Genomic DNA, 140636 nt, shown 5'->3' on the forward strand with positions numbered 1-140636 from the left:
CTGTGAAAAAGACTCTGCGCTGATGAGTGATGACACTGATCAATCTATGAAAAATACTCTGCACTGACAACACCGATCAATCCTGCATGCCAAAAATAGAGAGTAGAGGAAGAGAGTGTTATTAATCAGGCCAGGGAGTGGTCCTCGGTGCAGTCACTCTGACACTCAAGTCAGACAGATAAGATGTTGTAGAATTTATATTCTAAATGCATGATAGACGAATTAATTAAATGCGGTAAAAACTTACAGCGATCTCCCGCAGATCCGCAATCGACAATGGCAAAACTCGCTGTCGAAAGAGCGATCACAGGATCGGAAAGCCTTCCGCAATTCCACAAACCAAATCCCACCGCCTTGGATATTCACCTCTTACTCTCGTCTCCAGCGCACCCTGATTCTTCTTCTTGATCCTTGGACGCATCCCCTTTATATAGGGAAATAACCCAGGGGCATAATGGACCTTTTCCATTATGAGTAGTGGGGAACATGGGTCACGTTCCCCACTATCCCCATTTCCAACATCTCCCACTCGTCCAAGGTAAGTCACTAAGACTAGTTCATTCAGGTAAGTCACAAAGACTTAATAAGTCACATAGACTATTAGAGAGTTTGGTCACATAGACCATATGAGAACATCCAATCCATACTTAGAGAAAATGGTTCGTGCGACAGCAAGCACACTGAGCGATAGTTGCTAAGAAGATTGTTACACCTTGACTTAGCTGCTCGTTGAGCAATCAATGCTAATAAAGTTGTTACACTTTGCTTAGCTACTCAAATAAATTAGAAACACACTCTTTATGGCACATAGTCACTTTCCTGGTGGCACATATCCTTTATCCAGAATTCATCCAATCTTCAAGTGACACACAACCATTATCTTGGAGATATCTATGTCTTGCTATTTACCCAGATTAAATAATTTTCATTTACATCGATATGAACATCTCTAATCTCTTATAATGACCATTATGTCATGAGCATGTTCCATATCCAATATTCACATTCATTTCCGTACATAACAGAAATGGGTCGACCAGTGAATAACAACAAAAGATGTAAATATATTTAATTTTCCTTTTTAGTTAGAATCAATCATTTTAATCAGTTGCTTTCCTAGTTATGCTCCATAGACCGAATCATCTATAGTCATAGGATACATACTAAAGTAGCAGACACTATTAAAACTTCAAGTAAACAGCTAAATAGTCACTAAGGCAAAAATTGAGATTAACATATAATCTCAAAGGTCTCACATAGTAGAGAAACAGGGATTCTTTCTCCTACTACCTTTATTGTCGCAATAGCATATGTGGTATGAATCACATGCTACGATGTTATTCTCTTTACTAAAAAAGAGTGCATGTTGTCTTCAAATTTAACATCGTACAGATTTTGATCTAAACATACTTAACGTCTAATCTGGAATCCAACATATGAATTCTAATCTAACCTTCAACAGGTTCAGTAAATGGTGGGTTCATTTACTTAGATCATTATCTACACATAAATGATCTCATCTTGACACAATTATCAAGGTGGCCTCAACTTATGAATCTGTCTCTAATTTCATAATTTCAGCTACGTAAGCTATTTCATAAGTAACGGTCTTACCCCTATTTGTACTTAACAAACAGAGATGATTGTCCATGTGAGTGGACCAATCTCCACCTGCCAACATGCTCACCGAGATCTTATATGAATGTAACAAATACAACATATACACTGAATAAATTATGACAAATTACACAATCATAACACAAAGTCTGATTGTTATTTCAATATTGTTACATTCTACGAAGTCCCAAAGACTTTACATGTTCTTTAAATGACTCTTTAGTCATTGGCTTAGTAAAAGGATCTGCAAGCATAACACGTGTAGGGACATACTCAAGGATGACTTTTCTTTTACCCACAATATCCCTTACAAAATTATATTTAATTTCTATATGCTTGTCTTTGCTATGATATTTGGGATCCTTAGAAAAAGCTATTGCAGCTTGACTGTCAAAGTAGACAGTTACTGGACTCCCACTATCCTCAGTAATTTTCAGATGCTTCAGAAACCTTCTCAACCAGACTGCTTCTTGCACAGCTGCTGAACATGCCACATATTCAACTTCCATAGTCGACAAAGCTACACAAGCTTGTTTCTTGCTGTTCCAGGAGATGGCGCCACCATTCAGCAAAAATGCATAGCCTGATGTGGATTTTCTATCATCCAGGTCTCCAGCCCAATCTGCATCTGAATAACCTTTCAGACTCATATATGATCCTTGAAAACAGAGACAATAATCTGTTGTCGCCTTCAGATATCTGAATATTCTTTTTACTGTCTTTCAGTGTCTCGGTCCTGGGTTTGACTGGAAGCGACTGACCAAGCCCACAACATAGCTGATATCGGGACGTGTACACAACATAGTGTACATCAAACTACCAATAGCACTGCATATGATTTTTTATTCATCTCAACTATTTCCTCTAGAGTTTTAGGACACATACTCTTGCTCAACACAGTACCTTTCACAATAGGTGTATGTTCTATGTTGCAATTAGACATGCTGAAATGATGTAACATCTTATTTATATAAGACTCTTGTGACAAACCCAAAAGTCCTTTAGAACGATCTCTTATGATCTTCACCCCTAAGTTGTATTCAGCTTCTCCCATATCTGTTGTATCAAATTGTGATGACAGTCACTTCTTGACTTCATTCACATATCCTATATCATTTCCAACTATCAGCATATCATCAACATATAATGATAAAATGACATACTTTCCTTTTTCTCTTTTCAGAAAAACACAATGATCCTCATTGATCATCTCAAAACCATAAGATAAAATGACTTCGTTAAATCTTATGTTCCATTGTTTTGACGCTTGCTTTAGCCCATATATAGAATTTCTAAGTCTACATACTTTCTGCTCTTGGCCTTCAGCAATGAAACCTTCTGGTTAAACCATATAGATTTCTTCGTCAAGATCACCGTTAAGGAAAGCGATTTTTACATCCATTTGATGTAATTCTAAGTCATAATGTGCCACAAAGGCCAAAATAACTCTTATTGATACAAATTTCACTACGGGAGAAAATGTCTCTTCAAAGTCAATACCCTCCAATTAGGTATATCCTTTTGCAACTAAACGAGCTTTGTATCTGTTAATCGATCCATCTGCTTTCCTCTTTATTTTGAGAATCCATTTATTCCAAATAGCCCTTCGGCCCGGAGGAAGATCGACTAAATCTCAAACATGATTTTAAATCATGGACTCCATTTCTTCAACCATTGCAGCTTTCCATTTTTCTTTAACTCTACATCCCAATGCTTCTTCAATGGATTGAGGTTCGTCATCGTCAATTGGAAGTGTAACCAATGCCTCATTCTCAATATCAAACCTCTTCTTAGGTTTGATCTTACGAACACTTCTCCGTAAGTTGGCTGTTGAGAAGTCAACTCATGACTCGACATATCACTCCCACTCGGTTGACTAGACTCAGGTATCCCTTTTGACACCTCTTTCATTGATAATATCTCATCCTCCTCAAATAGAGGAACATTTTTATCAACATTACCTCTGATTGGGAACTCTGTTTCGAGAAAAGTCGCATCTCTCGAGTCTATTTCGGAGATGGTTCCATCTAGTTGCTCACCTATGAAAACATAACCTTTGGAGGTCTCATGATATCTTATAAAGATACATTTCTTACTCCTAGGCCCTAGTTTTCCATACTTGTGAGAACTGTCATGAATATAAGCAGCTGACCCCCAGGGTCTCAGATTACTCAAATCTGATTTTCTGTCTGTCCAACGTTCATATGGGGTAGATGGAACTGACTTTGAAGGCACTTTGTTAAGTATATAGGCTGCAGTTAATAATGCATCTCCCCAATAGGAGATTGGCAAATTAGCTTGCGCCATCATAGACCTAACCATTTCAAGAAAAGTCCTATTTCTTCTTTCAGCTACCCCATTTTGCTGTGGAGTTCCAGGGATTGTTAGCTGTCTAATAATCCCTCTATCATTACATATTGTCTTGAACATATCAAACAAATACTCCTCTCCACGGTCAGTGCGTAAAGCCTTAACTTTACGTTCCGTTTGATTCTCAACTTCGTTCATATAACGAATAAAGCAATCTAATGTTTCAGATTTGTGATAAATCAAATACACATGACCGAACCTAGAGAAATCATCAATAAATGTAATGAAATAGGAAGCTCCATGTCTAGCCTTCACATTCATTAGACCACAAATGTCTGAATGAATTAACTGCAATGTTGATTCAGATCTAATAGCCTTACCAAATGGTTTCCTAGTTGTTTTTCCAGCAAGACAATGCTCACATATAGACAATTGAATTTTAGCTCGAGTGCCCAATAGACCCTCTCTAGCTAACTGATTCATACGTTCTTGTCCTATGTGTCCTAATCTAGCATGTCAAACCTCATCAGTTATATCTGCATCACTAGTTAAAGCAATGTTTGAAAAACATCCATCAATAGTATAATTGACATCTGGTTCTACATCAAGAACCATAAAACCATTTGTTAAAAAATCATATCCGATTGACACTGAGTCAATCTTAAGTTCAACAGACCGACTGTAAAAATTAATACAATATCCTAAATCAAGAAGACACGTAACGGAAATAAGATTCCGTCGAATTTCAGGAGCATACAGGACATCATGTAGAAATAAAACTCTACCACCACTTAGGTTGAGTTTGCAAGTGCCGACTCCTTTGACTTCAACTCTTACATTATTTCCCACATAGATCCACTTGTTGCCAGCTGGTACCCGATGATACTCAACAAATGTAACTCGTTCCCGAGCTACATGGTTGGTTGCTCCCGAATCTATAATCTACAAAGGATAAGAATCAGCTAACAACACTGAACTAGCAACAAAATGCTCTTGAAAAGAAGACACACTTGGATTTACCTTTTTCGGCTCAGTGCACTCCCGAGCAAAGTGACCCTTTTTGCTACAGTTAAAACAAGTCAACTTGTTTTTAGGTTTCTTTCCAGTCTTCTTGACTCTCTTATTGATTGGGCCTTGTCTCACACTAGCAGCTTCCCTCTTCTTTCCCTTCCCTTTCTTGAACCATTTCTTCTTGGATCCATATGATCCTGCAGAACCTACAGCCACATAGGCTTGTCCAGAAATCCTTGCGGATTCAACTCTTTCCGCCTCCAATTCTACATGGCGTGAGACATCAGTGAAAGTCTTGATACTCTCACTGTGAGTTAAGGTCTGCTTCATGGTCTCCCAAGAATCTGGAAGTGAACGAATAACTACTTGAACCTGTTGTTTATCAGTCAACTCATGACCAGCAGTTTTAAGATCCTGAATCATGTTCGACATCTCCCTGAGATGTTGAACCATTGACACATTCGGATGTTTTTTGTAGCTGTCAAACTTGATTGTCAGCTGGCGAAGCTTGCTCAGATTTACTCCACTGTATTTTTCTTTAAGGGCTACCCAGACTTCATGAGCCGTAAGATATGACTTATACTCAAAAGCTAGGTCTTCTACCATTGAACTAATCAATATACCCTTTGCAGTGGAGTCCTTTTTCTTCCATGTCTTATAGGCATCAAGATCTCGTCTGTGTTGTGTAGTGGGACCATCTACGGGTACTTCCATAACCTGATTTACAGCCTCTAGAACTTCTTGTTCCTCAAGTACATACTGTATCCTGAGGTGCCAGATCTTATAGTTATCCCCATTAAGTTTTTCACCTTTGTTGAGTTCAACTATTATGTTTTTGGTTGCCATAATCTATCATAAATAAACAAATTATTTAGTATTCAGTGTATATCATATGTATGTAATTTATGATTGACTTAATATTACTTTGAGTTGGTTTACAAAATCAAGTGATAACTATGTTTTCACTCATCATCCGTATGACCAATCAAATTAATATTAATCAATTCTATTACATACATCCCAACAAATGAACTAATCATTTATAATATCATAAATTCATTAATTAAATGAACTAATCATTTAATATATCATGTTTTTTTAATTAAATGAACAAATCATTTAATACATCATGAACTAATCATGCATCATGTCAAGCAAACAGCATAAATAAATGAACATATCATTAATATAAAATTATGCTGCATATTGTTAACATATAACTAACTGACATGAATGAAATGGACTAACTATTGTTCATACAAAACGACAATAAAAATAACAGAACTCTAATAAACTAGATAGGCAACTACCACTCCCAATAGGACAGACACTAGTGCAGTGGCCAAAATAATTCCTCTCAGCCTGGACTGATTTGGGGTAATCCCAGGCAGGACAGCTTCAAGATTTTCAATTGGATCCCACACACACTCTCCCAGATCCTCTTCAGATTCAACTGGATCTTCCTCTAGATCTTCAGGCTCTTCTGAATGCTCTTCAGATTCTTCTGGATCCTCCTCTGGAGGATCTTCAGGATCTTCTGAATCCTCTTCAGGTTCATCTGGATCCTCCTCTGGGTCTTCAGGACCCCAATAGAGATGAAGCAACTGTCTGCACATCTCTGAATACGAGATGTGTCCATCATAATCATCCCAAAGTTGGGATGCTATCTGCCTAAGGTTTTCTGGCAGTGAATAGACTATTGCAAATCTTCTGTGTGTGTCTTCGACTGGAAATTCTTCTCACTCGAGTTTCCAAAACAACCGATCGAGCCGACCAATAAGCCATCTGAGTCCTTGAACAGGGTCGAAATCAAGCTCCTTAATCTCCTCCCAAAGCTCATGTTGTCGTAAATCACGACTAGCCATCTGAAAAATTGAAAATAAATAAATCAGTACAAAACCGACTAACCAGTACAAAACCGGCTTATTTCAATTTATACATGCATAGTACCAACATAATAAATCAAGAAAAACAAATCTTCTCGATTTTCAGGAGTTTAAGTCAACAATTAGAATTAATCTAATTGGTCAGACCCATTGGATTGGTTGATTAGGAATCCAGATCCTAAGCTTGGTCGATTGTCCATAATTAGAACTAATCTAATTGGACAAGGATTTTTGTGCCTATGTTCTGTTACTTTTTCTCTAGGTCCATTCTACCAATTTCAGACTTATTGATCAAACTCAGATCCGTTTGATCAAACCAATGCCCATTGGTTTAAGTCTGACTAATTAGAACAAATCTAATTGTTTTGATCAAATCTGACTCATTAGAACAAATCTGGTCATTTGATCATATTTGGTCCAAGTCCAATTAATCAACCCAAATTGATTTCGGGTTTGGATCAAATTGGTTCGGTTAAACCAACTAATGATTTAAAGCTGAACCGGATCTAAATGGACCAAAATTACTCTAGACCATTTATTATAAATGGGAATTAATTGAAACTAATATTCAATTAATTATTACATGCACCCAAATTAAAAATACTGTTACGGTAAGCATACATTAACATGTACAGTACGCATGCAAATTTTTTTTTAAACGCATAAGCTAAAAAAAAATTCTGCATAAAAAAATCGAAACAAAAAGGTTTCATTTTTTTTTAAACTGCATGCGACATTTTCGCTCACGTTTTTTTTATTTGATTTATTTAAATCAAACTTTTCCTCACGTTACTGTGCTTCATTATTTCTTCGGATCGCCGTTTTCTCCGTCGCATTGCTGCCCACATTCGCACGCTGCACACGCTGCACATCTTCAATCACACCGCGTAAACCGCCAACGTCGCGACGGACACAGTCGTCGGTGATGCCTACCTTCTGCCGGTGGCAGTTGATCATTTCCAACACCAAAAACCAGTCAATTTTAGGCTCGATGAGATCGTCGACAGTGGTTCTGTCCGTCCTAGCTACTAACACATAGCCGGCCAGCCAAGACGTCATCGACGACCACAGATTGCCGTCGTCAGCAAATCCAGCGGTCTTGATTTTGCAAATTTGGCACAACGTGTATGCAACGACACATTAGTCGTGCAAAACAGCGACGGGAAATAACAAAATGAGGAAACATTCGTACGACAATTTCATAATTCATCTATAAGCATTTAGAAATAACTACGCGCTCTGATACCAATGTAGAATTTATATTCTAAATGCATGATAGACGAATTAATTAAATGCGGTAAAAACGTACAGCGATCTCCCGCAGATCCGCAATCGGCAATGGCAAAACTCACTGTCGGAAGAGCGATCACAGGATCGGAAAGCCCTCCGTAATTCCACAAATCAAATCTCACCGCCTTGGATATTCACCTCTTACTCTTGTCTCCAGTACACCCTGATTCTTCTTCTTGATCCTTGGACGCATCCCCTTTATATAGGGAAATAACCCAGGGGCATAATGGACCTTTTCCATTATGAGTAGTGGGGAACATGGCCACGTTCCCCACTATCCCCATTTCCAACAGATGCAATGTAGTGAACAGTAGAAAGGAGTGCACCAACGTAGTCTTGCGTACCTGCGCCTGTAGATAGAGACCCCTTTTATAGTGTATCTTTCCTTTGTTCATGAATCTTGAGACATTTTCAAAAAAGGACCAACTATTATAATGCTCTGATATCTTTCCTAAAACAGACCCACACAACAGTTATGCTAAATGCCAAAAAGGAACATTAATCCATTGGGTTGATGGACCCTTGATATACTTTTGTGGCAAGAGACCGAGCCCCCTATCATTTGATCGAACCTATCTGCAAATGAGGGTCAGGTTAGCTAAGGAATGATGTCACCCTCATGAACTCGTCCCTCGCTCTAATTGGCTGCTTGGTGCTAGGGCTCATTGGAAGGGTCTGGCCGAATTCCGAGTCGTGTGGAAAAAAGGTCGACCGACCCTTAAGTCGATCAGACATAAGGGTTTCAGTGTTTCACCTTTGAACTAAAGAAGCAGCATGTCTGGTCACTCAATAGCTGATTAAGTTGAAGGATGGTCGCCCTTATAGGTCGGCTGGAATAATCGACCTACCTCACATTTGACCAGCCATAAACCTGGTCAAAAGAGGGGCAAACTCATTATTTTGTAGGAGCATCTCTACATATGCCCAGTCAATCTGATCATCGATCATCCTTATGGGTATCTGTTCAATAGTAGAACTGACCAGGTTTATATGACTCCATACACATCTCTTCTATGTATAAGTGGGATAGCTTTATAAATCTGGTTTGACGGTCAGATGCACTTTACCTACAAGTTAATATACTCCCTACTGGACGAAAGGTTGACCGGGCATAAGACACTTTGGCTCAGAATATTGACCGAGCCTCTCAGAACACAGTATTTCTCTATAGGCTCGTTATACGCGTCTAATCAAACAAAATACCGATCAAGCCTAATACGCTTAGCTTCATATTAAGGACTAAAAGGATTTCTAGCACGCAAGTTATTATATTATTTCTCAAACAGACTCTGAATGTGTCCAGGGCATCATATTATTTCTCAAGCGGATTCCTAGCATAACTAAGACATTATATTATTCTCCGAACGAATGTCTCAAAACTGCACAAAATATAATCGAACGGCTTAATGCAGAGACAGATATAAAGGCGACCAGCCTTACTGACCAGCCAAGATACATGCGGTATAATATACAACAGAGTAAATTATATAGAATATAATCGAGCAGCTCAATAGAGATAGTCGGCTTTAAGGACCGACCAAGATGTATTTAGCATACAATATCCTAACAACCTGTCAGAATAACAATTATGTATCAGAGAATGTTCTTCTGGAAGCTTCTTTGGAGACTATCATGTCTCCCATCAGCAGACCATTGATGGCAACATATTCTCTCATCAACCACAGCAGTAACAGAAGCTATAAACGACAAAAGAGCTATACATGTGGGTAAAAGAAAGATTTCTTGGACAATTATGGCGTGTTGCCTAACAAACTCTAACACATATTGCCACATCGCGATTGCGGAGGTTCTTGGAGGTGGTATATAAAGGGGGAGTCCTCTCCGTGGCAAAGGTACGTTCTCTGAACATCTGCAACCTACTCTCGCGCGCATGTTCTTTACTGTTCTTCATTCATCCGTCCGGACTTGTACTGAGTTGAGCGTCAGAGGGCATTCGCCAAGGACTCCCACTTGGTTTATAGGCGCTGGTGTTTTGTTGGTTTATCTCCATATGTGCAGGTGTAAAAGGAAGCTTTCTCGTGGAGTAAAAAGATTTTTTTTACCAGTCAACCGTTGATTCATCATGTCCAGCGCATCATCTTTACAGTTTTCAGATAGAATCACTAATCAACCAAGGTATCTCTGAGTGGCCCAAAAGACCGGCTCTAAATGGCGCTTAGCTCGGGGTTCTCCTGACTCAGAGGGACCTAAGATATGATCAGGCCAGCGACTCGATCGGCTGATCCACTCAGTCAAGACTTATGATTGTGCTGGCCACGACTGTTAACTCCTCCCCGACTTTGACCGTCACTTCATCCGTCTTCCTTAACTTTAACCCCGACTCCAGGAACCTCACATTATTTGCCATATCAATTGGTTGATACCATGCTCATTGCTATTCTAAATTATATATATTCTCCTGGTTTGAAAAATAGTCTAGAAATTCAAGAAAAAATATCCCTATTTGGACCTTTGACATCCAGCTAAGAGACGAGTAATTTATCAGGAAGCTTGAGTCTATAATCTTTCTCTATCTATAAAGTGTATACTAAGTCTCCACTGTTATAGAATAGCCAAGTGTTCTTTGTCGATCAACCTTCAAAGTTGTGCAAATTGAGTAGGATTGGTACATGAATCGAAACCTTTTTTTTCCCCTCTGTTGACTGTTGTAGCTACTTCACAAAAGAATATCTTAATAAAATAAAAAAAGTGAAGACTTAATGGTGAAATTATTTTGAAATGTGATGTTCTTTTCTATTGATTTATCATCTCCCTCTACTTGGCCAAAGCGTTTAGTCCTCATGCTGTTTGAAACTCTAATTAGGGTCGATTAATCGAGACGTAGTCCTCATGTTAGTTTTCCTTTTTTGCCTGAGGGCTATATACAGGTCGCGTTGCATTCTTGGTTACACAGAACCAGACAATTATTTCATTGTGAATAGAGTGAATTAAATGGTTCCTCCAAATGAGATTTGGAAGAGGAATGGGATGATGCTACTAACCTTGACTTGCACTTCACCTTCTTTCCCTTCTCCAGTTGGTACACCTAGAGATATGATGTCTTTATCAACTGTAATTGTCATTTAAAAAAGTTTAGGAGGTTTGGTCAACTATTCATAGGCCAATCATTCCTTTCAAGTGGTTGAATTGTCCAGTACCAATGCTAAGTGTAACCAAACCACCAATAAATTAACTGCAATAATATATCTTCTCTTCTCTTCTCTTCTCTCCCACCTTCCTCTTCAAGATTAAACAAGGCATTGTGAAAAGGCTTCTAAGTTTCTGCAAGTAAACTTGGAGGAGGTCTGAGATGTGTTTCCCTTTGAGGTGTTGCTGCTTCGTGATCTTGCTGGTCCTGGCGACCATTGCTATTGGTTTCTTCTTCGGGTTCGGCATCTTCTCCCATGGCTTCGACAAGATCAAAAACACCTTGCACTCCTAGCTAGAATATTGATGAGACCACCTTCGTCCCTGCTCCAGCCTTCACATGAAAGTTTTTAAGAGTTTGTGTTACTTTTTCCTATACTGGCTAAGCTCTAAGACTTGATTGTGGAACATATTGAACATTCAAATTATTGTATTGCCTGGATATTAAGCTGCTGATTTGCCTCTTTTTTATTATTTTTTTTTTGTAATAATTAAATGCTCTGTTTCTTGTCGGAATCCAGTGCATTCCATCATTGAAGAGCATCTTTGCACATGAAAGCCATGGCTAATATATTTAGTTCTGTTAATTAAAAGTCAAATTGTGAATATATTTAATTTTGTTTTCCTTCTAAACTATTAGATTTGGTTAGCTCAGCACGTGATACTCATGGGCTTGCCAAGCATGATTAGAGGCAACTGATTTATGTTAGGAGATAATTAACACAGACCGAGTCAAGTCGAGTCGAATCGAGTCAGAGTCATCTGGACTAAGTGGGGCCGTTGTACAGAATTAGACTCGATCCATTGCCACATCTAAAATAAATGAAATATTATAACATTTAAAGTATTATACCTATCGTTTTAAAGTAAATCAAGCCATAACAAAAATATTAAATTAACAAAATATTGTATTTCAATTACTTGTTTGATTATATGAATTCTATTCTGCAAATCATTTTCTAAAGGAATTACTTCATGCTAATTCTCCCTCTATCTCATGCTTTCTCTAATGCTTCCCCACTAACTCTAAGCACTGACTATTTATTAACCACGTCCAGCACACAGAGAGACAAAAGCTGCCACCCAACACATGAATTAAAAACCTCCATCTCCTTTCCGTTCTCCCCTCAGCGACCTGCTCCCCAACAGCTGCTTCCTGCTTACCTTCGATTGTCGATTCCCAGGCAAGTCGATCAGCTTTTGCGTTTTGAGACCTCCAAATTCGTGTTTGTTTTTTTCGTTTTGTCGTGTTTTTTTTATTGGACTTCGATTAGTTTATCCAGTGTCGTTCCATTTGGGAGCGCTAGCTGTGTTCGCGTCGGCTCTCGGATTTAGTTTTTTCTGGTGAGTTCCTTGCTTCGGATCCGATGCTATTTCCTTTCAGTAAAAAGTCTTTCGACGACACGATCGTTGATGCATGGTGCTTGAGTTTTCATTTAGTTTTCATTTGGTTTACTCGTTTCTACTCATTTACATATGTAGATCTTGCAATTGTTGTATATTTGTTTGTTTAATTTTAATACAAACTGTAGTGGTGGTTTCATGCAGATTTTATATTTGTGTTTTTTGATGTCAGATACTGGTTTCATGTAGTGGTGGGGAATCCTTGCTTCTGTAATGGAATGTTCATATAGATAGCAAAATAAGTTTTCGGTCATTCAGCTGGTTTGGCACGTTGTCGATTGATGGCTTCAAGGTCTATCTCCATCCCAGAGAAACAATTGAAGCTACCTAGCAATCACAAAGCAGACCTAAATATTCATGCTACTAAACATGGTCCATCAAAAAGACCACCGGCCGTTGCAGACAACACAATCGATCATGTTGAGATACAAGTTTCCGAAGTATCTCTTGTTCCTGCTGCAGACAAGGTTCCATCCATGGCTGTCCTCTCATTAGAAATTAATGATGCACCTTCAACTTGTAGTAATAACCGATCAAAAGATCTTGCAGCTTTAGTAGAGCCAAACATGTTCATGATCTTGGAATGTAATGGAGACCAAAGAAACAGCCGGGAATACAGTACAAGTGAGGATTTAACAAAGACCGTCGGAAGTGCTAAGCCTAATGACAAAACAGATGCTACTGAGAACAGAAAAAGTAGCTCGGGCAAGCCCAGCACAAGCATTAACAGTGATGAGAGTTCACACAGTAGCTTGAGTTGTAGCCTCAGCAAACCCCATAAGGCAAATGATTTGAGGTGGGAAGCAATTCAAACTGTGCGTGCTACAGCTACTGTTCTTGGTTTAAACCATTTCAGGCTGTTAACAAAGTTGGGATATGGAGATATAGGCAGTGTCTATCTGTCAGAACTGATTGGGACAAAGAATTATTTCGCCATGAAGGTCATGGACAAGGAACACTTAACGAGTCGTAAGAAACTTCTAAGAGCTCAGACAGAGAGGGAGATATTACAATGCTTGGACCATCCCTTTCTTCCCACATTGTATTCACACTTCGAGACTGAAAAATTCTCATGTTTGGTGATGGAGTTCTGTCCAGGGGGAGATTTGCACACCTTACGGCAAAGGCAGCCTGAGAAACATTTTTCTGAGCAAGCAACCAAGTAAGTCCCTATAAATGTCTTTTGGGATTGAATTTTTTTTATCATTTGCGTTCTTTGATTTGTTTTGATTGATGTCCAATGTATGCCTTTTTAACTATGTTGCAGATTCTATGTAGCGGAGGTCCTCCTTGCACTTGAATACCTACACATGCTCGGCGTCATATACCGCGACCTCAAGCCGGAAAACGTCCTGGTTAGGGAGGACGGGCACATCATGCTTTCCGACTTCGACCTTTCCCTCCAATGTGCATTTAGCCCATCATTGATCAGAAAATCCAACTTCAAATCTGAAACATCACGGAGGAACAACCTTGCCTGCATCGAACCACCGACATCGTGCGTCCAACCTTCTTGTATTGCTCCGGCAACATGCTTCGGACCTCGTTTCTTTTCCAAGTCCAAGAAGAGCCACAAAGTTAAAACTGACACAGGGAACCAGGTGACTCCCTTGCCAGAGCTTGTAGCAGAGCCCACAGATGCTCGGTCTATGTCCTTCGTCGGCACACATGAGTATTTAGCCCCAGAGATCATCAAGGGCGAGGGCCATGGCAGTGCTGTCGATTGGTGGACCTTTGGCATCTTCTTGTATGAGCTTTTGTTCGGTAAGACCCCGTTCAAGGGATCGGGCAACAGGGCCACATTGTTCAATGTCGTAGGGCAGCCATTGCGCTTCCCCGACTCCCCAATGGTGAGCTTCTCTGCAAGGGACCTCATAAGGAAGCTACTTGTGAAAGAGCCACAGTACAGGCTCGCATACAAGCGTGGCTCTGCGGAAATCAAGCAGCATCCATTCTTCGACGGCATAAATTGGGCATTAATACGGTGCGAAAGTCCCCCGGAAATCCCAAGGCCTTTCGATACTCGAAGGTTTTCACAGCCTTCGTCGTCAAGAAAAGAGAAGGCTGAACCTGCTAGCATTAGCAATGAGAAAGGGCCTGATACCTCTCCTGAATTCGATTCCTTTTAGCAGTTCCTCACTTTTTGACTTGAGTTATTTTGGTTTAATCGCCCATTCTGATTTATGAAAAAAATTAACAATATATTGAATGAATGAAATCATTCGATAATTCTCATCAAGTTGTTACAGAATTTAAAGGAACATTTCCCGCCATTTGTTTTTTTTTTTTTAATTTATGTGGAGTAACGTGTCCCCTAATTTAAGCGATAAACGCTAGGAAAACGGCGGAGAGAGCGCCAAGGGCGGCGCCGGCGGCAGCCCCATGTGCACTCGCTCCGCTACTTTCATCTCCCTCCGGGCTCATGGCCTCTTCCGGGGATTCGTCAGTGGGTGGCTCCGATGGACTTCCTGCAAGCGGAGCGTCAGTCAGGATTTCGTCATCCAAGTCGTCAGAGTCCATGCCCGGCGCTGCTGCTGGGGAGGACGACGGCGAGGCGTCACTCGCCGGAGCATCAGTTGAAAGGGATGGAGCCTTGGCCGCGACGGGGCCCCTCGAGGCAGCAGGGGCGTTGGCAGGGGAGTGAGCTGGGACGGCGAGGGCAGGGGAGTGAGCAGGAACGGCGGAGGCAGGGGAGCGAGCGGGGACGGCGAGGGCAGGGGAGTGAGCAGGAACGGCGGAGGCAGGGGAGTGAGCGGGGACGGCGAACGAGGGGGATTTCTCCGGAGAATGAATAGGCGCAGCGTGATCGGGATTCGAGCTTGGACCAGGCGCGGGGACGTCTGCGGCGGTGGCGAATCCGGCCGCGGTCACGAAGAGGACGGCAATCACGGCGGCGCGATACATTTTCCGGCGAAATCGATGGCGGACGGGAATATTACAAGTTTTTTTTAAAAAAAATGGGAGATGGAGACGAATACGGAGGGTTTAGTTTATATTGGCGGGAGGGGTAGTTGGTCAGGACCGAGTTCAGCGGCCGAGACAGCAACGCGGCCGTGGAGGTGAGCGGCGTTGCGGGTTGAGCGGGTGGAAGGGGAGGGGAAGTCCAAAACGATCCCTCCGATTCGAACCATTATCATCCGCCTCGTGTACCCGGACACCTCGCGGGTTGGCCCCACGTAACATCATATTTCGTATTTTTATTTCTATTTTTCTCCTATTTTCATCCAGATAAATCTCAGCGACTTGCATCAGCGATGCATGCCAGTAATCCGCTAATACCTTCAGGTTCGGAGCCGCTGTGATCCGCTGAGTGGGTGACGTAAGACCAAAGTTCAATTTGAACCGTAAATTAATAGAATCTCCACTTGGTTAGACGTTCAATAGATAATCAATGGATTCGAATTTCAACTGGACATAAATTTTTTCTTCAGGTAACAAATGATAAATTTCTTTAATAATATGAAAAATTTAGTTAACTTTATTAATTAATCTTGAGACGATCAATTTGATCTTATGAAATTTTTTCATCGACAATTAGAATAAATCGAGAAACGAACATAGATAATCCATAAGTTCAACATCTACACCTTGTTTGAAAGAAAATTTTTTAACTAGGATAAAACTAGGATAAGATAACCCTGGAGATATATTTTTTCGTTCCAGTAAGAAATAAGAGAAGTGGGTCTAATAATACTTACCTGATTACGTCTCCATGAGAATTTCCGGATTAAAAACTAATTTGAATTAGAAAAATAAAACAAAAAAAAAAAACAAAATAAACGGACAGCCGGTCCTCTATATATAAGTTTGCGGGCCAACTGCGTAATCGTTCTCTTGCAAACAGACCCCTTGCCCTGGTCCCCTTGTCCAAACGGTTCATCGTCATCCATGGCGAACGCTTCTGAGGCATTCCTTCCTGGCAGCCGCTCCCTTCCACCGACACTCTGCTCCGAAGATTTGGCCTCCTACCTCTTACCCAGGAATCCTAACTTGTATAGTTTAGGGTTTCCGGGGCGTCGGCGCAAGAGATCGGCTCCGGTTGCCTCCCCTCGATGTTAGGGTTAATGTCCGAGTGGGAGGAGCGCCAGATCGATTGGTCACTCGACGAGTTCTCAAACGGCCGGAGGATGGGCATCCCATCTGCTTCGACGGAGTTCTCCGTGCCTTTCCCGGTTGATTCGCAAGTGCCGCGCGCCGCCGGGTCCGAATCGGTCTCTGACTCTGTCAACCAGCAGATCTTGGCAATCGCGGATGTAGACGACAGAAAAGGACGAGATCAAGCCGCCGATGATCTTGAACTGGGCGCGCAGCTCCCCATCGAGGAGTTCTAGTGGGAGGAGGTGGATACTCGCATCGAGGGAAGGAGCTCGATCAGCATCTCGCTCGTCGGGGACTACGAGGGATCTGCAACGATTAGAGAACTCGAGCACCACGTCTACGACGCAGCATGGGAGATGCTCTCTGACGTCGACGACTTAGGTGGCAACACGATCGAAGACGAGATGACGTACTACCCCGACGAGGCGGCCTCGGATTTAGACTCCTATGAAGTACTGATGGAAGGCGTCGGCATCAAGGTCTGCCCTCCTGCAGCCAAATCGGTGGTCGAAAGTCTTCCGTCTATGTTCTTCACGGCGGAGGACATCGCCAGATCCATTGCAATGTGCGCAGTGTGCAAAGACGAGTTCTTGGTGAACGAAAGACTCAAGCGGCTATCTTGCTCTCACCTGTAACACAAGGAATGCCTCTTGCCGTGGCTGGCAATTCGGAATTCGTGCCCCCTTTGCCAGTTCGAGCTGCCGACGGATGATCTTCAGTATGAGAGCTGGAAGGAGATGAGGGCGGCGGCAACTGAGGAGGGGGACGAGGTGTTGCAGCCCAGTGTACCTGAAGCTTAAAGATCTGTTAATGCAGCGAGTGCTATGCGAGTAGCACAGTGGTATTATCTGTTCTTTGGATTGCTTTTATAGTAGCAACAAAACCTATCCTCTAGAGACCGGAAGATTTTAGCGCCAAAGATACGTAAATATTTGAGGTCTGCATCCACCTTTTGTAGAATACAAATTAGCTAATTTATTGATGCAATATTTAATGCTGGCATGTTATCTTTCTATACTTGTGACAAATCGACAATTGTTAACCAATTCACTATGTTTGATGTCAATCATGCATTGGAAGACATCACCCATTATATATAACAGTTTTAGACAAACGTATGCCAGAGTGAGTTCACAGCTTGTATGGCTTTTAAAGGTTTTCCCCAAAGATGTGGTGTCCTGTGAATAATCTTTATTTCCTCCACAATGTTGACCTATAGCATATGTATGAAATCATAGTTTTCGAATCTGATATGCTCGTGCCTCCACAGCTTGAGGAAGATCCAGAATATAATTAGCCAAAACAATCCTTTATCAGGTGTGGTAGGCGTTTAGCTTCTGCTGTGCTATCTGTTAAATCAAGCAAAACGTCATCCATTCGTGCTTGAACCTCGCCAGAGTTCCTCAGATTCTGCAATACTTCATTCACTGCTATGTCCAGCCCAAACAGAGAATTTTTTATGGCGCTGAATCTTTCTGTTAATGTCGGTGAAGGCCTTGACACTTCAACTAATCTAACCTGCAATATGAATAGAGAATGGAAGAACTGATACTTCAACTAATCTAACCTGCAATATGAATAGAGAATGGAAGAACAGATGTTGTCATCAGTTGACGGTAAAGTTTTTAGGTGATAGTTATGTATCAAACTGAGGCAGATGAGTCTGCGATTAAATTAAAGATCATTTTCACTGGTTCCAGATATTCAGAAGTGAAGAAATTATATACCACACTTTGACAAAGAAAGAAGATATGTCAGTAAAATTTGAAAAAAAAAAAAACAATGGTGGCTTCTCTGAAACAAAAACTATGCAGGGGGTTCAAGGACATACCATTGGCAAAGACCAATCGTTATAGAGTTAACAAAGAATTACTTCAACTAACTATTCGATCAGGAACCTTTTAGTGAAAACACAAGATATTCAGGTGAAAATGAATTAGTTTGCACTCAATTTTATGGTACCAAGGAACTAATGACTGAATCATGAAATTAGTGAAGCAAACCTCACTATCAGGATCAATGTTAGCTTTGAATTTTGCAATGGCAATTGCTCGTGAGAATCCACCAATAGCATCGACCAATCCTCGAGGAGCTGCATCTTTGCCTGTCCATACCCTACCTTGTGCAACCTCCTCCATCTGATCTATCTGGTCACAGAACATCTCTTAGTGAAGGTAACAGGGCAATGAAAAGCAATATGCTGGACAATGGATGTGCCAAAATCATTACGGTCATTGATCGTGATGAAGCAGCTTTGTCACGGAATTGCTTGTAAGCATACTGCGTGGACTTTGCAAAGAGTTCTGCTTCATCTGGTCTGTGTCAATGTCATCCCAAATAAATTAAAATCGCAAAAGAACCCAAATTGAGTTGAAACTGAATGACCAATTTAATTAAGACGATGATGCTTTACTATTCCATTTGGAGAAACATTGTACAACTATAACATTTTCACAAGAAGGTGAAGACCTCATATCACAAGGGCATCTTGTAACATTTTTATAAAGTATATTTTAACTATTAAAAGACAAATTCGTCTGTACCTACATTAAATATGACATTTTTCTGCCACCGAATAGCTATCACTAATAAGACATGATACTATACATAAAAAAAAAAACATCTCCCAACTTTAGGCTGGTGAGATTTCAACTTAAAATGTCCATTATCTAGCTACACACTCAACCTTGAAACATAGAGACATAAGAAGAATAGAGAGAGGACAATTGCTTTCTTATTGATAATTGTCATAGGCTAATAAGCTTATTTATACATATCTATTTATACAAATGGTCAAAATAATTATGAAAAAATATTATGATAAACATAGTAACATATTACAATAACTATATCCAAACATGATAAGTCATTAGTAATTGAAACCAAAAGATATTGAACGTTAAGTCTGGTTGTCAATGACCAATCAAATCTTCTAGAGCAAATATCATTAGTATGATCAACAATACGATAGATCTATTGAACTTTGTCTTTAATGAAAGAAGACAACAACTAGAAGGAGATGAGGAGTTGTCGTTTAAAGGCTGGGATTTGATCTATTGTCAGAAAAAGAGCAGCAAAGAAAGAAGGCTATAATTTGGTGGCTGAATATATTGGAGCATAGGACTACAATTTGGTGGTTGCATTTACGGGAGCAGAGGAAGAAAATTTGTTGTTGTATGCTGATAAAAAATTTAGAAAAAGCTTGCCATTAGACAACTAGAAGATGGCTAAAACAAAGACAACATTTGATGGAGGAAATACTACTTGCAAAGCGGCTATTGCAAAAGAGGTAGAAGGAGAAGAAAATGAGAGGAAGACAGAGAAGGAAGGAGTTTTAGAGCAACTTGTTGCTGATTTGGGGAGAAAAAGATTAAGAGGAAGAAATTTTCTAGTAGAAGACTCTTGCGGAAGGAAGAAGGAGAATAAAAAGGAAAAGAAAAGAGAGAGAGCAGTGAGGAAGAAGGAGGTGATGACAAACTTGTTCTTTTGCGAGAGAGAGAGAGAGAGAGAGAGAGAGAGAGATTTATAACAATGTCGGAAGAAGGCAGAAAGTAGGTGGTGGTGTTGAAGTAGATGAAACTCTTCAAAAAGGCCAAAAAAATTTAAGGAGAAAAAAATAAGAATAAAGAGAAATATGACTCTGAAACCATGTTGAAACATAGAGACATAGCAAGAATAGAGAGAAGGGCAATTGTTTTCTTATTGATAATTGTCATAGGCTAAGAAGTCTATGTATACAGATAGTCAAAATAATATATGAAAAAATATTATGATAAATATGATAATATTTTACGATAACTATGGTAATAACAAATATAGAAATAATGATAAATATAGTTGTGATTGCAATCCAAACATGGTAAGTCGTCAGTAATTGAAACTAATTTCTGAATCTCTTGAACTTCTTTCTTTGTCGTCACTCAATACCTCTCTCACAATGGAGCACTTAAAATTGTATTTTAAAAGTGACAAATTCTCACCTAAGAGGACGCTGCTCAGCAACATTAAGCTCCGCATATTGACCCCTAGACAGAATCTCCTTGTTCAAGTCAATCCTTCCATACAGTTTGTGTAAACTAAACCTCCCTGCAAGTGCTAGGGATTAGCATACCTTTTTTTTTTTTTTTTCTTTTTTACTTTCTTTTGGAGATCATAGATGCCCAATTTACCTGGGTGGAGTCCGAATCTCCAGTGTAGGCGTACTCTAAAATTAATTTTTCAACAGCATAGCAATACCTTCCTAGATAGACAACAGGGGTGTGTAAAGCAGTAAATTCACCTTTGACAACTCCAATTGAAGCGGTTAAAGTGAGATTCTCAGCTAAGATGGTTCCTGCTGCCATAGCCATGTAGTATCCTCCACTTGCTGCAACATCAGACATTGATGCAATCACAGGTTTAGAAGCAGCAAGTAGCTTGATCTCCCTCCAAATTCTGGGAGAAGAGAAATCATATTAGACAACTAACTGAACATGACATCTGACATTATCAAACAAAAAAATAAGAGAAAAAAAATGATAACCAATTAGAAGAAATTGACAAATCATAGTCACTTGTCAGTCATACTGCATCATGCACATACATTATTCATGTATTGATCCAAACAAAATTTCACAATTTCTTGTTCATTAATATGTATATGAGCGATCACTGACTATCAACTGCAAGAGGTATAGTGAGTTATGGAAAAAGACATGGTTCATGTTTGTTCTGGAATAGTTTTTGTCATCTACAAATATATTGCTAACTGTAGAATAACTTGTTTACTCTAGTTTGGATATTGTATTTGATCAACAAAAACTAATGTCCTATGTCAGCCTTACAACTAACGTCTGACAGGATGACATATGAGTTCATCATGTATGTTCTATTGCCATTAACTTAGAGCAACAAATAACAACGTTGAGTATCAACTATTAAGTTTCTCTACTATATGCTATATGGATCTTATTTCTCCATTGAAATCCCATGCTAACGATATTTTCAGTCTCGATTGGTGGCAGTTTTTCATTTTATTTTGACTTGATCAGTTATTCCTATTTAAGGGGCAGTTAGTATGTCTTTTTCAAAAATAGACTTCAGGCTATAATTTTAGATTATTTTCTTAACATTGACAAAATTATTCTTACAATCTTTACCAACCATAGCGCACCTATTATATATATATATATATATATATATAGGATTTTGTTATGCCACACTCCTTGTGAGCACCTAGTGTAATTTTTTTTTAAAATTTATTTTTAGAGCTTAGGGTTTAGGGTATAGTATTTAAGCTAATTTTTTTTTAAAAAAATTACCTTATATGCTCACGGGTTGTACACCATAAGATGTGCGGCATAACATCCCTCTATATATATGGATTTTGTTATGCCACACACCTTATGGTGTACACCCGTGAACACCTAGTGTAAATTTTTTTAGAGCTTAAGGTTTAGGGTATAATATTTATATATACTATAATTAGAAACTTGCATATTATGTCTACTCTTCTCTTAAACATCAGATCTACATATTCTAATCCATTTCCTGAAACTGTACCTCTATTCCAAATTACTATATAATCTTATAATGATGGACCTTGGCCCACAACAATTTAAGAACCCTTTTTTTTTATCATGCATCAAAGTGCATGTGATCTGATACGGATATATAAGGAGGGCTCGAAAGTGTGATAATAGGAAAGACAAAGGGCATTATTGTCATCTCACTTGCTAAGGGTTTTAAGTATAAGGAGAGCACGGTTCACGAAGAGGAGAGGGGGGGCCGCTGTGCACAGGAGGGAGCTCCTTGGGTGCGTGTCCGCATCGCCGGGGAGGAATAGGAGAGGGGTTTTTCCGCCGCCATGATCGCGTGAAAGCCACGACCAGCACCCCTCCTCCAGGCCGCCGCCAACAGGGACCAAAAGGAAGAGACCCGACACTAGGAGGAGTGAGCTTAAAGGGGGTTTTTTCCGCCGCCACCCGCGGCCAGCACTGCCTCCGGCCTCCTCGTCGGCTGACGCCGCCAAGGGACCGGACCTCCGCCTCTCCTTCTCCTCCTCTCGCCATAGCCACCGCGAGTAGGGAGGGGGAAGTTCTCCTCTTCCTCGTGCAGCCACATGGGGCGACTTGTGGCTCACCGGGTTTAGCAGCCACCACCGCTGCCTACAGCAGCGGTCGGCGCCACCTCCAGCGCTCGGCGCCATCTCCAGCGGCCGGAGCATCCGCCAGCAGCCACCTCAGCCTCCCATGGCCATCGTCGCCGCATCCAGAAGCCGTCACAGCCACCAACAGCCGCCTCTTCCCGCGTCTGGCGCTGTACAGCGGCCACTGCTGCTTCTCCAGCCACTGCCACCTCTCTTGTCCGCCTTACAGCTGACTCCGACAGCCGTATAGTCGTCTTGTCCATCATTCGAGGCATAGATTGGATCCACTGCGGCATCTCCGGCAGCTGTCCGTGGTGTATTCGGCCATCGAGCCGTGGTGCTTGGTTCTTAGTAGCATTATGGGTGTTGTGAGCTGTTGCTATTGACCGGCCTCTGAGCCATGACTGTATGTTATATTCCGGCCTGCGAGCCGATGTCATATGTCGGCCGTGTCGCCGTTGTATTTCGGTTGTATCTCACCTTTCGGAGCCACGCAGTGTTAGGCTCCATGTCGCCACCTCCGGACCTCCTTTTTAGTCGGCTCGGATGCCTTCACTATTCCAGGTGACCGCGACTCGATCAGCTCCTCCATCCATCCGAGGGCGCCCCCTGGGCCAGGGTACGTTCTCGCACTCGGTATCTGTTCATTTTATTGCTATACTATTATGCGGTTACTTATATGTCTGTGGGATTCGCCTCGAGCACCGAGGTACCAGAGACCGGGGGAACCCGGTCGCTGGATACAGGTACAGTTGACCGGAGGAGGACTTCAGACGACTTGGTCAACGCAACGGACAGATCATCAACCGGGTCATGGGGATGCGTTCAACCTTCCAGACACGTCATTCCGGCAGGTTCGTCTTCTCAACTTCCTGACAGGATCAATTTGGCGCCGTCTGTGGGAACGCGCCTGATCTGGAACGTGAAGATGGACGATGCCGGAGAGTTCTGCCATTCTCATGACCCCGGTCAGTTTTCCCGTTATTTATTCTGTCAGTTATATGATTTGCATTAGTTCCTCGGGAGAAGACCCCCGAGCCGATCGGCCGGGCGGATTATATACGAGCCACACGCTCGATGGAGAAGACCCCCGAGCCGATCGGCCAGGCGGATTATATACGAGCCACAGGCTCGATGAAGAAGACCCCCGAGCCGATCGACCGGGCGGATTATATACGAGCCACAGGCTCGATGGAGAAGACCCTCGAGCCGATCGGCCGGGCGGATTATATCCGAGCTGCAGGCTCGATGACGAAGATCCCCGAGCCGATCGGCCAGCGGATTATATCCGAGCCGCAGGCTCGATGACGAAGACCCCCGAGCCGATCGGCCGGGCAGATTATATACGAGCCACACGCTCGATGACGAAGACCCCCGAGCCGATCGGCCGGGCGGATTATATCCGAGTTGCAGGCTCGATGACGAAGACCCCGAGCCGATCGGCCGGGCGGATTATATCCGAGCTGCAGGCTCGATGACGAAGACCCCCGAGCCGATCAGCCGGGAGGATTATATACGAGCCCGTGGCTGCCACGGGCTCGATGGCAAAGACCCCCGAGCCGATCGGCCGGGAGGATTATATACGAGCCCGTGGCTGCCACGAGCTCGATGGCGAAGACCCCTGAGCCGATCGGCCGGGTTTGAATTAGCCCTCAGGGCCGTCTAGCCCAGACGTTAAACCGTAGAGTCGAACCGGCGACTATAAAAACCCCGGCCTGAAGACCGTCTAGCCCAGACGTTAAACCGTAGAGTCGAACCGGCGACTATAAAAACCCCGGCTTGAAGACCGTCTAGCCCAGACGTTAAACCGTAGAGTCGAACCGGCGACTATAAAAACCCCGGCTTGAAGACCGTCTAGCCCGGACGTTAAACCGTAGAGTCGAACCGGCGACTATAAAACCCCGGCTTGAAGACCGCTACATGGACGAGTTTATCAGATATTCTATCTCCCCCGTTCAGGGTTGAGCGCATCAGTTATTTCATCTCCCCCGTTCGGGGTCGAGCCGTCGTCGCGAGCATCTATCTCCCCCGTTCGGGGTCGAGCCGTCGTCGCGAGCATCTATCTCCCCCGTTCGGAGCCGAGCGGTTTTCACGTGTCATGAAGCATACCGGAGCCTTTTATCTCCCTCGTTCGGGGTTGAGGTATTACCGATGGTCACGGACAGTACCCCCACTGGTTGTGGACCAGGATCTCTGGGCTTTGCGTATGTTCGGCTCACGACACTCCAGCTCTGTTTGCGCATGATACGCCCGTACGGCATCAGCCACTTAGTTTTACTCGATTGCTGGGCCGACACCTTACGATCGCCCGTGGACTATTCTTGAGGCTACGCAGTCAGCACTTTCATAGCCATCCGATCGGCATGATTTCGATCGCTCGCATGACAGCGTCCGTCTCGCATCTATCCATCCGATCGGCATCATTTCGATCGCTCGCATGACAGCGTCCGTCTAGCATCTATTCGACTGATCGACATCATTCCGGTCGCACGCGCGGCATCGTCCGCCCGGCATCTATCCGTCCGATCGACATCATTCCGATCGTACGTTCCGCATCTTCGGTGTTGTGTGCCCAGCATCGTCATCGCTTGTAGAGATGTTTTTGTTTCACATTCGGCATTTCCACGGTCGCACACTCAGCATCGCTTGTCCACTCGGTCTATTTGTAGTCCATCGTGCCGCTCGGTCTGCTATCATGGCACTCGTCGCTTGCTTGCTGTTTTGGCACTCGCTTAACATTGTCACTCGCTCAGCATCTTCTGCTCGGCGTCTATCCACCTGATCGGCATCACTTCGATCGTCCGGTCGGTATCTTCGCGGCTGCGCACTTGGCATTGGTCTAGTTTCCGACTTAGTCTGCTCGGTATCGTGACCATCTCCTGCGACACCATTATTATAGCGACCGCTCGAGGGACATTATATTATCGGTTCAGCGATTTGGCTTTGGCATCGAGAGCGGTTGAGCCTTGGTGATGGACTGTCTAGTCAGTCGGACTCGCGCCTCCTTCGACTAGACTTGAAGGGAAGGCTTGTGATACGGATATATGAGGAGGGCTCGAAAGTGTGATAATAGGAAAGACAAAGGGCATTATTGTCATCTCACTTGCTAAGGGTTTTAAGTATAAGGAGAGCACGGTTCACGAAGAGGAGAGGGGGGGCCGCTGTGCACAGGAGGGAGCTCCTTGGGTGCGTGTCCGCCATCGCCGGGGAGGAATAGGAGAGGGGTTTTTCCGCCGCCATGATCGCGTGAAAGCCACGACCAGCACCCCTCCTCCAGGCCGCCGCCAACAGGGACCAAAAGGAAGAGACCCGACACTAGGAGGAGTGAGCTGGAAGGGGGTTTTTTCCGCCGCCACCCGCGGCCAGCACTGCCTCCGGCCTCCTCGTCGACTGACGCCGCCAAGGGACCGGACCTCCGCCTCTCCTTCTCCTCCTCTCGCCATAGCCACCGCGAGTAGGGAGGGGGAAGTTCTCCTCTTCCTCGTGCAGCCACATGGGGCGACTTGTGGCTCACCGGGTTTAGCAGCCACCACCGCTGCCTACAGCAGCGGTCGGCGCCACCTCCAGCGCTCGGCGCCATCTCCAGCGGCCGGAGCATCCGCCAGCAGCCACCTCAGCCTCCCATGGCCATCGTCGCCGCGCGGCCACTGCCGCTTCTCCAGCCGCTGCCACCTCTCTTGGCCGCCTTACAGTTGACTCCTACAGCCGTATAGTCGTCTTGTCCATCATTCGAGGCATAGATTGGATCCACTGCGGCATCTCCGGCAGCCGTCTGTGGTGTATTCGGCCATCGAGCCGTGGTGCTTGGTTCTTCGTAGCATTATGGGTGTTGTGAGCTGTTGCTATTGACCGACCTCTGAGCCGTGACTGTATGTTATATTCCGGCCTGCGAGCCGATGTCATATGTCGGTCGTGTCGCCGTTGTATTTCGGTTGTATCTCACCTTTCGGAGCCACGCAGTGTTAGGCTCCATGTCGCCACCTCCGGACCTCCTTTTTAGTCGGCTCGGATGCCTTCACTATTCCAGGTGACCGCGACTCGATCAGCTCCTCCATCCATCCGAGGGCGCCCCCCTGGGCCAGGGTACGTTCTCGCACTCGGTATCTGTTCATTTTATTGCTATACTATTATGCGGTTACTTATATGTCTGTGGGATTCGCCTCGAGCACCGAGGTACCAGAGACCGGGGGAACCCGGTCGCTGGATACAGGTACAGTTGACCGGAGGAGGACTTCAGACGACTTGGTCAACGCAGCTGACAGATCATCAACCGGGTCATGGGGATGCGGTCAACCTTCCAGACACGTCATTCCGGCAAGTTCGTCTTCTCAGCTTCCCGACAGGATCATATCATTTGTAGGGCGCCTTCAAGTCCATCCTTTTCATATCATAATGACAAAAGGCGAATACGCTCGTCCCCAGCGCCCCCGCCAACCCCTCCCAGTACTAACACGGAGGAGGTAAATCATAGCACCCGCATAATGAAGGTTGTTGGTGACATCCTAGACTTGTAACAAATATAACTAAGATCCATGTCCATGAGGATTTTGACAAAATTATGCCAACTATCTAGGTTCTTGAACAACTTTTGTGGTGTTTTTTCTATTATTGATGACAGTTTCTGTTAGCAATAGTGCTACAAAGGTAAAACTAAAAAAGGTTTATCCATAAATACTTACAGATCAGAAGCAAGAGCATCACCACCTGGGCTGTCAATTCTTAAAATAACAGCTTTGAACTTATTTGACTCTGCAAGAAAAGAAAGAAATTGCTCCCACTTAAGAACCATAGATTATATATCCATAAAAAATCATTAATATTCACATTGATCAAAAGTAAAAACAAAATGCAAATTTTCTTTAAAGCTGACACTATCCATCATCCAGTATTCATACACAGTAGTTTGAAACATAAACTAGAATAATCATAGACATGAATTCCAACCTGAGCTCTCAAGTTTCAACAAAGCTAAACTTGACTAAACAAAGTTTTTTGTTTGTTTGTTTGAATAACGAATGTGAAGCTCAATAGACACGCTTGAAGCTAATTTTCCAGCTTTGCACCAGAAGTCTAGGTGGTAAATATTAGAGTGTATACTAAAAGCCTAGCTTTTTGTAAACATTTATTTTGAAATAAAGAATCACATTGGTCAAATGTCTACATTTATATGCTAAGTGTAGTTGTTTAATTAATTTATATTGTAGATAACATGGTGTGTGGTGTCACACACAGAAGATCATGTTATCAGTTCCTTATAAATTATAAATAGTAGCTCACGACTAAGATGGATAGAAACAAACCATTGGAATAAGTCGTAGTATAATTTGGTATTAGTTTATCTTGACTATAAAATTACACTAGTACACTCTGAGTGTATTAAGCAGGACCATTTAAGGTAGTTTCTTTTTATATTAACTGCATAAAAGAACAAGACATTTGTTATTATGGAAGTGTGTGCTCTTAATCCTGATATAATAACAAGCGCATATATTTAGTATTTATTTTTTAAATTTATTAGTGGTGAGATTTAGTTTGATAAATCAAGAGACCCGATAAGTTGGGAAATAATATTATTTATAGTGTGTGTTGTTGATTATAGAAGGAAACTGTGTCCTAGCAATCTAGGTTGATGATGTCCCCAAGAGGAGCTCATAAGGATTGTCATGTAAACCTTGCAAGTGGACTTAATCCAACATGACAATAAGGTTGAGTGGTACTACTCTTGGAGTTAGATATTAATTAAGTGAGTTGTCAGTAATTCATTTAATTAGTGGACATTCGATATCTTAAACACAGGGAGATTAACACACTCATGATAAGAATGAGCCCATATAGTAATATGGGATTGGTGCGGTAGTTCAATAATAACTCTTTAGTGGTATGAGTTATTATTGATGAACTCGAGTTGGGTGTTCGGAGCGAACACGGGAAGCTCAAGTTCATCGGGAGACCAAAACCAATTCCTCCTCTCGGTCCCTGTCGTAGCCTCTTATTTATAAAGTCTTATATCCATCCAAACTCAACTTCTTACCCACCTTAAGGTGGCCGGCCAAGCCAAGCTTGGAGCCCAAGCAAGGGCCGACCAAACCAAGCCTTGGATGGGATTAAGATGTGACCGACCTAGCTTGGAGCCCAAGCTTAGGTGGTCGGCCACATAAAAAAATAAATAAAAGGGAGTTTATTTTTAAAATCTTTCCTTATGTGGAAGCCATGATTTTAAAAGAGAATTTTAAAAATTAAATCTTTCCTTTTATAGTTTCTACAAAGGATTAAGAGAAAGATTTGATATCTTTCCTTATTTGTAGTTAAAAGGAAGATTTTAATTTTTGGAGAAAACTTTCCTTAATTGTAACCATCCACATGTTTTAAAAGGGAGATTTTAATTTATAAAAGTTTCCTTTTATAACTAACCATGAAGGGAATTTTAAAAGAGAAATTTTTATTTTAAAATTTCCGGAAACAAATAAGGAAGTTTTAATTTTGTGTTTAAAACTTTTCTTGTTTGGAGCTCAATGAGGTGGCCGGCCATAGAAAGAATAAAAGGAAATTTTTAATTAAATTTTCCTTTTGTTCATTGGCAAGGAAAATAAGGAAGTTTTAATTATGTCTAAAACTTTCTTTATTTGCCAAGACCAAGGAATATAAAAGAGAGGGTAGAGGTGCCTCACCTTAGACAACGCATATATTATTCCTCTCCTCTCTTTTCCTTGGTGGTGGCCGGCCCTCTTCTCTTGCTCATCCTCTTCTCTTCTTCTTTGGAGGCCGACGGCATCACATCTCTTGGAGCTTTTGGTGGCCGGATCTTGCTTGAGGAAGAAGGAGAGAAAGGAGACTTTGTTTCCTAGCATCTCTTGGAGCTTGGTGGTGGTGGCCGAAACTTGGAAGGAAGAAGAAGGCTTGGGTGGATTCTCATCTCGGTAGATCGTCACCCACACCACGTCCGAGATAAGAAGAGGAATACAACAGAAGATCGTGAGGTCTATAAGCTACAAAAGGTATAACTAGTTCTGTTTCCGCATCATAACTAGTTCATCTTTTGTATGAATTTTGAAAATACCAAACACAAGAGGCTAACGATTCTAGGTTTCGGATTTATGATTCGATTTTGTGTTTCTTTTGTTTTTTCGATCTTGTGATTCGATTGTTCTTAATGGTTAAACCTAGGGTTGCTATAAGGAGATTAAATATTGAATTTCGTTGAAAGGTTTTGTCTAGGAAGTGGTGGATGATCTCATACCTAAGAAGGCCTAGTGTCTCGCTATGTTTAACCTGGAAGCCGATCTCTGAAATAAATATTTAATCAAATTTGTAACATGGGTGGATTTGGATTAATAATATTAAGCATCATTTGCGATTCAAGTCTAAACCTCTAAGAACAGATAAGTTGAATTTGGAATCAATAATGTTAAGTTCTGTTTGCGATTCCAAATTTAATTTCTAAAGAACACAATAGGTTGTTAGGAAAGGTTCGGGACTTGTACAAAATTTTTGTACAGGGGAACCGGTATGATATTCTGAGTAGCAACAAACAGTAAAAATATTTCAACTTGAATAAAAGAGTTTGGTATATGATAGAAGTCTTAATTCACTCAAATGCTATCTAACGAATAATGCTGGCAACATAAATTGGCAAAAAATGAAGAAAAGTTAAATCCATTAATAATGAAAAGTAGGCATCTTGATAGGCAAAAATTAAAATATACAGATAAATCCTTTAAATTTACAAGCGTGAAATAATGTTGTGAAACAAAGAGCAATAATTTCACAACTTGGCATAAGAACACGCAGCTAGTGAACCAACCTCTAACACTGCGAATCTTCTCAATTAGTTGTTCAGCAATGATGCCAGAACTAGCAAAACTGAAAGGGTTTCTAGCACGGGTAATGGCCCCAGAAGCTCTGATTATGGCGATTGCCTCTTTACCGCCATCTAAACCAAGAGTTGATTTTCTTACTCTCACGTATTTGCTGTTGAAGCAACAAATTAAACACTTGTATGATTAGTTGGTTAGGTAATGTGTTATTCTTATTAATTGTCTAAGTAGTACAGCCCCAAGCACCCCAACAACTATAATCTCTAAGATGGTCCAGTGAAAGCTGCAACAACAAAGAATGAAAATGACTGCTTTCACTGCTTGAAACAAAGCTTCAAGATGAAAAGAAAGCAATATTGACCCCAGTGGGACAACATTAGTTCGCAGTTAGTAAAAATAATAACAATGAAATAATACTGAAACAGTGAAAAGACCATAACAGTGTAACTCTCTTTTAGTATATTGATCTCAAGGAAATAATACAAATTGGTTTCCGCTTGCAATTGTTGAACAGAAAGAGACATTACATTAGAAACAAAATTATGTATCCACAATTATTATTTTCATGATTTCCGTATTGTTGAGCAAGTTGTGACCATCTACACTATGTTTGACATATAAGAACACCTAGTGCAATCCAACCAGAGTAAAACATAAATGCTCTTGAAGATTTTTGTTACCTATAGCCCACCAAAAGAAGCTTTTTCTTATGCTTTTGGCCCAATCTCTCCTTTAGCATTGACAAGACCTACCTCATGTCATAAAAAATCATTGAATTTACTAAGAAAAATTCTTAAATTGAAGAAACCAAATAGAAAAAGGAAAAACTGTTAGAATATTGAAAACTCAATTCCATAGTTGTTTGAACTCTGGATACAGGAGTTATATAAAAGATGCTTGTACATTAATCTAAGATGGAATGGATGCAACTAAAGGATGAAAAGCATTTTTCATTGGAAATATAGGAGTAATACTAACTCATACTGTTTGGGTAACTTTCCATAAGCTTGAAGTTTAAAATCTCAATAATTTTTCACAGAACGCGAAACTTTTCCTTAGTTCAAGCATCGTAAAGTGACCAAAGTTTATGGTACAGAAGAACAAACATTTTTGAGATTGTCAAAAGAAATTCCTTGACTGGTCCCTTATTACCTTCAACAACCTCTGTAGCTGGAAAATTAACATTAATTGACATCACTATAATAGATATAGAAAATTTTCTGCTAGATTATCCACTGGTATAAAGAATAGTACATCTTCCTGAAAGAGATATCTAAGTTGGAAATATCTGTAATACCAGGATCATTTTGTGATTTGAATTATTCCAAGGACAATGAGATGGAAAAGACAATTTTACATGTTATCCCTAAAATAAATCCATTACAATATGTACTGTAATGATTTTTTATGTCTCCTGACCCACACACATCGTTCTCTGTAAGGACCTTCCCATATTGGAGATACACAACCATTTGTGATGTCTCCTGGTCGGTAACATCCTTCTATGTAAGGGCCTTCCTTTATTGAAGACATCACAACTATATTTGATAGAGGTATCACTCCAATGTTGGAGGCCAGCAAAAAAACATGGGATTAAGATTGACAACTCTGTAGCAATAACAATCATATATTTGAAACCAAAATACAAGGTAAAATTAACTTCAAAAATAACTTAACAATTTTGAGAAGACACAAACATGTTAAAGTGGAAGGTCTACAAGAAAGGCAAAAAAAATTGATCATTACAAACAAAATTTGATAATTAGATTGATACATGTCCTGATTCAGTAATTTTGGCAACTTAATTTACCCATCATGAAAATGTTTGATTCAATTATCCTTGACAATACACTAAATTTAATGATTTCCAGTTAGATTAAGTCATGAAAACAGTCCGTCATTAGAAGTAAGATTAACAGCAACAATCTTAATGCTACAAATTGTGACTGAGCCATGCACATTAGATAGCTATGTTCTATTTAAGGATTATGATGGTGCAATCCACGTCACTATGGAATGAGTAGAAGCAATGCTTCTTGGAATTGGAGTGGAGTTCTGAGGAGCAGAGTTGAGATGGACAATGGAATCCTTCTTGAGGCTGAACTGATGAGGCCTCTTCCTGTAGTTCTTTTTGCCAGCAATTGAACTGGGTCATGCTCTTGATCCATTCCTAACCTTGATCTGGCCAGAGCACATCACCTCAGGAGATGTCAACTCAGTGACTTTCAGGCTCATGTTCGTTGCTGATGTAGCCTTGAAGAGGGTGCTAGCCTGATGCAAGTCCAGGCCCATACTAGGAAGTGTTGTTGGTGCTGGCTGCTGGCTGCTGGCTGCTGACTTGGTTGGGCTTATGTTCTTGGGCTATGTCAGGCATAGCATGGACCATCATGTATCAAGCTGAGTCAGGCTGCTGGCAACCTGACCCTTTTAACACAGTTTCAAGAAGAAAGGAATATCTATTAATTATAATGATGTCATAAAAGATATGTGTGATAATAACTTATTAGTGTTAGCTACCTGGCGTGTGACATAATTTTTCTATACTTGTAAGTTTGCTTAAGTATTTCTAAGCCTGTATCTTTTCACATTTGGTATTAGATGATTATTTTATAGAAAATAGTTAGAAGTTTCAAAAGATATTTATAAATTTCTACAGTTCATCTAGTGAAGTAAATCATGCTTGCATCCTAAGCTAGAAAACATACATTTTATGTAATCAAAAAGACAAAATTCTGAACAAACATTTAAATTAAATTGCTAGAAAAAGGCATAAAAACATACGTTCTGTTTGATCAAAATACAACATTATTAACAAATATTTAAATTAAATTGCTGAGCTAGCAACTTGATATATTAGAGCATTTGGAAAGGAGTCTTGACAAAAGAATATCACATAGATCCACATGTAGGACCAAACCATAGAAGTCCATTAAACAGAAAGTTTATCATAAACCACAACTAGATAATCAAGATGAAAAATTATTCTATGGAAATAAAGAATTCTCCAAGTGCCTCCATGATGCATGCTGATAAGAGGTAAAACTCTAAAACAATGGATATGCATTTTAGCAGTCTCACTACTTAAAAAATCAGTAAATTTAATCACAGGAAAGTAGTTCAAAAGTTATGTTGATACCTACCTCACTTTGAAAACTGATCACTGTAGTCTAGACATTGATCTTAGAAGGATTACTAATTAAATAATATTAAAGTAACAGAATAATAAGATTTATCAAAAAGGACTTTTGAAGATACTATTTCATGCAACTCATGTATAAATAATTAATTGGCCAGTCAGAAACTTTCACCTCATCATCATACATTATGTTTGTTATCCAACCTTCTTCTTTAAGTTTTTCAACTTGATAAACTCCAGAATTAAGAAAGTTCTCAATTTCTTCCCTTCTCTTTCCTTGAAAAAAGTTTCAGATTCCAAGATACTAATTATTAAAGTAGAAAACATGAGAATTCAATCCTGACAATATGCATGAGGAGATACCTTGACTCAAAGATATTGTTTCAAGCCAATTTTCATAAATTCTATCAAGCAGAGAACTGAACATTTCACGAACTTCTTTAGACATGCTTTTGTGAGTGAGCTGCTCTCCCACACTCTTGTATGGGCCAATTCTATGAACTTCTGGATCAACACCTGCTTTTTCTAGTACACCTACAAAATTATATGCAATCTTAACAAACCATAGACACAATCATGCGCAAGTGACAAGAACATTAAGTTAATTTGAACAACTGCACATGAAAATCCTGTGTGTGTGTGTGTGTGAGAGAGAGAGAGAGAGAGGACCCATTTCACATACTAGAGTTTAAAAAAGCTGAATTTACACAATATATCAACTGCATATCAAACTTTGACAATCCAATCTTTCAAAACTATTATAAATATGCATCATGTTTGGATTCTCCATCATAAGATGAGAAAAATGCCATGTGGCTCTTGCTTGGCACCTCGGATCACAATTGACCTATCACACAGGAAAGCACACGAAAAAATTAGCAGTCATTGACTTTTGCACTGGAAACTTCCATAAGATCCTTGGATGAAGCTCAAGCAAACCTCGGTAGTGCTGAATGCCTTTCCCTTGAGTAGTCTATCTCTTCCTGTTAATCTATGGACCTTAATCAATGTGAGGAAATAAATCATTGGAGTGATACAGTTTCAGCATCAGAAATATTTGTAAGCACTGATACTCGGTACTCGTATCAAAATGTTTTATGTTTCAATCTATCAAATTTTTTGTCACTAGTTTTCCTGTGAGAGAGGCAAGTTGTATTTTGATAGGGCACCAGGTGAGTGTCATGCATCATCTCCGGCACCTTATGAAGGAGAGTGTAAAGAGGTATGCATTTTTTGCTATTTGAAAGATCAGATAGTAAAACAGTAAAATCCTTAGTTCATGTATCAATTTGTTATAACATGTAATGTTTGAGGCATAAAAAAATGCTTCATTCCAAAGCTATCATAGGCAATAAGAACACAACTGCATATCCAACCCTAATAATGAATCCAAAAGGTGACGTACTATTATTATATGCATTTTCATTCCTAAAGTTCTGTTGTTATTTCAACTTTTATGAATAGTTTAGGGAAAAGCGAACAAAAAACAAATCAAAGCAAACAATTAATATGCAAAAATTGAGAATTACACAACAAATCATACAAATAGCCAAGGCAAACTCAATTGACAATCATGACCTGCTCCAATGCTTAGCAAGTTGTTGAAAATCACTAGCATTTATATAACAAGGGAAAAAGACTTGGAAAATAGAGTTAGATATTTCAATATATGCACAATATACTGGTGGGGGCATACATACCACCAACAAATGTTGTTTGAAGTGCCAAACCATATAATCCAACATAAGCACTTGGAGGAACATATAACTCTCCACAAGCACATGCAATGTAATACTCCTTCTCTCGGCACACAGGTACATAACTCACAATGAATTTACCTAAAAAGAGAAGTTATCTGATTAAAAACTCCTAAATATTTCATAGAATGGTTTTGTATCTTCACCTGATTTTTTGAAGTTCAGTATATGCCTTCGTATTTCATCTAGTTTCCCCCATCCACAATCAAGTGGTTCTATATGAAGATAAATACCAGATATACGAGGGTCATATGCTGCTTTTAAAAAACAGTCGCATATTTGTGGCAGAGATAGTCCCGAGGAGAAGCGTGTCCATAACTGATCAGATATCTGCAAATACAACACATCTCCAATGAACTGAAGCAATCAAAGGTGCTGTTAACATGCTAGTTCAAATTTAAAAAGAACTACCAATTGTTATGCCCTGAACAAGTATTGTAGCATCGATAGAAGTATCACAATTAACAAATTTGCCCATAGTTTAATAGTAGGTACAAGGTTCAAAATCTCAAGCTGTGCAAGAATTTTGGACTTTGACTGGAACAATACTATTTCACTAATGTGCTGATGTTTTGACATATGGTGCTGGTGGAGAATTAGAGAGGAAGGAGGAAAGAGATGAAAAAGAAAAAAAAGTTTAAACTTTCACCCAATGAATGATACAAATTTTAAATTACTTTGTACGGCCACAAGTTACAAAAAGAACACAAATATTATTTTAATTTATCTTGAAGTGTTTTGTGGCATGTCAAAGCGAATTGAATGTTGATATATGATAGTCATCGACATGATTAACACAATATTTCCTATGTTGAATAGTATTGAGTTTCAGTAATTTAACGGAATGAACTTTGGACTGTGCCACCCAACACAATATGAGATTTCAAACCACAAGTAGTAAAATATTCATAGCATTTCTTTGGCCCCCAGGGCGTAGCGTAGACGGTGAGCGCATGGTATCTCTGGCGTAATGGCCAGGGGTCGATTCTCAGGAACTGACGACCTGGGGTTTACCCCGCCATGCGCCTATGGCCTGTGTACCTACATGAACCTCCCTCCATATCCGTGGGGCCGACACTAGGGGGGCCGCTAAGGTAACGGATCTACCTTTTTTCATAGCATTTCTTTGGCACTCAATATCATAGTAAACTTTGATATCTTAGAAAAGTATTTCATAGTATCTTACCAAAGTATTAAATAGAGGTGCATATTTTGCAATAACAATACTTCGACACATTGTTTCATGTAATACTAATATTATTAGTAATCTATGTAATGAATCATTTTTAATGCCGGTTACTCAATCATGTATGCTCATAGTGCGCAAAATGTTAATGCAACTATGAATAGTTGCCGAGTAAAATAGCCGATTAGCCATAGAAAGAGAGCTGAGATGAGTTAGCTGAGAAAAGAAGCCAAAAAAAAAAATTCTTTGAGTGATAAAGAAAAGAAAGAATTAACATTCGACAAGAAACGGGAGAAGCGACCTTTCCGCGAAGTTGCATCTTGAGCACGCTTCCCTTTTCGATCCGCTCCCAAGGGAGAGCGAAGAACAACCTCAACTGGACGCCCAACCTCTTCCACCATCCGAGCTCCTTCATCTCGAATTCCCCCGTCGGGTAATCTCCCCCTACATTGGACGGTGGGGGTGGGGTTCCGTCGCTTCTCCCGGATTTCTCAGTCCGTTCTCCGCCGGAAGCCGAGGCAGCGGAGGACACGAGGGATCGGACGGAGCAGTCACAAAGGCGATCTGAGGCGGGGAGAAGAGGAAGAGGCGGAGAGCAATGAAGGAGAGCGCCCAGCGGGGATCGGAAGAAGAGGATAGCAGGAAGAGCTGGCAGGGTTCTGCGATATTGAGAGAGCTTGAAGAGAAGAAATCGTGCAGACATTGACCCCTTCTTCCTCTTCTTCTCGCTCGGCCGATCGCCTCCGTCTTGTTCGGTTAAATGCCCGCATGAAAAGTAGAGGTAATTCCTTTCGTGCACAGTGGGCGGCGAAGCTCGTTTGTTCTGGAAGACTTATAAATCAGGAGTCAACTGCTTATAAAAATAATCAAAAATTCCTTTTTAAATACTCTTTAAAATTTTAAATTATCAAAAATTCAAGTTTTTTTATTTGATAAATTAGCATAAAAATTTAGAAAAGATGAATTTAGAGTATTTATGTCCCAAATATCACTATCGTCTCTCCATGAAAATTATAGTTTGCATCTTGGACAGAAGAATCATCCAACAATATCACGTAGCAAAGTAGATTTATATATCTGTATGTTTGCAATTCTGAAATACATCACGAGGAGACTAATTAAGAAGCTTACAATTTGCAATATTAGGTTGGTTGAATGATCATCTTGAGCTCTAAAACTGTATGATTAAAAAAGGACTACCCAAGGAATCCCATTCCAAATTCAATATCATACTCCTGATCTTATTCGACAAGGAGAATAAAAGCTCCTTAGTTGGATGGCTCCATTTCAAAGTGATCTTTTTCATCCTAATATAGATAGACTACTCGTGATCTTCTACTCTGTTATGATTTCAGGTAGTTGTATTCTTTCACTTGCACAACAGCTATCTTTCTTTCCAGTACAGGCCTTTCTGTAGCTCCTGCAGCATCCACCAGTTTCTCTTCTCCCTGTTATTATTCCCTGTGAAGATGAGCAACCCTCTTCCTTGCCACACTTATTTGCGTCGCTGCCACAACACCCAGCATTCTTTTGACTGGTTTCGTTTATGCAGGCCAGGCTTGTGTCCTGCTCACAACCATGTTTCTGGCATGCATCATCAGCAATTGATACCGAGTGTTCTTGTGTTGGAGTACTAATTGCCTTTAAATACATTGTTTGGCCACAATGAGAGTGGCAATGATCGTGCACACTTTGCTCCTCTGAACCTTGTGCATGGCCACAGTGAGAACGGGAATGACATGGTGATTCTGCTTGACGACTCTGGTCCATGCAAGTGTCGTGCATAATTTCTTCGTTTACACCTCGTGCATGGCCACAGCGGGAACGGCATGGTGATTCTGCATGATGATCTTGGTCGCATGTTTCATCATTAGCCTTCCTGTGGTCATGGCAACCGGACTGGGCACAAGTGCTTGATGATCCACATGCACTTTTTGGCTTGTGGGACGAGCCGCAGCATTTTTTCCCGGAAGAAGTTTTTGATTGCAGCAGCGTCATGCTGTTTAAGATCACCAGCAGACAAGTGCCAACGTCGGCAAGGACAGCAGCCCATAGCAGTGGGTGCCCGGCAAATGCAAGTGCTAGAATGGCAATCTTAGTGACGATGGAGAAGACTATGTTTGTGATGACCGTGTAACGTGTTTTCCTTGCCAACCTAATTGCCTTGGCAATCTTACCTATGTCATTTGACATGAGAGTGATGTGGCTTGTCTCCATGGCAACTGCTGAACCTGATATCCCCATTGAGATTCCTACGCTTGCCAGAGCTAAAGCTGGTGCATCATTCATTCCATCGCCAACCATGGCCGTGTAGCCTTCCCTCGACTCGAGGTCACCTATCAGTTTAACTTTGTCTTCGGGTAGAAGCTCTGCGTGCACTTCTTCTATGCCTTGGTTTAGCTATATGTTAAACAGGCAAACAGTTTGATTTCTGTCGTTTAATTTTTTTCCAAATTAAAGAAAACAGTTTGAAGTACCTGGCTTTGTGCATGCATCGCTGCTTCTTTACTGTCTCCTGTAAGCATCACTGTTTTTATGCCTAGTGATTTCAACTCCTTGATAGCTTCTGCAGCCCCTGCTCTGCATGTATCAGAGAGGGCATATCTTCCAATTTGAATCATGTCCAAGAACACATATCCAAAGGTGACTCCTTCATGTCTCTCCGAGCTCGAAACTGAGATCATTAAAACGAGATGTAAATGCAACATGACTAAATTTTGCATTAAATAATCACTTGATAGCTAATGTTCTCAAAGTACCTGTCTCAGATGAAGCCCTTGCTGCTATTCTTTGGTTTCCTATATAAATGTTTCTTCCCTGCATTTCTCCATATATTCCTTCTCCAGAGTAGATGCAGAATTCTTTTACATATTCTGGTTCTGGTTCAATGGAACGTGACCTAGCATGTTCAACAAATGCAGCAGCCATTGGATGGCTAGATTTACTCTCAATACTTGAAACCCTGAAACAAAGTAACATCTATTCAATTTCCAAACTTCCTGCACATACTTCCATCTCCAATGTCAAGTGGAAATCACATTCTACTTGTACGTACCAGTAAAGAAGTGTATCCTGGGTGACCTTGCTGCTTGTGGATTGGAATTCCACAATGGTGAACTCTCCTCTTGTTATGGTTCCAGTCTTGTCAAATGCCACGACTTTTATTTTGGCGAGGGATTCAAGAACATCTCCACCTTTTATGAGAAGCCCTACTCTTGCAGCTTTCAGGAGTGCACAAAAAGTTGCCACAGGTGTTGATAGCACGAGTGCGCACGGGCATGCGCTCACAAGAAGGACCAGTGCCAATTGAAACCAGCTTCTGGGATGTTTAACCTTCGTTATCAGAGGCGTAATTGAGATTACTGCAGCTGCTATCACCACGGCTGTGAAAAGATAGGTTGAGATGAGGAAGGAGCCTTTGATGCTTCGTAACACAAACTGATCTTCATTTAGAAGATCAAAGAAAGATAACATGAATTGGGAAAAGAACAAGGCCTACAGACCCGGTGTGTAATACTTTGTGCAAGAATCTATCAGCCTCTGTGTGCTTGATCTGCTGTTTTGTGCGTCTTCGACCAATCTTGTCATTCTAGCAACGGCGGAATTCTCAGCAAGAGCGGTCGTTCGGACACTGATATAACCTGCAAAGCTAGTTAGAGATCGCTAATGAAGTCTTACACTCTTCAGTTTCGAACTTGTGGGAACATGTTACCATCTAGGTTGAGTGTTCCAGCCCAGACCGGGGAGTTGGCTTGCTTGGCTACTGGGAAGGACTCTCCGGTGAGGCTTTTCTCGTCAACTTCAGACTGTCCATCAACTACAATTCCGTCTATTGGGATTACTTCTCCAGCTTTGACAGCAATGATGGTATTGATTTTGACATCGTCGACGCCCACAGCTCGACCTGTTTCAGCTAGAACAGCTTTCTGAGGAGTCATGCTCATCAGTGATGACATCCCAGCAGTAGCCTGCAGGTTATAACATCTAGCTCAGTTCAGCTCTTAAAACCAGCTGCACTGAGACTGAAGAAATTGCATCAACCGGGTAAAAGAACTCTGTTACAGACTAAGGGCCCTAGGTCTGTTACAGAGTACTCATACTAACCTTGTGGCTGGCCCTTGTTTCCAACCATTCAGCAACTGTGAACAAGAATACAACGAAGGCTGCTTCTGAATAGTCCCCGAGCGCAATGGCCCCAGCAACTGTTCAAAGGTATCAGCTTGGGACATTAAATAGCATTTATGAGACAGATCACCTTGAATGCGAAGGTTTTGTGAGAAAGAGATGCTTGATCAAAGTGGGGAACTATCAAAATTTCTCTGTGTTTGCAAGGACAGTAATACCTGCAATGAGCAGAAGGATGTTGATGTCCAGCGTAAGCCGTCGAATTGCTGCGACGCCTCTCAAAATAATCGGCACAATGCCGACTGAAACAGCTGCTATAGCAAACCATTTAAGAGGATGGAAGAAGTGCTTGAAGAGCGAGACAAGTAGCAGCACTCCACAAGCCAAAATGTATGGACTTGGCCATTTCTTGGGAACGCTTGCAGATCCATGTGTGCGAATTGTAGCTTCGAGTCTTGCCTGGTTCAGAGCCTTAACTGATGAAAACAGCAAACCTCATCAGATTGAAAATGAAAGCGTTTAGTTGTATTTTCGAGTACAGACGAAGTTAAAGGAAATCCTTTTTCTAATATGTTCAGATCGACTCACGTATGTCCTGCTGCGAGATGAGGTTGCTGTCATGTACCACAATCACCGTCTTGGTTGGAACAACCACGGAAACCTTATTGACTCCATTAAGAGGCTTCAAAATCTTCTCAATTAAGGGGACTTCGGATGTGCAGCAGATGCCTAACACGTCGAAGTAGCTCTTGTGGTACTTTGCTTCCTTGGCTTTCTTGTCTTTGCCTTGTTCTTCACCCATCTTTTCCTTTGCTAATCACACAACAGTTGCTGAATGCACACACCATTTAAATTTTGATCAAATTTGTTTCAAGTGAGAATCGAACCTAAGAAACAAGATGAAAAAAAAAACAGAAGTAAATAATATAATTCTCTTCTTTCTCTCACTTAAATCTACCTTGTATTGTCTTGAATCTGCAGGCCTCTGTTTTCAGTGTCTAGTTTATCTTTCCGAACTCTCACTTTTGGCACAATGCCCGTCAGATTGCAACAACTTAAATTCTGTTCTTGTTCTTATTCTTGTTTTGAAGGAAATAGAATCTGAAGAACAAAATTGAAACTGTTTTTCAAATTTTGAGAACATCCGCAAGGAAAAGCCCTCTAAAGTTACAAGTGCAGGCTCTTTCTGATAAATTACCTGAAAGTAGATGGCCAAGAAAAGCTACTGGCATCAACTTTGAGGGGCGTCCTACACTTATTGCTCTCCGTCTTGGTTTTAGCAACCCATTTGGCCACTTATTTTCTCTCCATTCACATATGTGGCACAAGCACATTTAGCTTCTCTGCCATGAGCGGTGTCGTTTGATTTATATGGAGTTTCACAGATAGAAGGTCAAATACTGCATCAAAAGCATAGAAAAAATTATCATATATATATATATAGATCGTTGTTCGTTCAAGGTTGTTTTAAAGAAAGGGGGAAAAACAATGCACGTGAGAAAAAATTAAGTAAAATGCATAAATCAAGAGAAAACTAAAGTGAATACTTACCAAGAAAAAAACAGAACATGGAAGGAGTTGGCTCTGGTTGATGGTGAATACAATAGAGAAGCAAGAGGGTTTAAGTAAAGCAAGCAAAGTTCATAGTGGGCAGCCAAACCCAAACAAATGTGCATAAAAAACAAGATGAACATAATTTTTTGAAGGACTGAGACCATAAATCTAGTCTTGTCCTCAGTGAGCTCCTAGTAGATGCCACTACGGCACGACCTTTTAATGGGGCATTTGTCCTTTGTTTATGGCTCTATCTCATTGGATTCATAAAAGGCTGGCTATTTTTATAAGAAATCATAAATTTTCTTTCTGTAAGGAATGTAATCAACCTATTCTTACATTTGTCATGTCTACAACGCATTTTTTGTTTTTATCTTAGAACTCTGTCTCATATCAACAGCCACTTAGAAGATCCGTTATGATTTTTGTGCACACTAAAACGATGTATTATGCTGAGAGCGCAGAGGAATGAAAAGGTTTGTGATCCGTTTGAAATCGGTGAAAGCTAGATCATGGACGAGATGACTTTAAAATTAATCGCAAGATGACCTCAAAGGAGAAGAAGGGAGAGTCATCGGCGTGATGGTTTTGAAATTGACCGTAAGAGAATCCCAAAGGAGAAAAACCTCGAAGGAGATCATCGGTAAAATCACAAGGTGGAAGAGAAAGGAGCATTAGCAAGCAAGTAAGGTGGAATTTGGACGCTTAGTGGGGTGGAGAAAATGTAGAAGATGGATAGTAACAAAAGACTGTAAGATGTACGTGAAGCAAAAGACGTACTTGTATTTGCGGGGACCAGACCTTTTTATAACTTATAATCCCCATATTAATTAAATGTTATATCAACGTAAGAGATATGTTAAATTCGTATATCTCTGTTGTAATATGAAGTTTCATCACTCATACGTTATTGGTATCCCATATTTTGTACAAAAATATAATCTCATGTGTCTAACAATCTCATGCGCAACATTAATTGTGAAATGAGCTCCTGCGTTGAAAGATCCATTGGACTTTCTAAGTCTGACCTAAATAATGGTATAATGAATTAGTTAAAAAAATGGTTCAATCTCTAATCATGAGCTGATGTATTTACTTATATGTATATTCATCTAATACAGAGTTAAGGGAAGAGGAAGGGAAGCATAATCCCGGGGATTGAGAACCAAGTAGAAGAATATAAGGGAGTAGAGCCGTGAGAATAGGAAATCCAATCAGGAACAAGCAGAAGGATAGAGGAGAGTAGAGTGTTGTAAGGTGGAAATCTGATCGGGAGCCAAACGGAAGGATACAAGGGAGCATAGCCCGATGATCTTGTGAGTCGATCGGGAGAAAGCAGGGGAGCAAGGGAGCAGAGCCCCGAGAGTAGTAAATCCAATTGGGAACCCAGTGAAAGGGCATAGCCCCGTAAAATAGAAATCTGATTGGATGATGGTCTATGCCCCGATCGGTGATTTGCTCAATGCTATTTTAGACTTCGACTGCTACATTAATCACAAGATTGATTTTCTAATCTTACGTATAAGCCATCTATATATCTACCGTATCAGTTTGTAAGAGGATAAAAGCCCCTCCATAACTTTTCATAACGAAGTTCTTTATTCTTATTTTGTAATAGAAAAAGACACTTTACTCTCTCTCTTTTTACTCCAACAAGAACGAAGCAATATCTCGAGGTGGATGCTGACTGCGGCTGCATTGACTGATCGATCATTGAGTCAGCGGTGGATCAATCATGAATTCGCTTGGAAAGATTTTACCAACGCGAGTACACGACAGAAGTTTCATCTATTTTCTTCGTAATACGATCTTTAGTGTTCTTCTTTGGTCAGGATGTTATTCTTTATTTGATATGATAGAATTCGAATAAATAAAAAAGCATGTTGGCTACTCAATTTTTTGATTGCATCGTTTGGAAGCTGAGTGTGTCTGAACTCAGAAGCATAAAAGTGGCATGCATCAAGGAAGAAGGAAAATTGCTCGTAAATCAAAACACTCTATGTAGTGATCAAGCAATCCTTATTGGCCTGACCAATTGGACAATTATTACTTTTTATTATAGTAAGATTCAATTTTAAATACTAATATGAAGCATTATTTTTGTTGCGGTCCCAAGGAATGGCATTTCAAGGAGAAGTGGATCCTCCATATCCCTAATTAACAATTGATTGTAGTAGACAACGTTATCTCCAACAAGTGGAATCAAATCACATCTTAAATTATGCGCTAATATGTTTGCAACACAAATCAAAATGAGTAATAATTTAAAGCAGGACTCTAAAACACACATTCATAGAATGATAGGCAGATATATTTATAAACATTAGATCTAAAGGTCATTTGAAAAAAAAATATTTATGGTTAGCATATTCTTAAGCCACTTTCTCACTAAACCATTGAGGTATGGTTGAAGTGGATCAACCTTTTCAAAATTAACATTAGATCTTTGACAAGATAATGGAATATATGATCATTTTCATGAGAAATTTTCAAAATAAAATCTAAGATTTTTTTTTCCCTTCTTTTCACTTTTTTTTTCTTATCCAACAATAGCAATAGCTTGCAGTTGTTTCACATTTCTTGACTTGCATATCTTTTCCGGTCCACATTCTAAATTATTATATGAAGATGGAAGATTGATAATATTATTATTTAAGGTCACATGATTTATTTATTTTTAATTCTAATACCTGACACGCATTGATTTAATTAATTCGATGGAGTTTTCTATTGTTTAAAGCCACATGAAATCTATTTATTAAAGTTATAGGAATCGTTTCACAAATATATATTGCGTCATGTTCGTGTTATTTAATTGATTCTTCTAGGCTATTGTTTAAGCTTGCATGAATTTTTTTTTAGCTTCCTATCTAGGTAGCTGTTTAAAATCGTTTTTTTAAGTTGAAAAAACATTCAACCAAAATGAAATCCTAATGGCCTTCATATTTCGAAGTTTTTAGGTATTCAATGGCCATTTGTTTAACTTGCATTATTTGACTTACAGTTTGAATAATCTGGGCAAATGTATAGTATCAAAAATATATATTCATCCGTTCGAGAATGAGTCGATCGACACTGAGATAATAACGCTCACGTTGATTGGATGTTGAATGGAGAAGATCTGGACCTCCAACGAGCGGAGCCTGTAACCACAAATCATTAGTGCCTGAGCCAGGAAGGGATTCCCCGACGATGGTCCTCCGACACTCAAATCAATCACCGATAGTAAGCGAACGAAGAATGAAATAGAAAAAGGAGCAACGTAACTGTAGCTACAGTAGTGAATCACATACCTCCGTCGAAACTTTGGGATTCTTATATAGGACTACCAAGGGGGGTGTGTGCACGCTTCCCAAGGTGTACGCGCTTCTCAAAACATACCTGGAAAAGACATGTCAGAAAAACATGTCTGACACCATACTCGAACAGCTCCTGCATATCCCTGACGTGACAGTGAAAGCTTCCACCGTACGATTCTCTGCTCGACCATGTAACCTGTCGATGACACTGACCCTTAGGAAGATATCGCCACCTACTCCTCTTGTCTACTACTAGGCCGAGTGGGAGAGTCGCTTGGCCAACTTGCCGAGTATCCTTTCGATCAATGACCTGCTACTCGATTCCACCCTACCTGCCAGGTCGAGATTGCGTCCACTGCTTAGCTGAGTGAATTGACCGCTCGACCGTCGCCCCTCCTTCGAGCTTTATGAGAGTCAAAAGCCCGATGTTCGACCAAGTTGTCGAAGTGTCGAACCGGCTATTACTCCTGCCGATCGGGAAGGTAATTCGCCCGCTCGAACACCTACTCAAGACGTTGATCACTTTAACCTCCTGCCGACCAGACCCTACCTTATCACCAGATCATATATATATATATATATATATATATATATATATATATATATAACTCTTCTGCTGCGGTGTCTTATGTGCGGTTGACCGATCAGGAGGTTCCCAGATCGGTCCAGAGATCGATCAGGAGGTTCCCTGATCGAACTGGTGACCGATCAGGCAAGGACCGCAATAAAACCACACATAAGACACCGCAGCAGAAGATTTCTCTCTATATATATATATAACCATCGTATTTCACTATTCAACCCAGAATTAAATATGTCGATATATAAGTTATTCAAAATTACAACAAAAACTCTTACCGCTGAGAAAAGGGCAAAAAAGAAGGAAAAAAACTTTAACAAAGACTAGAAGGGAAACAGACATACAAGTGCATAAATGATACCAAATAACACAGGCAGCAGATCAGATCAGCAACGTTTGGAACTTCTGCATGTCAAACAACATCCTCTCGACGAATGGGAATTCCTTAGATCAGATCAGGTCAGCAACATTGGAAGGCAGCTCCTCAATCACCACGTTATAGAACTTCTGGATATCAAACAGCATCCTCTCATCGTCAAGGGTAACAAAGTTTATGGCAACACCCTTTCTTCCAAACCGTCCACTTCGCCCAATTCTGTGGAGATAGTTCTCTGGCTGAGTCGGTAGGTCATAGTTTATGACCAGTGAGACTTGCTGGACATCAATACCACGGGCAAGAAGGTCGGTTGTGATGAGTACTCTAGATGAACCGGAACGGAATTCACGCATGATAATGTCCCTTGTGTTTTGGTCCATGTCACCATGAGTGGCCGAGACAGTATGATCCCTGCTCCTCATCTTGTCGGTCAGCCAGTCCACCTTGCGTCGAGTGTTAACAAAGATGACACTCTGAGTGATGGCCAATGTCTCATAAAGGTCACAAAGGGTATCGAGTTTCCAATCTTCCTTCTCAACATTCACATAGAACTGCTTAATACCCTCCAGGGTAAGTTCATCCCGCTTCACAAGAATTCTGACAGGTTGATTCATGAACTTCCTAGTAATTTCAAGGGCCTCAGGTGGCATTGTGGCTGAAAAGACCCCAACCTGGATTTTCGAGGGAAGTAGCTGGAAGATATCGTATATCTGAACAGAAAATAAAAATGCATATCATCGACTTTAAGCAAACAAATAAATAAAAAACATTTAATTTAATGTTTCTACATCGTATAGCAAAATAATTGAATATTCTACTGTCAAAGTACAGACAACAAATTAATAAAAACACCAAAGAACCAAAAGTGACGAGTAAAAAAGACAACTAATTTTTTTGCTAGGATATATAAATAGCAATGATAAATTATCCTAGTTTTATGTTTATACTGAAAAGCAAGATGGATTGCCAACTGTGAAAACAAAAGGTTACTAGTATTCAATTTTGAAGTATCCATGCAATGAAACATTCATGGGAAGGGGAAATGCATGCAGAAAAAAACATATCGAGGAGACCTGATCCTTGAAGCCCCGTGAAAGCATTTCATCAGCCTCATCCAAGACGAACATTTTGATATAATCTGGGCGAAGAGACTGCCGCCTCAACATATCAAAGACACGACCTGGAGTACCAACCACAACATGGACCCCACTTGAGAGAATACGCTGATCCTCACGAACACTTGTTCCTCCAACACAAGCATGAACTTTGACACCTAGATAATCACCAAGTGCTCGCATGACCTTTTCAATTTGTTGAGCCAATTCCCTAGTTGGAGCAAGAACCAAGGCTTGGCATTGAACCAGTCCATAGTCAAGCTGCTGTAAAATTCCAGAACAGAAGGTTGCAGTTTTCCCTGTTCCTGATTGTGCTTGCTGGATAACATCCAATCCCTTGCAAAAGGGAACAATTCCTCTTTGCTGAATTGCAGAGGGCTTTTCAAAACCTATAAACAGAATTGATAAATGTCCAGCCTAAAGTTATTTGCGTCATTAAACTTCTGCAAAATAAGTGAATAATTTGAAAGTGCTTTTGCATTAGCTTACCGTAGGCATATATGCCTCTAAGAAGATTCTCCTGAAGTCCCATATCATCGAAGCTTTCATAAACCTCATCATATGATGTGAAGAACTCCTGCCCATCAGCATTGAGCCTGTATCAATGACAGAAATTTTAAAAAAATAAATAGAACAAGACAGTTATGATATTATTGCCAAAGAAAAGACAGACACACTGAGTGTCATTTCCTGGAAAACTAACATTGAATTCGAAACTTTTGTCACTATGTAAAAGCACATTTAATTCATAAGAATAACTATAACTATTCATTCCCTATGAATTCTCATAGAATAACTGTTCCTATGTTTGGTAACAAAAATGACTATGGATGTCTATTCCCATAAAATAGTTATTTTATATCTCTTCACTAATTATTTCACACTTCTTATAACACATTCGATTACTTCAATCTCGACCAACTAGGTTGGTGGGTCTGATTGGTCCAGATGAGTTAGTTGAGCAGGTCAGGCTAAACGATTCAGGTGAGCAAGGCAAGCCAACAAGCCAGATGGGCTAAATGGGCAAGGTCGTCAGAGTGGTTCACACAGGTTGAACAGTTCAGATGAACAGATCGAGCAGAACAGTCCAGGTAGACGGAAAGGAAAGTATGGAAGGCCCATTCTGCAAATTATTCCTTATTATATTAAAACAAAGGAACACTTATTTCCTTACATATTCCTTATCAATTATATTCCCTTCGAATTGCTATACTATTCCTTGTCTTTTCTATTCCACAAACCAAATGAACTATAAGTGATACAATAGCAAACAAAATGTAAGATGCATTACAGCTCACTCATTTTTGCATCATATTGACGAGCATCAAACTGTGATCCTTCGGGTGCCAATCCGGCCATTGTCTGCAGAGTCATTTGATTTTTTAAAAATTAAACCAGAAAGGAAAAGAATGGATAATGTTAACCCTGGATTTATCAAATATTTGGAATATAAGAAACAAAAAACCAATAGACTCAATAAGAGAATTTTTGACAAGTTCAAAGAAAATACTACAAAAGGCTACCACCTACCTTAAATCTTGAGAAAATATATATCTGAAAAACTACTATATTTTTTTATATTAATTATAGTTCAATATATATGAATACTATACAAAGATGAAGGGAATGATTCATGTTTTATATTTTTCAATTATGAGCATATTGGGAGTAATATCAACCTTGCCATTGAGGGTCGTTTGTCTCACTGCTCAATAACATCAGTATGTATTGCCAGTTGGTAGTATCCTTACAGACTTTGGTTTTACATACATATTGTAGATTTAGATTCTAGACAAGTAAACCACTATCAATTTGGGCTTAAATATTTAATATTGGTGACTGGAACTAAAAAATTAATAGGTATTACCATTGGCTTGATTGGGACAATTGGAATCAAGGTGGATCTATGTATTTTTATAATATGTTTGGAAAGGATTTCCTATGTGATGACGAAGCCATCATTAAGCCTCACATGTTGCATGAGGGATGATTGTGAGTTATGAGTTAGATTACAAGAATTGACAAGAACTAGAAACCTTAAGTGAGAGATATTGCGGACAGATAAAGAGGTTCACAAGCCAAGATAATTAAAATACTGATAACTTGGGCTTAATATAAAGAGCTATAATAAAAGACCAAAACCCTGAAGTGCACTACAATCCACTTATATATATCTAGAGCCAAAGTGCATTTAGTGCAGAAAGCAACCTAAGCAAGAGTGCTCATATAAAGAGCAATAAAATCATTAAATTGTACCTTATACAACAACACATAATTGCATATGAATTGTTTATCTAATGCATATACAAAAAAAATATTACTTTTTGGTAACAACCATCGAGGGTAGAATCCATAGCTTCATAATTAATCAAGCTCAAATCTGAAGAATAAATAATTTAGTCGCAAAAACTACAAGCCATGTATCTCAAACAACTGGGGTGAGTGACATGGTCGGAAAACCAAAAGTTTCATCAAGTATCGGCAACATCGCCATATGACAACTTATAGGCATACTCTATCTTGCTATAAAAAATAATCGACGAAAAAAAAGAACTACCAGCGCACAATGATTAAATTCACCAAAACCCCAAACTTGCACCTAGAAATTATAAGATGTCTTCCCATAACAACTTATCCGCATACGCTACCATACTAACAAAGATAAAAGTATTCATAAAAAAAGATGAACTCCTAACAGATGGACAACTCGCACAGTTGATACCGTGCTAACACAAGAGAAACCCTCGCCCTCCAGTAGCAAATCGATCCAGTGAAAAACGCACAAAGAAAAAAAAAACACTACCTTTAAGCAAGCTCTGAAGATCTAAATCTTCTAACAAATCACATATTATCAAAATCGAAAGGAAAAAAAGAGAGAGAGATAGGCCTCCACAGTTCATAGTTACATGTGAAGTTGAAAAAAAAAAAAAGCAATCGATACCATAGAAAATAGATGAAGCATGAAGAGAGATATCCAATCTACCTGATCACTAGATGCAGCAAAACAAGAGAAGAAATCGAGGGGAGGTCCGTCTGGCAGGCGAGCACAAGATCGATCTGGGATTTAACAATGGCGGGAGCACAGCGACTTCACGTCTTCACGACAGATCTCGAAATCGAGAAAGAGAAAAGAAATCGAAGCGTCCGGAAGAGTTATTACTTAGGTTTCATCTTGATTGGGCCGGGCCAGAACAACGTTAAAGGAAGGGTTAGATCGGAATGTGCTCTTTTCGGGTGAGACTTCACTATTTGTCTAAGGCTCCGCTGTGCTCTTGATTTATCTATTTCGGGTGAGACTTCACTATTTGTCCAAGGCTCCGCTGCACAATTGGTTACTGTGCTCTTGATTTATCTCCACTACGATGACAGTTCCATATTTTTTCATAAGGATTCACCGGTTTCCTAAAGCCTCGCTGTGCGTCTAGTTGTTGTACTTTTGATTTACTTCATCTATGATGACTGTATGATCGACTGATAGGGGGCTGTAAATGCAATGGTTCCATTTTTTTTTTCTCGTCAAATTCTTCTCCAAATGAAATTAGTAATCATGAGATATTGAACTTTTGGATAGTACATTGTGAACACTTCCCAATTTATCCTGACAATTGATAGAAGCTTCAGTGACACCGGAGTGATCTAGCCGAGTTTGGTGTTATCAGTTCATCATTTTATCAGGCTGAATTAACAGTTTTTTTTCCTCTCAAGACAATAATACAGCGGACGCATTTAGGACCTAATCTCAGTTTGACAAATTAACAAATAAATTTTATTAATATATAGTTGACATAATCATCTGTTATAAGTACTTTTCGATTTATTTTAATGGTCGGTTAAATTTCGATGGATCAATCCTTTTCAAAATTACTTGATATAATTTAAATACCCGGTCTCGACTAAAAAAAATTGACAGGTTTTGATTAAAACATAATAAAATTGCTTCATATTGCTGTGAGTCTCGATCTTTTTTTTTAATTTTTAATTTTCGATTTAAAATCTTATTTTTTTAGCTTGAAATTATCAGAGTAGAATTTTGTTTCTGAGGATGTATCAATAATCTGCTTTTGTATTTAGCATATAAATTACTAAATTGCATGGAAAATATATAATACGCGACGTGAATAAATACAAGCGAGTCGAAGTTTTTTAACTCGAAAAGCACAATGTACATGAGTCAATTATTTTTTATATATATATAAGTGAAGAAAATAACAAACAAAATTAGATTGAATCAGATCCGCGGGACATTGAAAGCAAAGGAAATGTTTATGTAGAAGAAACTTTAAATTTCGGTCTCCCCCAATCAAAACTTTGTAACTAATTCATTCCTTTGCTTCGGGTGTTTTTATTGAGAAGAGATGTCCCCTTATCAAGGTTGGTTTGCCTGTGGAAAAATAATAATGGAAGGGTAAAATAATAATGATGTCACGAGTAAATTAATCTGTAACATATTTTATGTTATTTTTTAAAAATTCCTATACTACTTTTAATAATATCAAGAAGAAACGGGCGGGATCAACCGGTTATGACATGGTATTCTTGCAACATGGGTCGGGAGGTCGAAGGTCTGCGGCAGCAATTGCGATAACATCAATATCTGTCCGTGCTAAACACCTTCGACCGCCATGTCATCGCCGGGTCCGTATTCACCGTGATTTACTCCCTCTCATACTCGTGGGGCAGGGGTGAGGGGGCCGCTGGGCGGCGGGATCCGCCTTTTGCAACAAGAAGAAAAATAAATACTAAAATTTACAAAACACTATTTCGTAAAATGTTGAATCGGAGACGAAGAGAACGATACTTGCCTTCGTCCGTGTTGGCTTTCTTCGTTGTATTTTGGAGAACACGTGGCTGATCCTCTTCCCTTTACAACGCTGAACGCTGACCTCTCCGGAGTCGCTTCCCACGGCCGGATCGGGTGGACGATAGATGTCCGATGGCAGAACCTACAAACTCCTATTATATCAATAATAATAATAATAATAATAATAATAATAATAATAATAATAATAATAATAATAAGAGCAAAAATTTAATATAATTTTTATTTAGTTAAAATTAAAACTATTATTATTGTCGATGACAACTATTATAATATATATTAATAAAATATTTTTTGAGTGAAAAATATGATAGAGTACTATTTTAATATTTTTAAATGAGATGATTTTTATCATAATTAAAATAAAAGTACTTTTTAATAATAATAACTTCTATCTATTTATACTCACCGTAGCGTCCACCGACGAATTTGACGAGCCGGTCCGGTCGGAGAAGACCGAACCGCGATCGGCCCAATGCCCGAGGACTTCTTCATGGTTCAGCTTGAGCCCCAGCAGAGCAGATTGAGCGGATTTCCACTTCCCCTGTTCTGAGTCCATTACATCGATTTCCTTCTTCTCCACCTTCTTCTTGTTCTTTTTCTGCGACGCCACCGTTGCCGGAGACGAATGAGGCTTGTAATTTGGTGTTATATCCGACACCGGCACCACCTTCGAGCTCCACCACTCGTCTTCGTCCCTCTTCCTCAGCGCCCATTCGGATCCGAAGCCGAGCTCGAAACTGCTGGGGATTCTGCGTTCAACGAAGCTACGGATCAGGGAATCTTTATTGGAGTGCTGAAGGCCAGGGTTCCAATGATGCTATCAATGCCCTGTTTCACCTCTGCTTCGAGAATGGACTCTGGATCAAAGTCCTCCTCGATAGGGTGCGCTGGCGATTTCGGCTCCCAAGACACTTCGCTCGCCGGGCTCTCGGCGGAGTCCTTGGAAACAGTGGCGTAAGTCTTGCTCTTGAGATGGAAGTGGGTTGCAGCGGCTGGGGACGGTGGATTGGGGTTTGGGATCAGGAATGCGGCGTCGTTGAGAATCGGCAGAGGAGGGAGGAGGTCGGGGGGTTCCGAGAAGGGGTGGAATGGATTGGTGGGGATGGAAACGGAAGGCCTTGCGGTCTTGCCGGCGGAGAAGACGACGGGGTATGTGGCGGAGAGGATGGCGGTGGCCTCGTTGTAGGTCTGGTTGGGCCGCTTCCGAGGAGTCCTCTCCCTCTTGATGGATATTGCGAGCGTTGGCGAATTGCTCGACTCAGAGAGGGCGGAAGAAGGGGAGGAGGACGACGAAGATTCCAAGGAGTGACTCCACGATGAAGACGTCGACTTGACGATGTCAAAGCCGCAGCTCCGGCCGCCACCGCCAGTGCCACTGCAGAGGCACGACGTCATGGTAGAATGGAATTATCTCCCGAACAATTCGGCTGCAGCAAAATCCAATCTTTTTGGAGGAAGATCAGGCAAAGTTTCCCAAAAAAAAAAAAATATAAAATCCGCAAACTTAGATCGTGAGCTTCGAAACAGAACTGGGGATTACCATCCCAAAGTCAAGAATAGAAAATCAAGGTTACGCCTTTGCTTTGAGAATTCATCCCAAACTCAATTAAATAAATGAGGATCAAAACTCAAAAGGGCGAGAGAAGAAAAACAAAAACAAAAAAAAAAAGGAGAGAGGATCTGAAATCATGAAACAGAGACCTGAGAAAAGAGATTGAAGACATTGGAAATGGCGGAGGCCGGAGGGATTCCATTAACTCAACTCAATAAGGTGATATAGAAAGAAACAAAGCAAGAAGGGAAGCGACAAAAATCCCTATCATTGGACCACGGCAGACCTTTCCCGTCTCTTTAATGGTGATCGTCGAGATCGATAGAATTATGTGTATGGTTTTGTTGCGGCTATCCTAATAATAAGTCATGATACTATATCTCTCACATCATATCTTTAGTTGGTTAACTTTAAATCCAATTAATGGCATCGGTAATATGCCAATAATGCACGCTAATCCAAATGCATCACTCTGTTCTAAATTTAGCTTTAGTGGATCATGAAGGTTCAAAAGTCTACGTCAAACCTAAAGAGAGTATCAATCTCCTCTTGCACTTGTGAGCACACTGTAAATGAACAATAAATTCATAAATTGAGTGTTAATTCGATAATTAGAAACAAAGTAAATTAAGAAAATTAAATATCAACATGCGTGATGGTTAAACGAAAAGCCGGAATGGATGAACCATTTATTGTTTCAATTGTTGCATGGAATTTGAAGCTAGCTTCTATAAGGATTTCAGCTGCTGCTGAAGCCAATGAATGATTTCAGCATCAACTTTTTGTGGGATGAGAAAATTACCGGACTTCCAAAGAACAGGTAGATCAGCACATCAGAATTTACATTGGTTTGAGTACAACTTATCCGACGAAACAAGCTCCGTCACCAAACTTTTTAACCTCATTGCAGAGTTACTGGGCTTAATAATGTTCACATTCTCCCGGCTATAGCAGGATTCACCTTCCCAATTCTTCACTGCTCTATTTCCAGGTTTTTCAAAGCATCGCTGTCTTGATTTGTACATTAACACCTTCTTGTCCATCTTCTTTAGAACAGGATCACCTTCCATGAACTTCCTAGCAAAAGCTGCTCTGCTCTTCATCATGCCCTTCAGATGTGTTGCGTTGAGAAAGATGGGCTCCAACCCCGGTGGATCCTCCCAAACAAAGTACCTCAGATCATTATTGACGGTTGTGTTTTGAAATTCAGGTGAGTTACATATCACAGTTTGGAAGTAGGCTTCCGGAGAGTGAGCTACATTTGCAAAGTACATGAGTAATTTCCGAGGGAGGTTGTCCGAGCCATGCACACAATACTCCACAAAAGGTCTGCTAAGAATCACCCATGGAGAACCTGTTTATGATGTCTAAAAGATAAGTAATAAACACAATAACATGACTTTTCCTTACAAAAACCTTTATGACATATCTGCATACAATTTGGGCTTTAAACTTGATGAGAATGCTATAAAACTATACTAAGAAATACTAGATGCAATATCAAAGACATCAAGCATCTCAATAGACAAACTGTACACACAAACTAGCACAATATGGTCGTTTAAACTATGCAAATTGATGCACCTGTAAATAACTTGAAGGAATTTGGTGTCTTGCGAACTCCTGAAGTGATTAACAGTTGCGTTTTCTTCTCCATATAAAGATTCGGGTCGACGACAATTTGGTTAAACGTCTCATGCCTATCATCAGAAAGAATAAACACTTGAAAAATTCAGGATGCAAATATATGAATATATTCAGTGTCATTGAGATAGGCTTACTCTTTCCAACCTAGATCACCTTTGTGATCAATGAAGTTCAAATTCCTGGGCAAAGAAGTGAAAACATAAAGCAGATCTGCACAAAGATAAAATTGTAAGCATCATTACGAGGAAAGAACATACTAAAAACACCTAGGATCATAATTCAGAATTGATGTTTATATGCTAGATAATAAAACATTCTGATTCTGAAACAAGTAAAAAATTGGATGCACAAGCATATATTTGAACAGGTAGAAAACAACAAGGCCTCAACAAAAAAACCAGTCCATAATTGGAAACCAGAAGTTTTTAGTCATCATTAATTTTTAGGGTACATTTATAACTAAGCACGGTACATGTGTTACAGCCTAAAATATTTGCAAGATCAGAGTATCACAGTGCTCCTTGTCTAATCCTGCATTCATATTTAAGACAATCAAGACACGTTCGTACAAAAGTTGACCATATTTGACAACTGAACAATCAAGACACATTAATACAAAAATGGAATATATTTTCCCTGCAAGAAATTAATTGTTCACTACAAGGTTAGGAAAGTAAGAAGCCAGAATCACGTGTAAAGAAATCTCATTAGCTGAAATCAAGCAACAAGAACAAGTTATTCAGTTACAGTAGTTAGAGATGCCACAGTTTGTCAACAATGAAAATAAACTAAAGTTGATTATTGTATCCATGTCAGACTATAACTGTAATCTTTGAACTCCGTACAGTAGCAATTAACAACAACAAATAGCATATCCTAGGCAGCTGTTAGCTGCATAGATCTTTTCCACCATTCAGATCTGTGTAAAGGGATGCCCTTTTTGTAATACCAAGATCATCTAATTCTTCATTTCAGTGTTTCAAATGCAGGAAATACCATGAAACGCCTCAAAATTTCAGTGAAAATTAGAAATTAAAACCTAATCATGACAAGATCAATCAGTTTCATGAGAACTATGATAGCACTCACCATCCTGAGTCAAGAGAGGATAATCCACAGCACTCAATGTGATGAACCAATCCCAATCCGTGTTAAGCCTGAGCAGAATTGCTGCTCCATGAAGTGTTGCAGCAACTGCTGATGGTCCAGTTTGATCCACTGGATAACATTGCCCAACAACATCAACATTTCCAAAAGATCTAAAGAGCCTCTCGGATCCAATAGAGCGTGCCAGGTCTTTCCTCTCAAGATCATCACTGCTTGCATCTAGGTGAAGAAGATAATGGTTCCTCGGATGGTACACTGCTTTCAACAGCCTTAAAATCTTCTGAGCATCACCGCCAGTACCAGATATCCAATATGCAAAAACTGGAGGATCTGAAGGCACCTTCAACAGAGGCCTAACAGCAACTTCAAGCTTCTGGTTAGTAGCCCATCCTCCTATAAACGAATGAGAAAGAACCACTAAGGTAATTGCAGCGATAATGAGAACTGAGATCCTGATTGACTGTCGAAGCGTAAGTAGCCACATTGAAATGCCTGGATATGCAATCCAGCATCTACAATCAACTTTTTTGGGATCAGAAACAACGCTGTGAACACAAGCAGGCAACTGACGGGCAAGCAGAAATAATCTCTTTTATGCACCCTAAATAACTGACTAACCAATTCGCAAATAGCCTTATATCTCGAAATGCAACTTTAACTTGGAATAGCAAACTGAGTTCAACAACTACGCGGTTGTAGATCAAACTTATTTTTCCTAGAAAGTAGTAAACAAAGATCAGAAGGAATTCGTCCGTCTCCAAGATTTGACTTCTCGAGAAGAGCAGATAGGGAAATTGATTATGGTAAATACGGAAGTGGGACAACACAATGAGACTAAATATATAGCCAATTCAAAAGAGATAATGTTCGTCGTGCCAAATCTACAGAAGAAAAAAGAAGTTAAAAAAAAAGGAAAATAGTGAATTTTGCTCAAAGACGTAGCTGGCAAAGGATGGCAGATCGAACGAGGAACAAGCGAGGAAGGTCAAAGATTCACCAAATCGATAAATGGCGCATCCCAAATCCGCGAACGAAAAAAGGGAAGAAAAACAATAGAATAGGGAAAATTGCAAGGCGCCGAGTATTTTTTTTGTCCGGATCGATGTCCAGGCTGAGGAAACGAAGAACAAGTGGCGCAGGACTGATTCCAAGTGTCAAACTTTCGAGGCGCTTACTACGGAACACCGAAGGAGGATGCTAGATCTTTCTGGAGAAGCCCAAAAAACCTACAGGGAACGAACCACAAAGCACCGCCGTGGAGAGAGAGAGAGAGAGAGAGAGAGAGAGAGAGCTCACAAGCGCGACTGCACGAACGGTGCTAGGAGGGAGTCGCGAGCAGGCGCTGCTGCTCCCCAAACCCTCAGAAGTTGGTGAATGAATTGATGACGAGAAACTAGTAGAGGTAAAAAAGAAGGAAAGATCGAACTTTTGCAATCGGAGGACGGAGAGTGGGGAGACACCCAACGGGGTGGAAACTTCAAACGATGACTCGGGCAGCTGTCTCTTTCACTGTCGTGGCTTTCGGACAGTGATAGGGCAGGTAGGACCCACAAAACACAATCGATTTAATTCTTTTTTTTTTATTTACAGTAAATATTAAAGTAAATTTCAAAAAACAGGCTACATTTTTGGACTCCGTTTTATTGTAAATTTACTGCTAGTCGTTGTGGTACATCAGTTTCCTACCTAAAATACATAATTTAAGTTTTAAAAAATTACTTTATTAAATTTAAATAATTATTTTTTATTATATTATATATTATTTTTTTATTTTATTCTCTATTTCTATAATATTTAGAGAATAAAATTTATTCAATATTATTTATAAATATAAAATTTAGAATATAAATAGATTATCTAATAAAAAAAATTTAATTATCTTATCTAAAATTTAAAATAAAATACTTAAATAGGATAATTAATATGGACGATAACGTGTTGGTATTATTATTATTATTATTATTATTATTATTATTATTATTATATAATTATATTGTGGAAGAGCACCATCTCAAATATATAGAGATCACGATGAGTTGAATATTTTTTTTAATTTATCTACAATATTCCTTATCTTTTTTTATCGATGGTGAGAGAGTCCCGGGGCTATGGTAAAATGGTAAAAGTGATCAATTGTCTCTAGATATTCATGGTATGGTTTAATTCTTAGCTATAATATGTTACGACGTATTTAAAAAAATAAATAAAATTTATCACTAAAGGACACTACAGCATGTTGACTTCTCATCTGGCCTGGTAGCCTGATTAATTATTATTATTTTTTTTTACCGTATTTGAGAGGAAAGAAGACGTCTAGAGAAATAAAATAGTAGCTTTATAAGAGGGAACAAAGGAGACAAAATATATGGTAAAAATTATAAGCCTCAAAAGCATTACACGTTTGTACTTATTTATTCACATTTTTTACACTTGCGAATTTGAAAATTTTATGAATTCACCTGCCCTTCTGATTTACTCGAGTAAAAATTAATTTTAGTGGGCCTTCTGATTTTTTTTATCTCCTCTTATTTATTCACATTTTATTTTGACAAAAACTTAAAATTATATCTATATATAATTTTAATATCATACATACTCTTATCTTATATAATCCTAGACATCCCTTACATGTCCAGTATCTGGACATCTCGACTTACTTTTTTAAACCGGAGGCGTCTAGACAGGATTCAGATATGTGAAAAACGTCCAAGAATATATAAGAGCATGAGTTATAAGTATTTAGATGACTTTCAAATACTTTGAGTATTTGAAATTAATATGGGATGTCTAAAATTAATCTGAACACTCTGAATTTCAACCCAATCATTCATAGATGTGTATAGTCTAGGAGCATATCATAACTCTATGGGTATACATACATATAGTAATTATGTTTTTTTAATCTAGATATCTAAATTTTTGAATCGATTAATTTTACAAATAATCGATTTAATTGGACGAGAATTTTTCTATGGACTACTAAGCTAAATTTTCAAAGGCTTTCATGAAATCACTTGAAAAATCTAACCGTGGCCGTCCTGGGACAATTATGTTATTCTCGAAGTGGACGCCAAATTAATCATTCTGTCCATGATGGAGCTAATACATTATAAATAGAGTATTTTATCTTATGGATTTAACTTACATGATGATGATGTGCATGTTGAGCGAACAATAGCTTATAATAACTACTATGATGATGATCGTACGCGTTGAATAAATAGAATTCAATGCATCATACCAATCAATAACGAGCAGACAAATTATATACACGAACACGAGGAAAGCAGAGGGCGATTAGTATAATTCATTTAATAATATAATAGTATAATTCATATCGCCCTAAGAAAGTAAAACTCCACATGAAAGAAGAGATAATTAATTAAAACTAGTGATCGTGGACATGCGTCGCGTGTATAATATAATACATTGAAATCATATTGACCATTTATAATAAAATTATATTAATTAAAATATTTTAGCATTAAAATACTAAAGTAGAATCGTTAGGATAAAGTATCTAACTTTTGAAATTTTGAATTATTTGGGTCATTGAAAATCTGGATTGTTTAGATTTTCGAGTGTCACCCTTATGGCTTCCCTATGAAAAAATTAATTTAATTTAATATTATACTTATCTTAGTAAAAAACTAAGAAAAGTATATTTTTTTAACTTTGTCGGCCTAAAATATTTATAGAAGTTTCTTTGATCATAATGACTAGAGAAAATTAATGCTGAGAAAAATTTATAATAATATGCCGTAGCTGAGTGTCGAACTCTAGATTACTGATTGTTTCACTTGTGGAATTACTAATAAATCTTGGAATTATTTGTAATGTGAATAGAAAAAAGGATATTAACGTAAATTCATTTTAGGCTTCACCAAAAGTTAGTTAGTAAAGGGAGAAGATTTTTAATAAAATAGTAAGATTTAACACTAATTATTATTATCTTAATTATCTCCACAATAATTGATAAGGGGTAGGGTTTGATTTCTTAATAATTGTTTAGAGGTGATTAGTCTAAGAGGTGGAGGCAATCAATATTTCTCAAAATAAAATGTGAAAAGAAGAGAATCCTAATGAATGGCATACACGGGAGTCGCATCGAACAGAAAGGATTATTTATTTATATTTATATTTATATTGTTGATTGTGATACTTTAGAGGAATATTTCATTTGGTACTCTATCAGCTTTCTTAATAATAGAAAAAATAATTAATCATATCATACAACGTCCTATCGATTTAGTTCTATAAAAAATTTTCATCAGTCATCAAAATAAATTAAGAAGTACTCACGATGAACAATCCAAAAACATAACATTCATTAATTGCAAGTTCTATTTAAATTTTTTTTTACAAATATATTGTAATTATGAATCGAACTATGGATATATGTAATAACCTTCATCTACACTATACCCGTGGTATCTTTTTTTAAAAAATTATGCATAAGATATTCAATTTCATTTTGTCTAGAAATAATTAAGAACTCAATTTTGATAGAACAAACATAATTAATATTGTTGAAAAGGACAACACAACTAATACATAATTCTCTCAAGTTCTGACTTCTGCACATCAAAATATATGACGTATAATATTATACATATTTTATTGCAGTAGATGAAGAAGATGTGCTCCTTGTTGTAGGGATGTATTCGTTCCTATCTGTAGTTGAGAAAATGTGACAAAGAATAAGTTATATAATACCTTCATTCATTCATTAATACACGTCTCGTTAATTTAATTGTTTGGCGTGTATTTCTTTTAGCTAACTAACAATGATGATTAAATGCGCTGGAAAAAAAAATTAACGTTGACACTTCGCACCAACGAATTATTGCTGACATATGTTAATTAAGAAAGCGGAAAATAATAAAAATTAAATGTAATATTGACTCTCTCTTTTATTTATTTACTTATTTTTTTAAAATATCCGAACAGCATAAAATAATAATAAAAACTGAACAGAAATGTAAAATGATTAAAACAACTTGTCATCCAAAAATGAACACAAGATGTAAATGCGGATGTTCATAAATAAATTTAGTATTTGATTTGATAAAATTTATTTTTATTTATTTAATATATACAAGAATAATTAAATGAATAAATTTAAATAATTTATTTAATTAAACGAATAATCTTGAATATATTTAAGCTCATCAATTTTCATAAATAATGTTCGTTGATCTTACTTGAGGGCATTGATGAATGAACCATTAATGTGTTAGTGCAGATGCTAATTTGGTCGTTAATCGTCTAGTGACAAAGAGGATCGGTGAGAAAATCTTTTGGAGCCTGGTTGAGATCAGAAAGAAAAAAGATTATAGTGATGGCCAGAGGTTTCCTAGCGCACTCACTCTGACACTCTAATTAGTTTTCAATGAAGGTATATGAAGAAGAACATAAAAGAGCTTAGGGTTTTTTTGATGCATTTTTGCATGTACCTATAGCCGTCAGAGTAAGGCTACTTTTATTGAGCAGCGACTAATTTTCACGTTCTTGACGTATCCCGAGATCCATGCAAACGATATCCTTTTTTCCTAAAATAACCTGAAAATCTCAAGATCCACGTCTGTGTTATCCACTTTTCCCAAAATTACTCGAGATTCGCGTGTGTGTTATCCACTTTTTTTTTCAAAATAAATAGCGGCGTTGTCCCCATTTCGGACGAAACAATCACATTTCCCATGATCTTCAGAGAATAACAGCTACGTAGATTATTTTCAACAGGCCACCCCTTATTGTTCTTGGTTGAGGGCTATTCGGAGTTAAGGATGACTCGAGGGTCAGGAGTGTCATGAAGTCGAGGGGTGCCGCTGAGTCGGGCAGCGACATGGAGATGGACAACCCAAAGTCGAGAATGACATAGAGTCAGGGATGCCACCGAGTTAGTGGTGACTTACAGGCAGACGACCTAAGATCAAGAGTGTATGGAGTTGGGGACGATGTCGAGTCTGGAGGCGACTTGCATACGGATGACTCGGGGTCAAGAGTGTCATGGAATTGGGGACCTCGGCGAGTCGAGAGGCAACTTGGAGATGGACGACCAGGGGTCGGGAGTGTCATGAAGTCGGGGATGCCACTGGGTTAGGAGGAGACTAGTAGACGGACGACCCGAGGTCGGGAGTGTCATGGAGTAAGGGTTGCGGGTAATCGAGGCTACATAAATTCGGGGAACAACTCGACTCTCCCTCAATTAACAACTCGACTCTCCCTCAACTTTGATTGTCATCTTAACAAAACTGTTGACATTCTTATCCACATGGTGCTCTCAGATTACCTCTTAGATGCCATGATTACCTCTTGAATTATAAGTCTCCCTTTAAGTCTAGTCAAAAGAGGCGAAAGTCTACCAGATTGAATTGTTATGTGTCCGAATAAGACAATTCCGGTTGCCTTGACTACCCAAGCCACATGACATATCCCTTACATATTTTTGAAAAGATTATTTATTAAATATTAACATGCCTCTGTCATTACACCTTATATATTGTCACTCCCATTAAATACATTGTTGGGTTTGCAATGTTGCAAACATAGTCTCACATTAAAAACACACGGGAAAGATCATGAGTTTATAATAGAAAATATATCTCCATTGACATGAGACCTTTTGGGGAGAGCCCAAGAGTAAAACTATGAGAGGTTAGGCCCAAAGTGGGCAATATCATACAATTATGGAGATATCTAAATTCTTTTCGATTCTATAATTGGTATCAGAGCCCGGACTGTCAGAAGGTTTAACCGCTGACTGTGCACAAGAGCTATGGTCTGATTGAGCTATGTGGGTACAATATTGACCTCGAACAAAGAAAGTGGGGCTCCTATATTCAGATCAAGAGGACCAGACACCAGGCAGGAAGTCTCACATTTAATCATTTGCATAGTAATTGTTGGATTGTGAAAATCGATAGACCGGGGGGGGGGGAGGGGTGAATATCGATCGAAAAATATTTAAGTACGCAGCGGAAAGATGAAAACACAATGCTAACACAAGTAATTTTTTTTACTTGATTCGGAGCCTTGGTCGACTCCTACTCCAAGGCACGCACTCGTTAAGTGCTTCCGTTGGACAATTACTAATAATTCGCACAGTTATTACAAAAACCGAGTACAGGAATTATTAGAAAGGAATACCGACAACATTGAAAAGAAAAACTTGAGCCGCTTGTTGTCGGAGTAGCTTCGTAGCGTCGCAGGAGCACAACACAGCAGAGCAAGCATTGGAAGATCTTATTGTTAGTTATTCTTTGCTCCAGGGTGCATCCTCCTTATATAGGAGACTTCGGGCGCTCAGATCCCTTCCGGGCACCTGGAGTGTGACGTAGCCCGTCCAACCAGAGCGCTCCACAAGGCGCCGTGCGTCGGGGATAGAATTTGCATTCTGGGCGCTCGGATCCCTTCCGGGCGCCCAGACTACTTTTCTCCAGAAAGTCCTTCTCTTACAAGAAAGAGTTAGTCTGAGGCAAAATGCAAACTATATTACCCTGTAAAACAAAGTATTAGCACAGTTATAATGAACAAATAGAGTATTAATTAGATTTCGTCTCACCGAGATCGGAATCTAGTCAATATCTCAACTTAGAGTTCTGAAATGGTTCTAAATTAGATCAACGCCTAAGTTCCCTTCCCAGAAATACGTCCTCACAATCACTCCCCTCCAGTGACTTACCTTAACTTACCTGTCAGACATTCGGTCAGCCCTTCGACCCGTCTGGACTTTATGCCAGCTATCAAGTCAGTCGGTCGACCTAGCTGGACTTCATGCCAGACATCCGGTCATCCTATTGACCAGTTTGGGCTTCGTGCCAGCTATCAGGTCGACTTGTTGACCTAGCTGGACTTCGTGTCAAACATCCGGTCAGCCCATCGACTAGTCTGGGCTTCATGCTAGCTATTAGGTCAACCCGTTGACCTAGCTGGACTTCTCCTGCACACTTCGTCAAAGTGTTAGATCACTATGAAACTAACTTAACCTACTTTGTCATTCATCAAAACATGAGTTAGACTGTTAGTGCTAACCACACCAACAATCTCTCCTTTTTTGATGCGATGACAACCTGAGTTAAGTTAGTGAAAAAATGCAAGTAAAATAAGCAATTATAAGGTTTTTTAAGTTGGTTTATATTTTGTATTTCGTTGTTTTGTTTTAACTAACTTAAACCACCCCTCTCCCTTTGACATTCATCAAAAATAACATAGAAAAAATTGAGCGATTAAGGAAGTGAACGAAAATGCAATAAAGAATTTGAATTAAAGTCAGATTGACTCGGGGGAGTCTAAGGTAGAATCCATAGAACTTATTTTTTTTTAAAATAAGTTTTATAAAGGATAATTTTCAAATATACCATCTTTACAAAAATAAATTTATCAAAGTCATGTTTACAAAATCAAATCCAACTAAGTTTGTAAAATTTAATTTTCAAATATAATTTTCAAAACTAAGTAAGATCTAATTTAAAAAAAAAACTTAGTTAGTTTAAAAGGATTTAAAATACTTTTAAGGAAATATTTTTCAAAATTAATTTCAAAAAATATTTTTAATTATGGGAAAATAAGTATGAGGGCAATTAATCCTCCCCTGAACTTCTCTTTCTAAATTTGATATTCTCCTAAATTTATTACTTCCCCTTAATTTATCACTTCCACTTAAGTTAACACTAAAGTTTGGGTTAAACTTCAAAGTCTTAACACATTTTTCTACCTAAGTGTTTAAGGGATTCAATGTTAGTAATACTTATGTTTATCGAATATATTATTTATATAAGTATTTCTATACATTTGGTATAATTGTTTGATAAAATTAAGATTATTGAAATTAATCAATAATCAATTATTCTCAATAATAAATAATAAGTAATTTGTTACAAATTTAATAATACTTAATCATTATTGACTTTTATTTTACTTGAGTATCTGATTAAATTTCATATTAATTGATTTAATATCGATGGATTTAAAAATAATAGTTATAATTTATATTTTGTTTTCATTTACTTGATATTTAAATTTTGATTAAGTAACTTAAGTATAGTTTAATTAGGATCAGCTAAGTTTAGAATTAATATTAATTTTATTAAGGTTCAATTTGAATCAATCGTTAATAATGATAAATTATGATTTAATTATAGCGAAATTAAGATTTTGACTAATGTTAAAATTAAGATCGATTGAGTTAAATTAAGATTAAGTTTAAAGGTTAGGTCTAATTTAGATTACAATTAATTTTTGAAGTTTTTGTTAGAGCAATCCCAATGGTCTGTGCGATAATGTGTTTTGGTGTTTGGGCAAAAGGTTTAAGTTAGGTTCACCCTTGTTATTTGATATGTGTATTTGAGTTGTGCAGGACTGCAGGATACACATGTGACTCAGGTTGATGACTTCGAGTCCAGTGAAGGATGGAACATCCGAGAGACCGTGGATAAGATAGCGAGGACAAGGGCCGAGAGAAGCGACTTCGAGGCATACGCGAAGGATGGCATCGGGGACGAGCCGCGGGCTTGAATGCATCCGAGGGACGAGAGCCAAAGCAAGTAGGCTTGAAGGCAAGAGGTCAAGGCTGCAAAGAAGCGTCAAGTGAGTCATAAGGGTGAGGGTACGAGTGCACGAGAGATTGTACTCGGAGTAAAATCCTAGCTTTAGGATTTTACTGTAGCGTTATTGTAGCAATACTGTAGCAGTCGACTGCATGTTTTAGCAGTCGACTGGTGCAGTCGACCGCGCAGTCGACTGGGTGCGAACAAAATGGTTTTGTTCGTTCGGTTAGTGTGGATCAGTCGACTGCATGTTTTAGCAATCGACTGCACCAGTCGACTGCAAGTTTTTAGCAGTCGACTGGTATCGAGCCGTTGAGATGAACGGTCGAATTTCCACAAAGGGCAGTCGACTGCATGTTTTGGCAGTCGACTGGTAGGCAGGGTTTTCAACCCGGGACCTATATAACCAAAGCTTGGGAGCTTGGTTATAGTTGACGAAATTAGTGGTGGTAAACCCTAATTAGTAGTCTACTTGTTCTCAAGTGTTTGTGAGTGTTGTTGTGAGGTTTCTCCACCCACAAGGAGCTACTTGAGATAGCCGGAGTTTGCCGGGGGCTAATCCACCGATAGATCGGGATCGTCCACCTCAAGGACACGCCGTGGGGTAGGAGCTCTAATCTCCGAATCACGTTAAACGAACGTGTTAGCGGTTTGCATTTCCTTTCTTAGTTTTAGCCTTTAGCTTGTTTGTTTTGTTTGTATTCCACTGCGCAAGCTAACATCGTAGGAGAAGCGATCGATTTGGGGGCGCCATCTATCCAACCCCCCTTCAAGCCGGTCACCAATCCCTAATAATATTTACTTCAATTATTAACTTATTAATTATTTAATTCAGTTTAGAATTTTAAGTTAATCAAATGTTAATAATTTCATTAGGATTTAGATTTAGTTTAACTTTAAGTTTACCTGAAATTCTTTTTAAGTTAAAATAATCTTTTTAAAACTAATTTTTAAAAGAAATATTTTAAAAAAATTTAAAATAAATTTTTAAAAGGATTTAAAATAATTTTTAAATATTTTTTAAAAGAATTTTTAAAATATTTGTAAATATTTGTTAAAAGGATTTTTAAAATAATTTTAAAAAAGATTTTTAAAAGAATTTCTAAAATACTTTTAAATAATTTTAAAAGGGGTTTTAAATAAATTTTAAAAGAAAAAAGATTTTAAAATGATTTTTAAATAATTTTTAAAATACTTTTAAATAATTTTAAAAAGGATTTTAAAATCATTTTAAAAGAATTTTTTTAAAAAATATTTTTAAAATGATTTTAAATTTTTTTTAAAAAAAAGATTTTTAAAAGGATTTTTAAAAATATTTTAAAGGAATTTTTTAAAAGATTTTTTTAAAAAAAGATTTTAAAAATGATTTTTAAATAATTTCTAAAAGAGTTTTTTTAAAAAAATATTTTTAAAATGATTTTTAAATTAGAAACATTTTTAATTTAAATTAAATTTAAATTTGATTTTAATTTGATTTAAATTAATTTAATTTAATTTTAATTTAGTTTAATTTTAATTTTAATTTAATTTTAATTTAATTTAAATTTAATTTAACTTTAATTTAATTTAACTTAATTTAATTATTTTAATTTAGTTTAACTTAACTTAACTTTAATTTAATTTAACTTAACTTAATTTTATTTTAATTTAATTTAGTTTAATTTAATTTAATTTTACTTAATTTAATTTAATTTAACTTAATTTAATTTTAATTTAACTTAATTTAATTTAATGGTAAGATACTCTTTTTTGTAACCCAACTTTTAAATATCAAAATCAAGACCTTGGGCATATGATTTATTAGATAAAAAATACATCCTAATTTATGAAGTATCAATTGCATTTTAGTTTGTCCAATCAACCACACTAACACATCATACTCAATTAATAGTTGTTGCTCCATAACAATTTTACCATCTAAATTCAAATAAAATAATTATTGACAAAAACTAAAGATGCAAATAAATTCAGTATGTTTCTTTTGCTATTATGAATACACATCAAAGCAGCAATCAAGGTACCCTTTAAGCAAAATAATGAACCATGAAATTTATTCAAAAGAAAACATACATGGGAAGATGCAGAAGGAGATACCGTCTAGGGAAAGGGAGAAGGCGTTGATCCTGCTCCGGGGTCTGCGCCAGCAAGCGGAGCTTATCGTTTGGCAAGCACTCGACAAGGCAACCGGCGCAATCGTCTGCCAGCAGTTGGGGCGGAAGACGACGCTGGTGGAAAAAAACACTGACTTTAGGTTAGGTTCAATTCAAGAAAACATTTGATGTCATTCTATTTTTTTTCTTCACATTGTTTTTCCACGTAGGAAATGTATCCTGAGAGTTACGTGCCTTCCTTTCCATCGGCATATCATTTCTCCTCCGCAAGACGCCGCGAACAGCGGCAGTTTTGCAGTTTCCCCCGTCGAAAAAAGGAAATTCACTAATGAGACGACGCGTGCTCGTCGAAGCGTTCCCATTCTGCGAGATCTCCACTTCCTCTGCTTCCCGTCGATCGCCATTCCTGCGAGCATGCGACGAACCTTCCCAACATCCTCCCCATCTTGAATCCGTGCCAGGAGAATCCCCCGCGACCACCACGTCCTTCCCGAACTCGCCTCAGAGGAAGTCGATCACAGAGTCGCCGTCGGGCGTCATCGAATGCGTGCACGCCTGCGTCATCGCCGGATTCCCCGACTCGATCTTCCCTGGAAGAACCTGTCGGATTCACTCCTCTGTTTTCTCCATCCTTCTCGATCGCAACAACTCGGGTGCGTTCCTTCAAAACCGCCCCCTTTCTTTTAGGGCAAGAGCTTCGAACATCGCCGCCGCTTTTACATGACGACGCGGCGGATGCGTAGTCATTAAGTTGGATATAATTGGTATTATATTACGGTAAATTATATGTATATCTTGTGCATGTAAATTAAACACAAGTTGTGAGGGCAGTTGGCACCCATCAGCTTTTATTGGTGGGGGGACTTATCTAATCCCCACCAAGTAGGTCACTGATAAAGAAGCAAGCAGAATAGGATCCTAAAGGATGACACCATTAATTAGCACAATCCCCCGATTTGTTCTTATTACAAATTTTAATCAGAACCCCAACCCAAATCTCAATCAGAGGAATGCCGATCTTTTTCTCTAACTTTATCAGCAATATCCTCGATGAAACTAAGCATGTTGTAGGTCAGATAATGAGAAGGACCTATTGGATCCGAAACACTTGGAGTTGTTCTTTTCTTTGTTGCTTTGTGATTCTTCATCAGCTTCCCCAGCTTCTTCTGAGATGTGATTTTGAAATAATGGTGGTGGTGACAGTAATGACATGCCGATGAGTGACCTATAGGAAGAAGTTCTCCTCACTTTGTTTGCGATGAGAATTCTTCTTCGCTTGTTGAAGGAGTTCTCCGATTTTGTCAGATCGTTTGCAGTCATGTTGGCCACATCTGACAAACTGGTGAATGATTTGGATTTTCCTGAGAAGAACAAAGATAATCCTCTCCTGTGGAAATTGATAAGAAAGCCATGAACTGAGAACCAGTCAAACTCACGAGTTAATATATATAATTAAGGATCAAATTGATTCAAAGGGCTTACTTGACAGGAAGGGACTCCTCTAGGCAATCTAAACACCCCAAAGCTCCACTCTCCACCTCTTCTTCTTCTTTGCTGATCTCCTTCTCTTCGGAAGAGGCCAAAGGTGATGAGGATGATTCACCACCAATGGAAGAACTCTCCATCGAGTCACCTTGGTCTCCATCTTTTGAAGCAACACCATTCTTTCCCACTTCAACATCTTCTCCGCCATGAAGGCTAACCTTGTCTTTCATCTCCGCAGCCTCTCAGCCCCCGCTGCTGCTCCCGCCGCCGCCTCTTTAGTTTGATCTCGATGACTCTGTTGTCATCAATTGGATCCGCCAGAGGATGACCAGGAGGACTACAAGTTTGGTCTTCTTGACCTGCAAGATGCAAGAGAAGGGAGAGTCTGTGCTTTATATTCGGATCAGCTCACCGACTGTGAGTCCATGGCCTTTAAAACTACCCATCTACACTGTGATTTCCTCAGTTTTTATCTACCTTTTTCTCAGAGTGTTGGACTAAAACAGGACAACAGCCATGGATCTTAAACACTTAGGTGTTTTGGTCATGTTTGAAGCCATTTTTTGCATAGATCACAATCTTATCTGACCCTGTATTTATGTTGATTGCAGCTTAAAATTGTCTCCATAATCTTTCTGTTTCTCATGCATATATTTATTAAATAGTTTTGAGTATTGCACACTACAATCGACCAGCAATCAAGAACAGTTAACGTACAAATCAGTTTACAATAATTACGAGCAAAGGTTGTCTCCATAATTGGGAGAAAAGTTCTCCAATTAATCCATTGCTCAAACAGTGTCTTTGTTTAAAAAAAAAAAAAATCTTGCAATATGATTATAGATGCTTAAAAGTTATTACAATTGGCTAATTTCTAAAGGACTAGTAAAAGTAGAGAGACTGAAGAAGAAATGGCACGATTTAACCACTAAATAAAGCTCGGGATCGAGTTGAGCTCACATGATGCTGCACGCTTTGTGGTCTCCACTTAGGACAATAACATAATTGATTGGCGGTGATGGCACATCGCCTGTGGCATTAATTATTATCCTCGTCATTAAGTCTTATAATTTGCCAAAGAAATGTAAAGGGTTATCTTTTCTCTGTACAAGGTATCTTTAGAGATGCTCTTTTAAAAGATGTTAAAAAAAAATCGTAACCTTATCATGTCTGCAATAAATGACAAGGTGCAACTAGTGTGATTTCCAATCTCTGTCCAATCTGAATGATGCGTGTGGAAAAAGACAAATCGTCTAGTTGTAGTTACATTGAAGAAGAGTGACTGATTTTGTCTAGGAACCACAAGGGAGAAAAAAAGTTGAAAAAAATAATAAATTATAGCAAACTCTACGACATTGGAATTAATGGAGAAAAAAAAGTAATATAAAAGGGGGGAAAATTGAAATCCTGCATAAAAATATGATAGCAAAAGATTAACCATATTATTAGACTCGATTGATAACCAACATAACCTTACAGGAGTAATGAACGCATATAATTGTAGAACCAGAAACCCTTTTTTGTTGGTTTTTTGCACGGTTCAATGAAGGAAAAGTAGATAATGTATGTAATTTTTCAGAAATTATATTTTTTTTATAACAGAAAAAAGTTGTATCGATTGGCATAATCATATTTTACCAGTACCTCACATTCATAACATCTTTTCAGAAGTGAGCCAGTATTTTGAGGTCGGAGTTGTTCACCACTTGGGAGTGCTGCAGGGCAAGGGCACAAGTGCCTTTATGCCATTCTTCTAGTGCGCTATCTTGATGGAGTTGGCTCCTTTATCCCAACCTTTTTGAAATTTTTTACATGCTAGCAAAGCAAATTCCAAACTGTCCTTGCCATCTGCTGAAACAATTGGAAACAACATCAAAGTACATGTTAAAGCATGCATCACTAACGAACCCTCCAACGCTAATAGCTTACGGAGCAGCATGAAAAAAAAAAGTTAAAATGTTCAGGAGACCTTTTCCTGTAATATGTGAACAACAGATTAATGTGATCATTGCGCTTTTGTGTATTCAATTATTGCCAGTAAGAAAAATAACACAAACACTTACCAAAGACAAATTAGAATCACTAGAATAACGCTGTACAGATATATAAGATGTGGGTTTTTTAGTACAATTACAAATTCACTTTTAATCATGCTATATGTAAAATGGAAAAGTAAGGATGCTCCACAATATTTCTAGGCTTCATTAGATAAGTTCTCAATTGGAATGATAGTCATCTAGGATCATTAGAAATTAGCCCTGCTTCTTGGTATTCCTTTCTGGACTAGATAAAAGAATAACAAAAGCCTGAGACTCGTAACTAGTAACTAGTAGTGTTATCAGGGGCAACAAATATGAAAAATCTTGCAAATCTGGGAGTCCTTTCGCAGCGAGACCCTTGCAAAGAAATTAGGGAAACATGCCTCACAGAAAACCTTGTGAGAAGAACCGATTTTTTGTAAGGGAGAAACACAGCAACTGAACAAGAGGAAAGCACTGACCTCACCACAACATCCAAAATTTGAAGTCTGGAATCCAGATTCCTAGCTCCAGAAAAAACTTCTTTGATTGCCAATAAGACTCCAAATAAAGGAGATAAGACTATCGTGGAGCTAAATTGGTGGCTTCATTTTGTTGAAAACAAAACCATAAGCACCGCTTTGAGATTTGTTGGAACACCAGGAAGAATCAACAAAGATCTTTATCTTTTCTCTCCCAGGGTCCTCCGATTGGCGCTTCCTCCCATTAGAGGAGCAGAGTGCCTAGTTAGTCACGCCCAACACCCATCCTGAACTGCTCCTTCCATAACAGCTTTGTACTCTGTAGTAAGGAAAGTCAAGCTCGTCAGCTTCCTTTTGATACTTGGGTCATCAAAATATTTGTGAGACTGATGAGAGATGAAACCAAGGTGAGAATATATGCAACTGTGCCAAAGGCAGGAGTCTAATTCAGAAATATCACACACGGATGAGATTCAATAACAACAAAGAACATGATTATTCACACGACAAGGTCCTACTTTTATATTAAAAAAGGTAGCAAGCCAATCAGTGTCTGTTAGTCTTGTGCCCTTTCACATACTTAGCTAGTGAATGATTCGGGCAACGCAAAAGAGAAACCGTCAGACTGATATTAGGTGTGCATTCATGTTAACTAAGCACTTAAAGGTGGTACTTATATGATTACTCAGCATTTGTTTGAAAGGTTGTCAAATGGATTATACTTGTCAGAGTAGCTAAACATAGCTAACCTTGGTCCAACTCAATAAGATAACACAACTAGATTATTTATTAGACTGTTAAAATTAATGTACGTAGGGAATAATTTTATAGGTGCCTCGTGATTGATAGTATAACTAAAACCCAAATTATAGGACTAATTTCTCCAACAGAGACGGAGAGATATTCTATATGGTGAATGATTCTACAAGAGAGTAGTTCATCATACTTTAAATTGACAACTTGCAAGAACAACTTTTTCAAGGAAATGCATGTTACTATGTGATATGCCTACATAAATATGTCTGCACTACAGTCAGGTTATGTGGTGCCAATGCATTTCTGTTTCTAGCAGGACGATAGTTAGCATGGTTATTAGATGAAAATAGAGAGACTGTTTTGATTAATAAAAATAAGTTAATGTGCATATAACTAGTTGAAACACAACCTTTGTAGTAACAACTAAGAAGAGAAGGAATCTTCATGTTTTTTTTTCGTTCAAGAAGCTTCCGAGAGAAAACAACAACAACAAACCAAGCCTTATCTCATTAAGTGGGGTCGGCTATATGGATGCTTCTTCATCATTGGGCTTTATCCCCCTACTATATCAACATCTATACTTAAATAAATTTTATTTTATTTTATTATTACTAATCAAGTCTTTTTTAATCTTTTTCTTCCTCGTTTCACATCGTCTAACTGGAGCATTTATTGACCATCTAAGTAGATGTCTGTATCATCTTAAACGTGTCTTTCAGAGTTTTCTCTCAATAGATGCAACTCCGACTTTCTTGCTAATGCTCTCATTTCTTATTATGTCCATCCTCGTATATCCACATATCGGCTTTAACATCCTCATCTCTGCAACTCTCATCTTCTATTCATATGCTTGAGTCATAGTCCAACATTCAACACCATATAACATAACAGGTCTAACCACCTTTTTTGTAGAACTTCACTTTATGTTTTAAAAGTACTTTACGATCACATAAAATACCCGACGCTCTCATCCATTTCAACCATATTACTTGTATACTATATAAGACATCTCTTTCAATCACTCTATTGTTTGTAAAAAAGATCCAAAATACTAGAACTCTCGGTTCTAGACAACTCATCATCTCCTATCTTAACAATTATTTTTGTTGGTGCAGGAAGCATCAAATGATCGAACCCAAGTTTTGATAATGACAAAGGGTTCAAAGTCAAGGGTTATTGTAGTTCTAATAAGTCTGACTGAGTGTGCAAGAAAGTTCTGAGTGAGTTTAGGCAAGGTAAAAGTCCTAGTGAATACTAGGTAGGTGAAAATCCTAATTGTGGCTAGGTAAGGAAGTCCTGGTCCGAGGAACTTGGCGGAAGTCTTAGTAGGTTGAAGACATGGGGCAGAAAACCCTACGGGTCAAGCACTAAAAGTCCTGGAGGTCGAGGACACCGGGCAGAAGACTGGACGGATCATAGATCGGACGTCCAGCCGTTAAAGTCTCGGATGCTAAGCAAAAGTCCAAACGGTCTTGAGGACCGGTTTGGCATCACGTAAACTCTCCTGAGAGGAGTAGGTGTGGACGCGTTTTCCGTTTAGGGAATAGTAGACGTCGATTCAACCTAGGATTTCACGTGAAATTCAAAGTCAGAACCAGATAGTCTCGAGACTGTCAAATTCATTCAAAATGATATATTTTGCTTGTTGTGCTAACTTTGTGGTGCAGGAAATCAAAGCTAGAAGATTGGCCGGAAAATGAGCATCCAGGGCGCCTGACATCCAGGCACCCAGATTGAGCCAAACTCAGTCGCGCGTGCAAATGAGTTGTCGTGTTCCGATTGGTAGGCACACGTCAGCGTCCAAACACTCGAGAGTGGTCCAGGGGCTTGGGTAAGGATCAAAGTTGCTGGATAGAGTTTCGACGAGAGGATGCCACTTGGGGGCACCGGAGACCAATCCAAGCGCCCAGAGGTGGCCTATAAAATGGACTTCGACCAGCACCTTAAAGATAACAACTATAATGATTTAGTCATTTGCGCGCGGCTCTCGACGACTGAAAGCATGAATCTCCGTATGTTTATTTGTCAGTATAATTTCCTTTATAGCACTTAAACTATTATCACTTTATACTTGTACTTATTTAGAATTATTAATGGATTGTCCAACGAAAGCAATCGACGATCGCGGGCTTTGAAGTAAGAGTCGTCAGACTCTAAACCAAGTAAAAAACGTGTAACTTTGTCTCTGTTGATTCTTCTTTAGAATTCTCTCTCCGTTGTGTATATTATTGATTTACGAAAAATATGAAAAATCCACGAGCAATATTCACCCCTCTCTAGCACTTTCGATCCTACAATCTCGTTACGTCTAATATTGTTAAACTTAAATTCTATATATTATGTCTTTACTAAACCTAAAACCTTTTACTTCTAGCCTTTACTCTTTCACATGTCTCATCTACTAAAACAATATCATTTACAAACAACATGTATCACGGTACTGTATCTTGAATGTGTCCAGTGAGTTCATCCATGATTAGTGTAAAAAGAAAAGGACTTAAAGTTGATCTTTAATGTAACCCTATCTTTATTGGAAATGTTTTAGTTAATCCGCATGAATAATTCAATTTGGTCATTATATCCTCGTGCATATCCTTAATTAGTTCAATATATGCTACGTTATATTATTATATCCTCGTGCATCTCTTTTTTCTAGAATTCTCTATATAATTTTTCTTGTGACTCTATTATAAGTTTTTTAATATCATGTGTACACAATGTTATAAATGACAATAGGCGGGGCGGTCAGTGATCGCCTCGACCGCCTAGGTGGTTGAATTTATTTTATTATTTTTTTATATATAATATTATAAATAATCATTATTCTTATATATAAATTTAGTAAAATATATTAATTTAAAATAAAAAAAGTAATCTAAATATTTAAAAATAAAAATAAAATAATTATATATATATATATATTAAATTAATGAGATAATTTTAAGAACTTTAATTAAGTTTATTTAAATTATCTCAATTATAGTTAGAGTTGACTAAAATTATTAACATAAAGTTTAATTAAACCGCGTACCATGTTTCGATTAGGCAACGAGTTCGATGCATCGCCAAAACCGCACTATGCGTCCGGAAGCATCATAGGGCCTGCGTCGAGGCAACGCGTTCAGGTCCATCGCCGAGCTTGGACAACGCGTCCGGGCCCGCCGCCAGGCTTGGACGATGCGTTTGGGCTCGTCACCTGGCTTGGATGACGTGTCCGAGCTGGTCGCCGAGCTCGGATGACGCATCCGGCCAGTCGTCGAGCTCGGACGACGCATCCAGGCTCACGTGATGGATCAGGACTTTATCGTCAAGCCAGGCGACGCGTTCAGACGTGTCGCGGTAGTGAAACGGTAGCAGCGGCGGCAAAACAACAATAGCGATGGCGATTCCAGGCACGACAGTGGCAGAAGGTGGTGAGTTACCGCCTTTACTTGACATATCTTGCTTTCTCTCGATACTTTTCATTTAGTTGTATGAGAAGATATAAAACTTCTATTGTCGACCTTCCAAACATGAATCTACATTGATTTTCGGTCACCGTGGCCTCCTTAATTTTGTTTCTATTACTTTTTTCCAAAATTTCATGGTGTGACTCATTAGTTTAATGCCTCTATAATTTGTATAATTTTGTACGTCTCTCTTGTTCTTATATAAGGCAACTAGAGTACTTACCCTCCATTGATCAGACATATTTTTTTCGTATTCAATAGCATATTAAATAATTTTGTAAGTCATTCAATACCTTATTTTCCTAGACACTTCCATACATCTATCAGACTATCATCTGGTCGCTTTTCTATTTTGTATCCCATTTAAAACTTATTCTACTTCTGAAATTTGAATTCCACGATAAAAATTTAAATTTCTATACTTATTTGACCTACTTAAATTACCTAAGTTAAGTTAATCGTCTAAACTTTCATTAAAAAGTTGATGAAAACTTTTTTATTTCTCCGTTATTTGCTAATACTCTATTGCATTCATCTTTAATACATTTTATTTAGATCAGATTTCTTGTCTTCTCTCTCACTTTAGCTATTCTATAAATGTCTCATTTTTTTTTTTATTTAATTTCGATATAACCGTTCAAAAGTTTCATTGTTTGCTTCATTCAATGCTCTCATAGTCTCTTTCTTGGCTATTGTATTTTTTTTTTAAGTTTTCCTCGTTCTTACATATATATAATTCCTAACGGTTCGTTTTTCCTTACTTTCTCTTTTACTTTCTCATTCCACCACCAAGATTCCTTACTTGGTGGTGCATACTCATTTGACTCACCGAGTACACTCTTGCTATTATTTTCAACTTTTATACCATCCTATCTCATGCCGTATTAGAATCACCATATAGTTCACCTAATACTTGTGCTCCTACATTCTACTTAAATATGCTTTGTTTCCTATTCTTTAACTTCCACCATTTAATTCTAGGAATCTAGTATATTTTTCTTATATTGATACTATAATTATCCAACGCTATTAACTTATGTTTCTATCCCCCTTCCTAATCATAAAAAAGTTAATTTGCGATTTATTATTTCCACTTTTAAACGTAACGATATTATTCTCTTTTCTTAAAAAAAATATTAGTTAGTATTGTTGGAACCCCAAGGTTGTTTTGGTGTGATCAACAAGTTAAGTTAGGTCCTGTGTATTTCTAACCTTGTGTCTAAGTGTGCAGGATCTTTGGAGAACAGGTAGTCGAGCGGAAGACGTAGCTAGCGAGAAGGACGGCAGTCCGAGGGACGAGGTGCTGCGGAAGAGTACACCGGCGGACGAGAAGGAAGCGCGCAGTGGTTCCGAGGGACGAAAGCCGGAGCGGAAGATTGCTCGGGGAGCAAGAGACGCAGCTAGCGAGAAGGACGGCACGCGGTGCGTCCGAGGGTCGAAGACTGCGGATGAGTACGCCGACGGACGAGAAGGGAACACGCGGCGATTCCGAGGGACGAGAAGCCGGAGGGAAGCCCGCTCGAGAAGACCGGAAGTTGGGTTCGGGTGAGCCCTTTTCCGGATGGCAGAGATCACCCAAGCGAACGGATTCGGAGTAGAAGACCTGGACCGAGCTGAACCGAACCGGAGCAGAGGTCCTGGACGAAAAAGTCAACCACTGTTGACTTTCAGCTCCGGGGCGCCCGGAGCAGCCCGGGGCGCCCGAAACCCTTCCGGGCGTCCGGACCTGTTTTGTTGACCAGATCGCGTCAAACGCGATCTGAACGTTGGGGATAAAGTTTTATCCCCCCAGGGCGCCCGGAACCCCTTCCAGGCGCCCCGACCAAGGTTATAAATATAGCCTTGGTCCAGAAGCTTATCATCAGCTCAGAAATTGTTACAACACTTGTGTGATTCCACTGCTTAGATTAGCTTCTCTCTTTCTGTGCCTACACTACTGTAAACGAGGCTTCTCCGCCTGAAGGAGTTCTTAGTGTGACCATCTTCCTTGGATTAACAACCTCCTGGTTGTAACCAAGTCAAATCCGATGCCTCGTCTTTATGCTTTATTTTATGCTTAATCTATTTTTCAAGTGTTAGCTTAATCGTTCGAGAAAGGGTTGTGTTTTATTCAAGCCTATTCAACCCCCCCTTCTAGCCGGCCCAACGGTCCTACAAGTATAAGGTCAGATGCTATCACAAAATTCAATATAGTTTTCCCTTCTTCATTTCTTGTTCCAAACCCATAACCACCATACACCTTTTCATATTCCTCATTTTTCACTCCAACATGTTCATTTAAATCGTCTCCTATTAAAATCATTTTATTTGGCGGAATGTTTTGTAATACTTCATCAAAGTCATTCCAAAACTTTGATTTGATATTTTCATCTAATCTTTCTTGAGGTGCATATATGTTAATTACGTTTATAGTTTCTTTCGCCATTACTATTTTGAGAGCTATAATTCTATCCTCCATTCTAACAACTCCTACAAAAAAACTATCTACAACAATACCCGCTTCATTTCTTGTTTTATTCTTTCTTGTGTACCATAACTTAAAACCCGAGTTTTGTATCATTTTTTCCTTCTTGTCTATCCATTTTGTCTCTTGTACACACAAAATATTAATTCTTCTGTTAATCATCGTCTCTACTATCTTCGTTGCATTATCAATGAAGGTTTCTATGTTCCAAATGTTAGACTATTAGTTTTATTATAATATTTGTTCTTATACAATCTATGATGTAAGAACTATTGCTTATTTAATACTACACTCAAGTTCTCATGGAGATGTAGTGGTCCTTACCGATACTTGCAACGCGACTCTTGCATATTTAACACTACACCCGAGTTCTCAAATGTAGCAATCTTTGCTGAGACGTTACAGTTGAACCTTCAATGCATTCCTTCTGGGGAACAACCTAGCATTAGCATAATAGTTTAATGGATCTATTCGGCTAATAACCTAACACGGTCGAATCCTTAAGCTTCTTGAAAACCCTTCCTTAAATTTCCTCTATATTACTTCTATCTTATTTGACAAAATAAAGCTTAAATCCATTTTAAACAAATTTGACCAGCAAGAGAAGGAAACTTCATTGTTCTTCCTTACAAGAGGGTTCTTCCAATATTTTCCAATTTACCATAGCTACCACTGAAAATAGAACCAAAGAAACTGATGGAAACAAAAATTGAAAAACGACAATTTAATATATTATTGTAATGTTATTTGCAATCTAGGAAAAAGATCTCTAGATTTTTTTCAAAAAAATAGTTTTAAGATCTTGCAATAGTGACATAAACCTGACAAAAGTACACCAGTAACAATAACAATAAAGGGTATATATATAGTTGTGTGTGTATCTAAGAAGCATTGAATGATCAGGATTTGAAAATAGAGCAGAACCACAAACTGGCATTTGAGGCTGGGTGGAGTAAATTACCAAATGATGAAGTATAACTGCAACATGTAAGCTTGCAGAAGATGATTGGGAAGATAAACGAGGGAATGCTTCTGCAAAGTTCATTTGAAGACTTCTATGAGGTCACATGAGGATTTGATTTATGGATGTCAGAAAGGTTCCTCCTTAAGGATGCAAATCTACGATCAAAAGCCAACTAGGTATAGTTTCCACAATTTACAAGGGCTAATGAAATGAGTATGTTATTATTCGTACCAGGATCTGGAATTTTTCTTCAACGCTGAAAGAAAAAAGAGTAATTTTTGGCCAAACAGCTTGTATCTGCTCATCGCCTACCCACCTAGAAGTCCTAAAAGTTTAAGGACACCAAAGTGCCAAAGTTTCTGGAAAACAGAAAATTGGACCTGACTTCTATTCCTCAAATGAGCAAAAACAAATTTTCTCGAGAATCAGAGGCCAGTTCTCCCCAAGTTGCTGTGGATTTAGTTCCATTGCTACCTTTAAGTTGTTCATACTAATCGCACACGTATCTTCCACAATTCCAACATTACCTCGCACATGGATGTTGTTTCTTGGCCAAATACCATTTATGTGCTTTGTACAATGTTGAAGACTAGGACTTGACTGCTTCGCTATTGCATGTTCTCTACCCACTCTCAACTTGATGCATGACCTAATAAGTCGCTTCAAATAAGCATCAAGAGCATGATTCAGCACGTGAGCTGATTCCAATTTTACATCTTCCAAGCCCTGTGCTTCAGCAATCTTTGACATTGTTGCCTTCAAAACCTCAGTATGGCATAGTTCGCCAGCATTATGATTTCTCCAATAACTGTCACTGGTAGAAGTACCTGCTGACAAAAATGTCTTTCGTGCCCCACCAACACTTGCAGCACAAAAAGGAATCCCAAGTGGAGCCTGAAGAGGGCCTCTGAAGGGATCCAAATAACTTGAATGATCGATGTCCTCCTCATCTCCTATGGATGTTGCTTCTGCATGAGGATTGCTATGTACAGTACTCACATCAAGCAGAGGTGTTCCCTCTCTCCTCCTCTTTGCTGTTGGCGGGTAAGAATTAACATGCTGTTGCTGCAATGGTCTCTTTAACAAATACAATTGACCATTTTCAGTGGAAACAGTCTCAGCACGTGGTATGGAAGGCTGATGCGCAGCAATATCTGATCTTGGACTTGCTCCAAGGGAGCTGGGCCGGTCTTTTGTCCTGCAACTATCAATGCCAGTCCTGGATTTGCAGGGTGATGGTGGCAATATATCCCCATTAGACCAAGTTTGAGGCACTGCTGACGGAGCTTTTGAACCATCATCTACTTGAAGTGATTTCTTTGGTACAACCTCAGTTGGCTTTTGTGCAAACTTGCCGCAATCAAGTGGTGGAGGTGTCTTTGCTTGGGTAGCATTCTGAAGGATTGCACGAATGAGATGGTTGTGGAAGGGGATATTCTCACTACCGAGTAACGCAATACATATTTTGTTGAACTCTCTCTTGCTCAGCTTCTGTGACAAGAAACCATTCAAAAACCTGAAGTATATGTGTGAACGATCCTGACCGAGGCGCTTCAATATCTGAGATTTCAGATCATCAAGGTCGATCCAAGAGTTCTTTGTGCCTGGTAGTGATGACGTTGGCTGAGGGTGCAGCTGCAAAGTTGGCGGCGGCGGCACCGGCATCTCTTAATGAACACTAACCACAGAAGCAACCACTAAATAAACTCATAGCTAGAACTTCCCAACTTATATCAACTCTGTGAGTTCAACCTTTATCAGGGTCTGCGCCTTTTCTTACAAATATTATACACAGTCGTCAGCCCCATAACAGCAATGTAGGCGGTAATAAGACCTTCCAAGGGAAGATCCCTCGAGAAGATCAAGATCGAGAAGCCTGACCCAAAAAGGTGCGAACTTGAAGTTAAATTTTCAACGAAGAGACAGTGAAAACCCTAATAAAGCAACAAACTACCAGAATCAAAACCAATTTAACACCGGTCAATCATAAAACGTCTCATTGTGAACCGGAACTGGACGGAAGAAGCAAGAGATGATCCGCACCGGGGCCGAGATGCGGGAGACAGAATTGAGCAAAGCAGATCTCGGTAGAAAGACGAGAAAACGAATAGACAAGGTAACTCAAACCTCGTGCGAAGAACTTAAAGAGAGGAGAGCGAAGCGTACCTGGCCTCTGCGCGAGCTACGAGAGGCGGCAGCCGCGTTGGCCTCTGGCGGGCGCCGTTTTAATCCGGCGGCGCAGGTACCACCAATCCCACCCACACCTCTCTTCTTCGACGTCGCGTTGAATTAGGAATTGATCGAGCTGAATCGGTCGCCTTTTTCGTTTCCTTCTCTCTCTTCTTACGCATCACTGAATGGTTACTCAACCACACCCAAATAATTACCTGCCTCATGATTTGCAGCAACTTCAGCCACAAAGGATCCAGGCGGATCCTTGTTTCTGCGCGACGAATGACTCCACTTTCATACTCAGCTGACCGAACCGCCTCCCTACCACGTATTTTAAAGTGGGTATACTTCTGGGGATCACGTTGGGGTAGAACTTCTCAAAGTTTTTTAATTCAGCTCAATCTCTTGTTAATCTGGGTTTGGATTAGTGAGATGCGCAAATAGGGTGCTGACATTTTGTCTCTGTAGAAGGTTGACTTAGTTGACTTTAAATAGAAAGTCAACCACTTTGACTGTCGCGTTGGTGTGCGTTTGGAGTTGTGGCATGATGTTAGTGAGAAGTTTTAAATGCACACAAAACCTATTCTCACTAGTTCACAAAAAAAAGGCACTGCAATGAAAAATGTAGTGTTTTGCATAGTTTTTTATAGATAAAAAATTAAATATATTTTTTTATTTATTATTGAAAAATTATTCCAAATCAATACTTATCATATATAATGTAGTTTCAAAGTCAAGTGACTTTGTTAGTTAGAAAATAATTTTATTATAATTTTCAATCTAATTAATCATTAAGCATTTACATAAGGATTATATATATAGTAATTGTTTTTAAATACAAAAATTAATATGGTTTTTTCATTTTGTTACCAAATTACAAGAATAGTATTTCTGATAATATTTTTTAAAAATATGTTATGACAATATCACACGACCGAACATAAAATAGATTGAAATGTCTAAATTACAATCACATTGTTTATTTTTTCTTTTTTCCTTTTTCCTTTTTCCTTTTTGGGTTGAAATTCATCGTGTTTAATATTGCACATATGATAAAGGAGGACCTTTTATTTCTTCTACGACTCCTGCATCATCTTCCCCTCTTCCTTCTCCCTCTTTTCCTTTCTTCCCCTCGCCAAAAAGATCTAGGGTTAGGGTTTTCGGCTTTGGGACTGAGTACCACATCAACCCTCTGTAGGAATCTTCAACGAGGTCCGCTCTTGCTTCACTCGGTACACTGATTCCTTCTAGTTCGGTTTCTATGCGGTTTCGTTGAATCTCTTCATGAAAATTTCAAAGGTGGTGTCTTTTTGGTATTCGATGTCACAACTATAACTGCGGTTGATGTTGAATATCATCTAGTGTATTTTGTGATCTATTTGATTGATAAGCTTGGGTTCTGTTTGATGAACTGGAAATTCAGTCGATGTTTATGTTGGTTCTGCTTACTTAGATACGTCAAGATGAACCGTCTCTCTGTGGATTTTCTAACTGGTGTTATCGATTATCTGTTTATTTATTCTTTAGGTTTTCTATGAATTGGAGACCAGAGATGAATATTAGATGAATTCTTGTGTTGATGGATTGCATGTATGGGGAGTATAATTGGATACATGGGAATTAGCAAACTAATTAAGCAATTCTAGAATATATTTATTGATTGAACAAGGGGAGATCCTTGTTTTCCCATGAAGAAATTCTCCTAATATGCAATTGTTTACATGTAGGTAATTTTATAATGCTTGAGGAAGTGCAGAGAATGATCCTGTAGTAGTTTAAAAAGAGAATGAATTGAGATTCTATAATACTGTAATCTTTAACATGTGGATAATGCATGAGGAATGATAAAGAATGATGTAATTCAAGAAGAAACAAAATGAAAGTCTCCAAAGTTACAATCTTTAGCGTGTATATATTGTAGGGATGGAATTTGAAGCTTTGTAGATCTCTTTTAATGGATGGATCCATTAATGAACTTGGTTAAACAATAATACAATAATGCCACATTTTTTATTGCAAAGAATTGCAAGGAGGGAGTAAGCCAGTCTAATAGAATCTTTAGTTCTATTCTTTTCCTTCTCAATATTAATTTTTATAGCATTGAATTGATTTATTTTTTATGTCTTGCTATGGTTGGAGTGGGAGAGAATTGGAATGTATTATAATTTTGGTCTACTGGAAAACAGTTTTACTGATCCCTTGGAGGTCAAATGGCATTGTATGAATCTATAGTACTAGTAACGTACTAATATATGTCAAGTCTTAAGCTTGTATGTTGCAAGTGCAGTGCAATTTGCTTGAATGAACTGAGTAGAATATTCCCCAACTATAGGCAAACTTGTAATGTAAGATCTTTGTGTCCAATTGCTACTAGATATTGCCAATTACTTCAGCTTCATCTACATTATCTTTCTCAACCGAACACTATGATGCCCTGGCTCAATCGATTTCCAATGAATAGCAATTTTCTGGGTGATACAGTTCACTATGTCCCAAGAACTACATGGAATTTCTATTCACTTTACAAATTATTCACATCTTCCTCCCTGCATCCTGTCCAAGTACTGATAGGATGCATTTTTTTCTCTAAACCAACTTGAATTTATGTGTATTCAGCCCAAATTCCTTATATTATTAGCAGGCGAGTGATTTCGCGCATCCTTTTGACACATTGAATAATATTGAGACTTTGTGCATATATGGATGGTACAACCCTGAAACTACATAATTTTCTCTGTATTTTTTTTGGGTTTTTTCTTCTATCCTTGTAATTCTTAAGAAGGTGATTCCAATATACATCTCGTTCATATCTTTTCTGCATCACACACTTGCATAAACATTCTGTGACTGTCATGTGTACAGTAACTTGTTGCAGAGTTTGTAGACTACAGATGCTACCAACTTGCAATTCCATATGCTAGTTCCATAGCCTAGCTTGGTACTTGTAGATAGAAAATGCTTCATCAACCAAACTTGGTATATGTTATGTTCTTCGTCCTACAAAATAACACACCATTATTTTTTGGAGATAATAAAAATAGGTCACCTTACTATTGGATTCTGCACACATTAGTAGCTTAAACCATTTTGGTTAAGGAAACTCCTAGTTAACCTATCGGATCAGGGACATATTTTGTCTCTTTTCTTTCGATGCCATCCCAGATATCTAGTTGTTGTTCATTGCTCAATTTTTCTGTACTTTCTTTATCTGATTCTATTTGTAGTATCTAGAGTGCTGAATTATATGATGCTGCATGCTGTCAAGAGCTTTCTTCTTGTGATTTGTTAACACCAAATTGAGGTTGCTTTCATGCACACTATTCAGATTTTGAACAGGTTTTGAACTTGATTGGATTTTTCTACTGTAAGCAGTCATTGTCTTGAATGAGAAGGTCGTTGCTTCCATCATATTCTTATTTTAGAAAAAAGCAATAGAATGTCTGGTCCAGGATAGAGGGTTCATTTGAAGACCCTGAGTAACTGGTATGTTAGGGCCTCATTTGGTAGTACTGATCAAGTTGGAAAGATCTAATATGATTAATATTGTTTTTTTTTTTAATTTGTTTGGTGGATTCAAGCTATGTGATACTTGATATTATTTTGATGTTCAATCCCATCATTGTGTTAATGATTTTTGAAGCCCGTCATTATTTTGATGTTCAAGCCCATCATTTGTTGACATTTTCAGGCCTACGGTAATGGTTTAGAAAGCAAAAAGACAGCCTTGTGCTCCTCTGATGCGATGGAGTTTCATGCCAAGCCCCATCCTCCTAACTTGGATGATGTACAAGTAGATTGTAACTGGGAAGATGTGACTTGCCCTATTTGTCTGGATTTCCCTCACAATGGGGTCATGCTTCAGTGCTCTTCTTATGACAAGGGATGCCGGCCTTTCATGTGTGATACTAACCAGGCCCATTCAAACTGTCTTGAGCGCTTCAAAAGTGCATATGGGATGCCTATTGTTGTCAAAGTCACATCAACAACACATGGGGCCACTGTAGTTTGTATTCAAGACATCTCTTCAAACTCGGGCAGCCGACCTGCCTGCCCACTATGTAGAGGGGATGTAACTGGTTGGGTTGTTATCGACAAGGCCCGTGTATACTTGAACATGAAGAAGCGATGCTGTGAAGAGAAGCAGTGTTCATACATTGGAAATTTTACTGAGCTGCAAAAGCACGCTGAGCTAAAGCATCCTCATTCGTGCCCTTCAGAGATTGACCCTGCTCGACAACTTGATTGGGATAACTTCCAGCAGTCTACAGAGATTATAGATGTTTTGAGCACTATACATGCAGAAGTACCACACGGGGTGGTTTTAGGTGACTATGTCATCGAGTATGGTGATGCTGAGACCGGAGACGAGCATGAAGATTTCCCTCGGAGCAGGGGTAACTGGTTGACGTCTTGCATATCTTGTAAGGTATTCCATAGAGGTCCAAGAAGCCGACAAAGATCCAGACGAAGTGGAAGAAGAAGCAGTGATCATTCGGGCTCTGATGGTTCAAATGTCGGTGAAAACTCTACAAGATCAGTAGATATAAGAGGCTTCAGATTTGTTGAGACTGATGACGAGCTTCCAAGAACAGGTGGCAGTAACACAGAATCCATTGTGATTCCAAACCACTATCGGTAGGGTTAGTGGCCCCCCCCCCCCCTTTTTTTTTTTTTTTTTTGCCATTGTGAAATCCATGTGCTCTCGCTGGTTTGATGACGAATTGTCTTAACCTTTTTCCGATGTTTGTTCTGTGTGCAGATATGGAAGCCATAGATCCCAGTTTTATGATAATCGACCACTGTGAATGTGTTGCAGTGGGCAGTGGTTCATCCATGGGTGGACACTTGTTTTGACTCTGTTAGATCTCAGTTCTATCTTCTACATTGAATTTTCGCCAGCTAGTCATCAATTCCTCTGTTCATATTACTGGCTAGTAGTGAAATACATCCTGTTATATTGTTCGAATTTAAACCAGATGTCAATGTGGTCAATGTACTTTTTTTTTGTTAAAATCCCTGATATCTTGTGAAATGTGTGTTTAATATGTTTCAGCAAAGGTTACTTGGCTAGAAGTAGCTTGTGTAAATCGAAAGGTGTTATGACATCTTAGAAATAAATTCTGTTGGATGAGCCACGGGTGCGGTATCAACAAAGTCTTCGTATGATGAAAGGAGAACCAGCTGTCAAGAGAGTCTCTCAAGCCGGTGGAAAAGAGAGAGAGAACAAGAGGATTAGAATGGACGCCAGGTTATCGGTTCAGCCACTCAGTCATTTCGATGCTCAAGTAAGATTTTAAGTGGGAAGATAGAGAAGATGAATACTAAACAAGAGTATGTAATTGTATGCAAAGTGTATGCATCCGTCCCGGGAGAGCGGACTTCCTTTATATAATACCTCTCTCTAAATATTAATTGGTTAGGAGATGTTTGACATATTCTGATAAAGGAGATGTTTTCATAATCATATTGTTTCATGTGCTTTGACAATTCACTTATTATATCATTATTATGGTGCTAGTTCACTATATATGGGATCATTTATGGGTTAGTTCACTAGATATGGGATCAATTGGGCTGAAGGGGCTGACTTGTTAATTTCAAGGAGAATAAGATCGGAGAACCCGAAAGAAATGGGTTAGGAGTTTGTAAATAAGAGTGTCTGATTGACGAGGTTGAGCAGGGAGGGAAGGAGTTGAGAAGGGTATTGGGTTGAATGTCAAATGGAGGTTAATTGGTGGCTCTGAGCTAAAGAGTCAAGTATACCGATCTGGTGAAGTGGGGAGAGTTGAGCCACTAGAGTCAGATGTTAAGCGGAAGGAGTCAAGGGGAGTTGAGCTCCAAATTTGGCTAATCAACTGGAGGAGTTAGTGATACTGAAGTGACTGAGCGGAGCAATATGTTAGGAGAATTAAGAGTTGGGTAGACTGATTGGAGGAGTCGATGGTATCGAACTGACTAAGTAGAGGAATATGTTGGAAGAAATGAGACCCAAAAGTCTAGTAGACTCATCTGAAGGAGTTGGGGAAGTTGACCTCTGGGAGTCAGGTAAGCTTACTAGGAGTTAAGAGAGCTGAACTGACTAAACGGAACAGTATACTAGGAAAGTTGAACCTCGAAAATTAGATAGACCGATTGGAAGGAGTCGATGGGCTAACCAAGTGATAACTTGACCACCCAAGAGCAGGGCTGATCTGACATGCCTCTCTGACTTTCATCTGGTAAAACTTTTGATGAATTCGGTAGATAATGTCTGATTTACTTTCTGTATTAATTATGAATAACAATTTGGATCGAAAATGATGTGAAGTATTTCTAGATATGCATTCTAAATTTGACTCATTTAAAAAATTTATATTGATATGGTGGCAAAAGGTGAATATGCTCATTCCTGACGTCCCCGCTAATCCGTCTCAGGACCAATACGGAAAAAAAAAATTATATCAATATGAATTGATTTGAGGATGTTAATAATTTGTTATTGATATTTTTTTATACAGATAATATAGATATATTAGCATTGGTTGCCATTTAATCGGTTGACATTACTTTTTAAAAGATATATAAAGATTTATTTTTCAACATCAATATTCATAAAATCGTATATTTAGAATTCTAAATTAATTTGAATTATATATCATTCTTACGAGTTTTTGAGTTTTTTGTAAAATTTATGTATCTATGTAAGAAAAGTCAATTACAAAAAATATTACATCTATTTACAATAAAGTAAGACTATGATAATGAATTAATTCATTACAATAAAGTAAGACTATTATAATGAATTAATTCATAAATTAACATAATCAAAATTTATTGAAATCATTAATAAACAATAATATTTAAAATAATATGCCAAAATTAGTATTCTTTATCATTCGAATGTAAAATCTTAGTTATTTCATTTATTTTTCTAAATACCATTTTAGAATTCAATTCATTGCAAAATATGTATAAATAGATTTGAAGATGTTGATAATTTTCATCGTATTAACTATTTGCAATAGCCAATTATATATTTATATATTCTTTCAATCGCACAAAGCAACAATCTACCACTAGTTATAATCAGTTTTTAATATCAAATACTTTTAAGTTATTTATAATTTATTAAAAATGTATCAACATAAAGTTTATTTACTAAATAAATAAATAAAATTATAAAGACAACTATGTATATAGCCGACCCCACCTAGTGGGAAAAGGCTTGGTTATTGTTGTTGTTGTGTTGTTGTATAAAGACAACTATGTAACTAATCAAACACTATAAAAGCATGATGGCAGATTCAGAAAGAGATGAGAGCTCGAACAACGATGATGAAACGTTTATACCCAATGATCAGATACCCTGACGGTTTAGTATGAGCATAGTGCATAGATTGATCTGGAATGTCCCCTCGGATGGATCTAGTGGCTAGCACATGAGGTGTTGTCATCAATGAGGTCTAGAGTTCAAATCTCGGTAAAATCGATATAAATGTCTCATTTATATGCTAGTCACTATTCCAAAGGTTAGTAATCATCCGTGATTTACCTCCTCCATGTTAGTCCTGAAACGGATTGACGGAGACCCTGAGGACGAGTATATTCACCTTTTGTCACCCATAGATTTATCTGGAATGACATTGTTGATACTCTTGATGGATCAAACGCTCCATGGACTTCACTGCGGACGTCCCGTGCCTCCACTGCTTATGGTTGACATCAAGCTCATTAACTCTTTACTAATAATATTAATAATCTATAAAAGCTCAACCTCATTAACTCTTTAATAAATTTGAAAAAAAAATAATTAACACAGCTAGTATGGAATGATCAACCTAACCCCACGAAATTTTCCACTAGACATTTGAATAAATCAGGAAACGCAGAAGGCTAAAAAAACCCAGAGCTTTTTTAATGTCATCAGTTTAAGCTCAATTCATGTTTTACAGACCTAAGCTGATTGCTCATGTCAATAGCAATTAGCAATACAAAGCATGGACACCATAGAATCAACCAGTGCCAGCGCACAAATAATTCTAATAATTGAGGAGGATTCGAAGTTGCAGCCAAAATTCTCTCAAATGAATCTACAATATTCAACAATTATCGTGCAGAGTCTTAGATCTTCTCGAGAACAATACACCAATTCGATTTGTCATAAAATTGGTCCACAATTGATGCATTATTTATGCCCGAAACCAACCTACAAATCAAATCAAATCGAAAAAAGTTAGAAATCTAAGAAAAAGAAAAACACGAGTTAAGAACAATAATGTAGGAGGAAACTTTCCAATAAATAAACCTACAACGAACCAGTTGTTATCCATAGAGAAGTTTTATGTCATTAAATCAGATTATTAAATAGGTCATGAGTTTTTAAGAGCTTAAACTTAGAAACTGAGCTTATATTCATTTCTGTTTGATTATAATCCAAGTGGAGAACTGTATAAACTATTTCGAAGTTCGGCACCACCATAAATAATTCAATTAAATTATAACTAAAATATACACTTCAGAGGTAATATTTAGATCTTCTAAAGTTGTGAACCTAACGTTGAACAGAATTTTAACTTTGCAACTTTTATGAAATAACTAAGCTAAAGACGGGCATAAAAAGGGTAGATTATCAACCAAAATTGGCAACATAGTAACTACTAGGCAAACAGGCATACCTTTGGAGTTCGCCTTCAACAAAAACATGGTAATAACGGTTGTATACCAACGCTCCTTTCTTATCATCCTTCTTTGCTAGTCCAGATTCAAGTGCTGAAGCTGATGCACCACTAATTTCAGCACGGTGATATGGCAAGTGCCAAGGAACAAAATATTCCTGCTGGGTCTCAGATAGGCCATCGTTGGGAGAATACTCTCCCTCAGAAATGGAACATGAAATAGAAGCACCGTCCATAACTTTGTCTGCTCTTGACTCCACTTCTCCAGCAAACAATCTGCTGGATGTTTGCCTACAACTTTCATCTAACTCAGGGATACATTCCAACTTGGTTGCAGCATTACCACGAACAGGTGGATTGCTTGACTTCACCCATTCATCATCATACTTATGACAGAGAGGTGTCCATTTAGTAAGTAGTGATTTATCTTCTTGTTCAACAGCCCACACAGTGATTAAAATCAGCCCACCCTTCCGAACAACCCTAACCAACTCCTCTATTGCTTTTATCCGTCTACTATCAGTGCTCAGGTGATGCAATACCGCGATAGAAATTGCAGCATCACCAAAATTCTCTCTGTAGGGAAGGTCAACAGCATCAGCAACCATTACTTCGTGGCCTTTCCTTGTGCATATTTCAACTAGAGAAGGGCTTATATCACAACCTATGTAGAAGCAATCAGGGTTCAGGCCAAGATACTTTCCATTTCCGCAACCAGCATCCAAAATGACAGAACCTGGCTGCAAAGAGTTCAAGAAACTAGCAACTTTTGGCCACTTAGCAAATCGAGTTGAGCTGAAATGAGGTGCAATGGCATCATAAATGCGATGAACATACTTCTTTTCAATGTCTGGAGTGGAGCAGACACTGGACGAGCAAGTATTCTCCACATGCAAATATGAAGGTTCTGGGGAATTAGATGGCTGATCTAAATTCTCTGACAATAAATTTGTTGAATGAAATTTTTGAGTGTGGCGTAATGACTCCATGGCCGACATTCCAGAAAACCTACCTACAGAGGTATCTGGATGCAGTAGAAATGCTGCTCTTAGCAGAATAAACAATTTTGTAGGTTTTGAATATAGTATTGTGCTGAACCTACTGAACATAGGACCATGAAACTCCGCTCAACTCACTAGTGGTGCCCCTATAACAAGTGAAACATAATTTAATATTAGCATTCAATAACATTGAATAGTTTGAGAATAAGTAACAATAAATAAAGATCTCTAATAGATCAACATCAATACCTCAGACTTCTATGGTCGTTTGTAAATCATGCTTCATCAAGATATCATTCACATTTGTTCGGAAAGAAGCAAGTAGGCCATTCACACCTTGCATATAACCATACAACAATTCAGTGCGACAAAAGTAGTAGTAATCGTAAGTTGAAAGAAACAACTGCCACGATGTCACAAAATTATCAGGTTCAGACAAGCAAACATATTAACCCAACAGTTACTGTTAGTTGTTTCTTCATACATAAAAGGCAAATATCTGCAAATTTATCTGTAATGCCCTAAAGGGAAAAGTTCTTACTAAGTACACTGCAGTGGCAAAAACCTGACTTGCTCAGACAGATTTTATTCAAAGCACTACATGACCCAACAATAGACTTTGGCTTAGGAGTGAAAAAAAAAAACACACACACATCACATGGACATAAAAAATGAACGCCTGTGCACAAGAACCATCGACATTAAACTAACATTCTCAGATGGATAAACACAAACATGCAATACAACAACAAACCAAACAAGAGTTACTTGAGGATAAAGTTAATGTCACCACACTAGCTTGTTGCACAGATCACTAAGAATCCGCAAAGTAACAACCTAAGCATGGAAACAACCACGAGGAAAGCAGAGGTAGGGATGTGATCATTAGCAGGAGATTCTTCAGAGAGAAAAAGATAAACCTTAAGGAGGTGGAGGAAGGAAGACGATACTATGTCGCTGGGAAACGGGGAAAGGGAGATGGTCATTGCCTTCGAAGCCGTGCTATTTGCACAAACTAGAGAAAGATCTAGGGAATTGTATACGAGATCGATCCTAGCAGGTCAAAAATAGTACCGTCGAAGACATCTTTGTCAAATTTGGCCGACGGCGTGAAGACGGACGAGGAAGAAAGTCTGAAGAATAGGGTTTGAGGTGACCGCGTGGGCTGGCCGGGCCTGGCTGGAGTTTAATCAGATCGGAGTAACGGGCTTGAATTCAGAATTAATCTGAATAAAATTATTAATTTTAGCTCAGCTTAAATTCCATTTTATTATCCAATTTGATTATATTTATTTTAAGGAAAATCAATATATCAATTCAATATGATATTGATCGAATTATAATATTATTGTTTAAATTAATTGAGAACTTGATTGAATTTTATAAAGTACATGCAGAGATATATATATATATATATACTACTTGGTCTAGATCACAGGTTTATATCATTTTCTTTTTTTAAAAAAAAAGGTATATTAAAAACAAGTTGTTTGATTATCGGTTTAGTTGGATATCTTTGAAGCATTAATTTCCATTGAAGGTGCTTCCATACGGGAAAACAAACCTAGAGAAGCGACAAACAAAAAAACTAAAATGATTAGGACAGGATAAGGAACTGCATAAAGGATTAGAGATAAGAGGGGATATTAGAAGATTAGACTGTGAAATTCAGAAAGAGTAAGAGTTTTGTCTCAAGAGGAGGCAAGAAGGTTTCTAAAAGTCTCCTCTCATTACGAAGCTCTTAAACATAAGATTTTATAAATTTTCTATTCTAAATAAGAATGAGAGTTTGAGTTTTCAACTAAATATGTTCCTTAGGCTAAATTAAAAACGGATTTGAGATAGTTGGTTTAATAAATAGTTCAGTTTTTTTTAACCAAAAGTGATGATAGGATGTTAGGCCTAATAAAAACATTTTTTTGGATAGTTAGTTTATTTTAATTTTGTATATGTATAATTTGATTGACAAATTAATTAATACCGACCTTAGCTCAGTTGGTAGAGCGGAGGACTGTAGTAGGCTTCAGACATCCTTAGGTCGCTGGTTCGAATCCGGCAGGTCGGATTTATGTTTTTTTTTAAAAAAAATAAATAGCATTAAAAGTGTTTCTTTTGAACACAATGAATTATGCTTATACACGGAAAAAAAATTGAAATATTTAAGTGAACGTCAGTCGGAGGAAGATGCGAGTTTTAGGGTTTTAAATTTTAACTTTTTATAAGGAAAAAAAATTAAGTAGAGAACAAAATAATAAATAAAATTTAAACGTAATTTTTGAATCTTTTTCGATTACTTCTGTTTGATTTTAGTTGACAAGTCGCTTTAATTTCAATGTTTTAAATCTATGTTTTAATATAGATATATCCTTAATATTTGATAAACGAATCCAACAAGATTATCCGTCACAAGAATCAATTTTTTACATCATAAAATCACCTAATGGCACACTAAGTGATACGAAACAATGACAACTTGGCTTATGATGATTTTGAATCACCATCCAAACAAATAATTATTCCATGACGATCTATTAACTCATTCCTAGAGTTTCATTTTTCATCCAATGTAGTGGCGGTCTTCATAGCTTTATGCATCAAATAGAAAGAAAACAAAAATTATGTAAAGCTTAGAATCTCAAACAATGATCAACGTTATTGATCTGGTGATAAAGATGAGGGATCTTCATTGATGGGAAGTTAACGATACGTGGAGGTCAATGGTCAAGAGAGTCAACCCCAAAGTCATGCCGAGTGGACAGAGATCGTGCCGAGTGAAGTAGCGGGCCGACCAAGCATTCGGCCGACCGGACATCCGTCCGGGGGTCTCCCGGACCGGACGAAAGACAGCTCGACCAGGGGTCGGGTTTCTGATGCTCAAGGTAAAAGAGTCTATGGGTCGGGCGGACAGGTCGCTCGACCGAGCCACAGGACAATAAGGCGCAATTTCATCCGAGCACATGAGCAGGGCTTCCCCGCCAGGACCGAGGTATGCACATTCCCGGAGGCCATGAGCACCGAGCGGCTGGTTCACTCGGCCTGAGAACAGGTAAGAGTGCAAGGAGACAAAAAGGACAGCTGGTAACTTCATCCTCGAGACACCTGCCGCCGATAAACAGCATGGTTGGCGGCCGGAGCGGACAGAATATCATACGGTGGAAGTTTCCACCGTCACATCCGGAATATGCTCAGACGATTGCGGAATGGCGTTAGACATACTTTTCTGACACAACCCTATTGAGATATATTTGGGGAAGCGTGCACGCATCGAGAAGTGTGTCCGCGCCTCCCCAGGGTCCTATATAAGGACCCACAGACTTCGACGGAGGTATGCGATTCTCATCATTGTAGCCACATTAGCGTTGCCTTGCTCTTCTTTTTCTTCACTACCTGACTTGAGCATCGGAGGGTCGTGGAAACCCCTCCCAGCTTGGCTTCTTTGCAGGTTCGTCGGAGATCCACATCACCAGTCGAAGACAGCGAAGAGTATCACGTCCTCAGTGTCCATCGACTCAGCGCTTGAACAAGATCAGTTACAAATACAAATACTTGTAGGCCCTCACTCCTTTGAAGCTTATCTAAAATCTGTCTACGAATATCAATCTAAATCTATAGCGAAACAATAATAAAATCTAAAACAATCTCAGAAGGTGACGCATTTAGGTACATGATCAAACATTGTAAAATTCTAGAAATAATAGAGATAACAAAAAAAAAAACTAAAATGATTAGGACAGGAAAAGGAACTGTATAAAGGATTAGAGATAAGAGCGGATATTAGAAGATTAGACTGTGAAATTCAGAAAGAGTAAGAGTTTTGTCTCAAGAGGAGGCAAGAAGGGTTTTAAAAGTCTCCTCTCATTACGAAGCTCTTAAACATAAAATTTTATAAATTTTCTATTCTAAATAAGAATGAGAGTTTGAGTTTTCAGCTAATAAATATGTTCCTTAGGCTAAATTAAAAACGGATTTGAGATAGTTGGTTTAATAAATAGTTCAGTTTTTTTTAACCAAAAGTGATGATAGGATGTTAGGCCTAATAAAAACATTTTTTGAATAGTTATTATTTTAATATTGTATATGTATAATTCGATTGACAAGTTAATCAAAACCGACCTTAGCTCAGTTAGTAGAGTGGAGGACTGTAGTATGGTTCAGATATCCTTCGGTCGCTGGTTCGAATCCGGCAGGTCGGATTTTTTTTTTTCTTTTTTAATTTTTATCATTAAAAGTGTTTCTTTTGAACACAATGAATTATGCTTATACACGAAAAAAAATTGATATATCTAAGTGAACGTCAGTCGGAGGAAGATGCGAGTTTTAGGGTTTTAAAATGTACCTTTTTATAAGGAAATAAAATTAAGTAGAGAACAAAATAATAAATAAAATTTAAACATAATTTTTGAATCTTTTTCGATTACTTCTGTTTGATTTTAGTTGACAAGTCACTTTAATTTCAATGTTTGAAATATATGTTTTAATATAGATATATCCTTAATATTTGATAAACGAGTCCAACAAGATTATCAATTTTTTACATCATAAAATCACCTAATGGCAACTTGGCTTTTGAATCACCATCCAAACAAATAATTATTCCATGACGATCTATTAACTCATTCCTAGAGTTTCATTTTTCATCCAATGCAGTGGCCGTCTTCATAGCTTTATGCATCAAATAGAAAGAAAACAAAAATTATGTAAAGCTTAGAATCTCAAACAATGATCAACGTTACAAATACAAATACTTATAGGCCCTCACTCCTTTGAAGCTTATCTAAAATCTATCTACGAATATCAATCTAAACCTATAGCGAAACAATTATAAAATCTAAAACACAATCTCAGAAGGTGACGCATTTAGGTACATGATCAAACATTGTAAAATTCTAGAAATAATAGAGATAACAAAGATGAGTAATAACATAATGACCAACAAGCTGCACTTGTCCCGACTCCAGCATATATCCTCGGCCAATTCACACAATTCTTCCGCTGCATCACTTGCTGTTTCTTTCATCATTTGGAGGGCGCCTAAAATCAGCACTCCGTAACTGTGCAGACATGTCACAAATTATAAACCAGGAAAAACTTCATGCCAAAGTGTTCTCCCAGTTTCGTTTATGGATTCTTCAGAGGATCGTTACAAGTTGCCACAGACTGGCAGTGATAACTAGTTATTCTCCACACTATCAATATTGAGGCCCTTGATGCCTCTGAGTGCGACCTCGTAATTCTTGGTTGTAGATGGTTTCCTTCCAGATGATGTAGAAATGATTGGAGAGCTTCGTTGAGCACTTGAAACCTTGTGGTAAGTCACAGGGCTGGCATCTGCAGCACGAGTGCGAGACTGATCTGGATCAGTCCCCGCCACGTCTTGACCACCAGCAACAGGAGTCCGTCTGGAGGATCCATTTGGCCACCCCATAGGAGTGGAACTGGAAACCTGTGCATAGTTCAAGTTCAGGAATTACATAAAAATGAGTGTATCTCATAAAACTCAAACAGCGGATGTATAGTTTCACGCACCTAAAATTATAAAACTAGAATTTTTGAATCTCAATCATTAAGTTGGATGGAAACTTAACTCCAAGGCACGATGATCATAAATGTTTACCAAAAGCATGCCAATAACTCAACATCCAAAAGGAAAAATCAAGCATATACTCCAATAGATATAGAGTGGCAAATTATACACTAATTCCCGTAAGAGTCTAAACAGTAGGGCAGAAAAGCATTATGCCTAACTGATATTTTTGCCCAGTTACCTAACATTTTTATCTTTCATCATTAGATATTAAAAACAGGTGTTTATGATCAATATAACACCAATCGGAACCCATTTGATGGTTTACTAACCATTCATAAGATTTCAATACAATAAACAAGTAACACAAGAGTGGCATTTGTTTTTACTAAAGAATCGACAAAAATATTATGCCAATGGATATGCAGAAAGAGTAAAAAAGAAAAAAAAAAAAAGAAGAAGAGGACCATTAAATTTTACCATAGCATCTTTACTGACACATGGATCATTCGCCATAGGGGCCTTCTGCTTTGATGCACTGCCTACATTTACTGCTGGTGGTGTTCGTCGTGGACGAGAAGAGTCTGCAGTCAACCGACCACCTGCTCTAACTTCATCAGCTGCTAAAACACAAACTACAAATTTTATACTTCCAATTATGGGAATTAAGTAGATTGTTTTTAACATGTTAGCTTATACATTATCAACAATTGGCAATGTGATTCCTGCAACATAATCAGAACAACCAACAAAGGGTCCAAGTAAATTATGAAATGACAAAAAAAAACAAATACGCTAATGCAAGCTAGTAAAGCGACAACATGGAAGAGATGGAGCTAACATTCATAAAGAATCAATAATAACAAGGTTTACAAATTGTGAGAGAAATCACCTGTCTGCCTATCATTTAAGAAAGCAGGAGCCAAGCCAGAGCTATGTCCTGCACTTTGACCCTAGGAAGAAGAAAATAGAATAAACAGGTTATCCACTTGCTCAGGAAAAGAAAAATAAATACATATATAACATCTGATTTAGAGTTTTAGACTAACAACAGCACATGGAGGACCACCGGCTATCTGAGATTGCTGATACTTCAAAATGGTCCAATCAAATACATAATCAAACTGAAAACCTGCAAAGAGGGGGGAAAAAAAGTTAACTGTAAAAAAAATGACGACTCAGTTAAGCAAAATACTGCCTTCAATTATTCATCATTGTTTCAACAATTAACAGCAACTCAATTTTGAAATTTGACATGTACAGAAGAGAAATCAACCTTCATGGATGAAAAGGTCCCGGAACAATTTTTTAAGATATCCATAATCAGGCTTGTCATCAAATCTTAATGAGCGACAATAATGGAAGTACGATGCCAATTCCGAAGGATATCCCTTGCACAAAGCCTGCAAGAGTACAACCACCATTCTCATCATCATAACGAAAGCAAAAAGGCATACGAATCCAAAGTAATCAAGGTTAACAGCTTGCCTCAATTGACGTGGCCACTTTTTTTTCACTAATTCTTTCATACTTCTGCTTCTTTGTTCCTGCTTTTAGACCTTGCCACGGTAGACTGAAAAATGTAATAGCAGCCAGAGGTCAGAAATTTGCAAGATGGATGAGCAAAAGTTTTTATCAAGTACACCAACCTTCCTCTTAAGAAGTACATTAGAACGTATCCGAGAGATTCCAAATCATCCCTCCTGCTTTGTTCTTAGAAGAAGAAAAATACAGTCATACAACAATAAAATACATAATATTGAAGAAAGAGTCCTGCAATAAATCCAGATTATGAAGGAAGATTTTCACCATACCTATGCCAAGATGTGTATTCACACTTGCATATCTAGCAGTCCCAGTTAAGTTTTTGTTCTCTCTACAATAAAATGCAACATCAAATGAAAAGAGAGAGCAGATACTTATAACCTACAAATCATGCAAAATAGTACATAAAAAAATACAGAGAACAATGGTTAATTAAGTAGATGCAAATTAAAATTAAATTAAATAATGTCTGTCCTTGATACTCAATCGAGAATGAATGCCATATCTTGCTGAAAATCCTACACTGCTAAAACTATTATGAGAAGTAAGATGCACCAATTATATGTTTAATCATTTTCATAGTTCTTGTTCACTGTAAATGGATATTTAACTCGCTAAACAATATCTCATAACAAATACACTGATAACTTGGTTTAAACAAGTTCAAGATTTGCATAAAGATTATGATATCGATGTTCATCTTTAGAAAGGGAGCCTTGGCACTCCGGTAAAATTGTTGCCGTGTGACTTGGAAGTCATGGGTTCAAATCGCGGAAACAACCTCTTGCAAAGCTACATACAATAAACCCTTCCCTGGGATTCTGCATTGGCAGAAGCTTCGTGCACCAAGCTACCTTTTATGTCCATCTTTAGTGGTGCTAAAGTGTGAAACACCATAAGATTGCAACCATGCTTAAATGGTATTGACGTGTGAAAATACTATAAAATCATATCCATGGGCCTTTGCCTTTGAATTTTAGCAAGCTTGCAACTGATCTCATAAGAGAAACTTTATGGAAGTCTGCTAAAGTCAACAAATCTGCCAGTTTCAAGCATCGTAGCAATATCAACAACAGAGGATTTGCTTTCATGGAATAAGTTATCTTACCTGTATGGAATATGCTGATGGGTGGAAGTGTCTCTATACTTTTTGGCAAGGCCAAAATCAATAATATAGACCTATTAAGAGATGCAAAAACAATTTAAAGCAAAATATGAAGTTAATCAGTGATATACTGATATACATAAGAGGAAGAAATCACATACCTGATTAGCTCGTCTACCAAGACCCATAATAAAATTATCTGGTTTGATATCTCGGTGAAGGAAGGATTTTGAATGCACAAATTCCACTCGATTTATCTGAAGTGAGACAACTAAGAACATCAGATACTACAATATAGTTTTTTGAATTTAGGTCAACCTTGATTATAAAAATAGGTTAAAAAAATAGAAAACACGGACAAACTATTGTCAGGAGGCAAGTTCATTGAAAGAGAGTTTCAATTGAAGGCCACGGAAACATGTCTGACAAGATCAAGTGATGAGGAATTATACTAAGGCATACAAGAATACAATATGCATGCACAAAGAGTTCAAAAATCCCATGAATAGATAGTGATGGTAGATGTGGAATTGTTGGTTTAGAAATACGAGATGCATAAATAGTATACCATCTGATCTGCAAGCATCAGGACAGTCTTCAAAGAGAGTTTACGACTGCAAAAGTTGAAAAGGTCTTCAAGACTTGGTCCTAGTAAATCCATTACGAGGACATTATAATCACCCTCGATGCCAAACCATCTCACATTAGGGACTCCAGCTGCCAGATAGAAGCAAAGGAGTGAAAAGTAAGAGCTTTGAAAATTTGATCAAATTTGCTTGACTGAGGGCATAAAATGTTTCATTACTTCCTCCCTGAAGGATTCTATATAGTTTTGATTCATAAAGCAGCTGTGGATGCTTAGTCTTGACATTCTCCTGTTAATTTCAAAAAAAAGCTGAACCCATCAGAATAATATATCAAAACTTGAACAGTCCATGCATTAAAAGCAGTCATAAAGAAACTAACAACAGCACCAGCAAGTCATGAGTCTGAAGTATTTAGGAAGGAAATAGAAAAATACATGGAAACATTGTGCTTGTCTCATTTGGCTTGAGATTACTGGTTTCAGTTGACATACAAGTCAAGATTACAATGGTTGACCCTGTTTCATGCATGGGTGAATGCCAGCAAAACTAGGTTCTGAAAAAATAACTTAGAAACACAAGGAACATTTCTGGTCAAATCTTGTTAACATTTTAATCCCAGACTAAAGGAGTATCCACGGGCCTAACTGCAGTTTTCCATGGAAACAGCCATAACTAGAAATTGAGATGGGTCTAGTTGATGGAGTATAGGTAGCAAATAAGACTTCTATTCAGCTTGTAAGACATGACTTTTAGTACATTATCTGTACCATACAATTAGAGGCAGATCAGAACTCTTCAGAATAGAATTGATATTGAAAAATATTAAAATAAACCATTAGCCCAAATCCTCATTAACTAAGCGTCTCTCTTTCATATATATATATGCATGCAGGAAAACTGCAGACAACAACAATTTTGAATTTACCAAATGTACAATAGCATAAGATCTTCAAAGCAGACGGCAAGAAAGACAGCACTTACGAGTTTAATCGCGACTTCCTCATTGGTTTGGATGTTAGTACCTGTAACGAGACATGACAAATAAAAACATCCTTAAAGCAGTAAACGTTAAGGGTCGCAACAACAGGAATCGACAAGCAACAGCTCAAAATGATCGAATGAATCCTCGATGGTAAATAAAAAAAATCGAACGAATCTAATCACAAATCCATTGTAGATACCTAAATAGATCTCCCCGAAGGAGCCGCTCCCGATCTTGCGACCGAGGCGGAACTTGTTCCCAACGCGAGGTTCCATCCGACCACCACCACGGAGATAACCCACCAGCGGATTCAGAATCTCTCTGGAAACTAGAAACACAACGGAAAAAGAACGATGGAAAAGGCGAAAAGGAACTCTCCTGTTCGCCCAATGAGAACCTCGACAGATTAAGGACGCGAGGGCATTAGCCCTTCAATCAGCTAAATCAGCGACGAAGTTGGACGAAAACGCTCAAAAATTAAGGATTCGGATGGGGGAACGGGAAGAAGGGACCGACATCCTACGATTCCGTGCTTGCGCACACTTTGACCCGATCGAAACCGCGGCAACGACAGCGGGCAACCCAAGCTATTACCGTGTCACCCGCGATCGCTCTGGCTTTGGTCTGGCAAAAAGTAACTCTTTCCTCATAGCATCCTGCTGTTAATCCGTGGGCGGTGTTAATACGCCGGGAAGCGTTTAATATAATAAGTATATGACATGAGCATATATATATATATATATATATATATATATATATATATATATATATATATATATTTTTTTTTTTTTTTTTTTTTTTGGGGCTAATTTTTGCAAGGGCGGTTGCAGTTAACAGCACAAACACCGTCAGCGGTGACGGAACGGTGTTCTCCGGTAACCGCTTTTTCTCGCAGCGGCAGCGGAAACAGAACCGCTTAGCCTTCGCCAGCACGAGCTCAGTATTCCGTTACTGACTTGTCATATTTCAACGGAGTCCACCAAGTTTGGCTTCCTAAGGCTGCGTTTGGTTTGATATTTTCCCGTTTTCATTTTTTTTTTTTTGGAAATAGTTGTTTGGTGTGTGTTTTTCATTTCCGTTTTCTAGAAAATGAAAAGTCATTTCCTAGAAAAATAGAAAACGCTATTTTATCATTTTCTAACGAAAATGGAAAAATGTGCTCAAATATCAGAAATGAGAAAACGCGCACTGCCTCCGTGAGAAAACGCGCTGCTGCAGCGCATTTCCTTTTCTTTATTTCTTTCTCCCCTCTCTCGCGACGGCGATTACCCTTTCCCCTTCTTCATCGCGGCGCCGGCTACGCTCGACCCGCCGCCGGCCGAGCCTCCTTCTCCCCTCCCTTTTCTATTTCACCGTGCCCTAGTTTTCCCTTTCTCCACCACGCCGGCTTCCCCCTAGCGACGCCGAACCCTAGCTGTCTCCATCGCCGCCTCTCAGCACCGACCCGAGCCCTCTCCGTTCCCCTTTCTCCTTCTTCATCGCGGCGCCGGCGACGCTCGACCCGCCGCCGGCCGAGCCTCCTTCTCCCCTCCCCTTTCTATTTCACCGTGCCCTTGTTTTCTCTACATTGGGGCATCAACTTACTAGAAAAGAGGTTCTCCAGAAACGCACTGACAAAGGAAGAAAAGAAGGCTTTCAAGGTAATTTGCTTTGGAAGAAAAATGTCTTTTTTGTGTGCGACTGGAATTTAGATGAGTAATAGAATGGACACTGAATCGTTAAATTTAATTTGCTGCAGAAACTATTGAAAGAAGATGGCTACTATACGATCAGAGTGTCATCTAATGTGTTAGATCCTCCGGGAAGAGATTTTGTTGTTTCATCAGTCAGAGTTGTGAGTAAACAACCCGTTGATTTTTTGATCCTTCTGTTTAACTTCAAATTTTTTCCACTTGTTCTATTCACTTTTTCATTCTAATTTGAACCTGAAAGGCCAAATAATGTTTCTGAAAATGCAGTTTTGTTTTGTAAACACCATATAGTAAAAAGATAGTGTCAGATCTTGAGGCCCAGTCTTATAATATGAAATAGTAAAAATAAAGTTCATTATAGAGGTATGCATGAATTACAAGTCAATGACATAAGACTTGGATATACATACCAATTTTTTTTCTCTACATGCTTTAACTTGCTTAGGGTATTGCTTTGGGTATTACATTTTCTAATATATGTTGCTCTACATTTTTATGTCGGCTTTAATATTGGCAATTTTTAGAGATTACATTATGGGAGGGCATAATCCAAGTATCGAAATTGAGAAGTATGATTGGTCAAAGACAAATGTTGCCATGTTTGTCGATATCATTTATGAAAAAGTGAAGCACAATAAGTTACAAACATCTACCTTCACTAATACGGTTTGGGAGGAGATCAACAAAGAATTATATCAGGTTACGAACAAGAATTATGGTGTAAAAAGGCTCAAAGGTAAATGGAATCGTCTACGCACAAGACAACGTCTTTTTGCAGCATTGCTTGCGCATACTGGTGTGACAATGGATCCTGACACCAATAAAGTGAATGCTCCAGAGGAAGTGTGGACAGAATTTTATCTGGTAAATACTTATATCTAATCAAATATATAATTTTATTGTATGTTTATGTATAATAAAATGTATTTTTTTGTAATCAATGGAACAGAAAAATAAAAAGGAGTATAAGTCAATACGAAAGGAAGGATGTGATCATTTTCACATTCTTAGTGAAATTTTCGGCGGGACAACTGCAACTGGTGATATGCATAGAGCTTCTACTCAATTACCTCCCACATCTGATGAAGAGAGAGAGCTCGAAGAAGCATTCATTAACAGAGGTGTCAACTCATATGTTGAAGTTGTCGATGACGAGAATGAGGACGTTGGAGGGGAACCTAACAATCGCCGACGTCGTAGTACAGAATCAACTGAGAGTCATCGACGTAAAGATCCTAAGTGTTCAAAAACTGAAAAATATGATGCTTATATGGACAAGTGGAGTGATACCTTGCAACACCTGAGTCAAGAATCTATTGCTAGGCAAAAATACCTGGATTTGAGGGCTACTAAGTTAGAACACGAACAAGAAATTTCTTCCTCTACTGGAACGAGCGGGTTCAGTGATCCTTACTCTATAGATATGTGCATGCAGGTTTTAAATCAGATGGATGACTTATCAAACCAAGTGTACACAAAAGCTACAGAAGCTTTCGGTAAACCTTGGCTACGAGAGGTTTTCATAAAAATTCCATCAAATAGGAGAGCTGGATGGTTGGATTGCCTCAATCTCGACCGTGTGTAGGGTCATATGTTGACAAGTTCATGAGGATTGCTTTTATTACCTAGCTGGAGACTTTTTAAGTAATGATGGTTTTTGATTTTGTGACTTGAATGTGTAAGACATATTTGCTATTTTGTGGATTGAATGTTTAAGACATATTTGATATTTTGAAATTTAATGTTGATGACTATGTCATGCTTTTTAAATTTTAATTGTTTATTGGTTTGCCTCAATTCATAATTAATTTTATACATGTGTGCTGAGTTTAATATCGATTTATTGCAGATCATGTCAAACTCTGATGATGAATCTGATGACTATGATGAATTAGGCTCAGATATCAATTTGCTTCTTATTTTGAGCCATGCAAATGATTTTTTTCATGAAATGACTCAGTTTCATAGATCTATTGATCGGATGCCTTGTCGAACGTCATCTCTTACTGGGAGGATGTATATTCAAGAAATACTTGATGGGCACCCTCAAGTTTGCTTTGATAATTTTCGTATGTTGAAACATGTGTTCGTGAATTTTTGTAGGACATTAAAAGAGATGAATCTATTACAAGATGGAAAGAAAGTTACTGTTGAAGAAGGTGTCGCTATGTTCTTACTAATCATCGGGCACAACACACGACATCGAATATGTGCAGATCGATTTCAACATTCATTGTACACTTGTAGCAAGTGGTTCAAACGAGTTTTACGAGCTGTTTGTACATTGGGCACACATATTATTCGACCATATGAACACAATGGCGTCCATCCTCGCATATTGCATAATCCAAAGTGGTTTCCATATTTTAAGGTATATATTTTACCCTAATGTATCTAGTTACATTAACAACATATCTTTACTAAGACATTGTGTATTTTTAGAATTGTCTTGGAGCTATTGATGGAACTCACGTATCGGCATGGGCACCGACATCAATTCAAACATCTTTTCGTGGTAGAAAGGTTATTGTCACACAAAATGTGATGCTTGTATGCGATTTTGATATGCTTTTTACATTTGTGTATACGGGCTGGGAGGGGACAGCAAATGATTCAAGGGTGTTCATAGACGCTTTGACTAGGCATGAAAATCATTTTCCTAAACCTTGCGGTGGTAAGTAATAGAAAAAATTCTCTATATATATTCATTTATGTAGGTATTTTACATTATTAATTAATATGATAATACTATCACAGATCAATTTTATTTGGTTGATTCTGGTTACCCAAATATGCCGGGGTTTCTTGCTCCGTATCGAGGTCAACGCTATCGCTTGAGAGATTATCGACGGCAAGGCAGACCAAGGGGGAAGGAAGAGTTGTTCAATTATAGGCATAGCACATGTCGTAATATTATTGAGCGATGCATTGGGGTGCTTAAGGCAAGATTTCGAATTTTAAAAGATATGTCAAACTATCCAATTACTAGCCAAAGATTAATTCCACTTGCATGTTGTGCGGTGCATAATTTCATACGTCGACATCATGCAATGGATAATTTATTTATAGAGTATTCATCTGAAGATATGCTCATGTCTGGAGTTGAAGATAGTTTTGGTGATCAAGAGCCGATTCCAATTGATCCAAGCCAAACAGCTCAGATGGGACATATACGTGATGACATTGCAAGTCATATGTGGAATGATTATGTGGAGCATCATCCGTAATTAGCTAATGTCTGGTTTCAGCCTTTTATGGCTCTTGATTTTGTTATGAATGACTATTATAATTGGCTGTTTTTTGTTTTAAATTTTGGTTGGGAAGCTTTTTGTTACAATATGTAATTAGCTCAGATGGGAAGCTTTTTGTTACAATCTGTGGCTCTTGATTTTTGTGAAGGAATAGAAAAGACAACTTTACCCTTGAATATTATGTTACAATCTGTTTTATATCTGTTTTATAATTTCATTGTTCAATACCATTTCCTTGCAAATAACTGCTACATCTAGATTCTTATTTGTTACTTTCTAATTTGTGTTTCCAGTTCTTTCCTTTACTTCTAAAGCTGATTGTGTGGAATGGGAAGAGGTCAGCATTGTCACTCATTTGATGTTATGATATGTAATGCTTTCTCTACGTTATGTGATATTTTTTGAACTTTTTTTATATGATGTTAAAGTTTTGTAATGCTAAAAGCGTAAAGAACGCAACAGTTTGTTTTTATAAATAGCTAATGTCTTTTGTAATTAACTTTCCAGATTGGCGAATGCATTTATGATGCTTTTGCCAGCAATGATGTCAACTGGATGATATGTAGAGTTTGGTTCAATCTAAAGTTACTGTGATGAAGGTATACACAAGTTATCATCACAGTAATTTTTTTTGTACATTTGGTCATTTGGTCATTTGTTATCAGTTATTCCAAGCATGTTTTTTTCTTGTACATTTGGTCATTCTTGATTGCCACTAAAATTTTGTTGAAATGTATGCAGGCACTTGAGGATCTAGGTTCATCTTTCTTTCATAGATAAGGATTTTGCCGATACAAATCACAATCGCGTAGAACGTGTCATGTACTAGAAGAAGACCAGGAGAAACTACAACTGTTTCATGCTTATTGCAGAATAAGTGAACTTTTTCCCATTCCAAAGTTCTAAAGGTCATCAAAAGTCATGTTGGATTGTTTTGTGAAATGCGAATATATTTTTATCGCAAGTGGTTCTCAATTATTACAAATACATTTATCCAACTATTACAAATACATTTATCGCAAGAATAGGATCATCTCCTTGGGTTATATTGAATTGAGTAATGTGACTCAATGAGATCAAATGTTAGTCGAGTGGCATGTAGAGAGCTCGATTGCTGAACTTGACAGGCTCTATAGATTGATGACTTGAGATAAATAACATTTATAGAGAAGTATAAAATAACATTTATATAGTTTAAATAATTTAATTTCAAAATTTTCTATTTTAATAAAATTCTTAATTTTATTAATTTTTTTACATTTTACTATATTTTTTTAAATTTTCAATATAAACGTACCAAACGTATTTTCCAATTTTCTTTTCCAGAAAATAGAATTCCAATATATCATACCAAACGCATTTTCTGTTTTCTGAAAACAAAAACAGAAAACAGGAAAACAGAAATAGAAAATAGAAAATAGAAAATAGAAAATATTTTCCAAACCAAACGCCCCCTAAATGTTTTAGAACAATTTCAAGGCAGGAACTTTCCTTGTCTTCGTGAAGGTAGTTGTTGAATAATATTTCAACGTGAAATAATTTATCAATTGAAACTTGATCAACCCACGTTTGAATTCGTCAACACAGATACCGAATCAAACTGGAACGCTATTTTCTGACAACAAAAATTTAATTTGCAAAAGTTAAATGGGTTCGCTCCAACGTTAGCCGTCTGGACCGATCCGCTCGGGTCAATTGAAATACGACTCTACGTTGAAACCACATCAACTAATCGCTTGGATTACAAGTAATTTATTCCATTTTTTTTTTTGTTGAGAAAAAATAGTAAGGTGATACCTATGCCCTCGATCCAACGTTAAATGGGTTCGGTCCAACGTTAACCGTCTGGATGATGACTTTCTCATTCATTGAGGTCATACTTATGCCTTCATTAAGATGTCAAAAATCCATCTGAGTGTAATATTCAGCATCAACCAAATAATAATAGCCTAAACCAATGGCACTAATTAATAAATACAAATATTTCGAAAATTTGAAACTCTGTCATAATTTCAACTTCAAATAAAAATTACTTTTTATTTATCTTGGGGGACTTTAAGACCAGATGATCTACTAATGGCTTCACAAAGTACTCGACCATCATAGACAGAACCTTTCCACTCAAGTAACGCATATATGAATTATATTGTGGGCAACACACTCCCAACACATTTATTGCAAATCCCTCCTTTTCTTGTGCGATAACAATGTTTTTCTTCTTTGGGGGGTGTCACTTAGATAAAAGTACTGTCTAAACCACCTAAACAACCTTATAATAATTTTTAATTATAAGAATTATATATTGAAATAAAAAAATACAATTAAATTGAAGAATTAAAGGCGATTAAAAAATGCTTACTTTAAGGTTACGTTTGGTTGGGTGTAATGTAATCTAACTTGTAATGTAATCAAATTTGTAATATAATGTAATCTTGATTACATTACTATGTTTAGTAATGTAATGTATGTAATCTTTGATTATAAGAGTGATTATATTCTTTTGTTTGATGTACATTGTTTTTTATAAGGAATGTAATTCGTATTATTATAAAATGACAAAAAAATCCTACGACCTCTACCAACAATTGTCGCATATCTGCCGGAGCTTGCAGCAACCAGCGGCCTCCGCCGTTGGCCTCCTCCGCCGATCGTCGCCATCAACAACCGACGACGACCGCCAGCAACGGGGGGCGGCGGGCGGTGGCGGGAGGCGGCGACCGCGGTGGACTAGGGATATATTCGACATTTAATTTTTGGTTAAACGGTGACCTCGTAATGTAATCGGATTATATAGTATTTGCTTTGTAATCCAGATTACAAAACTTCACTACCTTTTGTAATCCATATTACATTACATTACAAGTTTAAAATTAAATCAAACTGATCCGGTAGTAAGAACAGGGGACCCCCCCTGTGGAGTCAACGCCACGTGGAAGTCACAGTGGCAGTTGTCCGGCCGGAGAGGGCCGGGTCCGACCGGACGGCCGGAGAGGGCCGGGTCCGACCGGACGGCCGGAGAGGGCAGGGTCCGACCGGACGGCCGACCGGCCGATGGAGTCGAACGCCCGGAGAGGGATGGGTCCGATCGGGCGGAATGACCGGACGATATTCGGCTGATGGTTGAAGGCGCCCTGTCGAAATCAGGGTTCCCGCGCGCAGTGGAAAAGGTCGTGGGGCCGAGCGGACCTCACGCTCGGCCAAAGCCATAAGGTAACACTGCTAATAGTCCCCATAAAGCACGTGATGGAGGATCTCCCCAAGTAAACCACCGCATATCTCCGGCCGGATGTTGAGGGAGCTGTCCGCCCGGAAGCCAGATTTGGAGCTAAGGGGAAAAGGACAATGAACGTCTTTTTCTGACAGCAGGTATGTTTCACGTGTAAGCCATGCTCCAAATCTTGTGACAGGGGATTCCGCTGTCCCATCGAGGACATGTTAAGACTGTAGCACTATGGGTTAGGGAAGTTCACTGACAAGTCCTTACTGGAGTATGGGTCATGGGCACGTGTACACCTCGGTAGGTGTACACTCACTTCTTCGCTGCCCTATATAAAGGACCTCATTCTTCGCCGGAGGTACACAGTCTACGAGTTTTAAAGCCACTGTTTCTTTCTTGAGCTTCGCCTGACTTGAGCGTCGGAGGGTCGCCGCCGGGAATCCCTTCCCGGCCCAACTTCTGTGCAGGTTCGCCGGAGCTTTGTGCCGCCAGTCGAAGATCCACGCCAGCAGCCGGAAGCACCACGTGCCCAGCGTCCGTTGATTCGGCATTCGGACAGGATCAATTTGGCGCCGTCTGTGGGAACGCTCCTGCATCCGAACGGGAACGATGGATGAGGCTGGACGACAACACATGGTGACGCTTTCGAACGAGGAACTCGACGCTCTGATCGAGATAAGGGCCGCCAAGCTTGAGCAAAAACAGAAGGCAACAGCCGAGCGGCCAGAGCAGCAAGCCACGTCAGCATCGGGTGGCCGAGCGGAAGTACCACCAGCGACAGTGTCATTCCATCGGGCTCTCTTCCGCACTCCTCCTGAAGCCTTAGCAACTAATCGAGAGCGGGGATCATCTTCGGATGAAATACCAAGATGAGACAACAGAAAAGGGAAAGCCCCCCGAGCGGACGCATCTCCCGAGCGGATCAATCGCCAATTTTCGGAGGCTATTCTACAAGACCTTCTGCCCAAGCACTACGTGCCTCCGACGATCGGCGAGTACAATGGGACAACCGACCCGGATGATCATCTGGGTAAGTTCGATAATACAGCCACTCTCCATCAATACACAGATGGAGTAAAGTGCCGAGTTTTTCTTACCACTCTCTCGGGATCGGCTCAACGGTGGTTCCGGAGGCTGCCGGACGGATCCATCACAAGCTTCAAGGACTTCCGAACGGCCTTCCTCCATCATTTTGCAAGCAGTCGGCGCTATCAAAAAACGAGCGTGAGCCTGTTCGCCATTAAGCAAGAAGCCCGTGAATCGCTTCGAGCTTACATCCAGCGGTTCAACCAAGTGGCGATGGACATTCCAACGTCCACCTCGGAAACCATGATGAATGCCTTCACACAAGGCCTAGTGGATGGGGATTTCTTCCGATCGCTCATCCGAAAGCCGCCCCGAGACTATGATCACATGCTACACCGGGCGAACGAATACATCAACGTGGAAGAGGCACAAGCGGCTAGGAAAAAAGAAACTCCAACCGAGAGGGCTCCTCCTGCCGAGCGGAAACCACACGTCACACAACAGCCGCCCAGAGGACCAAGGGCCAAAGCAATCCGATCTCCCCATGCCAGGGCCCACGTGCAAGAGGTAGCCGTCGCCCCGCCCAAGCCAAAGAAGAAATGGACCCCGATGTTCTACTCCTTCCACCGGACGGATATGCACAACACAAGGGATTGCCGAAGTCTTTCCTTCGTGACTCATCCCGTGCCCCGGAATGCCGGACGACGGTCTCCCTCAGTCGACAGGCGACAGAGAACTAATGAAGCCGATCGGATGCGAGCTGATAGGCGACAGCCACAAACTCCCGATCGGCATTGTTCTCCAAGGCAGGGGAATCGCCGGGCGTCCAGAGAACGGTCTCGACCGGCCGCTCGGGAAGAGGAAAATAGAAGCAATACTTCCCGAGGCGAGATCAACGTTATTGCTGGCGGGCCAACCGGAGGAGACTCCAATCGAGCCAGAAAGGCGAGCGTCCGGCAGCTCCAGATTCATGCGGTCGGCTGTAGCCGAGAACGAGCAGAAGGACCCGAAATTAGTTTCGGGCCCAGGGACTTGGAAGGAGTTGAAGTACCCTACGACGATGCTCTGCTCATCAAAGCGGTAATAGCCAATTACACTATTCACCGCGTATTTGTTGACACAGGGAGCTCAGTCAACATCATATTCAAGAAGGCGTTCGATCAGCTGCAAATTGATCGGGTCGAGTTGTTGCCCATGACAACTCTGCTCTACGGGTTTACGGGTAACGAAGTTCAGCCGGTCGGACAAATCCGGCTGGCTACTTCGCTGGGAGAAGAGCCGCTCAGGAGGACAAGGACAACAAACTTCGTGGTGGTCGACTCTCCCTCGTCCTACAACGTCATTTTGGGACGACAGGCTCTCAGCGAATTCCGAGCAGTCGTCTCAACCTTCCATCAGAAGATCAAGTTCCCCGTGGAGGACAAAGTGGGAGAAGTACGGGGAGATCAACTAGCAGCTCGGCGATGCTACATCGAGATGGTCCGAGCAGAGGCCAATTCCGCTCGGAAGGCGCCCCGGATCGAGGTAAACGCCATCACCGAAAAGCCACCCTCTTTAATTTATGAAGAAAAAGAGGAAGTGCAGATTCACCCAACCCGATCGGGGGCCACAACCTTTATAGCATCCGATCTGGAGGAGAAGCAGAAAGAAGAACTGATCCAATGTCTCCGAAGAAATCATGATGTCTTCGTCTGGTCGACACATGAGCTGCCCGGAATTTTGCCGAGCATAGCGCAGCACGAGCTACATGTCCGACCGGACGCACGGCCAGTAAAGCAGAGAAAGAGAGATTTCAGCGCCTAGCAGAATTCCATCATCCGAGTGGAGGTGAAAAAACTCTTGGAGGCCGGCCATATCCGCGAGGTGCAGTTCCCGAGCTGGCTGGCGAACGTAGTATTAGTCTCCAAGCCGGGCAACAAGTGGAGAGTATGCATAGATTTTCGGGATCTCAACAAAGCTTGCCGAAAGATTTTATCGTCTTGATAGATCAATGTGGACTCTACGGCTTGGCAATTGGATGCCCTACCGGTTTAAGTGGACTTAGGTTGGCAGTGAAGATCAAGAAAAAGTTAGCTTCGTAACAGCCGACGGCACTTATTGCTATACTGTGATGCCATTCAGATTGAAGAATGCGGGGGCCACATATCAGCGCTTGATGAATAAAGTATTCAGAGAGCAGATCGGGCGGAATCTAGAAGTTTATGTGGACGACATTCTCATTAAGTCCGTCCGAGCGGCCGATCTCTTCAAAGACATGGAGGAAACCTTCCGAACGCTGCGCAAATATGGAGTCAAGCTAAATCCCCAGAAGTGCCTGTTCGGAGCAAAAGAAGGACGCTTTCTGGGGTACATAGTGACCGAGCGGGGAATCGAAGCAAATCCCAGCAAGGTGAAAGCTCTACAAGATATGCCGCCTCCAAGAAATACAAGGGAAGTGCAGCGTTTGACCGGTCGGATAACCGCTTTGTCCAGGTTCATCTCCAAAACTGCCGACCGGAGCCTTCCGTTTTTCAAGATCTTGCGCAAGGCTACAAAATTTCACTGGGACGAAGAATGCGACCGGGCGTTCGAAGATTTAAAGGCTGTATTAGCCAAGCCGACTATTGGTGAGCCGCTCAGATTTATCTATCTCGACCGAAAGGCAATCGGCCAAGACCGTGAGGGCGAGCGAGAGGAGCCCAGATATTTCCTTAGTCACATTTTAAAAGATGTTGAATCTCGCTACACTGGCTCGAAAAGCTAGCTTTTTCTCTCGCTCGGCGCCTTCGTCCATACTTCCCGGCGATACGATCATTGTCAAAACCAATAGCCCGCTCGGACGTGTTCTACTAAATCCAGAGGCATCACGACGGCTCATCAAATGGACGACGGTTAAGTGAGTTTGATATCAATACCAGCCCCGGCGATCAAAGCGCATCTTGGCCGATTTTGGACCGAGGTGCAAAGGCCGAGCCGAAGCTATGTGGAGAATATATGGATGGGTCATCCACTCACAAGCGGGATTGGAATATTGTTACTCTCCCTCAAGAAGAGAAGATGCACTTATCCGTCCTACTGGATTATAAAGCTACCAACAATGAAGCGGTATGAGGCCCTCATAGCCGGCTTGCGTGCACGGCATGTGGGAACCGGTCGGTAACACTTCACTCGGATTCGCAGTTGGCGCTCTCTGGTATCTTTGAAATCAATAGTGCTCAGCTCAATCTCTCTGAAGCCTTCGAGAAGCTCAAAGCTGATTTTAGAGAAGTTATTGTCCGGAAGATACCCAGCGGAAAATCAAGCGACCGATGAGTTAGCCAAACTCATGAGCTCAATAACGCCGGCCGCCATTCAAAGAATCAATTGAAAAATGATTGGTGGCGACGTCGACCGGATGGAAGGCCTCACATTTCTAAGCGATGGCGGACACCCATCATAGAGTTCCTCCGCTCGGAGCCACACCGTCCGACCGAACGAAGCGCTGTTAAGAAGGAGGGCCGGTTGGTTCACACTCATCGGCGATCGGCTTTATAAGAAGGCTTTCTCCCACTGAAATGCGTGAGCTCGGAAGACTCGCACATCCTCCAAGAGGTACATCAAGGATCGTGCGGAGGGCATCCGGGCGGACGATCGTTGGCCAAGAAGATCCTCTTGGCCGTACTTTGGCCGACTTTACAAGCGTACCGCCGACCGGTCGACGCGTTCTCTCATGTCAAGTACCATAACTTCAACCACCGACCGCCGAGGAAATGAAGGCATCAACCGTTTCATGTCCGTTCGATCAATGGGGAATGGATATTGTCGGTCCATTTCCGATGGCGACCGGGCAGAGGAAATTTTTGCTGGTGGCGGTCGATTATTTTTCCAAGTGGGTGGAGGCCGAGCCGCAGCAAGATCAGCGAGCAGATGGTCAAAAATTTATCGGCAACACATCATCTGCCGGTTCGGCATCCTCACCGATTGGTTTCCGGCAATGGGCGGCAATTCACGGGAAGGTGCTAGAGGATTGGTGCAAAAGTTACGGATCGAGCAACACTTCACGTCCGTGGCTTATCCCGAGCAACGGTAGCCAATCCGGAAATTCTTCGTATTCTGCGCGCTAGCTTCGACCATTTGGGAGGAAGTTGGTCGGATCGGCTTGGTTACCTTATCCAACAAGCTTGAACACCCCAAAGCTCGGCTCGAGTCCATTTGTGTACAGCCCTAACGGCGGCAAATCATTCGCCCCCATGAAGGTCGGGGTAGAATCCGATCAGGTGCTGTACTACGATGAAGGAAACGCCGAGCGGAGGAACATGGAGCTCGATTTGGTCGACGAAAGGCGGGAGAAGGTAGCCGTTCGGCTAACGATGTACCGACAACGGATGAAGCAAAACTACAACCGCCGCGTAATCCCCAGATCATTCCAGGTCGGCGATCTCGTCTGGAAGAAAGTCAAGCCGGTCGGCGACGTCGGCAAGCTTGAAGCTCGTTGGGCGGGTCCCTTCAAGGTTATTGAAAAACTCCGCTCGGGAGCTTATTATTTGGAGGATGAAGACGGGCGGCAGCTGGGTCGACCGTGGAGTGCGAATCATCTCCAGCCTTATCAAGCAGGGTGAAAGGTGCACGAATGTAAATCATTTTTGTATGTTATTTTGTATATGTTAGTCGCCCAGGTCCTTGTAAGGCAGGAAGCAAAATTAATTCAAAGGATGGCCGAGGGTTCCGCCGATCGGCAATGTCGAAGTTAGCCGTAAAGGTAGTCGAGCTCCGACGTTAAAAATAGAGAGACGAGCCGGCGTCTATAAACGTCCGAGCGGAAGGCCGTCGAGCTCCGACGTTAAATATCGAGAGACGAGCCGGCGTCTATAAACCTCCGAGCAGAAGGCCATCGAGCTCCGACGTTAAATATCGAGAGACGAGCCGGCGTCTATAAACGTCCGAGCGCAAGACCATCGAGCTCCGACGTTAAATATCGAGAGACGAGCCGGCGTCTATAAACGTCCGAGCGCAAGACCGTCGAGCTCCGACGTTAAATATCGAGACGAGCCGACGCCTATAAACGCCCTAGCGCAAGACCGCCGAGCTCCGACGTTAAATATCGAGACGAGGCCTATAAACATCCGAAGGAAGACCGCCGAGCTCGACGCAAATATCGAGACGAGCCGCGTCTATAAACGTCCGAGCGCAAGACCGCCGAGCCCGACGTTAAATATCGAGAGACGAGCCGCGTCTATAAATGTCCGAGCGAAGGGCCGATGAGCAATATCGAGAGACGAGCCGACGTCTATAAACGTCCGAGCGCAAGACCGTCGAGCTCCGACGTTAAATATCGAGAGACGAGCCGGCGTCTATAAACCTCCGAGCGAAAGACCGTCGAGCTCCGACGTTAAATATCGAGAGACGAGCCGGCGTCTATAAATATTCCGAGCGGGAAAAAAAAAAGACTGCAAGTGTCCGAGAAGTTCGCCGCCAATATCGTTCGACCAACCCTACATTCCGCTCGGCTCAGGGCCCAAAGGTTCTTGTCGGCTTATAGCGAGCGATCCTTGCTAGCAAAGCGGAATGTTACACGTCCGGAATATTTGCCCGAGCGGAAGGGCATCACTAAGTACTTCGCAAAAATACCTTTCGAATGCCAGAGGTGTGATAATAGGCGAGCGGGCAACACACATATTAATTAGCAAAAGGACAAAGTGCAAAAAGATAGAGTGCGCGAAAGGAAAGCATTGCATTAAAAATAAAATCTCAGGCCGGGCGGCCTAAGTACAAAAGGGATCATATTTAGCCGAGTGGCCAAATTACAAAAATTACTCGATATAATCGTAGAGGGTCTTGGGGATGTTATCTAGGAGCGCCATCTGATCGCTGGCCGGAATATTGGTGGACTTCGGAAGAAGGCCTTTCGACTTCAGATAGGTCATAGTGGCAGTCATGGCCAAGTCGAAGGCTGTGTACATCCGCTCGCAGATTTTCTCTGAGAATTCGGGAAATCGGATGTATGTTAAGCGCGACTCGGCTCGGCTCGGCATCCCGATATTCTTTGAAGGCCGCTTAGGAGTGAGGGCCTCGTTCAGATTCTTAAGCTTTTCCTCGTCGACCGAGCGCCCGCCCCGCCAACTGCTCCATCAACTCCTTTATCTTCACCCAGCCCCGAGCCTCAACGCTTCTTCCAGATCGGAGATAGTCAGATTCTTCCGAGTGGTGGCTGTGGCTATTTTCGTGTCAGCGACTTGACTTGTCGCCGGACTCGCCAAGGCATGGGCCCGGCCTACTGCTTCTTCGCTCACCGTCGCCAGAGTTTGAGCTTTCTTCACTCTTTGCAGCTCGGAATAGGAAGGGCCTCGGACGGACCAACTGCGGCCTTCAGTTGCCGTAGCTCTTCATCCACAAGGCCAGCGGTTGGAAACCGCAATTTCCTCCCATCTCGGCAAAAGAAAATTATAGTTATTAGCGGCCGATCGAAAGAATGAACACCAAAGTTGGTAGATTACAAACTTACCCTCGCGTCACGATATGGTCATAGCCAAATTTCGAGGGTATCAGCAGCGGGCCCAGCATCGCCCACATCTCGCCTAGGGCCTTTCAAGGTGATGGTGTGCTCGGGCGCAGATGGACGGTCGGCCGAAGCGTTTATTCATCAAGATGAAGAGTGACCAATCGTGCGCATGATGGGTCGTCAAGCCCATTAAGGGGATCAAAAGCCAGAAAATCGGGAATGAATGGTCGGCGCTGGACCGAATGGCGAGCGGAAGGGTGCTGATTGGAATAGCCTCCACTGGAGCGGTGGCTCGTCCCAATCCGGGCGTCCTCGGATGAGATGGTTTCGTCTCTGGCGCCTTGCCGGCGAGCAATGACCGCTGGATGGTTGGACCGCAGAGGTTGCCGACCTCGGGAGTCTCTACTCGATGCCTCTTTGTAAGGGTCGCCTCCTCCCAGCGGAACCTTCCTGGGGCGCTTGGTTCTCCAGAGGAGGGCTCCGCCACATTTGTTGAGAAGGAGCTCGACTCACCGAGTCCCGCCTTCCTTCGTGGGATCCACCGCCGATACCAAAGCTTTCATTTCTCTGGCCGCCGCGGCTTCCAGAGCGGCCGCCTTCCTCTTCAAAACACCGGCCATGACCGAATCCATAACGATGTCCACTGCAAAGAAAGGAAAAGAAATCAGTTAGCAATCAAAGCAAATGCCCAACCAAAGTTCTTACCGAAGCCGGCCGGAAGAGGAGTCCGTATAGGACTCAGCCCGAAGATGTACATCACTCCCTCGTGGAGAAGTTTGTTAATGTCAAGTCGCAGACCGGCCAGTATATTTGCAGCGTGGAGGTAGTCTGGTCGGGTCTTGAATTTCTTTAACTCGGGAGTGGGAGGCAGACTTACCTGCCACTGGGTCGGGAAGTTTGCCTGATTGGGCATACGGATGTAGAAAAAATAATCCTTCCAATGTTTATTGGAAGTAGGAAGTTTGTTGAAAAAGACCAAGCCGGGCCGAGCTTGGAACATGAAGGTGCCCGGCTCGGCTTGCTTGGGGTAATAGAAATAGAAGAAGACCTCCGGTCGGAGGGGGATGTTGTGAATCTTGAACAAAACGACAACACCGCAGAGGAGACGGAAGGTATTGGATACTAAACTGCCGAGCGACACACCGAAAAAATTACAGACATCTATGATGAAAGGGTGTACAGGAAAACGAAGATCAAGAACGGTCTCGAAGACACAGAAACACAAGGCTCCGTGAGGCCGAAAGGAAGGACCAATGGTTAATTTCAAAATCCTCGATTTCAAATTGTCGCAAATATCAAGTCCCCTGCTCGAATCGGGACTGCATGGTGGTGTACCATGGGCCGAGCGATCTCTGGATTGGAAGAGCTAGCCATGGGCCGATCGGGAGGAGTCAAAAGGCAAAAAGGCAGGAGAAAATAACAAGAACGAAAGGAAGTTTCAAGGATCGAAAGAGAAAGAAATGCAGAGGAAACACGGAAAAGAGGAAGGAAAGATATAAAACTCACAAGGGAGAGGGATCAAGAAAGGCGGAGAGCGGAGAGCAAACGGATTGCTGGAGTCTGCCAGGGGCAATGGTCGAAGTCGCGGAGGCAAGTGAGGAAGAGAAGGAAACGAAGAATTTATAGGGTGAAGGCCGGGCGGCCTCCACCGATGGATCCAGGTCACGGGAATCAAAGCATGCATCGAGCCGTCCATTTCGAATCGCTTCGATCACATCAAAACACCATGCCACCGCCGTCGTACGCCGATGGCAGTGCTCCACATGGCATTCAATCATTCGGAGCATTTAATGAAAGCATGCTCAACCTTAATGTCGAAGATTGGCGCAGAGCACGAGGAGATCCAGTCAATGCCATTGTTGATTCACTTAAGGCTACCTCTATGGTTGGCCGAGCGGAGGATACCAACACGAAGGAGCCGCTCGTCCAGATTCTTAGTCCAGTCAGTCGGACTATTCGCCTCCTTCGACTAGACTCGAAGGGGAGACAAGTGATCCGGTAGTAAGAACAGAGGACCCCGCCCTGTGGAGTCAACGCCACGTGGAAGTCACAGTGGCAGTTGTCCGGCCGGAGAGGGCCAGGTCCGACCGGACGGCCGAAGAGGGCCGGGTCCGACCGGACGGCCGACCGGCCGATGGAGTCGAACGCCCGGAGAGGGATGGGTCCGATCGGGCGGAATGACCGGACGATATTCGACTGATGGTTGAAGGCGCCCTATCGAAATCAGGGTTCCGGCGCTCAGTGGAAAAGGTCGTGGGGCCGAGCGGACCTCACGCTCGGCCAAAGCCATAAGGTAACACTGCTAATAGTCCCCATAAAGCACGTGATGGAGGATCTCCCCAAATAAACCACCGCATATCTCCGGCCGGATGTTGAGGGAGCTGTCCGCCCGGAAGCCAGATTTGGAGCTAAGGGGAAAAGGACAATGAACGTCTTTTTCTGACAGCAGGTATGTTTCACGTGTGAGCTATGCTCCAAATCTTGTGACAGGGGATTCCGCTGTCCCATCGAGGACATGCTAAGACTGTAGCAGTATGGGTTAGGGAAGCTCACTGACAAGTCCTTACTGGAGTATGGGCCATGGGCACGTGTACACCTCGGTAGGTGTACACTCACTTCTTCGCTGCCCTATATAAAGGACCTCATTCTTCGCCGGAGGTATGCAGTCTATGAGTTTTAAAGCCACTATTTCTTTCTTGAGCTTCGCCTGACTTGAGCGTCGGAGGGTCGCCGCCGGGAATCCCTTCCCGGCCCGACTTCTGTGCAGGTTCGCCGGAGCTTTGTGCCGCCAGTCGAAGATCCACGCTAGCAGCCGGAAGCGCCACGTGCCCAGCGTCCGTTGATTCGGCATTCGGACAGGATCATAAACAAAATAATCAACCTTATAATGTAATCCTGATTACATTACAAGGCAGATTACACTCTACCAAACGTAGCCTAAATAATTTTCATCTATCTTCTTCGTAGTCATCGCGTATTGGTTTAGGTTTCTTCAGCAATATGTTGTGCAGTTGTAAAATTGCTCAAAGACAGATTGAAATGACGACTCACTGTCTCCCGACTTCGTTTAAAAAAAAAGACTCATCGTTCGATTTTTTTTAATGATATACCAACACGTAGACAAATAAGGTCACAATTTCATCAATGATGTCATTTTTTGTGGCTTTTAAACCTCCAACATCTTGAACCATATCACATAATATCCTGAATGTTCTCCTATCCATTCGAAGTTCACTAATACTTATTTTGTCGCTCTATTTTGTAAGGTTGAACATCCATTTCACACGTGCAATTGATTTATCCTCCCTACTTTTTATTTGACGAATCCTACTTCGACGATATGTAAGTATTACAATTTGATAAAGTATGACAACCAAACAACCATAAGCATTCTATACATATTCCACAAAGTGCATAATAATCTATGTCTTCTATAGTTTAATGGTGGTCGTGTCATGTTTATCTATATCATATAACAATCGATGTCACCAATAATAAGTCAAAACCAAAACCATACATGAATAAATATCAAACAGCTCATGCATACATGAATAAATACAGAACCAAATCATAACAATGTTCAACATTCAGATAAAAAACATGTAATCTCATTGACTTATGTCTCCTATCTAGAAAATTAGGTTTAAATAGTGGCTCAAGTTAAACTAAGGTATAGAAAAGTGGTATATATTTAGGCCATAACTAAATAGTGTGTATGATTTTTTTTTTCTTTTTCTTCTATGGGTTATTTACTTTTCTGGATTATTAGACCATCCACACCAGCATCTCTATCCAAAATACATAATTTAGGATAAAAAAGTTACTTTATTAAATTTGGATATCCATTTTTCAATACATCATATATCAGCTTCCCTATTTCTTCTCTCTCTTCTATAATGTTTAGGGAATGAAATCCATTCCCTAAATTTAGAGAAGTACTGTTCATAAATGCATAATTTAAGGAATCGATAGGGTAGTTGATGTAAAGTTTTTTTAGCTACCCTATCTAAAATTTAAGGTAAAATTTTTTAATAGGGTATCTGATGTGGATGCTCTTATAATTTACTTGATTATGTATTCACAATTCTTAGTCTAAATTTGTTCATCACTGTCCTAAATATCGGGCCTTAGAAATTCAGTTGGAATGATATGTTTCGCAAAGGTAATTAGAAATCAAATAAAGAGAAGAGACCTTCTTACCCATTGGTTCATTAGGAATAAGTAGTACTGTGAAATATTGATTCATCGCCGTAGATTAGTAGAAGCAGTTGTTGGAGCAATCTGGGTACCCTAGGTTTTGATGTTTGGGCAAAGGTTTAAGTTAGGTTTATTGTTGTATTTGATATGCATTGTGAGTGTGCATGATACAAGTACAACAAGGAAAGTCCAAGGGTGAGTCTTGGCGGTGTAAGTCCAAGCATGTAGTCTTGGCAACGTAAGTCCAAGTGTGATCTTGGCAAAGGAGGAAAGTCCAAGGATGAGTCTTGGCGGTGTAAGTCCAAGCATGTAGTCTTGGCAACGTAAGTCCAAGTGTGAGCTCTTGGCAAAGGAAGACCCGACAACAATGACAAGGCCAATGGAAGCTTCAAAAGGCAAGACGTGAAGGATGGGGAGACATCCGAGGGACGCAAGGCTGATGGAGGAGGCTAGAAGGCTAGGTCTAGGTTGGTCGAGCGAGAACGAGTGCTGAGTGAATGTACTCGGGGTAAAATCTCAAAATTAGGGGTTACTGCAGCAGCACTGTACCGCTACTGTAGCAGTACTGTAGCGTTACTGTAGCAGTACTGTAGTAGTCGACTGGTGGTTTCATCAGTCGACTGGTGCAGTCGACTGGTAGCGAACAGAGGGTTGGTATCGAGCCGTTGGGCTGCAACGGTCGAATTTCCACGAAAGGCAGTCGACTGCATGTTTTGGCAGTCGACTAGTAGGCAGGGTTTTCTAACCCGTGGCCTATATAACTAAGCATTGGAAGCTTGGTTGAAGTTGACGAAATAGAGGTGGTTAACCCCTATTAGTAGTCTACCAGTGCCCTAGCTTCTCAAGAGTCCTTGGTGAGAGTTTGTGGCGAGGTTTCTACATCAATAAGGAGCTACACGAGCTAGTCGGATGTTTTCTGGGAAGTCATCCACCGACGGATCGGGATCGTCCACCTTACGGACAGCCGTGGAGTAGGAGCTTCATCTCCGAACCACGTTAAACGACGTGTCATTGGGTTTGCTTCTTGTTTATTGTTTTCTAGGGTTAGCTTTGCTTTTGTTTGTTAGTATTTTTGTTTCCGCTGTGCACTAACAAGCGTAGGAAGCGACGATTTGGATGAGACGCTATTCACCCCCCTCCTCTAGCGAACGTCAAGGTCCCAACAAGTGGTATCAAAGCTAGGTGAGCTCTTGTTGGACTAATCGCCAAGAGAGCGGCTAGAGGAAGAAGATGGAGTCGGAGGGACCTCTCAGATGGGACATCCGAATCCCACCTCCATACGAGCGTGAGGACTTCGACTATTGGAGGAAGCGCATGGAGATGTGGTTCCAAATGAATTGGAACCAATGGATTGCGTTGGAGGAACAGTTTAAAGCTCCAACGGACAAGAAGGGAAAGCGTCTCCGACGTCGATATTGGACCGATGAGCAAAGGGATCAATCGGAGATGGACAAGGAGGTAACTAGAATTTTAATTAATTTATTACCTCCTAATGCAATATTGAATGTAGGTGAATACGAGAATGCAAGTGACCTTTGGAAAAAGGTAATTGCGCTTCATGAGAGTCCTACACAAATCCAAGAAGAGGAGGAACCCAAGGGGAATGACTCATTGGTCCAAGAAGAGAAGGACCAATCGAATGTTGACACGAGCTAAACATCCGAGGAGGAGAAGGAAGATGAGGAGGTATCATCCACATCTTCAAGGGAGAAAGAAGTGGAACCGTCTACATCTTCAAGTGAAGAGGAAGAAGAGCAATCCAAGGAAGAGGAGATCTTGGAAGCTCAACCCTCCACCTCAACTACCAAGAAGAGCACAAAGAATCACATCAAATGCTTTGAGTGTGGTAAGATGGGGCACTACAAGAGTAGGTGTCCTTCGCTCAAGAAGGTAAAGGAGGTAAACCCTAAACTCACTAAAGTTAATTTGGAAACTAATCTGAGTTGTAGGAAGAAAAAGGAGAAGAAGCATATTAGGTGCTTTACATGTGGTGAGTGGGGTCACTACCACACAAAGTGCCCAAGGAGAGGAGAGCTCAAAAAATTGGCGCACTTGAAGAAATAGGAAAAGAAGAGGAGCACAAGTCAAAGGGGAGCTTCAAAGGTAAAAGGGAAGGTAATCCCTATTTTGAAGCTTGATCCAAGCTCTAATTCTTATATGCTTGTTAGAAATAATGTACATTATTTACCCAAGCATAATCATGGATTTAGGTATAATGATAGGAATAGGGTTAACACGGTAGATAACCCTAAGAAATCATACACTAAGGGTAGACCTATTAAGACCCAACCCACTTTGCCTAAGGGAAGGAAAGTGGGTGAAAACCTAAACATTAATCCCAAGAAAGGGAGACATATGCCTAGGAAGGTGGGTAGGTCTAGGCATGTCCAAGGTGGACATGTTGACTTTAGGGTTAGAACCCTAGAATTAGAAAATCAAGTCTCAAAGGCAAAGCTTGAGGAAATGGAGAAAGTCCTAGAGAGGTTCATTATTGGACCTAAAGGACTTGACATATATTTGAATAATCAAAGACCTAAAAATGTCAAATTAGGTCCCTCCAAGATCAAAAGGAGGTCAAGTGCTAAGGTAGCACATGACATTGGTAAGGAAGGTGTGACCAAAGACAAGGGAGAGTCATCCAAGGCCAATAAAAAGGAGTATGCTAGGGTGACATATAATTATGGCAAGGATGAGGTGTCCAAGGTTAAGGACAAGAAGAAATTAACCAAAGACAAGATGTCTAAGGTTAAGAAGGTGAGTTTTGTAGGCCAAGTGTCACCCGAGGTGCACCGAAGTGGCCTAGCCATAGTGGATGAGTCACCAAGGGAGGTGACTAAGGTTAGGAAGAGCCTTTGGGACCCATGGTAGATGGGTTATCAAATGTGCCAAGTGGTTAGGAGACGGACTTAAGTCTCTAACATAGTGGGTTGGCACAATTGAGTTGAGTTTAATGTATAGAAATATGAATTGGGTTCATATTGCATGAAAATTAGTTTTTGATGTATAGATGCCATATAAACTAATGCTAGTGATGCATTATGGTTTAGTATGGGCAAATACATCAAGAGGAAGCCAAAACTAGGACTTTAGGTCAAGGTTCAATTGAACTTTTTAGCTAGTTTTGTGTTTTGTGTCAATCTTGAGATTGATGATAGATATATTTTTTATATATTTTTCCCAAGTAGATATTGATATAATAGACCTCTCCACAAAATTTGGAGATTTTTGGAGGTCTGTGGAATTTCTAGCGCATTTCTGAAGTTGGCCATAAAAGACTGATTTTTTCATAAATAGTGTACCAGTCGACTGGTAACACTCTTCACGAGCACAGAATGTCTCTGTAAGCTCGTTTTCATGGGGGCAGTCTGATAGGACCTTGAGTATGGCTAGAGGGGAGGAGGGGGGGTGAATAGCCTTTCTTGATTTTTCACCTACAATTTGTTAGCGGAAGCACAAAAAGAAATGAAAATGAAAAACAATAAGAGAACACGGCTAACTCTTCGATTTACTTGGTCTCCACCTCCTTGAGGTGACTAATCTAAGGCACACACACACCCAAGCAAGCTCCACTAAGATCTTCTCCTTTTCAATCCAAGAGTGATGGTGGAGAAACCTTTACAAGATGATCTCCTCCTTTTACAAGGTTTTGATGAGCTTAGGGAGGAGAGAATAAGAGTAGTAATGCTAGAAGATACTTGGAAAGCTTAAACAGTAATTTCAAAACAGTTAAGATTTTCTTTCCAAGCTCTCAACTTTATATACAGTATGCTGGAATTCACGACATCAGTCGACTGCTAAAACATGCAGTTGATTGGTATCACACAACGACTACTATTTCAATCAAATCTGCGGAGATCCTGTGCGTCATCATCCCAACGGCATTATACCAGTCGACTGCTGAAACATGCAATCGACTGGTGCATGTTTCATCAGTCAACTGGTGACTGTGGACCGAGCGAACAGAATGTCTCTGTTCGCTCCCAGTCGACTGCATCAGTCGACTGGTGTCCGGAGTTACTCTTGAAGTCTTTCTCCTCAGCCTTTGTCCCTCAGATGCACTCAAGCCTGCAGCTAATCTTCGTGTCATCCTTCACATTGCCTAGAGATTCACTTCCCTTCACTCCGTTTGCTTTTTGTCCGTAATCCATCGGATGAACATGAGCCATGAAACTTTCCAAGCTTGTGCAGTCTACCAAGTCCTGCACAACTTAAGTAATATTAGAACCAATGTAAAGTCTAACTTAAACCTTTTGACACACACATCAAAAACAAAGATCACCTATTTAATCCTAGGTCGATTGTATCAACACAGTCGACTGGTACTTCTTGTAGTCGACTGATACGGTCTGAAAATGTTTTTCAAGCATTAGAAAATGACCAAAAGAGTGGTGAACATGCATGTAATCTTATGGGGGATTAATACATGATGTTTATGGTTGATCCTGTCCGAACCAGAAGTCAACAGACGCTGGGCACGTGGCGCTCTCCGGCTCGCTGATGTAGATCTCCCACGGGTGGCGCGATGCTCCGGCTAACCTGCACAGAAGTCGAGCCGGGAAGGGGGTTCCCGGCGGCGACCCTCCGACGCTCAAGTCAGGTAAATTACGATGAACAAGGTGGCTCCCCAAAGTCTCAGAATACGTAGCCAATCTTACCTCCGGCGAAACCTGAGGTTCTTTATATAGAGCTGTGAAGGGTTTGGGCACGCATACCGATGTGCATACGTGTCCTCTGTCCTTTCCCAGGTATGCGGCTGTCAGAAAGCTTACCTGTCCTTTCCTAGGTATGCGGCTGTCAGAAAGCTTACCTGACCTATATCGCTACAGTCAAAGCATGCCCTCGATGGGACAGTTGAATCCCCTGTCACAAGATTTGGAGCATGGCACACACGTGAAACCTACCGGTTGTTAGAGAAAGAAATCCTCTGGCCTTTTCCTTTGCTCCAAACTTGTCGTCCAAGCGGACAGATCCCTCAACCTCTGACCGGACATCCGCGGTGGTTTACTTGTGCTTTGTGGAGACTAATAAACAGGGGTGCTTTATGACTGTGGTCGATCAAAAGGTCAGCTCGGTCCATGACCTTTTTAACTGAGCGTCGGAACCCCGATTTGACAGGGTGCCTCCCCACCATAAGTGCGAGCCGGCCGGACCCATCTGGGTATTCGATTCCATCGGCCTGCCGGCAGTCCGGTCGGACCGGCCGTCTACAGCCGTCCGTCCGGTCGGACCACACTCTACCCGGATGGACGGCTGCTCCGATGACTTCCACTGGGCGTTGACTTTGCAAGAGGGGGGGCCCGCTCTTACTACCGGATCACTTGCCTCCCCTTCAAGTCTAGTCGAAGGAGGCGAATAGTCCGACTGTGAGTCTAGCCGAACTGCTCGTCCATACTAATACTCTCCGCCCGGTCAGCGGCAGAGATATCCTTGAATGAATCAAGGATGGCCTTCACCGGATCTCCTCGCGTTCTGCGCCAATCTTCGACATCAAGGTTGATCATGCCTTCATTAAATGCTCCGAATGATTGACTGCCACGTGGAGCAACGCCATCAGAGTACGGAGGCGGTGGCATGATGTTTTGATGTGATCGAAGCAATTCGAAATAAACGGCTAGATGCATGCTTCGATTCCTGTAACCTGGATCCGACGGTGGAGGCCGCCCGGCCCTCACCCTATAAATTCTTAACACTTCCTTCTCACCTTCACTTGCCTCCATTACCTCTACTGTTGCCCTCTGCGCTTCGGAGTTCCGGCAATCTTGTTTCTGCCTTTTGACGCTCTTCGGCGCCTTTCTTCGATCCCTCTCATCTCAGTAAGCTTTTAGATCTTTCCTTCTTCCTTTCCGGTATCTAATTCGCATTTCTTCCCCTAGTTCCAGACTTTAAAACTCCTTTTCTTCGTCTTTGAAACTTCCTTTTTGCTTTCTTCTGTCCGGATCATGGCCAGTTCTTCTCATCCCGAAGAACAATCCCTAGGCCCATGGTATACCACCATGCGGTCCCGTTTCGAACAACGGGATTTTGATATTTTGGCTGACAATTTCGAAATTCCCGAGGATTTCGAAGTTCGCCTAGCTGGTCCCGCCGCTCGGCCACACCGACCGCCGCGCGGCGTTTCTGTGTCTTCAGCGACCAATTTACTGCCGGTCTGCGGTTCCCCGTGCATCCTTTCATAGTAGACGTTTGTAATTATTTTGGCGTGCCGCTCGGAAGTTTAGTACCAAATACCTTCCGTCTCCTCTGCGGTGTTGTCGTTTTGTTTAAGATTCATAACATTCCCCTCCGACCGGAGGTCTTCTTTTACTTCTATTACCCTAAGCAAGCCGAGCCGGGCACCTTTATGTTCCAAGCTCGGCCCGGTCTGGTCTTCTTCAATAAACTACCCACTTCCAATAAACATTGGAAGGACTATTATTTCTACATCCGCATGCCCAGTCAGCCAAACTTTCCGACCCAGTGGCAGGTCAGTCTACCTCCTACTCCCGAGTTGAAGAAATTCAAGACCCGACCGGATTATCTTCACGCCGCAAATGTACTAGCCGGTCTGCGGCTCGACATCAACAAACTTCTTCACGAGGGAGTGATGTACATTTTTGGGCTGAGTCCTATACGGACTCCTCTTCCGACCAGCTTCGGTAAAAATTTTGCTTGGGCATTTGCTTTAATTGCTAACTGATTTCTTCTTCTTTTCATGCAGCTGACATCGTTATGGACTCGGTGATGGCCGGCGTTCTGAAGAGAAAAGCAGCGGCGCTGGAGGCCGCGGCGACCAAGGAAATGGAGGCGCTGGGTATTCAGCCGGTCGGTTCTCACGAAGGAGAGAGCGGCACCCAGGCCGAATCGGACGCTCGGGCCTCTCAACAGCAGGTGGCGAGCGGAGCAACCCCCTCCAGGGAACCAACGGGGCCCGAGGAAGGGTCCGTTCGGGAAGAACAGCCACTGCAAAAGAGGCGCCGGGTAGAGACTCCGCTGCGATCGGCTACCTCCGCGGTCCGACCATCTGACCGGGCCGCCATGACTGCTAAAGGCAAGGCGCCTGTGCCCGAGACCATTTCGTCCGACCGGACTCCGTCTGACTGGGACGAGCTGACTGCTCCGGTTGAGGCCATTCCGGTCGACACTCTCCCCCCTGCTCACCGTTCAGCCCAACGCTCGACCATCCATTCGCGGTTTTCTGCGCCAGCTTCTGATCCCGGCCGGGCGATCCCTGGTCACGGTCGCACAATACGGGTAACTCTTCATCTTCCGACTGAAGAGTTGCTACCAGAAGCCGACCAGCCAACCGTGCCCGAGCACACCATTACTTTGAAGGGGCCCCTCGCCGAGATGTGGGCCGACGCTCGGGCGCGCGTAGCAATGATCCCCCTCCGGAACTTAGCCAACAGCCACATGCAAGCGGCTACGGGGGTAAGCTTGTTGAAGTTTTGTCATAATATTTCCGCTCGGCTTTTGACAACTGCGCCTTCTTGCTTCAGAGATGGGTGGAAGAGATAGCAGTTTCCAACCGCCTGGCCATGGCAGACGAGGAGATAAGGCAACTAAAGGCGGCAGGTGGTCCGAGCGGCTCCCAAGGCCCTTCCTACTCCGAGCTGCAAAAAGAGCTGAAGAAAGCTCAAACTCTACTGGCTGCTGAGCAGAAGAAGACAGCTGACCAGGCCCACGCCCTAGCCGAGTCCGAGCGACAAGTCAAGTCACTTGACGCAAAGATAACTCTGGCCACTACTCGGAAGAACACAGCCATCTCCGATCTGGAGAAGAAAAATGTGGAGGCCCGGGGCCTGGAGTTGAAGATAAAGGAGCTGACGGAGCAGCTCGACCAGGAGAAGGCAGGCCGCTCGGCCGATGCGAAGAAAATCGAACATCTGAATGAGGCCCTCACAAGCTCCCAGGCAACCTTCAAAGAATACCAGGATGCCGAGCCGAGCCGAGTTGCCGCTCTACGACAAAGTCATATCCGATCGCCCGAGTTCTCGGAGAAAATTTGCGAGCGGATGTACTCAGCTTTCGACTTGGCCATTACAGCCACTATGACTTATCTGAAGTCGAAGGGCCTTCTTCCGGAGTCCACCAATATTCCAGCCGGTGATCAGGTGGAGCTCCTGAACAACATTCCGAGGGACCTTTACGACTACATCGAATAGTTCTTGTAATTTCGCCGCTCGGCTGAACATGAATCTTTTTGTACTTAGGCCACTCGGCCTAAGGTTTTAATTTCAATGAAATGCTTTCCTTTTGTGCACCCCCTCTTTTTGCACTGTCCCCTCGCTAATACTTGTGTTGCCCGCTCGTCTACTATCACACCTTTGACCTTCGAGGTGCATTCTCGCAAGTGTTTTCCCCAGCCCTTCCGTTCGGCCGAATATCATCCGATGTTGCCAAGAATCGCTCGTTATAAGCCGATCAGAACTTTTGTACCTCGAATCTGAGCGGAACTTAGCTCCGGTCTAACTATCGGCGGAGAATACGGATAATTGTAGTGTCGACGATATTCCGCTCGGATTAGTTATAGACGCCGAGGCGTCTCTAGATGTTTAACGTCGGTGCTCGACGGCGCGGTTATTTATAGCCGGTCGGCGCGGCTCTCGATGTTTGACGGTGCTCGTCGATCTTCCGCTCGGGGATTTATAGACGCCGGCTCGTCTCTCGATTTTTAACGTCGGTGCTCGACGGCGCGGTTATTTATAGCCGGTCGGCGCGGCTCTCGATGTTTAACGACGGTGCTCGTCGATCTTCCGCTCGGGGATTTATAGACGCCGGCTCGTCTCTCGATTTTTAACGTCGGTGCTCGACGGCGCGGTTATTTATAGCCGGTCGGCGAGGCTCTCGATGTTTAACGACGGTGCTCGTCGATCTTCCTCTCGGGGATTTATAGACGCCGAGGCGTCTCTCGATATTTAACGTCGGTGCTCGACGGCGCGGTTATTTATAGCCGGTCGGCGCGGCTCTCGATGTTTAACGACGGTGCTCGTCGATCTTCCGCTCGGGGATTTATAGACGCCGGCTCGTCTCTCGATTTTTAACGTCGGTGCTCGACGGCGCGGTTATTTATAGCCGGTCGGCGCGGCTCTCGATGTTTAACGACGGTGCTCGTCGATCTTCCGCTCGGGGATTTATAGACGCCGGCTCGTCTCTCGATTTTTAACGTCGGTGCTCAACGGCACGGTTATTTATAGCCGGTTGGCGTGGCTCTAGATGTTTAACGACGGTGCTCGTCGATCTTCCGCTCGGGGATTTATAGACGCCGGCTCGTCTCTCGATTTTTAATGTCGGTGCTCGACGGCGCGGTTATTTATAGCCGGTCGGCGCGGCTCTCGATGTTTAACGACGGTGCTCGTCTCTCGATTTTTAACGTCGGTGCTCGACGGCGCGGTTATTTATAGCCGGTCGGCGCGGCTCTACGGTTTAACGTTTGGGCTAGACGGCCTTTAAGGCTAACTCCTTACCAGGTCGAGCGACCTTGGCCTTCCTTTCAGCAGAAAATACTCAATGTGCTTTCATCTTTCTACTTCCTGCATCGCAAGTACATAGGCGATCAAAAAGTATATAAATTTATGTTTAGCGCACCCTTCACCCAACTGGGAGAACGTACTCCTGGCCGAACGGCTCAGGGTCTGCTTCGTCGGGCATTTTGGCTCGGATAATTTACCTCCGACCGGACGGTACGGGGCCTTCGTTCATCGAGCGCTTGGCTCGACCCATTTACCACCGGCCGAGCGGCGCGGGGCCTTCGTTCCTTGATGACGATGCCTTATATTTGTTCTTTTGATTTTTCATTTCTTTCATCCCGCCCGGTAAGGCTGGAGGTGGTTTGCGCTCCACGGCCTATCTAGCTGCCGACCGTCCTCATCCTCCAAATAATACGCGCCCGAGCGGAGCTTTTCGATGATTTTGAAGGGACCTGCCCACGGAGCCTCAAGCTTGCCGACGTCGCCGACCGGTTTGACTTTCTTCCAGACAAGGTCGCTGACCTGGAATGATCGGGGAATGACGCGCCGGTTGTAGTTTTGCTTCATCCGTTGACGGTATGCCATCAGCCGAACGGATGCCTTAGCGCGCTCTTCGTCAACCAAATCCAGCTCCATATTCCTCTGCTCGGCGTTGCCTTCATCATAACACTGGACCCGGACGGACTCGACGCCGACTTCAACCGGAATGACCGCTTCACCGCGGTATACCAGATGAAAAGGTGTAACGCCCGTTCCTTCCTTAGGAGTTGTTCGGATGGCCCATAAAACGCCCGACACTTCATCCGGCCAACTTCCTCCCACGTGGTCGAGCCGAGCGCGCAGAATACGGAGAATTTCCCAGTTGGCTACTTCGGCTTGACCGTTGCTTTGGGGGTAAGCCACGGACGTGAAGTGTTACTCGATGTCGTAGCTTTTGCACCAATCTTCCAGCACTTTCCCTGTGAATTGCCGCCCGTTATCGGAAACCAATCGGCGAGGTATACCGAACCTACATATGATGTGTTGCCAGATGAATTTCTTGACCATCTGCTCGGTGATCCTGGCTAGTGGCTCGGCCTCCACCCACTTGGAGAAATAATCGACCGCCACCAGCAAAAATTTCCTCTGCCCGGTCGCCATCGGAAATGGACCCACAATATCCATTCCCCATTGATCGAACGGACATGAAACGGTTGATGCTTTCATCTCCTCTGCCGGTCGGTGCGAGAAGTTGTGATACTTCTGGCATGAAAGGCATGTAGATACTGTCCGAGCGGCGTCTATTTGTAAGGTTGGCCAAAAGTATCCAGCTAGCAAAATCTTCTTGGCTAGTGATCGTCCGCCCGGATGTCCTCCGCACGATCCTTGATGTACCTCCTGGAGGATGTAAGCCGAATCTTCCGAGCTCACACACTTCAACAACAGGCGAGAGAAAGCCTTCTTGTAGAGCTGATCGCGATAAGTGTGAACCGACCCCTCCTGAGCAGCTGGGCTTCATCCCGATCGGCCGTTGTGGCTCCCGAGCGGAGGAACTCTATGATGGGTGTCCTTGATCGCTTGGAAATGTGAGGCCTTCCATCCGGTCGACGTGCGCCACCAAAGATACTTTTCAATTGGTTGCTGAATGACGACCGGCGTTATAGAACTTGCTAGTTTGGCCAACTCATCGGCTGTCGGGTTCTCCGTTCGGGGAATCTTTTGAATAAGGACCTCTCGGAAAGTGGCTTTGAGTTTTTCAAAGGCTTCAGCGTAGAGCTTAAGCCGAACGCTGTTGATTTCAAAGGTACCAGAAAGTTGCTGAGCGGCCAACTGTGAATCCGAATAGAGTGTCACCCGACCGGCTCCCACATGTCGTGCTATCTGTAATCCGGCTATGAGGGTGGCTTTGTAATCCAGTCAGATGGATAGGTGCATCTTTTCTTCTTGAGGTGAGAGCAGCAATATTCCAATCCCACTTCCGAGCCGAGTGGAAGACCCATCCACATATATTCTCCACAGAGCTTCCGGCTCTGGCCTCTGCACTTCGGTCACAAAATCAGCCAAGGATTGCGCTTTGATCGCCGAGCGGGGTTGATATTGGATGTCAAATTCACTTAGTTCTGTCGTCCACTTGATGAGCCGTCCGGACGCTTCTGGATTCAACAGCACTCTTCCTAGTGGACTGTTCGTCCGGACGATGATGGTGTGAGCCAAGAAATATGGTCGAAGGCGCCGAGCGGCTAGAACTAAAGCAAAGGCCAACTTCTCGAGCCCGGTGTAACGAGATTCAGCATCCTTCAAGATGTGACTTAGAAAATACACCGGCTGCTCTTCGCCGCTCGCCCTCACAAGTGCCGAGCCTACAGCATGCTCAGTTGACGACAGATACATATAAAGTGACTCACCCCCGATCGGCTTGGCAAGTACAGGCAGAGAATTTAGATATGTTTTCAATTCTTCAAATGCTCGGTCACATTCTTCATCCCACTGGAACTTAGTAGCCTTGCGCAGGATCTTGAAGAATGGTAAGCTCCGGTCGGCGGTTTTGGAGATGAATCTGGACAAAGCAGTTATCCGACCGGTCAACCGTTGCACTTCCCTTGTATTTCTGGGAGGCGGCATGTCTTGCAGAGCTTTCACCTTGCTGGGATTGGCTTCAATTCCCCGCTCGGTCACTATATATCCCAAGAAACGCCCCCCTTTTGCTCCGAACAAGCATTTCTGGGGATTTAACTTGACTCCATATTTGCGTAGCGTTCGGAAGGTTTCTTCCATGTCCTTGAAGAGATCGGCCGCTCGGACGGATTTGATAAGAATGTCGTCAACATAGACTTCCAGATTCCGCCCGATCTGCTCCCTGAACACTTTGTTCATCAAGCGTTGATAGGTGGCCCCGGCATTCTTCAATCCGAACGGCATCACCTTGTAGCAATATGTGCCGTCGGCAGTCACGAAGCTAACCTTTTCCTGATCTTCACGGGCGAGCGGCACCTGATGATAGCCTTGGTATGCGTCGAGCATGCAAATCAATTCGCAACCGGCCGTAGAGTCCACCAGTTGATCTATCCGGGACAAGGGATAAAAATCTTTAGGGCATGCTTTGTTCAAGTCCCGAAAGTCAATGCAAACCCTCCACTTGCCGCCCGGCTTTGAGACTAATACTACGTTAGCCAGCCAGCTCGGGAACTGCACCTCGCGTATGTGGCCGGCCTCCAGAAGTTTCTCCACTTCCGCCCGGATGATGGCATTCTGCTCAGCACTGAAATCCCTTTTTCTCTGCTTCACTGGCCTAGCGTCCGGTCGGACATGCAACTCATGCTGCGCTAAGCTCGGCGAAATTCCGGGCAACTCATGTGTCGACCAGACGAAGACATCATGATTTCGTTGGAGGCATTGGATCAGCTCCTCCTTCTGCTCCTCCTCCAGATCAGAGGCGATAAAAGTCGTGGCCTCCGATCGGTCGGATGGATCTGAACCTCCTCCTTTTCATCATAAATTAAAGCAGGAGGTTTCTCGGTTATGGCGTGTACCTCGATTCGGGACGCCTTCCGAGCGGAACACGCTTCTGCTCGGACCATCTCTATATAGCACCGCCGAGCTGATCGAACGCCTTCTCCTACTTTGTCCTCCACCGGGAACTTTATCTTTTGGTGGAAGGTTGAGACAACCGCTCGGAATTCATTGAGTGTCAAATGACGTTGTAGGACGAGGAGAGTCGACCACCACGAAGTTTATTGTCCTGGTCCGCGGCTCCTCTCCCAGTGAGGTAGCAGTAGGATCTGTCAGACCATGAACTTTGTTGCCGTAAACCCATAGGCGGGGTCGTCATGGGCGTGACTCGACTCGATCAATTTGCAGCTGATTGAACGCCTTCTTGAATATGATGTTTACCGAGCTCCCTGTGTCAACAAATATGCGGTGAATAGTATAATTTGCTATTACTGCTTTAATGAGCAGAGCGTCGTCGTGGGGCACTTCTACTCCTTCTAAGTCTCCGGGACCGAAAGTGATTTCCGGTCCACTTGCCCGCTCTTGGCTACAGCCGACTGCGTGGATCTGCAGCTGCCTTTCTGGCTCGGTTGGAGTCTCCCCCGGTCGGCCCGCCAGCAATAACGTTGATCTCGCCCCGGGAAGTATTGCTCCTATTTTCCTCTTCCCGAGTGGACGGTCGTGACCGTTCTCTGGACGCCCGGCGATTCTCCTGTCTCGGAGATCGGCGCCGATCGGGTGTCTGTTGATGTCTCCTTTCGGTGCGGGTCCGGTCAGCTTCATGGGTCCTTTGTCTCCTGTCGATGGGAGGAGACCGTCGTTCGGCTTTCATGGGAACAGGATTGGCCACGAAGGGAAGACTTCGACAATCCCTCGTGTTGTGCGTATCCGTCTGGTGGAAGGAGCAGAACATAGGGGTCCACCTCTTCTTTGGCTTGGGCCGAGCGGCCGCCACCTCTTGTACGTGTGATCTGGCGTGGGGGAATCGGATTGCTTCGGCCCTCGGTCCTCTGGGCGGCTGCTGAGCGGCGTGATGTTTCCGTTCGGCATGAATAGGTGCCCGCTCTGTTGGAGTTTCCTTTTTCTGGGCGGCTTGCGCTTCTTCCACGTTTATATATTCGTTGGCCCGATGTAGCATGTGATCATAATCTCGGGGCGGCTTTCGGATGAGCGACCGGAAGAAGTCCCCATCCACAAGGCCTTGTGTGAAGGCATTCATCATCGTCTCCGATGTGGCCGTTGGGATATCCATCGCCACTTGGTTGAATCGCTGGATGTAAGCTCGAAGCGATTCTCTTGGCTCTTGCTTGATGGCAAACAAGCTGACACTTGTCTTCTGATAACGCCGACTGCTGGCGAAGTGGTGGAGGAAGGCCGTTCGGAAATCCTTGAAGCTAGTGATGGATCCGTCCGGCAACCTCCGAAACCAACGTTGAGCCGATCCCGAGAGAGTGGTAAGAAAGACTCGGCACTTTACTCCATCTGTATACTGATGGAGCGTGGCTGTGTTATCGAACTTACCCAGATGATCATCCGGGTCTGTTGTTCCATTGTACTCGCCGATCGTCGGAGGCACGTAGTGCTGGGCGGAGGGTCTCGAGAATAGCCTCCGAAAATTGGCGATTGATCCGCTCGGAGATGAGTCCGTTCGGGAGCTTTCCCCTTCCTGTCATCCCGTCTGGGCACTTCGTCTCAAGAAGATCCTCTATCTCTTGGCTGGTATGGCTCAGGGTGCGAAATAAGGCCGGCTTGAGGTGCTTCCGCTCGGCCACCAGACGCAGATGTTGCTTGTTGCTCCGGTAGTTCGGCTGATGCTTTTGTTTTGCTCCATGAGTTTGGTGGCCCTCATCTCGACTAGAGCACCGAGTTCTTCTATTGAAAGCGCCGTGTGTTGTCGTCCACCTCGTCCATTGTTTTTGTTCGAATCAGGCGTTCCCAGTGGCCAATTGATCTGTCGAGACAGTCAGCAGGCCAGGCACGTGGCGCTCTCGGCTCGTGATGTAGATCTCCACGGGTGGCGCTAGCAGAAAATTCTCAAAACTATTTTAGAATTATTCTATGATTTTCTGGAATTTTAGATATTTTTCGAATTTTCGAGTAGCGAAGTAGCAAAATAAATATAAACGCGGCCTAGCGGGAATCGAACGAGACCTATGGTTTAAGGGATAATGTTAGTAACCGATTGAACCCAACAGGGCCGCTGAAAGAAGAGGAATCAATTATATTTATAATTGATTTTGGGTGAATTAATTAGTAAAAATAAATAAGGATTTAAGTGAGAAGTTTTAGATTATTTCTCACCGTAGCTTTTCCTCACCCGAAACCTAAACCCGCCCCCTCCTCTTCCTCCTCCTCTCTCGGTGCCCAAACCCAAGGACTCTTGGATCATCTTCCGGCGACGACTCCAACACGAAAGAGGTTCTTCTCCGCGAGAGGAACGCGAGGACGTAAGCGGTTCGTCGAACGGAGCAGTTTTCCGGAAAACCTAGCGGATAGAATCGTAAGAAAACCTTGCGATTGAGGTAAGAAACCCCTCACCTGCAGTATAATTGCTCTCGCTTGTTAGTTTTGGCGTTAGTTCAGTAATTTTACAGTTTTCAGTTTTAGGGTGTGCTTTTAGTGCACACCAAGCATTCGGTAGAATGCCCAGTTCAGAATGATGCACTAGTAGGCGTCCTAACAGCATGTAAATATATTAGAAACATTTTATTCAGTTATTTATCAGTTATTACAGCTTTATGGATCAGATATCCATTGGGTAGGCTCCCACAGTAGCCTCTAGGTTCAGATAACCTAGCTCTAGGTTCAGATAACCTAGAACAGCAAAGTAAAATAAAACAGTATTCAGTATTTTACTTTTATTCAGTTGGCACTGTACTTGGATCAGATATCCATGGGCTGGACTCCCACAGTCGTCCCTAGGTTCAGATAACCTAGTAACCTTGCTGGATTCGGAACTTGCAATCTCGGGTCTCGTAGGGATGCGCGCACAGTAAGTACAGTTGCTAGGGCCCCAGCAGCATGTTTAGTATTTTCATCTATTATTATATATAGTTTTCCAAATATGTAATCAGTGATGGAAACACTAGCTTAGTTTCAGTTTCAGTTTCAGTTGATTATCTCAGTTAAGTTTCATGATTTGAGTTCATGACCAGTTAGATGTATATGCATGACCAGTTCAGTATGTATACTTAGTTTCAGACACAGTATGCTATGCTCAGTTTGTTTGTATGTCATGATCAGTTCAGTACATGTTTGTATGTCATGATCAGTTTAATACATGTTTGTATGCCATGCCATGTTGCCATTCTCAGTTCAGTTTTCAAATAGCATGTTTTGAAACCATACTTGCATCGTTGCATGTTTTTGTGAGGTAGATGGTTTCTTACTAAGCTCTTTAGCTTACAGGTACTACTTTTCTTATACTGCAGATACAGGTAAAAGAAAAGTGGACTAACGGAGGCTGGAGGACAATGCTATGGAGGTGTGTGTGTGCAAGGGGTTTGGAATAAAGATCCTAGGGGTCGAAACAGCTTAATTCCAGTATTTACATTGTTAGTTTGTTTGTGGTTTAAATCCTTAGCTGGTAAATGTTTTAATCTAGTAAAACTATGCACTATTCAGTTTGTTCAGTTTAGGACGCATGTAGGTTAATGTTAGATTGTTTTTCATGTATCTAGAAACTATGTCGGTGAGTTGTGCTACGTTCGATTGCACGAAAGTTACGAAATCGAAACTCGATTTCGTATCGAGTTGGATCGGCTGACCGATCCGTTCTGATATCGAGATCCTGGATCGGTCGGTAGACCGATCCGAGCTATCTGATGATAATCAGTATGCTATCGATCGGTCGTCCGGCCGATCCGGCCGAGAGAGCATCCGGCGTTTCGGTGCTGGATGGTCTGCGACCGATCGGACACCTGGATCGATGCCGGCCGATCCGACCTTCTTGGTTCGGTCCGACCCGATCCGGCGAAACCTGAATCGTAGCAAGTTTGATCGATCCGTGGATCGATCACAGCTAGCTGGGAAGTTAATTCTGAGTTCCTAGCTCAGATGGGAGGTCAAGTATCCTCCTTAGCACGTGTACACCAACCGGAAAGGGTCTTGAATCCTTCCTTATAACAGCATGGGTGTATCAGTTGTCAGACTAACCGAGTCAGTTAGTGAAATTTTATTTTACCCAGTTTTCCGTACAGTAGCTTCAGTAGTTAATGTAGCGATCCGGCTCACAGATTAGTACCCAGGAGTTGGGTCGTTATAGTTTCCATACTTCCTACACACACATCAGCATTGTTCCTGCAGCTTCCAAGTAAGAACATCTCTCACTCAGTTTTGTTTTCAGCTTTCATATCAGTTATATGTACTTTCATGTTTGCTCGCATGTTGGTAGTTAATTAATTCATGTTTACAGTGATAGTATTTAACATGTTACCAGTAGTTAACTATAACATGATAGCCTAGTTATATATATGTGTTCTCTGCTATTTAGAAAATGGTACGAGGACGTCCGGCTAAGCGGTGAGCTGACGTGAGCAAGCGGATTCGGTGCCTCCCGGACCTTACGGCACTAGTGGCTCGGCTACAGCAGTAGCTGAGCAACAGGAGATAGCCTCCTTAAAGGCTAACCAGCAGACTCCCCCAGTCACTCCGATACCGAACCTCACGACTCCGGTAATCACAGAGGTTGTACCAACTCGGCTGCGATACCGGTCAGTAGCGATGGCGGCTAAGAGAAAGCTTACCTTATCGGTGGCGGAGAATAAAGCGAGAACTTCTGTGCACCGGTGAACCATGGGATGCTCGGGCATGGTTTAAAACACTTGAAAGCACGATGGAGCTTCTAGACTAGCCAGCACGGAAAGGTGAAGTGTGCCTCCTTATGCCTGACGACGCATGTGGTGGGGGCGGATTAAATCGAAGTGGCCAGTAAACGGATGACATGGGCCAACTTCGAGAAAGAATTCTTGAGGAATTCTTTCACATGCAAGTCACGAAACACTATGGCGAGTTTAGAATTTCGTCGAGGCGACTATCGATTCGAAGCCGTGAAGAAATTCAACGGGTTGGCCCGTCGTGTCGAACTCGTCACTCGGAGAAGGAACGAGTACGCTTGATCGTGAAGATGCTGACCGGAAATCGCAATGAATGTGGGTGGTGGCGTTCATAGGCCACAAACCACGGAGGAGCTAGTGAGTAGTGCTCGATCACCGAGCACTATCAGCACAATATCACCCAGCAGAAGCAGGTTTCCACAGAGCCCAAGGGACAAGCTAGCTCAGTACTCAGCAGAAACAACAGGGACATAGCTCCAGCTGGAAGGGGAAACGCAAGGCGAGCAAAAGGAGGACCAGCTGGAAAATATTTCGGACATCCCAGTGTGCTACTTGTGAAACATCATCCGAGTTTGCGCGAAAGTGCGAGGTTGTTTGAATGTGGGCGGAAGGGCACATGGCTAGCGATGCCGAACAAAACGATCTTCCTCGACCTCGGTAGACGATGATGGAGCTCGGCCGGTGCAACTACACGGATGTATCTTGCCTTAGATGGTCCACAGATCGGTGAGATTAGAAGCCCCACGGCTATCCCAAATGCCGGATTTTCTCCTGACCGGGGAGGACGTAGCAAATGCCTCGGCGGTTGTCACAGTCGGATCGTATTTCTGACATAATGTCAGTTGTCTTATTCGATCTTGGGCAACCCACTCTTATTTATCCGGGCATTTGCGAGAAATTACAACACCTCGAGTTACTCCACGGTCGTTTACAACACTACCCTCGGAGACATTATGGCATCTACGCACTAGCGGTGCCAGTCGTTATAGCAGACGGGGAACTTTTGGTGATCCGATAGTGCTAGAAATGACTGACTATGATGTCATCTTTGGAATGGATTTTACGATCGATACGGCGCTTCTATAGAGTGCGTAAATAGAAGGTCATATTCCAACTGAAGCAGAAGTGCGATTCGAGTACATCGGAGAACCAAAGAGAGAAAATTTCTCTCGGCTATGAAGGCACAAGTTGATGGATTCGGGATGTACGGGTACCTAGCACATGTAGTCAATACCGGCCAT

General features: G+C 41.0%; 12 protein-coding genes, 3 long non-coding RNA genes and 2 other non-coding genes across 37 annotated transcripts; 5 read left to right on the forward strand and 12 right to left on the reverse strand.

The window, feature by feature from the left end:
* Window positions 1-11334: 11334 nt before the first annotated feature.
* LOC122012422 (protein kinase G11A-like) lies at window positions 11335-14904 on the forward strand. 4 transcript variants are annotated; one of them, XM_042568950.1, is made up of 4 exons: window positions 11335-11617; window positions 12320-12445; window positions 12838-13827; window positions 13933-14904. In XM_042568950.1, the coding sequence occupies exons 3-4, from the start codon at window positions 12947-12949 to the stop codon at window positions 14792-14794; spliced, it is 1743 nt and encodes a 580-aa protein (XP_042424884.1). In that variant the 5' UTR covers window positions 11335-11617; window positions 12320-12445; window positions 12838-12946; the 3' UTR covers window positions 14795-14904. The 4 variants fall into 4 exon arrangements, with proteins under 4 accessions (XP_042424884.1, XP_042424886.1, XP_042424885.1 ...); XM_042568952.1 differs by lacking the exon at window positions 11335-11617 and having other exon boundaries at window positions 12177-12445; XM_042568951.1 differs by lacking the exons at window positions 11335-11617; window positions 12320-12445 and adding an exon at window positions 12460-12605.
* An 80-nt stretch (window positions 14905-14984) lies between these two features.
* On the reverse strand, window positions 14985-15569 carry LOC122010511 (mucin-1-like). The gene has a single exon (XM_042567045.1). The coding sequence runs from the start codon at window positions 15567-15569 to the stop codon at window positions 14985-14987; it is 585 nt and encodes a 194-aa protein (XP_042422979.1).
* A 2168-nt stretch (window positions 15570-17737) lies between these two features.
* On the reverse strand, window positions 17738-37606 carry LOC122012421 (serine protease SPPA, chloroplastic-like). Its single transcript, XM_042568949.1, has 13 exons — window positions 37085-37606; window positions 35744-35927; window positions 35541-35678; window positions 34204-34374; window positions 34013-34116; window positions 31385-31452; window positions 30692-30858; window positions 27570-27639; window positions 21043-21197; window positions 20744-20849; window positions 18993-19080; window positions 18767-18910; window positions 17738-18281 (listed from the first exon to the last, which is right to left on the reverse strand). Exons 1-13 carry the CDS (start codon window positions 37484-37486, stop codon window positions 18057-18059), a joined length of 2022 nt encoding a protein of 673 aa, XP_042424883.1. The 5' UTR covers window positions 37487-37606; the 3' UTR covers window positions 17738-18056.
* Window positions 34464-35534, reverse strand: LOC122012423. Its single transcript, XR_006120216.1, has 2 exons — window positions 34780-35534; window positions 34464-34687 (listed from the first exon to the last, which is right to left on the reverse strand). It is a non-coding gene; the product is annotated as an uncharacterized LOC122012423 (long non-coding RNA).
* Window positions 37607-37839: 233 nt separating the features above from the next.
* On the reverse strand, window positions 37840-42721 carry LOC122012420 (putative inactive cadmium/zinc-transporting ATPase HMA3). Of its 3 annotated transcripts, none has more exons than XM_042568945.1 (12): window positions 42460-42719; window positions 42107-42308; window positions 41867-42009; window positions 41497-41739; window positions 41127-41384; window positions 40888-40985; window positions 40496-40751; window positions 40287-40424; window positions 39839-40166; window positions 39543-39745; window positions 39261-39457; window positions 37840-39183 (listed from the first exon to the last, which is right to left on the reverse strand). In XM_042568945.1, exons 4-12 carry the CDS (start codon window positions 41708-41710, stop codon window positions 38119-38121), a joined length of 2757 nt encoding a protein of 918 aa, XP_042424879.1. In that variant the 5' UTR covers window positions 41711-41739; window positions 41867-42009; window positions 42107-42308; window positions 42460-42719; the 3' UTR covers window positions 37840-38118. The 3 variants fall into 3 exon arrangements, with proteins under 3 accessions (XP_042424879.1, XP_042424881.1, XP_042424882.1); XM_042568947.1 differs by having other exon boundaries at window positions 41867-42028; XM_042568948.1 differs by lacking the exon at window positions 41867-42009 and having other exon boundaries at window positions 42460-42721.
* Window positions 42722-46549: 3828 nt separating this feature from the next.
* LOC122012424 (eukaryotic initiation factor 4A-3) lies at window positions 46550-50972 on the reverse strand. Its single transcript, XM_042568954.1, has 5 exons — window positions 50816-50972; window positions 49124-49194; window positions 48322-48428; window positions 47791-48221; window positions 46550-47427 (listed from the first exon to the last, which is right to left on the reverse strand). Exons 2-5 carry the CDS (start codon window positions 49189-49191, stop codon window positions 46792-46794), a joined length of 1242 nt encoding a protein of 413 aa, XP_042424888.1. The 5' UTR covers window positions 49192-49194; window positions 50816-50972; the 3' UTR covers window positions 46550-46791.
* A 1023-nt stretch (window positions 50973-51995) lies between these two features.
* Window positions 51996-52410, reverse strand: LOC122012428. The gene is made up of 2 exons (XR_006120218.1): window positions 52350-52410; window positions 51996-52213 (listed from the first exon to the last, which is right to left on the reverse strand). It is a non-coding gene; the product is annotated as an uncharacterized LOC122012428 (long non-coding RNA).
* A 151-nt stretch (window positions 52411-52561) lies between these two features.
* On the reverse strand, window positions 52562-54745 carry LOC122012427 (protein CHLOROPLAST IMPORT APPARATUS 2-like). The gene is made up of 3 exons (XM_042568957.1): window positions 53492-54745; window positions 53061-53403; window positions 52562-52775 (listed from the first exon to the last, which is right to left on the reverse strand). Exons 1-2 carry the CDS (start codon window positions 54047-54049, stop codon window positions 53143-53145), a joined length of 819 nt encoding a protein of 272 aa, XP_042424891.1. The 5' UTR covers window positions 54050-54745; the 3' UTR covers window positions 52562-52775; window positions 53061-53142.
* Window positions 54746-54865: 120 nt separating this feature from the next.
* On the reverse strand, window positions 54866-58420 carry LOC122012426 (beta-glucuronosyltransferase GlcAT14A-like). 2 transcript variants are annotated; one of them, XM_042568955.1, is made up of 5 exons: window positions 58257-58412; window positions 56943-57675; window positions 55988-56063; window positions 55791-55906; window positions 55011-55560 (listed from the first exon to the last, which is right to left on the reverse strand). In XM_042568955.1, the coding sequence occupies exons 2-5, from the start codon at window positions 57442-57444 to the stop codon at window positions 55040-55042; spliced, it is 1215 nt and encodes a 404-aa protein (XP_042424889.1). In that variant the 5' UTR covers window positions 57445-57675; window positions 58257-58412; the 3' UTR covers window positions 55011-55039. The 2 variants fall into 2 exon arrangements, with proteins under 2 accessions (XP_042424890.1, XP_042424889.1); XM_042568956.1 differs by having other exon boundaries at window positions 54866-55560; window positions 56943-58420.
* Window positions 58421-69530: 11110 nt separating this feature from the next.
* On the reverse strand, window positions 69531-82599 carry LOC122012429. Of its 9 annotated transcripts, XM_042568966.1 has the most exons (8): window positions 82404-82598; window positions 80469-82113; window positions 80235-80392; window positions 72605-72923; window positions 71749-71952; window positions 71065-71134; window positions 70102-70463; window positions 69531-70006 (listed from the first exon to the last, which is right to left on the reverse strand). In XM_042568966.1, the coding sequence occupies exon 2, from the start codon at window positions 81900-81902 to the stop codon at window positions 80625-80627; it is 1278 nt and encodes a 425-aa protein (XP_042424900.1). In that variant the 5' UTR covers window positions 81903-82113; window positions 82404-82598; the 3' UTR covers window positions 69531-70006; window positions 70102-70463; window positions 71065-71134; window positions 71749-71952; window positions 72605-72923; window positions 80235-80392; window positions 80469-80624. The 9 variants fall into 9 exon arrangements, with proteins under 9 accessions (XP_042424900.1, XP_042424898.1, XP_042424899.1 ...); XM_042568964.1 differs by lacking the exon at window positions 71065-71134; XM_042568965.1 differs by having other exon boundaries at window positions 71065-71952.
* On the reverse strand, window positions 69676-70334 carry LOC122010512. Its single transcript, XM_042567046.1, has 2 exons — window positions 70102-70334; window positions 69676-70006 (listed from the first exon to the last, which is right to left on the reverse strand). Exons 1-2 carry the CDS (start codon window positions 70332-70334, stop codon window positions 69676-69678), a joined length of 564 nt encoding a protein of 187 aa, XP_042422980.1.
* An 801-nt stretch (window positions 82600-83400) lies between the features above and the next one.
* On the forward strand, window positions 83401-87873 carry LOC122012431. 3 transcript variants are annotated; one of them, XM_042568969.1, is made up of 3 exons: window positions 83401-83641; window positions 86098-87049; window positions 87169-87873. In XM_042568969.1, exons 1-2 carry the CDS (start codon window positions 83459-83461, stop codon window positions 87046-87048), a joined length of 1134 nt encoding a protein of 377 aa, XP_042424903.1. In that variant the 5' UTR covers window positions 83401-83458; the 3' UTR covers window position 87049; window positions 87169-87873. The 3 variants fall into 3 exon arrangements, with proteins under 3 accessions (XP_042424903.1, XP_042424902.1, XP_042424904.1); XM_042568968.1 differs by having other exon boundaries at window positions 86098-87044; XM_042568970.1 differs by having other exon boundaries at window positions 83488-83621; window positions 86098-87044.
* A 2345-nt stretch (window positions 87874-90218) lies between these two features.
* On the reverse strand, window positions 90219-93269 carry LOC122012432 (tRNA (carboxymethyluridine(34)-5-O)-methyltransferase-like). 3 transcript variants are annotated; one of them, XM_042568972.1, is made up of 5 exons: window positions 92985-93221; window positions 92314-92400; window positions 92166-92210; window positions 91064-92087; window positions 90219-90594 (listed from the first exon to the last, which is right to left on the reverse strand). In XM_042568972.1, exons 3-5 carry the CDS (start codon window positions 92170-92172, stop codon window positions 90510-90512), a joined length of 1116 nt encoding a protein of 371 aa, XP_042424906.1. In that variant the 5' UTR covers window positions 92173-92210; window positions 92314-92400; window positions 92985-93221; the 3' UTR covers window positions 90219-90509. The 3 variants fall into 3 exon arrangements, with proteins under 3 accessions (XP_042424906.1, XP_042424905.1, XP_042424907.1); XM_042568971.1 differs by having other exon boundaries at window positions 91064-92210; window positions 93139-93269; XM_042568973.1 differs by having other exon boundaries at window positions 91064-92210.
* A 775-nt stretch (window positions 93270-94044) lies between these two features.
* TRNAY-GUA lies at window positions 94045-94129 on the forward strand. Its single transcript is given in 2 exon segments — window positions 94045-94081; window positions 94094-94129. It is a non-coding gene; the product is annotated as a tRNA-Tyr (tRNA).
* Window positions 94130-96172: 2043 nt separating this feature from the next.
* On the forward strand, window positions 96173-96257 carry TRNAY-GUA. Its single transcript is given in 2 exon segments — window positions 96173-96209; window positions 96222-96257. It is a non-coding gene; the product is annotated as a tRNA-Tyr (tRNA).
* A 483-nt stretch (window positions 96258-96740) lies between these two features.
* LOC122012435 (casein kinase I-like) lies at window positions 96741-102464 on the reverse strand. Its single transcript, XM_042568976.1, has 14 exons — window positions 102007-102464; window positions 101807-101847; window positions 101044-101113; window positions 100807-100955; window positions 100400-100495; window positions 100242-100312; window positions 99403-99464; window positions 99238-99301; window positions 99077-99161; window positions 98865-98991; window positions 98638-98720; window positions 98481-98541; window positions 98069-98211; window positions 96741-97507 (listed from the first exon to the last, which is right to left on the reverse strand). The coding sequence occupies exons 1-14, from the start codon at window positions 102080-102082 to the stop codon at window positions 97235-97237; spliced, it is 1401 nt and encodes a 466-aa protein (XP_042424910.1). The 5' UTR covers window positions 102083-102464; the 3' UTR covers window positions 96741-97234.
* A 961-nt stretch (window positions 102465-103425) lies between these two features.
* LOC122011623 lies at window positions 103426-107366 on the forward strand. 3 transcript variants are annotated; one of them, XR_006119986.1, is made up of 3 exons: window positions 103426-103447; window positions 103546-103641; window positions 107257-107366. It is a non-coding gene; the product is annotated as an uncharacterized LOC122011623 (long non-coding RNA). The 3 variants fall into 3 exon arrangements; XR_006119988.1 differs by lacking the exon at window positions 107257-107366 and adding an exon at window positions 105348-105565; XR_006119987.1 differs by lacking the exon at window positions 107257-107366 and adding an exon at window positions 104023-104062.
* The last annotated feature ends 33270 nt before the right edge of the window (window positions 107367-140636 follow it).

Source organism: Zingiber officinale, chromosome 8A (assembly GCF_018446385.1).
Source record: "Zingiber officinale cultivar Zhangliang chromosome 8A, Zo_v1.1, whole genome shotgun sequence".
NCBI classification, from domain to species: Eukaryota; Viridiplantae; Streptophyta; class Magnoliopsida; order Zingiberales; family Zingiberaceae; genus Zingiber; species Zingiber officinale.

Excerpts from the sequence above, each read along its gene's own strand:
- LOC122012421 (XM_042568949.1), bottom strand. The coding sequence starts at position 37,486 with ATGTCTGCACGATTTCTTCTCTTCAAGCTCTCTCAATATCGCAGAACC. Across the intron at positions 19,081-20,743 it reads GCTGAGCAGCGTCCTCTTAG|ACCAGATGAAGCAGAACTCT; the intron begins GTGAGAATTTGT and ends ACATTGACACAG. Across the intron at positions 18,911-18,992 it reads CTTCATCACGATCAATGACC|ATAGATCAGATGGAGGAGGT; the intron begins GTAATGATTTTG and ends TTCTGTGACCAG.
- LOC122012427 (XM_042568957.1), bottom strand. The coding sequence starts at position 54,049 with ATGACGTCGTGCCTCTGCAGTGGCACTGGCGGTGGCGGCCGGAGCTGC. Across the intron at positions 53,404-53,491 it reads AGTCCATTCTCGAAGCAGAG|AATCCCCAGCAGTTTCGAGC; the intron begins GTGAAACAGGGC and ends CGTTGAACGCAG.
- LOC122012422 (XM_042568950.1), top strand. The coding sequence starts at position 12,947 with ATGGCTTCAAGGTCTATCTCCATCCCAGAGAAACAATTGAAGCTACCT. Across the intron at positions 13,828-13,932 it reads TTTTCTGAGCAAGCAACCAA|ATTCTATGTAGCGGAGGTCC; the intron begins GTAAGTCCCTAT and ends ACTATGTTGCAG.
- LOC122012431 (XM_042568968.1), top strand. The coding sequence starts at position 83,459 with ATGATAAAGGAGGACCTTTTATTTCTTCTACGACTCCTGCATCATCTT. Across the intron at positions 83,642-86,097 it reads GTCCGCTCTTGCTTCACTCG|GCCTACGGTAATGGTTTAGA; the intron begins GTACACTGATTC and ends TGACATTTTCAG. Across the intron at positions 87,045-87,168 it reads GTGATTCCAAACCACTATCG|ATATGGAAGCCATAGATCCC; the intron begins GTAGGGTTAGTG and ends TTCTGTGTGCAG.
- LOC122012432 (XM_042568971.1), bottom strand. The coding sequence starts at position 92,172 with ATGTTCAGTAGGTTCAGCACAATACTATATTCAAAACCTACAAAATTG. Across the intron at positions 90,595-91,063 it reads GTTGAAGGCGAACTCCAAAG|GTTGGTTTCGGGCATAAATA; the intron begins GTATGCCTGTTT and ends TTTGATTTGTAG.
- LOC122012435 (XM_042568976.1), bottom strand. The coding sequence starts at position 102,082 with ATGGAACCTCGCGTTGGGAACAAGTTCCGCCTCGGTCGCAAGATCGGG. Across the intron at positions 100,496-100,806 it reads TGATGCTTGCAGATCAGATG|ATAAATCGAGTGGAATTTGT; the intron begins GTATACTATTTA and ends GTCTCACTTCAG. Across the intron at positions 97,508-98,068 it reads GTGTCAGTAAAGATGCTATG|GTTTCCAGTTCCACTCCTAT; the intron begins GTAAAATTTAAT and ends AACTATGCACAG.
- LOC122010512 (XM_042567046.1), bottom strand. The coding sequence starts at position 70,334 with ATGAAAGACAAGGTTAGCCTTCATGGCGGAGAAGATGTTGAAGTGGGA. Across the intron at positions 70,007-70,101 it reads GAGGAGTCCCTTCCTGTCAA|GAGAGGATTATCTTTGTTCT; the intron begins GTAAGCCCTTTG and ends CAATTTCCACAG.
- LOC122010511 (XM_042567045.1), bottom strand. The coding sequence starts at position 15,569 with ATGTATCGCGCCGCCGTGATTGCCGTCCTCTTCGTGACCGCGGCCGGA.
- LOC122012429 (XM_042568964.1), bottom strand. The coding sequence starts at position 81,902 with ATGCCGGTGCCGCCGCCGCCAACTTTGCAGCTGCACCCTCAGCCAACG.
- LOC122012426 (XM_042568956.1), bottom strand. The coding sequence starts at position 57,444 with ATGTGGCTACTTACGCTTCGACAGTCAATCAGGATCTCAGTTCTCATT. Across the intron at positions 56,064-56,942 it reads TCCTCTCTTGACTCAGGATG|ATCTGCTTTATGTTTTCACT; the intron begins GTGAGTGCTATC and ends ATCTTTGTGCAG. Across the intron at positions 55,561-55,790 it reads TTCCTTCAAGTTATTTACAG|GTTCTCCATGGGTGATTCTT; the intron begins GTGCATCAATTT and ends CATCATAAACAG.
- LOC122012420 (XM_042568948.1), bottom strand. The coding sequence starts at position 41,710 with ATGGGTGAAGAACAAGGCAAAGACAAGAAAGCCAAGGAAGCAAAGTAC. Across the intron at positions 40,752-40,887 it reads AAACAAGGGCCAGCCACAAG|GCTACTGCTGGGATGTCATC; the intron begins GTTAGTATGAGT and ends TATAACCTGCAG. Across the intron at positions 39,746-39,838 it reads CAGGATACACTTCTTTACTG|GGTTTCAAGTATTGAGAGTA; the intron begins GTACGTACAAGT and ends ACTTTGTTTCAG.
- LOC122012424 (XM_042568954.1), bottom strand. The coding sequence starts at position 49,191 with ATGGCCGGATTGGCACCCGAAGGATCACAGTTTGATGCTCGTCAATAT. Across the intron at positions 48,429-49,123 it reads GATGCAAAAATGAGTGAGCT|GCTCAATGCTGATGGGCAGG; the intron begins GTAATGCATCTT and ends TCATTGATACAG. Across the intron at positions 47,428-47,790 it reads CACGGGGCTTCAAGGATCAG|ATATACGATATCTTCCAGCT; the intron begins GTCTCCTCGATA and ends TTTTCTGTTCAG.